Raw genomic sequence first — 144,179 nt, 5'->3', positions numbered from 1 at the left:
AAGGTGGGAGTACTTGGGGATGATTCAAATGCAAACTGATGTATAGCAACTATCTTAGTTTCATTTTGATTCTCATCTTCTATCCACATATACATGCATAGTTTACTAATTTCTTTAAATCTTTCAAATTGATATGCATCCCCTATAAATAGATTTGGTCATAAATCTCCTATGGTTTACAAGTATTCTTAGAATTAGCAACTATCTAAGACTCAGAAAACTATATGTAAATGAGTGGTGACCAGCATTACAACCTTGAACAAAAATGAATATGAATGATTTTGAATTTATAATAGTTTTAACATGTAGAAGTAGAATTTACTCTCAATCATCTCTGATTTATAAGACCAATACCTTATCCATTAGGCATAAAAAGTTACTCAATAGCAGGAGACCTTGTTCAATTAGCTTGTAATTGAATCTATCAACTATAATCACCTATTTCCATTCTTACATGATATCCTCTTCATAAACTCATGAATTCTATTGATTTATTGAAGCATCTACATAATTCATTAAATTAAAAGCAACAATATAACCAATACACACCCCATCCAGAATGCATTCAATCAAATGAATATTATCCAAATGATCTCAAAACTAATAAACTCATGAAAAGGAGACAGAAAAATAGTGACACAGATTGGATGTAAATACCCTTTTGTATTATCATTTTATTGATTAATACAATAACCAATAGAGACTCAATGAAGAACCCATGAATTCATGTTGATACTATCCTCTCTATTCTACATCATAAAAGTACATAACATAGAAGTAAATTCAAAACCCAACTACAAATGACTGGACTAACTGTACTATTTCTTGATATTCCCAAAAATACATCAAAAATTGGACCCTCATATTGCCTTGAAAACTCATTTATATAGGCATGAGTTGTACCAAAGAAAGGGAAAATGTGATTGATAGGTGTCCTTTAAAAGATACTTACATACACCTATCACAAAAAGACAAAACTACAAATAACAGAAAGACAAATACATCAAACATTCCTTTGTGGGTCCCTTTCTATTATTCCACCTAAACAAACAAAAGTGCTACCATCTAATTCTTTAATTACTCTAATTTCTCAAAGTAAGTGGCCATCAAGCTTGAAAGTGATGAGTCATTTCTGATTACCTGCAAACTTACTTTAACCTGAGGATTTTCCTTGTCTTCATCATTAACTATAAGGGTAACTTTTACTATTGCACCTTCTTCTTTCTCATCATCTTTTTCTTCATCATCTTCTCCCATTTTCTTTATAGACATAAACTTTTCTTTCCACTCATTATAAGTAGTGTCATCCATCCAATCAAAATTTAGAACTTCTCTTTGTACAGTTACTAAAGAATTTGCAATTGCCTATATATCAACAAAATATTTTCTAATAATATTATAGAACAAATGTACTTTCACCAACTCCTCATTTTTCATTGTCCATAACAAGTGGTTCATTTCATTTATAACTTTATTTATTCTTTCACAAAAGATCTCATCCAGCTCCCTCCTCCATTCTTCCTTTTCCTTTATTTTATCAATTGTTTTTAAAGCACAAGGGAATAGATCAAATTTTTCCACAAAATACTTGGAAAAAAAAATAGTTAATCTTCTTTGGAAAGAATCTTGCTTATCATCAAAACCTTGCAATTTATTTAATAAATCAAAGATTTTTTCTATCTAATGACATGTCAGCTGAACAATAGATATACACATAGTAGTGATATCTTCATTTCTCTCTGTCCACTTCTATACAATGGGTCTAAATACAGCTTCATTTCATTTCAATTCATCCCTGACAGCTGCAATCCTTGCTAATTGATTAAAAAATGTGGGCCATTCTATCCTATCCACTAGATACAATACACCTTGCCTCAATTTCTCTTCAAATTGATTATTTAGTTCTACATGCAATGCATACAATTTATTCTTTTCTTCCTCAAAATCCTCTGCAGTGTAGAACTATGGCCTTTCTGGGGTGTCTGGTATCTCAATAATTGGAGTTGATTTGAAAAGCTCAATAGGTGGCTATGGGCGGTATACAATCCTTGGTCTACTAGTTTCTCGTACTTTTCTCTTCCCAAGTACCTTCTCCATTTGAGATACTTCATTTTCTAATGATTATATCTACATACCCCTCTCCTGATATGCTTTGAAAACTTTTTCAAACCTAGCATTGAGTTGAGAAAATATATCTTCTTCTTGACCAGATACAACACTACCAAATTTTAACATTTCTAAAGTCATTCCCATTATTTGTTTATTGCCTACCTCACTAGTTCTAAACACTGCCAATGCACCAGTATGCGCTGCAGTGGAAATTTCTTGCATCCTAGTCTTATACCTTTTTTCAATAGACCAAATAACAAGGGCCTAATTATTATCACTAAATTTAACTCCATTATGAGCCTATAATACCTCTTCTTCAATTTTGAATTGGACATCCTTTTGCTTCCTTACTGAATCAAAAACCATGGCATTCACTATATCCCATTCTGGCAAAATAAGGACTCTTGACTATCTAATTATTTTCCTTCCGGCCTCAGGGGTAAATTGAGAAAAATTATTCAAAAATTTAGACTTTACCTCTTCCTTAATAGTAGAATCTAATTTATCAGGTTGTTCTACCTTTATCTTTTTACAAGTCTTCTCAAAATTTCCTATGTTTAGCCTCCACAAAAATTGTGCAAATGCCCTAGACTTCACAAAACTTTCATCATTAATAAACCTTTCAGAGGCTTGGGCAACTATTGGATCTATTTCCTTACCTTGGTAATCAACAACAATTAAATCCAAGGAAGGTTTAGGAGGTTCTTCTGGTTCTCTAATCTCCAAATTTGTGGGAGTGACAATTACATCCCCTTCTCCACCAATCTATCTAAGTTGTTCCCTCAAAGATGCTTCATCATCTATCTAGATTGGGGACTGGCTTGGGGAGTACTATTCTACTTGAGAGGAAGAAGACCCTTGTTCTAACTTTTGCCTTTTTGGAGCACTAGCTTTAGATGGACTTTCTAGTCTTGGCCTTTGCTGCAGGGGAGCCTATTGCACATTTTGAACCATCACATAACCTACTCTTTTCTACAAAGTATACTGACTAGGAGCCACCACATTTATATTGTTTATCCTTCTTTGCACCTCTGCGACCTTGTCTAGATAAGTCTTGACATACATGGTCTTCTTCTCATTCATAGCTTGGATTATCACAGCAAAATTATTCATCAATACTTGCATCTAGACTCCCCAATATTTTTTATCTTTCAATGGGTCATAATGGGGGTCAAAAGAATGAATGAATTCTAGGGTCTTGTTGAATACTATCCACTTATACTTTCTCAATTCTTGTTCTTGCAAAGTAAAAACATTCCTGATCACATCCTCTAGATAGTAAACTTGTTGCACCATGTGAGAAGCTTTTACTCTCTCTCTTAAGAGGTCATAGAATCCTTCAGGATCAATAAACCTAGCATGAGATTCTACCATGTTATATCTATCTAAGAACAAATTCAAATACTTCCACCCTTTCCTCACAAAGACAAAATCATGTACCACAGTAACAATTGGAAAAAATGTACCCTTCTTAGAGAACTCCCTCTCATCTATAGTGCCTATTTTCCATAATAGCTCAGTCATTCCTATCTTCAAAGGCACATGAAATGGGAGCACATGTGGCTTTCCCAAAAAACCATAGACTTTGATTACTTTTGAGACATTATAAGGGATTATATCCCCTAATTATGACTAACCAATAGCCCTATTGCATAGTCCTTAGGTCTAACCATTTTTAACAATGCTTGTGGTATCCTGGGTTTGTCTCCTCTCAAAAGTAATTTAAGATTTGATGCAAAGTATCTCTCAAACCTCACATAACTGGCATCTATAGCTTCTGAAGTTATATCTACACTCGACAACTGCATTGGATTCCTCTCTCAATCCCTAGTTATTTCCAACTCCATACCCTTGGAGAAAAAGGTAAATCCCTTATACAAACATACATAAATGAGTAATGAATACCAACAGAAAGGTTCATCCACTTTTCCCCATGCTATCCCCACCAAACTGTTGTGAATCTCCTTTGCAAGAAAAGTAGCAAAATCTAGAATAGTGTTCATCCCAAATTGAAGAGTTTGAGCCATTACAAGGACAATTGAGCCTAGGATTTTCTTGGCTTCACCCATTCTAAAAATCTTTCAAAGAGAAAAATACATTGCCTAAGCCCTAAGGTTAAAATGCCTCCTTAGTAATGGCTCTAGGGTGTTGGCTGTAATCACAGGCAAAGTATAAATTTTAGCAACATGCTCCTGTAGTGGCCATGTTCTTAGGTAAATACTTTGTGCATTGTACCTTGCTTGAAAGTCATCCATATCAATAGTTTCATGCACAGCATGGTTAGGGTTGAGATTGAAAACCTCTCTAATTAATTCAGGGCAGACCCTAAGAAGATTTACTCCAACATGGTTCTTTACCCACCTTGTAATTGGATCATATTTCTTGGCCAAATCCATCAACAAATCACTATCAAAGAAAACTATGGGGACTATTAATTTACCAATGTCAAACTCCCATACATTGCTAATAGGAGTGTCCAATTTTTGCTCTAAAAACCATTTTCTAAATAACTCTAGACCTCCCATGGAAACCTGGGCATCTCGTACCTAGTTAGCCTTGTCATAGAAACCCTCTACTATGGCTGCCCTAGGGTGTTTAGGAATCAACTCCCTCCCCTTAGTTATTTCATGTATAGATAAAGGAAATTGTTCTAGAAAGTCATCATGCACAAGGCACCTTAGATAATCAGTCTATCTAGTAAACTCTTTATGCGGAGGCATTTTGAGATTTTAAAATTTCTATCTCACCAAATTCTTGCTACTCAAGTTTTAAAAGCACTTACCCACAAAATTCTACTTTACTCTATGAAATTTTTTGCTGCAATTCACTGGTATTCTCTACAAAATTCTATGCCCCAGCTCTAGAAATATTTTGTGCTCTGATAACCCTTTGTAATTATGTGGTTCAGTAATGGCAAGGTCATGAATTATATTCAAGCATTTAAATCACATGAATGAGTCTTGAACCATATTAACTTCCAGTAGCCATTATCTTCAAGTTGTATGAAAGATTTAAATCTTATCCATCGATTTCATCAGATCAAACAGCTTTAAATCAAAAAGGTAACAAGCTTTATGACCTTAAGAATGTGGCAATGTGTCACAATATTTCTTACCCACATTCGTTATATTTCTTGCATCTTAAAATTGTGGGTAAGTGTTATCCATTGACCAAGACAAGATCAACAATTAGATAAGTTTGTAATTGAAAAGGTCTAATCAGTTGTACTAACCAATAGGAAGTCTCTATGTGAATCCATGCCTCCTGGTAATCTCCACACAAGTAGGTCCCACATTACATTCAAAGGAAGTGGTGCTTGATTTCATCCTTTCCACGTGTCAAGCTGGTGGACCCCCGCTTTCCTTATGGGACAAGCATCTCCTTCTTACAAGCATGTGTCAGTTGTTGATCTTGGAAAGATCAATGATGACACTGATCAAATCCTACAAGGCTTCTAAAATGTGGATAGTGCCATCACCATGGACACGTGTCTACATGGTGCATACCCACTTTGTTTAAAACTCTTTCAGGTTTCTAATGCAAGCATGCACCTTCCATCGATCTGATTAGGATTGATGACAAGTGCAACTTTGAGCTTTAATGTCACATCATCCACTTGGACTAATGAAATGACTTATCTCGACCTTCATACTCTAAACAATCTGACTATTGCATTAATTTCTAGAATTTTTGTGCCCATACCATAAGTACCTCCAGCTAGGTACATCTGACATAATCAAAGCGTGATTCAACATTCTCACCTAATTTTGGCCCCACCATGACATGTGGCGCAAAGGCACATACTTGGATTCCTTATTGGATGAGTAGTTTCATAATGCAGGCTTGTGCCAGCCCTTGATCTTTGCAATATCTATGGTTGATAAAATGTCAATCCTATCTGGCAAACAAACTCCTCCATTGGCAAAACTCATAGTACATATCAGCGATCACCTTACAGCTCAGCATACCTTAGCACACACTAGACCCCACCTTGCTATGTGTCAAAAACTTGCTTGCCCACTCTATTTATCTTTTGTGCAGCTTGAAAATGCGAGCATGCACTGGCCTTTGATCTCACACAGATCAACGGTCATAGAATCATGTGTTTCTATATTCTAGGTTAGCTACATTGATGAATAAAATGTTTCCCTTCAATCCAACTCATTTGAAACTACCAAGGAAGACATCTTAATATCACCCTTGGAAACAGTGGGCCCATGTTGTCAGACTGTGCTATGTGTCCTATTTGTGCTTCCCCACATTATTTAATTCTCAAGCATATCCTTCTTGTGGGAAATCACTAGCCCTTGATTTGAATGAAATCAATGGTTGATGAATCTTTGTAATAAAGGAATATCTCTATTTAATAATTCAACCAATGACATTGCAGGAATTCAAAATAAGCACGAAAAGTACTGGCAAGTCTGCAAAAGGTTCTAACAACTCATGACTCATCACAAACTTTGTGACTTACTATGATTTTTTTTTAAAGGTAAGGGCTACGTGTCATTAAAGTGCAAACCTACATTATTTAAAAACCTCGCATCTCAACATTATGGGAATGAAATGCTCATTGATCTAAACAAGATCAATGGTCACACAAAATTTGCATCCCATAGGACATTTTTAATAAAATAAATTGAGCAAATTGCAAGCAAAGCACATAAAGGTTTAAATAAGATTTTTAATGAAGACATGCTTGCGTAAGCCCATCCTTAGGGTAAAAGTAGTATTCCTTAAAATCAATTTTTGGAATATTATGATCAAGGGCTTTCAAAACTAAAGTGAAATAAAGTAAGGCATTAGGGTTTTCACACTTAGGGTTTTTCAATGATTTATCCGCTAACACACCTTGAGAATTTAATAAAATTTAAACAACACAATTACCAGGATATGAACTAGGGCAATGTAAGGATTTGAAAAATACAAGGAACAAAACCCTAATTTGCAAGATACAAAGACTCAAATGATTTTTCATTAAATTTTTCCAAAAAAATTTGCATTGTGAAAAATTAGACCAACACTATCCAGGATCTCAAACATGCAATTGGACACCCTAAGCCAAATGATGAATGCTCATCATGAGTTGAATGTCAAGGATGTTGAAATAACCACATTGAAGTTGCAGAATGAATCGTTGCAAAATGTCCTGAAAAGAGAAAAGGAATTTTTTGAAAGTTTCAACAAGCCAAATGAAGCTATCATGTACTTTGAGCAACTACTAAAATCCCCTAGATCTAGTAAAGACACATCAGGATTGGGCTACATAAGCACTAAAGAAGGAGAATCATCCAAAGCTACTAAGGAAATAAATAATAAAGGTAAGAATTCTAAACCTATTTTTCATCATTGTGGTAAGAAAGGACATATAGCTAATGTTTGTAGGAACAAGAATGCTAGTCAAAATGCTAAGCCAAAGAACATGACTCATTGTCACAAGTGTAAGAAACAAGGTCATCAGGCACATGAATGCGAAACTAGAACCATGCATGTACCAAAATTTGAAGGACACTACTACAATTGTCAGAAGTTTGGACACAGAGCCTTTGAATGCAGATCCAAGTCCACATGGTCATCAAACAAGCCAACAAAGGGAAGAAACTATGAAAACTCTTATAACTAGGATTACAATGCAAGACATAGCTATCATTATTGTCAAAATTATGGACACATCCCTAAGAATTGCATAAGAACACACTTCAATGGTAACTACAACAAATGGTTGAGTCAAACTACATGCTTTAGCTATTTGAAGATTGGTCATATTAGCAAGCACTACCCAGGAAGGACAAAGGCACCCAACTCAAAATTCAACAAAGGAAAAGGCAAGGTAGATGTTGAACACATTAGAAGAGAGATGAACAAAACATGGAGGAAGAAATATGGATGTAGCACATCAAATGAAGGGATCACTTCACCTGATAGGTCAAGTGGTCACATCCCATCAAACTAAGCAAAAGGAGGTATGTGGGATTGATATTTAAATGTTTTATCACACATTAGTTCCAAAAATAATTTAGTTCTAAAAAGTATATATTAGCAAAAAGAAAGATGCAAGATAATAAGAAAATTCTATGGTTAAATCTTTAAGTCTTCACATTACTGCCCAGTGTGAAAAGTCCTCTTCAATTGTCAAGTAAAATCCTAGTGTGTGTCAAGCTATCAACCAAAGTCAGTTAAAGCCAAGCCAGTAGTAGTTGTCAAGTGAGGGAAATTTCTATTGGTGTCAAGTAAGGGTAATTCTTATAGTTGCCAAGTGATGGTAAAATCAGTGAATGCCGAGTGAAACAGAAATTGCATTGAAGCCGAGTTTATAGTTCTACATGTATCATGCAATATATGCTATATTTTGAAAGGATATAAGGGAAAATTTCAATTTTTTTTCATTATGAATATAGAGAAAGAGTGATCAAATCAAAGAAGTAATTTACAAGCAAGATTGAAGCATTTGCACAAATCATAGCAAGGATCGAGTGTCAGTACGTCAATTTCAAAGATATTCTTCACTTGCCAAGCTAGTAGTTTTCATATTTGTTAAACCCTAGCTTGCATAATGACCTCAAATTCTAAGAATGTAAAGAAGTAGGAATTGTTTGAAGTTCAATTAGTTAGCAATGAAGTAAAACCAGATTTTAGGGTCATATAAGAAGTTACATACAAGAATGACCTAGCGAGTGCATTATCTATCATTCTACCTAAGGTTGTCATGGTCCAAGACATGAGGAAATGTTATAACTACAAGGTAGAGAGGATTGGAGACATGGAAATTAGACAAGCATATGACAGATTATATGAAAATGGAGTGTTGAAGGAGCAATTCAAAATTGTAGAGAGGAAGGGCTTAACCTATGCCCTAGATTTCCCAAAAATCTTCAAAACTAAATGGATCAAAATTGTTATGAGTAGAATACATGATGATTGTCTTTGGCTAGAAGGTGGAACCATCAAAATCTCAAAGATAATTATACATAGGGTTACTAGATACCCAACCCTAGATTGGCCTAAGACATTGAGAAGCAACTCTAAAGAGGTAATCGAGTGAAATATAGGAGCTAAGTGGAATAAGTGAGGAATGACCATTGATACTATTACAAATCCACTTCTTGACTTTGTTGTTAGGGTCATATCAAAAAAATTCTATAAAGCAAGCAGATTGAATAGTGTTCCATGTATAGCAGTTGATGTAGCCTACAAGATAGTCAAAAAGATCATACTTATGATCTTGCAGAACTACAATTGCAGCAAATAATTGAAAACCTAGGAGTAATAAGGAAGTCTAAAAGTTCTCAATGTAAGTTTGGTTCAATATTGGTATGCATATTTTTCTATGTTCAAAATGAATTCCCATCTTTTGGTAGAGTAGGATGGAAGACCAATAGGTCAGTTGCTGTGCAAATAAATGAGTATATTGAGCAAATGGGAGAGAATTGAGTCAGTAATGACTAGCTATTTTGAAGATTTTAAGTAGTCCATGAAACTGAGGTTGAGAATTCTTGTTTCCCTAGTAAAGAAATATTACAACAATATTTTCTTTCTAGTAGATATTGACTACACCATCATCCAAGCTGCAATACCTAGAGTTAGATGGTTAAGGCCTCTAAGTTATGAAATAAATGTTGATGAAGCTTCAGCTACTATCATGGCACTTCTTGCTAAAGAAGTTGGCAAGACTACCAAAAATTTTGGTAACTATGATGTTGTTAAGTCAAAAGTTGAGATAGAATTGAAGGGAACATCAACTTTGAAGAAGAAAGATAAAATGGTGAAGAAACTCAAAGCCAAGTTTGGGGAAGCTGCAGAAGGTAATGATAGAGAAGATGATGAAGAAGAAGAAGAGGAAGAAGAGGTACAACATCAAGAACCTCTTATTTTGACCCAAGGTATGGGTGAGGATCAAGAAGAAGAAGGTACTAAGAGAGATGATGTCGAGGAAGCACCAGCCAAGCCACAGTCAAAGAAAAGAAAAGCCAAGACACAATTAGTTGCACAAGCTAAGGCAAAGAAGACTGCAAAGCCTAGTGTAACAAAGCCTACAGCCCCAAAAACAAGAGCCACTACAAGGACAACTACACAAAAGGCCAAGAAGTAGGCAAAAGAGAAGACTAAGGCAACTGAGAAGACTACTCTTGTACAAAAGAAACTAAGAATAAAATATGTAGCACAGGTAGGGATAGATGATGAGAAAATTGAATTAGAGGACACAAGCCAATTCAAAATGGTAAATCATGCTCCTAAATCTGATCTAGAAAAAAATTGTGATAATGTTAGAGATAATGCAGATTTGACTGGTTTGAAAAACATTGAATTTGGTAAACTTAGTAGAGAAGACCAAAACATGATTGAAGAATTAGTATATGCCATGATGGAAAAATTCAAGAACACTCCTCTTGAATTTGATAAAACAATGCCAAAAGATTTGTATACCATTGTTGAGAATAAATGGCACTATTGCCTAGTTATGGAAAAAGAAATAAGAGAGTCTACATTAGCAAAAGTCATGCCAAAATTGACAAAAGGACAAATAAGATAAGAAATATGGTAGTAGGTTTGCACCAAAGTATAGGGCATTTTGCATTTTGTAGAATAAGATTGAGGATGTTGTGAAGAAATCCACACAAATGTGGAGATTAATATATGGATTGACAACTATAAAAGAAGAAGAAGTAGATCCATTTGAGGGAAGGAATAATGGGGAAGAAGGTGAGGACAAGGAGAAAGAAATAGAAAAAGGAAAAGAGGACACCATTGTGGAGGAGACACAACAAAAGAAAGATGAGATGACAACAACTTATGAGTAGAAAGCAGAACAAAGTATTGAAGACTCACAATTACTAGCCATGAGCCCTCCACATGACACAAACACAATTGTAGAGATCATAACAGTGAAAGATGTTCTTGAAAAATCACCTCAAAACATCAATCCATTAACTGTAGAGGATTTGGAAAAGATACTTGACCAATCCACATTACAAGCAAGGTTATGTGAAAAATCTTGTATTGGTCAGTGTGGATGAGCTACAAAAGGCAGTAGCTGACATAACAAGGGACAAGGTGAACACACAAGAACCACCTGCTGTCATCCCTAAAGCTACTAGTGCTCAACCATTAATAAAAACAAAGGATAAATTTCCAAAGGTTGACACTATTGCAAAAGTTGATGAAGCTCAGATTGCAGTAGAAAAGGAGCCAACAAAAGAACAAGAAGGATAGATAGATGTTTTTGTATCTACTGCACAAACATAAGGTGCACCACAATTGATTATAATTGATCAAGGTAGATTTGATGAAGAGGACATACCCAAAGAGAAGGAGCAAGAAGCCATAGAGACATTGGTAAATCTACTAACAACTGGCACTCCTACTAAAGTCCTTTAAAGGCCGAGCACTGATGCAATACCATTGCAAATTTCAGCACTAGGCTCTAGCTCACCAAAGGTTACTAAGGTATTTCACTATGATAATGCACTGTTAGATGAAGAAATAGTGATACCAAAATATGATTATGCAACAATGACCTTAGAGTAGATTAATATCATGCAAGAAGAATTGGAAAGAAGGAAGAATCAAGAGAAACTTAGAAACAAGTATAAACAAAGGCAAGCACTTTAGGAGATCAAAGACAACTTTTTAGATGTTGTTAGCTTGCATACACCTAATGAATCAAAACCTATATTAGAACAACCATCAAAAATTATTGAACAAGTGACTAATGAAGACTAGGAAACCAATGTTAAACTCATGGAATGGTCTAAAAAAAAATTCAAGGAAAATTCAATGAGAAGATATATGGTGGAATAACACTATCACAAATTGATTTGGCTAACAAAATAGAGAAAGTGAAGAAAGTACTTGAGAACATATTCTCATTGTACACAAAATTGTGTGATCCCACACTCTTCACACAAGAAACAAGCCACAAAATTTTGAGTCTGCAAAGGAATTTGAAAATCTTAGGTATGCAACTGCCCCAAAATCCAACTCAAAGTGAGAAACATTTTCATTTAGTGCTTCATACACAAAATCAACTAGTTGCGTTAACAATAGAAGAAGTTAACATTAGAGCTAAGTTGATTAATATACAAGCCTCCCTTACCCCCCATATGGAAACACTTCAAAAGAAATTAGCCTATGCAAAAATAGTGTTAAAGAAAGATCCCAATCTTTCAACATTAGATGGACTAGTTCATCTTGCAATAGAGACAGCCATCCAGATCAAGTCCTTAGATGTTGCATTAGACAACTGGGATGTTTCCTTAAATATCATAATGGAAGTCCACAAGAATTTTCTGGACAAATACACAATCAATGTATAGACCCTTTGACATTAGTGTCAAAAAGGGGGAGATAATAAAGAGATAACCCAAAAAGGGGGGAGAGCAAGCAAAAGGAGAGCAACCAGAAAAAGAAAAAATAGAGTATATCATATAGAAATAGAGTGATAGTAATTTTGAAGACAAAGAGTATCAGCATGAAGCAAATCTACTCAGAGAAGAGAAGAAATTTTGGATACAGAATGGGCACATTAACTCAGGGGGAGTTACAAAATTTTGAGGTATATGAGTCTATTACAAAGTTTTGAAAACTTTGAAGTTTTTTAAGTATGCCGAACTATGTGTATATTATACTCAAGGAAATTAGATTTTTTATGTACAATTAAGTGTTTTTGACACTCATCTCAAAGGGCGAGATTGTTGATCATAGTTTGATTTTGACAATTGAGTGTCAACACACTTAAGATATTCACTAAGTTCATGTTGAGCTAGTAACACATGCCAAGCATAATATGTATAGATGCCAAGTTGCAATGAGTGTCAAGTCACTCATGTGTCGAGCAATTCAAGTGCCAAGTAAACAATTGATACCGAGCAAGTTCAAGTGCCAAGCAAGACAGAATTATAGTAAGGGTTAAGCATCAGTATTATCAAGTGTCGAGTAACATAGAATGGACCTAGTTGTTTGTGATGGCACAAACAACTATGTAAACCATTTTTGAGCCAACATATGGATAGATCTTGAAGCCTTAAAGATAAGATTGAATCTGTTTGGATTCCCTATGCGATCAACATGCAACCAATTAGAAAAATAGAAGGAATTGAGTAGGAAAAATGAATGAAATTTAGTCATAGATTCATACCTAACCCTAAGCCACCAAAATATTTTTAAAGGGAGTCAAAGCCCCATAATTCATAATGAATGTGTGTGTGCAAGGAAGTGATGTGAGTGAAGAATTGAAGGAAGTGAAAAGGGGTGAATTGATCAATAAAAATTCAAGGTGACTTAGAAGTGTGAAAGAGTTGTAGAATCAATTTGTAGAATAGAGGAGAGACTATATAGCATTGATATAATAGATCAAGAGGATTAAGATAGATAGAACTGTGATCTAAAATCAGCAAGGCAAATTTGTAAGTGTATCAGATCAAACATTCTACTGTTACTTTCTAACAACTATATCAGTAGAGTGAAATCCTTTGGACTAAGGTTGATTTAATAGTCATTGTGAAATCCTTTAACATGGTGACAGTCCAAGTGAGTGTTCTAAAGTCCTTTAGCTAGGCACACTTTTAACAGGGTGTTAAAATCCTTTAATAGGGTAGGATCTAACAATCCTTTTTAATCCTTTAACAAGGCAGGCCTTTCATAGGGTAGATCATGAAAATGGTCAAACTATGTAACCTTAATAGGTGAACTTTATTGTTGCAGTAGTGAAGAATTTTGGGTGTCATCCCCACCCCAAATTTACCTTCTCATTGGAGGGTCTCTGGGTAATCATATCTAGTGTCAAGAGTTTATGTGGATGCATTTACTTTACATGTTATTTCAATATGTTAATGCATGTATTGTTTTTAAAGTTAAAAATTTTTATTGGTTAAAGACTAGTTACTTCTAATTCACCCCCCACCTCTCAAAAGTATATATTTCCCATTTTTATTTCCAATAGATAAGATTGATGAGATAGTGGCATAGAATTCATGGTAAAACATTTTGAGGTGAATTCAAAGAAGATTGAAGGAGATGTTTCTAGAAGTGATATGGAATGAGGGGTAGATTCATTGAATCCTACCTAATTTGTCCTAACTCTAAATTGGATAATGGAGAATGAATGACAAAGGATCTTAATTTCCTATTTATAGGGATGGGTGGTTAGAAGCAAAGGTTGTAATGTATGAGAACCTAAGGAAGACAAGGAGTCAAGGGTATTGCTTCATCAAGTGACCTAAGTGAAGAGTCTACATTGGCATATTATGCAAGAAGGCTTAAGGTTAAGAATACTTAAAGGGTGGACAAGCTATCAAAGCTAAAATGTGTGAAAGCCAAGTAGAATGGAGGATTGAAATAGAGATATATAATCTGCAAATGGAGTTGTAAGTTGTTATAAGATAAAAGCCTTACTGTTACTCTCTAATAATTGTATCAGTCTAGGGTAAATCCTTTGGATTAATGTTGACCTAATAGTCATTTCTAAATCCTTTAACCAGGTGAAATTCCAAGTGAATGGTCTAAAGTCCTCTAACAAGGCTCACTCCTAATAGGGTGATTGAAATCCTTTAACAGGGTCACATTTAACAGTGTGTATTGTAACCTTTAATAGGGTTTGCCTTTCACAGGGCATCACTTCAAAAGAGTGAAAAAGAGTAGCATGTTACTGGTGGTTTTTCCCAAATTGAGTTTTTACATAAATCATTGTGTCAAATTTGTTGTTGAATATGTTATGTTTCATGTTTACATTTTTGCAAATTGATTTGACAATAACCTACAAGTTTTAAGTGAATGCATAATCTTATGGATGCATGCATGATGATAAATGTTTTATGGGTTCACTAAGCTGAGAAAAAGTTTTATTTATACATCTGGACCTTGGATAACTAATTCATCACCCCCCCCCCCCCCCCCCCCCATTATTCTAAAAAATTCTAAAAGCATTTTCTTGTAAAACATTAATTTTGTTAAACAATTGTGAACTCTTAGAAGGTGCATTATTTTTCTCATGTGTGTATGTATATATGTATGTATGTATATATATGTATGTATGTATGTATGTATGTATGCATGCATGCATGCATGTATGTATGTATGCATGCATATAGAGAGGTCTTGTGGATTATGGATTATGGATTATAAACAAAAAAGAAAAGAAAACACAACATTAATCATTCCCCATTTTTCTTGATTGATTATGGAGAGATGGACATGAAAAAGGGTGGAAAGCTCTAATGAGGGTGAAGAGCTCTGAATGTTGGTGGAGATTAGTGGAGATCTAGGATTTTGTTGCCTTCCCCTTATGATCTTCATGCCCTTGCTCTATGATTTTCTTCAAGGGGAGAAGAGGTACCTATGTAAATTTATTTTTCTTTTTCTTCTAAACATGTATCTCTTGTTCATATATAGTATCTTTGGTCAAATTCAAGGATAATTGATTATGACGATTGTATGCATATGTGCATGTATGTATGTAAATCAGTTCACTATGTGAACTACTTAATTTACATGCATACATATACACTTGCATAGTACTTGTGCTAAATTAAATTAATCATTCAAACCTTTAATTCACATAAGCAATTATCCTTGCATTCAATTGAATTTATTCATACCAAACTAAGTATGTAGAAATTTGTACTTAATTATATTATCTCTTGGTGATTGAGCAAAGATCTTGTGCATAATATCATCTAAGTAACAATCAGATGCATTCACATTAATTCATAATAGGATCAAGAAGATGATTCATTTATGTTAATTGAACATTTTATTTAACATAATCAGTAATACTAGAATTATACAGCTACAACTAGTACTCTTTTTTATTTTATTTAATCATATACATTTAAGACTATTATTTTTCTTAAAATTAGACTGTATATTTTTTATCACTAAAACATAAATATAGATCTCTAATAGTTATCTTTTTTAATTTCAAGATCTTCATATTTAACGTGAAGAGTTTCCACTACTGGATAGTGGAATACCCACAATGTGGAGCCACATAGCTCATGGCTTTTTTCACCAAATTATATTTTTGTCCTTCCAAAATATTATAGGTGAATGTTCTTCTGATTTTTCATATATTTAATAATTTAGTGCTTTTCATTTGAGGTAATTTTCTATTATCAGATAGAGACATCTATCATCAGGATGGACATGCCAATTTTGATCATCTTGCTTTCAAAGTTGATTCCCTTATCAAATTAATGAAACTATTTGCAATTGACACCTTGATTTTCGTAACTTTCCCAATCATCCAATCACACAACCATCTTCATCCTACCCCACCATAGCACACAACCCTTGTTTGAGGTTTATATCTTAGTCTCACCATTTTAGAAGACCAAGTCCAGCAATTTGTATCTAGCAAATTGATGATATAGAAATTCAATGTGGAGGAGGATATATTGGCATCAAAAAAAAATCATCCCATATCCATAAACAACATCTAATATTATATAAATCGCTTTCCTCTAAAGACCCAATACATGGAGCCATTATCATCATGAGTAGACTCACTCTCCTTAGACAAATTCAATTGAAACTATTCATATAACTAAGTATGCAGAAATTTGTACTTACAAATTATATTATCTCTTGGTGATTGAGTAAAGATCAAATACAATTTCCAAGGTGATAAAATTGCATATGCGGATATATGTATGTATGTGTATATGTATGTATGTATGAATATATGTATCTCTGCATCTTGTTGTCGTACCCTTGTGATCTTTGTATATCTATGTATGTATACACATATGTATATGTATATATATATGTATATATATGTATATGTATATTTATGTGTGCATATACATACATACACACACATATATGTGTATATGTATGTATGTATGTATATAAATAGATAAAATCTCCATATATACATACATACATATATAGACACACATGTGTGTGTGTGTATGTATAAACATACATATACATAAAGAGAAGCTTCTCTATATATACATACATACATACATAGACATGGACATATGTGTGAGTATGTATGTATGTATACATACATATACATAAAGAGAAGCTTCTCTAGTCACCTACTGGGGGAAATATAAAGAGGCACATGTTTAGAAGGAAAAGAAAAGAACATTTGCGTAGCCACCTCTTCTCCCCTTGAAAAAAATCATAGAGCAAGCACTACTATATTTGGGCCCAAGCAACACAAATTACACCACCATCAAAAATTGCCATCACAATTTGACCCCAAATATTGTAGTTTTGTAAAGGGCATAGAGATCACAAGGGCATGACAAAACAACAAAATTGTAGAGAAAGGGCACGTAGATCACAAGGGCACGACAATAAAATGCAAAGATTATAAGGGCACAACAACGAAATCCTAGATCTCCATTGATCTCTACCAAGGGAATGATAATAAAATGCAAAGATAATAAGGGAATGAAAATAAAATGCAGAGATAATAAGGGCATGAAAAAAAAATGTAGAGATCACAAGGGCACAACAATGAAATATCCACCAATGTTCAGAGCTCTCCAACTTTGTTTGGAGCTCTCCACCCTCCTTTTCACATAGCTCTCCATAATTTAAAAAAATGGGGAATAATTTATGTCGTGTTTACTTTTTTTTGTTTATATCTAAAATCAACTTCACATTATGTTGTAACTCTGCCATAGGTGTTTGATCCTCGATAGCTTTTACTTCAGCATTTCAACATTCAAATTTTCAAGTTTCCTCTTCATTATATAGTCCTTTCCACCCTAAAAACCACTTTGTTACTTCATTAAAATAAAGACTTGAAAAAATCCAATGATAAAACAATGCCAATATTCTAAAATCTAAATAATAAAACAATAAAACTCACTCAACCCATGCTAAGTGACTTAGCTCAAGATCCTACACAAAAATAATGCAAACCAGGAAAAATGGGCAAAGTTCGCAATAAATTTTAGAAAAACATATTATAGAAGATGTTTTTAGAAAGAAACAAGCCATGACCTAGTTAAATTGGTCTAGTTGTCGATTAGCTATTTGATTACAAATTCTTGAAGAACTGCCATCAGATTAGGTACAATAAAATGAACAATTAGTTGTTCCCAGCTAGCAAGATCAAATGTAGCTTTCCAAGGTGATAAAATTGCATATGTAGATGTATGTATGTATTTATGTGTGGGTATAGATATATGTATTTATGTATGTATGTATATATAGAGAGAGATCTTGTGGATTGTGGAGATTAGTGGAGATGTAGGATTTCATTGTTGTGCTCTTGTGATCTTTGTATATGTATGTATGTATGTATGTATGTATGTATGTATGTATGTATATAAACAAAGACATCTTGGCACAATAGAAAAATAATAAAAATCACTCAACAAGTAGCATGGCCACAGATGCAATGGAAATGCCTATTGGTAAGTAGATTCCTCTTTCTCTCTCTCATTTTTCATGTGTTTATTTCACTTGAACTATTATTTCATAGGGGGAATTTTGTGATATTGGACTCATTTTATGTAGGAGGTGATGAGGACATTCCTAGATGTACTCGAGTGATAAATTTCTCATGAGCAATAAAGATGGAATTCCCCTAAGAGTAGCAAGATGCAATGAGGACATTCTAGGTACTTTAAAGATTGATCCTTTCTTAAAGATTTTAGATGTTAGAGGGATGGGCCCAAATGAGCTTCCACCTTCACATGGTTGGCCCTAATTACTACAGAATATTAAACTATTCTCAAAACCAAGTGAAGCTCAACATTAACCTATGATTGTATGACAACTAATTGTGTGAAATTTTTATTTTTAGGCAATGTAGAAGGTTGCCATAGTTCAATATGAAATGTCAATTCATATGCATACGACATCAAGCAGAGCTAAAAAACACAACAGGTTTGCATTTTTGTTAGAGGTCTTTAATGAGGTATTTTAAGTTATAGACCATCACAAACATTGTTCATGATGGTCTAAATTTTAATGTAATGTCCCCTTTATGGACATTCATTTATTTATCTTTTTATTTGTATGATTTTATAATATTTCTATTTGATATCCTTTCTAATGCTTTGATATATATATATATATATATATATATATATATATATATATATATATATATATATATATATATATATATATATATATATATATATATATATATATATATATATATATATATATATATATATATATATATATATATATATATATATATATATATATATATATATATATATATATATATATATATATCTATATATATATATATATTACATAATATATTATTAATTTAGATAATAATATGTAATCTTATTTTACAATAAATTGTAGCTATATCATTATTAAACATATCATTAGATTATTATATTATCAAATTATTATATCAATAAATAACGATATATTATTAAACATATTTTAGATATATCCAATAGTATATATATCACATATATTTAATATTGTTTATCTTATTTGTTATAAGTAATATTTATATTAGCATTATAATAATTGAATATTATTATTGTGTGTGTGTGTGTGTGTGTGTGTGTGTGTGTGTGTGTGTGTGTGTGTGTGTGTGTGTGTGTGTGTGTAAAATTGTTTAGAACTTTGACTATTTAATTCATTATTCCTTGCTAAACCTAACTCCTAAATTGGGACATCACAGTCCTCCCCTCTCAAAATTTGCTTGTCCTCAATCAAAGACAAATACAACAAATAAATGAAGACACATGTTATGCAATTCCTTGATTGTGAATGTTGTGCTCCTTTCCCCTATCATTGAAATCAAAAGTTCTTGAAGATGCATATTTTAAACAACCTTTCTATAACTAGTACTATAATAGGGTGTATAATTCCATAGTGGATGGTAGATTTATTGTTGCTCAAGTTTGGACACACTTAGCTTGGGGCTCCCTTAGATTTTAATCCATATTGAGATTCTCTTGCCCCAACATGACCAATTTACTCCTCCCTCTGTGCACACTCCCTACCCACTAGGAACATGTTTAATTTTGATGTGGATGGTAGATTTACTACTTCTCAAGTTTGGACATGCTCAGCTTAGGACTCCCTTAGATTTTAATTTATATTGGGATTCTCTTGCCCCAATGCAATTGGTTTACTCCTCCCCCTATGCACTCTCCCTATCCACTATACATTTGGTGTGAAAATAAATTTATCCTTTATAAGTTACCTTCCAAAAAGGTATTCTCTTCATATTAAGATGACTCTTTGCAAGACTTTACCATTTAATTGCTTTTCTTCCTATATTCCATGGTGGGTATCTTATACGGTGGAACTATTTCAATGCCTCCTCCAAATAGTATAAACATTTACAATTGAAGATACATAATTAAGTGTAAATGATTTTGAAGATAAAATATTTAATTGAGCCAAATATATTCCAAGATTTATATCTTCAAAATAATTAACTTTCATAAATACATATTGCTATCCCTTTTAAAGAAGTCGTTATATATCTTCTAAATTTAGGGTAAACGAATATTAATAATTACCATTTATTTAACTCATCATGTAAACAATTTTCCCTCAAAGATATATATTAAAATTAATTATTAATAATCCAATGTACTCGTAAATAATAACATGCCAAAAATGAGATAAGAAATTAATTTTATCACTTTTGTAATTTGTGCAAGCTCAATTTGTTACCTTTGCTATTTCATAATTTTGGGAACCTTCCTAGATAAGCCTTCCCATTTTGGGAAGCTCATTTAAGAAATGATAAAATATTTTCATAATTTCAAAAAAAATCCTCTTGACAATATAACATTTTGTAATAAGAAAATATGAAATTAAAACAAAGATTACCTTTTCTACTTACCTCTTCCCTATTTTAGGAGAGCCATATCTTTTATCCTCTAATTAGGAAGTAAATTCATTTGCCCTTCAGATTATGTGATTAGGGTTAGGTATTACAAGTACTTGTTTCCATGCAAAGGTTTGTATATGCCTAATTGAAATAGAAAATTTTATCATTCCAATTTTCCTCTGTCATTGTTCTATGATTGTGCCAATGTATAGAGCTCATTTAAGAGTGTTATTATTGTTGGATAATAAGTGATAGTCACCAATGAATCGTAATCTTGCAGCTCAAAATAGCAGGCTTAGTTTTTGGTGATAAAACCATAGCTTTTCAGTTCATGGCTGCCTACATACTTGTTGCAATAAGGCTCTTCAAAATATCTTATAAATTCATTTCTTTTACAGGTATGGTAATAGGATCAAGTACTTGCATTAGATGTTCAGCATTTCTATAGAGGCCATCAAATCTTTTGTTACAAATCTTGTTTCATAAGCCTTTAATGGATTTTATTTTCAGCATGTTTATTTTGGTTTTGTGAACTACAAACTAAACAAACTATCATACAAGTATAGGATTCTAGATCTATGAGATTATATATCTCTATCTTATGTATGGAAAAGCATAGCTTTATTAGATATTATTTAGAGAGTTGTTTACTAAAAATGGAGAACATCTTGGATACACTGCAGCACATTTTTTTCTTGTTAGAAGTTAATAGGAGCTCAGTCAAAATCCTTGCAGGAGACTTAAGTGGGGGCTTAAATTTTCTATTATCTTTGATTTTGAGATCCCATTTTACTTCCAATTCAAATGCATTTTTCTTAATTGCTCTTGCAAGTTGTTTTTTAAAGGTTTTGGTATGACCCTCTACCCAATATGCTTTCACTTTGCCTTAATAAATAATTTCAAAAAACTGTTTAAATTTTGAAGAAGGAACCAAAAAAATATGGCAAATGCTTGGTTACATTGGATAGTTTGACTTAGAATTTGTCTGATGGAGAAAATGACTGATGATTTATGGTTATCACTGCATGACTATCATGTTGTGTGTGACATTAATACAAATTTTTGAATCCATTCTTTTTATTCAGTACTGGTTGAATTTCTTTTTAATTCCCCTTTTACAAGCGATATTATTTTTACTTCAAATTATGTAAGATGTCTTACTTATTCTTATAAACAAACTTCAATTTTTTTCAGTTATAAAATTCATGTTATCAATATTCTTATTTCTCCATGTTGTCAGGTCTGACTTTTATGATTTGATAACATTGTATGCTCTTGCTAGCTAGTGTCACTCTCCCTTTTTTTTCTATTTGTGTTTCCTTGACCTACAGCCTATGCGGCTTCTCCTCTTGTCCCTATTCATTTGCAGGCTATTAATGGCCAATTGAATTGTTTCATCTCCTCTTCAATTTGTTAATATTCCACATTGATATTAAATTAGAGATGTCAATGCTCTTTCTTTTTATTCATCTCTTGTACTAATCATTATCTTGTACAAGCCGCCAAACATCCTCATCATTCTTGATGTCTTTTCACCTTTTTATCTGTTGTACCTATTATTAATAATATCTAATGCTGAATGTATTGGATATTCAAGAGTTGAAGTTGCTATGTGATCACCTTTAATCTACTTAGATTGCTAGCTCCTATGTCTCTGTACTAGTCAAAATTAATGTTAATGTTGATTAAACATGGTATTTTGGTTGTGCTAATGTTTAGGGTGATTCAATTATTTATGTTTATGAGTAGGATGGTAGGATCAAAAGCTCTGATACCACTATAATGTCCCCTTTTTGGACATTCATTTATTTACCTTTTTATTTGTATGATTTTATAATATTTCTATTTGATATCCTTTTTGATGCTTTGATATATATATATATATATATATATATATATATATGAGTGTATTCATAGAGTCATGTCCTTTCATATTAATATTAATTATATTAAATAAGGTAATTATGTATTTTATTAATTATATATTATTTTTAATGATTATATATTATATTTTTATATTATATAAATTATATAAATTATCATTAATATTAATAAGAGTATTATAATATTATTACATAATATATTATTAATTTAAATAATATTATGTAATCTTATATTACAACAAATTATAGCTATATCATTATTAAACATACCATGAGATTATTATATTATTATATTAATAAATAATGGTATATTATTATACATATTTTAGATATATCCAATAGTATATATATCACATATTTTTAATATTTTTTTGACAAAGGTGGACGAACCACGTAATATATATTAATAATATAAACTAGTTCAAGAGCTCAACTAGGAAAGAACTAGAAAGAAAACCTAGCATCGTTGCAATATGCACAAGTTACAAATCATCAATATATACAACTTATAGTATTGATGGCCAAGAATTATCTTACAAAAAGAGGAGATAATCCCACCAACTTCAAAATTTTACAACATTTACAATTATCCTAGCCTATCCAATAGCTGACAATCAAACCCAAACCCGATCAAGAACAGTTTGTAATAATGCCTCATGACATAGAATTTAAACATAAAAAGTTAAAGGAGAATTAATACTATCAATCCTCCTTAACTTCACACTAGAAGTCCTCATCAAAATACGAGGCCAAAATGCAAATAAAACTCCCATTCAAAACTTGACAAACATGCCACTAGAACATTCTCCCATTTCGAACCTGAGCCAATCAGAATTACCACTACTTGCAAAATCTGAGTGCCAAAAAGAATACCAAACTACAGGAACAACCATAAGATCAAAACATTTCCCATTCCATTGAAATCAAGCCATCCCTTGTTGTCAGATCTAGCCTCACTAAAGGATTGTCAATATGCATGATATGAATGTTTTGGTGACCTGAATCCGCCGATAGCATGGAAGTAGGACATGCCAAATAGTTAAAAATGTTTGCCTCATGGTCATGTGATATTAAATCATCAATAGCCTGAGCTTTGGTGATTAAATCATCAATAGTCTGATGTGTTAAAAATGGTCTATAACACCATAAATAGAAATCAGCTTGTCCAACACTCCCTTCTCCCAAAGCTTTTGAGAATGATGCCATGAAATTTTGAAATTCAATGTGACCCCTATCATGGAAGAAGCCTTGAACACCAACAAAATAAATCTCACCCCTTACAATATCATACTATCGCAAGGCTCCTCTAATAGCTTCCATGCCTTGCAATCTTCCAAGACCAATTTTATCTACAATGATCTCCACAATGGTGTGATCCTGAAGAAGGTCATAGGTAAAAGAAAAGAAGAAGGTTAAAATGTGAGATGGAAGAATAACCCTTGGGTGAGGAGAACTCAGAATAGAAGGACCTAAAATGACCTTAAAGCAATGCAAGCATGTATCACATTTGATCTTTATAACTTCTTTCAGTTCGTTGTCCAAAATGTTTTTGAGCCATGGGTTTTGACCTTGCCCCTGAAAGAACACTCTAAATACATTTCTACCAAGCTCTAAAAACTCCATTGCTCACAAAACACAAGTTCTTCCAATAAACGAAACCAATGCCAAAAAATTTGTAATCTAACACACACAAATAGCAAATAAGTGTAGTAATTAAAGTTGACGCCACTGCCTGCCACGTACTAGTACAAACGCGAACAAATTTATTCATCTATCATGAATAGCTCACATGAGTGACTTTTAATTGCACAAAATGTGCTTCCATTGCCAAGTTACAAAAAATTGAAGATCTATATTAGTTACGAAAATAAATTTGTACTTGCCCTAAAGAATAAAGGTCATAGTAATTATAGTTGCTAAAAATACACAACACTAAGCTCATGATATCCTGAATAATCAACCCATGAATTTAATCATTTAAAATACCAAATAATTATAACCAAAACCATTCATTTTATTTGTCCATCATGAAGTAAGATCGGGAAAACCCTATTGATATTATAAGATTTACTCTTGATCAATTAAGGTAAATAAATTGGGAAAGTTGGCAGAAAAAAAATTTGTAATCCTCATCTCACCTATCTACAAGTCACGATCTAAATTGGACAAATTATCTACAACTTGATTTCCCTCTCTAAGGGTATGAGAAAAGTACACCAATTTAAATTTATCAATTATTGCCCAAGCTTTTTCTAGTATATATCCAAACTTTCAGTTCTCTATTTTTTTCTTTAGACATAAATTGATGACCACTGCTGAATCTCCCTCAATGTGGATATTGTCAATTTTTAATTGAAGCACCAATTCTAAACCAAGTAATTATGCCATGGCTTTTTCTTTATTGTTTGTACCAACTGGTAATTTTTGAGTCAACATACCCACCACCTACCCATTGTGATTTCTAATACACACACCAACCCCCAAATCACCAAGATTTCCTCTAGAGAAACCATCAAAGTTCACCTTACAAACTCCCATTGTGAGGGGAATCCATTTCACATCCCTTCTATTAACTTTCCCAAGAGAACCTGAAGTAATGAATTGATAAGATGGTGAGGGTAGACTTGTCCATCTATTAGCTAGAGCAATATCTCATCCTGTGACTATAAGGTGTTCAGAAGTTAATTTAATATATGCTACCACAACTTCCCCCACTATGAATTCTAATGTTGACAACACACTTTCTAAGGATGATGGTTGATTCCTAAAAAATCTTTTATTCCTCTCCCACCAAATTGTCCAAATAAAAATTATTGGGATGCACTTCCAAATACATGAATAGTAAGAGTGGTTTGTTGAACTTGGCCAATCTTGGAACATGTCCCATAATTTTTTTGGAAGAGGCATAATGAAATTTAATTTTTGAAGGATGAAGACCTAGCATTGATATGCTACTTTGCATTGAACAAAGAGATGATCAACATTCTCCTCTACCTCCATGCATAAGACACATCTCATATTCTGGACTATGTTCAATTTTGATAACTTCTCCCATGTCAAAATTCTCTTTTTTAGAGCTAACCAAGAAAAACATCTTGCTTTTGGTAAAACTACTAGATACCAACAAAAATTAAATGCTCAAAATGACTTGTTACTAATTTCTAGGCTCTTGGTAGCTAAGTATCCCAACTTGACTGAATATTTTTCCTCCTAATGTGGGGCCTAGATTAGTACATCTAGAAGATTCATCACTAAAATAGTTCTTGAGTTGCATATACTTACAAATTCTTTTTTGATCTAATCAAGAATTGGTAAACTCTCTGGATTCTTCCAAGTGACTCTGTCTAAAATTGGGTCAACAAACTGAAAATAATCTACCACATAAGAACCCCATTCAGCACAAAAAATATCACTCCAAATATCAAAGGATTGAGATTTACAAAGTGGAGGAAGGTCATTCCATGAATCCTACCAAAAAAGTGCCTTTAAACCATTGTTAATTTTCCAAGTAAAATATCTAGCAACTAAATCATAGGACCTCACCAAGAAATTCCAAATAGCTGACCCTTTAGGAAGATGGTCCTTAGTGAAGATTCTAAAAGGGTCAATAGAATCTAAATATTTTATTTGCAAGATCCTACACCATTTATCCTCTGCCTTCTCATACATAAACCAAACTAACTTTCCTCCAAAAGCAAGATTCCTTAAAGCCAGGTTTGAAAGATTAATCCCCCCTTCATATTTCTCTAAAGATATTTCCTTTCACAAAATAAGTGGAATTTTTCTATTTCCTTATATATTTTTCGTCCATAAGAAATCCTGAATAATACCTTCAATCTGCTTAATGATAAATCTAGGTGTAGATAATATAGAGAAATGATAATTTTGAATAGCTAATAGAACATACTTGATCAAGAGAATTTTTCCAGATGATGAAAGCCATCTTACCTTCCAAGCCATAGTTCTAGCTTTAATTCTATCAACTATATTTTTCCAATGAGAAGCTTTGTGACTACCCATAAAAAGAGGAACACCCAAGTATATAGATGGTAATTTATCCTCCTCAAAGTCCAGGATCTTTCTAATCTTTTGTGCAATAACTAGAGTTGTATTAAGCAAGAAGATTTTTTATTTTGTCATGCTAATCTTCTATCTTGAAAATAATGAATATTGATCTAATAAATACTTAATATTCTTAGTTTCCTTAACATTTTATGATCCAGACAACAAAGTTTCATCTACAAATTATGAATGGGTGACTACTAGATCATTTCCTCCAAACTGAATGCCTTTCCAAGGCTTCAACTATTGAGACTAAATTATAGCCCTGCTAAAAAGCTTCTACCATCAGAATAAATAGGGCAGGTGATAGTGGATCACCTTGTCTAATTCCATGTGAAGATTTGAGATACCCCACTGGAGAACCATTAATAAGGACTGAGAATTTAGCCCTCAAAATATAGGCTTTGATCCATTTACACCAAGCTTTGTTGAATCCAAATTTCTCCAAAACTTTCAAAAGAAAGGACCAATTAAATCTATCATAGGCCTTCATCATATCAAGTTTAATGACAAAGGAAGGGATTTGGTTTTCTTTGATATGGTGTAAAGTTTCATGAGCTACAATTTCCCCTTTCGACATCTCTTTACTTGGCACAAAACCACCTTGTTCTAGAGAAATGATATTAGGCAACATAACTTGAAGTTTAGAATAAATGGCCTTGGTGAAAATTTTGTAAATAGTATTACACAAAGAAATTGGTTTGAAATCAAAAAAGGTTTTGGGATCATCGGACTTAAAAATGATAACAATATTTGTATAATTAAAGTTCCCGAGCATGATACCCTTCCATCTGGAAGATTCTAAAGCCAGAAGTAAGTCCTAACCCAAAACATCCCAACACTTCTGAAAGAAGAGAGTGGTAATACCATCAGGATCAAGTGCTTTATCTAGGGGAAGGGATTGGACTATTTTCTGAATGTCCTCTAAAGTAAAGGGTTTCATAAGGTCATCATTATCTTGATCTAAAATGATTCTTGGAACTACCTCTAAGAACAAGCTGAGATGATGTTCGTTGACATCAATTTTCATTGATGGATCAAGAAGTTCTTTAAAAAACCTAACCCCTTCCCTTTTGATACTATCTTCATCTACTAATTTTTTACTTGTAAGTTGTTCTGTGATTGAGAAAATGGATTTACTTGCCTTCTATTGACTTGCTAAAGCATGAAATAATTTTGTATTGTGGTCACCATCACTAAGCCATAATTCTCTAGATTTCTCCCTCCAATATTCTTCCTCTCTGTTACACAGCTCCACCAATTGAGACTGCTTCTCTTTTTTACGAGAGAATGAACTTGAATTTAAACCAAAACTAATGATTTCTTCATTGATCTCTTGAAGTTCCTTCTGCACTTTATTTTTCTCCTCAAAAATATTTTTCAACACCTATTTCTTCTAGATTTTGATTTTTTCTTTAAGATATTGAAGTTTATTATAGAAATGGAACATGTTATTTCCTTTTTCCTTTGGAGCACTGACCCACCATTGTCTAATTAAAGGCAAAAAATGCGGGTGTCTGAACCACATTCTTTCAAATTTAAATGAGGAATTTTGATGTGGTAGTGCCTAGCCCACTTTGTTATCTAAGGTTAATGAAAGTGGAAAATGATTAGAACCCAAAAAAGAAAGAATTTATCCTGAGAAAAGAATAGATGTTACTTTCCATGCTTCAGAAACTATAAATCTATCAGGTTTTCCAATAATTTGTAGGAAACCATCTCTTCTATTATGCCAAGTGAAGCATCCATTAGTCGTACCAATCTCAAACATTTCATTAACAATGAAAAAGTTATCAAATTATTCCATAACTTTCATAGATAGAAAGATTCCTCCCTGTTTCTCCTGATTATTTCAAATTGCATTAAAGTCACCACCAATAATACAATTTTGTTCTGGTAAAGATCTAATCTTTTCTAAAATCACATTCCACAATTTAACCTTATCTAGAGCACTAGATGGACCATAAATATTTAAAATAGCCATCAAAATTTCAAAATTTTGAAATTGAAAATATTGCCAACCCAAACCTTGATCTAATAAGCTACCAGTAACTACCTTTGGGTTCCACAAAGTGGTTAAACCTCCCAAGGCTCCAACACTAGGATAGTGGGTAGATTTCCACTGTTTCTAATTAATAATTGATTCTTGATATTTTTCATCTAATAATTCTGTCTCTTGTAATAATATAATATCACCTTTCGACTCTTCAAGTAGTTTTTTAATCTTGCTTCTTTTGTCAAGAGCACTGATACCCCTGACATTCCATGTAATAATCTTCATCCTTCCACCAGAGGACACTTAGTCCTTCTGGTGACTCTTTTTACTGCTTGAAATTTCTCTTCCAACATAGACTAGATGCCTGCTACAATTTCTTCTTTGGCTTTTGTACTTTTACTCTTTCTACCACGAGTCTTTGGTGTACAAGATACCAGAGTTTGATCTCCAAGTGATTTCATAATTGAAAGGCTTTGTGAGAAATCAAATGTGGAATCACACCCAATTTTCCCATTTTCCATTTGTTCTGGTCTAAAGTGCCTATCAGGCTAAAAATCTCCAATTATCAAGTGCACTTCCTCAAAGCTATTTGTTGATATTTGAGATATATCTTCTTTCATAACTTCATCTACAATTGATTGAAATTGTTTTGATAACACAAATGCTGAAATCTCTTTAGCCAATTGTTGTATTTCAACTTCTCTGCCCAACCTGACTGCTTGCATAGTCTGCTTACATGTTGAGACAAACATCTCCAAAGGGGATTGATTAAACATAACTTGACGTGTGACTATATCTGCTATGGACCAACTCTATTTATTCCAAACCAACAAGAAAAATTCTTGATAAATCAATTGTCTACAAATTGTTTGTCGAAGTGAAATGTTATGGACTATTTGAGCATGATCCATAAGAATAAATTGATCTTTAAAACTAACTGCTAGCAGGTATATTGTGAACTATTTCATAAAGTGACATTTTATGAAGCCCTCACTAGTCATTAACTTATGACTATTCTTTGATCTTATTGTAAACTATAATTACCTCATTACTATGATTTACACTAGATCCCTCAACTGTAGATAGGAAGATTGATTGCTTTGAATATAGAGACTGATTATTGTAACTTTTCTCATCTATATTAATAATTGTTTCTGCCAATTCATCATCCTTATCCAAGTTTGATGGAAAATTTTGAAACTCAGTAGCCTCATCTACTGAACCCAAGTCTGATTCAATAGTAACATTGTTATCAATGATTGCATTGATATCTATACTATATTGAACAACAACCTACCTAAATTTGCATTTCTTAGCCTTAGATGAATGGTCTTTACATACCATAATCTAATCTTGAACAACACCTTGACAATCTAAATTAAAATGTCCCAAGAATGAAGAATGTTTCTCAACTACCTCAGGCTCTTGAATACAAATAATTTGACTCCAATCCCCCCATTTGGAATGACAAACAATATATTAGGAATTGTCTTTTGATTACTCAAAAGAATACAAACCCTGACTGGGCAGTAAAGCTATTCAAAGGGGATCAAGTCATGCCTAAGGAAGATACTCACCTTATTTTTTATCAATTCAAAAATCTCTATATCTCTATATTTAAGGAGAAAATCTAGTAGTTATATACAGTGAGGAAAAAGGTAACATCACTCAACTTAGGGGAGAAATTTAGGGAGAAAGGGTAGGTCAAAATGCCAAAACCATTATAGAACCACCCTTTGTATTTATCAATCCAATCCTTAGACTCAATGGAAGTAAAGAGTATAGTAAAATAGTTTAAAACTTGATCATGGAATAATACCTCTTTTGTACCTGGCCAATTGCTAAAAATCCATGCTTGAATGTCAGTTTTGTTTAAGTTATGGTTTTGAATCTGCACCCTAAGCGATATTCTTATCAAAAACTTAACATGTGGGGATAACAACCTTTCTAGATTAGTGATCTCAATGACTTCGTAACATGAATACCCAGTGCTCATTTGAGCAATATTACCCAATTGCTTCTTCCTCGAGATCTGCTTTGGTTTACTAGCCTTTTCCTTACCATTGCTGAATGCTTTGGTTTGAAGGGAGATCTCCTTGAATCCCTAGGAATCCTTTGTATTTTTTTTATATTTCCCTATAATGAAGACTCACCCGTCTCCCAAGAATTGATATAATGATGATCGACAACTTGTCCTTTCAACAAACCCTTTTCGGCCTCTGGGGTAGACGAACACCCATTTTCCTACTAACTGGTGATCTCATCAGCCATAGCCCTTTGAACATTGACCAATTCTAGTTCTAGGCCATTGAACGGTGTTTCTTTATCATAGATGTCGAAAGGAACTTGCTACTTGGATTTTGCATGGTGCTTGACTTGAAACCTAGGGTTTAGGAAAAATAGTTTGGCCAGCTGCATAATTGCTTTATTGAAAAACATTTCTTCCCAAGACTTATGTCTTCCTCCTTCAAAATGTTAAATCCAATCCAACCTACTTATCTCCTTTCTATATTGAAATTTCTCTACAAATCTACTTGTCTGCAATTGCCTTCCTTCTCCGCGTGTCCAATGATGTGTCATTCAATCATTCATATTGAATATATTTATACATATATTTAATATTATTTATATTATTTTTTATAATTAATATTTGTATTAGCATAATAATAATTTGATATTATTATTATTATTATTATTATTATTGTGTGTGTGTGTGTGTGTGTATTTGTAATATTTTTTAGAACTTTGACTATTTAATTCCTTATTCCTTACTAAAACTTATGCCTAAATTGGGTAAATTGGGACATCACATTTAAAAACTTAATAGACCTATTACATAAATGCAATTGTGTTGTGTTTTATCAGCTCCACTTGTTGTCCATACATTTGAATGCAGCTACATGTGCATTCTTGATTCAGAGTGGTAGAATCTTATTTTGGATGTGATGGAGAAATGACATGCACCAGAAGATGAGAAAATGATGTCACTTTTGCAAGTTTGGAACCTTTTTTGTACTTTAAACATTGATCCTTTCTTAAAGATTTTAGATGTTAATAGGAAATTTAGATGTGGAGGATTGGGCCAAATGAGCTTCCACCTTCACATGGTTGGCCTAATTAGTAGAGAATATTAAACTATTCTTGAAACAAGTGAAGCTTAATATTAACCTATGATTGCATCATAGCTATTAAATATTTGCTACCAAATTTATTTATTTATTAATACAACATGTCATCGCAATTGTGATGACAACTTTCGACAACTAACTGTCGATCCTACAACATCCCTACCACATGCCCATCTCAATTGTGACAGATGTTTCTAACTGCTTGTCATGGGGCCCATAGCATTTCTATCGCAATTGCAATGGTGTCTTCGACAAATTTTTGTCACAATTATGACATTGAAAATGAATGGTTTGCCAATATGTTAGCTCAATTTATGACACTTGTGTCTGTCACAATTGTGACAGTCACCCTTGCCCTCGCAACTTGTGACAACAGAAGTCTAACAAGAGCCAATTCCTCTTGATGTCACTTGGACAATAGGTTACGATTGTAATTGAAATGACCTACCATTGCAATTTGAGCCCAAATGTAGTAGTGTATTTTGAATGAAATGTTTTCAGAAGAAAATGCCAAAATACTTGTATTGGTCGAGCAGGTAGTAGGGTCGAGCATTGGCATCCCTTTTTCAGACATAGTAGACAAGTATTGGGAGCAAGGTATACGAATCATCGTATAGAAGCATCCTTTCTTGCTTGGCATGAATGAACATCCATTTTACTCACCATCGAAAGTGTGTGCGACTTGGGAGGGGTTTTTGTGGAAGTGGTTGTTGTTGGATAACAGCAAGGACACTGATTTCACATGGTTGCACAAGTTCAACAACATTATCATCTCCAAGAGATTCCTCATGGAGGGGCTTGAAAAAATTTCTAATTGAAGGCTTCAAGCCTTCAGCCTGCTAATGCTCCCTGTTCCCTAGTTCCCCGTTCCTTGTTTCCTATTACCTTGACCCTTGCCCTTTGGGAAAAAAATATTTTTAAGATATTTTTTTTGATAAAAATGATAAGTAGTTACTTTGGATTGGGCCTTGCACTTGAATGTAAATTACGAAATAGTAAAATCAATATGATTTAATAGACTATTTTGAATATCTATGCTATGAATCTGTACATTGTACAATCTCAAATATAATTAATAAAAGCAATAATTTTTGGCTTCTCAAATTTTTGTTCTTGTTAGTTTGTGACTTTGTTTTTGGCATCTCAATGCACTTTTCAAATGTTAGTCTTTGACTTTGTTATAAAAAAATGAATTGTTACAAAGTTAGAAACAAAAAAAGAGTTTCAACAATCCCTTTATGGTTTCATATTTGATTAATGATTTATAGTGGAAAATTATTCAATTGAAAATAATCCAATGAAATTTTGTAATATGCATATGTATGTCCTTTAAATTTCAAAACCTGTAAATTTTGATAATATATGAACACAAGGCCCAGGGCCATGCAAGTTAATAGTTATCATAGTTTTAACTATTATTAATTTGTTTTAAAATATTAAATAAATAAATAAAATAGTTTGTTAAAATTAAACTTATGATACATGTAACATCATGATTCATGATTAATGAATCATGAATCAAGATTCTTGATCATGCAATTTAAATTGTATAAATAATATTAAAATTTGATTTGAAAATAAAAAATTTAAATTATAACTTATATATAAATGTTCATATAAAATACTGAATATTAATTTATTAATTCATTACTTCATATTTTCAAATCTAAATTTATTTAAATATCATGATCATCATGATATTTTTTGTTTTTTATCATGTTTTGAATTAAATGAAAAATGCCATAGTTATTTAAATTTTAATTAAGTTATCATTATCAAGCTGAAGCAATTTAGCAAATATTGAATATAATCTAAATTAATTTTAATTAAGTAAAAATGTTATGATTATTAAATTAAGGTATCATTATCAAACAATTATTGATTAATGAATGATAATTGATTACAATTTACAAATTATTATTTTATATTTTCAAAAAATTGAAGTTTCATTAATTTTACATGTTTAATTTTATTCTAATCCAAATCAAGGATTTTAGAAATTGTTAAGAAATTCAAATAATTTGTATGTTTTTAAGTTTTAACTAAATCAATTAGTTAAAATGTGTGCAGCATTGCAACTGGTTACTACACTTTATGATTTAAATTTAAATTTGCATTGTGCAACAATAAGATAAATTATACTTTAAATTATTAATATTTTTTATGCAAAAGGTTTAACGATTCACGAATTAATCCGAGTTGTTCCATGAATTATAAATCAACATCTGCGACTCTATTTCAGGCAAAATTTTAAAAGATATAAGTTAAATTCTATTTCTACCTAAAATCAAGACACATGTAGTTGAAGATTATTTCTTATAGTTATGTTTAAGTCCCGACCGATGATTAAAATAAAGATCGATGGCCCGAGATGAATTTTAGATTGATTTGGGGAATGTTTTCCCATGTGCCTAGATTTATCCATAATCATGACACGTGTCTGGTCATTGTAATGCTCGATTAAGTGTCAAGACTTAGTTATTATGTTTAGTCTTGTTTATTAGTTAATCCTAACTATTAAGTAAAAGAAAGATCAATGACCCGAGATGAATTTTGGGTAAACTTTGGGAATTTTATTCCTATTGTCAAGAAACATCTGGAATCATGTTATGTGTCCATGACAAGTGTCATGATTTTGGATGACTCTTGACAACAACGATAACATTCCACAAATCGACCCAAAAATCATATCAGATGGGGATGTGGGGTGGTTGATTATTAAGTTTGATAATAATTTTTTATTATTAAATTTATTTAAAATGTATAAATTTCAAAATATAGATGTATAATGTAATTAATTATTTCTTTTTATTATTATAATTATGTACATTATTGACGATAGTTACATGTACATTGTACATAGTACAATACTTTAAACCATTAATTCAAGGTTTTTTTTTTAGTGGCTAATATTCGTTAATTGGCTAATTTTAGAAAATTTTGGCTACTAATTTGGCTAGTAATTTAAAATTTAATGCAATCTAAATCACCACATTTTTATAAAATTTAGCTCTAAAAATTTTTAATTCTTTGAATATTTTATTTTATCTATAAAATTAAACTCAAAGATTTGCCACAATATTTGATACATGATTATATATAATTCACCTAAAAATTATATATTATTGGAGAAATTAAAATTAATTCACCAATAATTATCATAACTATTAGTTACTTTAGGGATATATCACCAATATTTATTTTTTACTATTTATTTAAAATATAATGTAATGATCCTCATAATATTCCATGAGGTAAAAAATGTTCAATTTTGATTTGCAATTTTCCATGGTGATTAATGAGCTTCCTTTTATTACTGAGATTCACCAATATTTTCTAAACAAAAATTATTATTAAAAATTAATCGCCAATATAAATAATATTTAAAATTAAAAAATTGAGAGATTCGCCAAAAAAAAAAAAAATTTCAAAATAATGGAAGATTCACCAATATTTTATATCTTTATTTTGAGGTGGGTTTCTTAGATTTTACCCTACATTAATTACTTAGGTTTTAACTTTTAACTATTAACCTTTTACTTTTATGTTTTTGGACTTTGAAGTTCTGAGTTCTCAAGAGTCTGATACTATAGGGTTTTCAAATTTCAACTTTTCAAAGACTATGAATGAATTCCATTTTTTGTTTTGAAGATTGAAAGTCTAAAACTTGAGTATCACAAGACAACACCAATTATTTGAGTATCTACTAGCACCAGTATTATCGAATCTTGAATCTTGATTCTAGGTATTTAAATTTTGTAAAAAAAAATTGCAATACAATTGCAACAATAGAAATCTTATTGTCTTAGGTTTACACTTTGCAATATTTTAAAATAGGACTTGAAGAAGAATTTTGTGTAATAACTAGTAGAATGCATGGGAAAAACAAAGTCAAAAATCTCTAGTACGAGTGGAAGCAAAAAGGAAAAGAAAGACATTATAGAACGTAGGCAAGTGCTACAAACCCCAGGTTTCACCAATGAATGTCATGATATTTGTTATCCTATTATCCATGGAGATTTGGGAATCATGGGAATTATATATTCATTTCTTAATAAGTGGAAAGATCCACAAAAGGGGAGAAATTATTTCAAATATAACAAAAGCATTGGCATACAAATAAATAAACTAGCTGCTTCGGTTAGTGGATTAGCAAACCTCGGTGTACCCAAAGTATTCCCTTGCCCTAAAATTTTAATGCTATGCACTCAGAAATTTTGATGAAAATAGAATGGAAATTGTAAACCAAAACAATTAGGAGAAAATTTTATCCATAATTGAGTGAATTTTTCACTCTTTTAGACCTAGGGCTAGGGGTTAAACCAAAAAGCTTTAATGAGTGCAGTGAGTTGGATAAACTAGCATAGGCTTATGAAAAATTGGATAAAGCTTTTCAAGATTCATATATTAAGGGTTTAATAAACTCAGAGTCATCTACTAATCATACTAGTGTTACTGTTACACTAGACATAGACCATAAGCCTCCTTATAAATATAATGTTTTTGTGTCATGTGTTTAGAATACTATTTCTTTGTTATCATTTTGTCTAGGATTGGGTAGTAACAAGGAAGTGAGGGATAGTGTTCTTAAAATGATTTATAATATTAAATATTGAGGTTAGTTAGTTGAGAAGGTAGAAGTAAGATATAATTATGTTTAGCACATTATTGAATCTAAGCAAGAACAATTAGTAATGATTAGGTGATGTACAACTACGGGAAAGATGACATTTAGGTTTATAAGTTACTTTTGCTACCTTCTTTTAGCAAATCATCGCCTAATATTTGAGACTAAGAACGACAAGACTGATATTGAGGTCTATGAGTTTGATGACAAAATCCAAAAGAAATCAAAGACTCCAAGTCCAGTATATGAGTGGACAGATAAGATGAGGATGACTGGTAACAATAATAACTACAACCATTTTGTAGACTTCATTTTGGTACCTATTTATCAAAAAATAATAGGCACTTCAATGCCTAGATCACATGTGTCTTGTAAAGATTGCATTCAACTAGGAAGTCAAATTCAATTGGCTAACTAGTTCTTCATGGAAGACTACACTGTGTTAAGGTTTTACGGTTCAGTTGTTGAACCGTGCAAACTTCCAATGCATGTCACAAAAAATAGTTTTGTATTGGAGTCTATAAGATAGAGGGAGAGCACAAATGAATTTTTGAATGGACAACAAAAGAAAATGATATTTCCTTCCTTGTCTTTTGCAATTGGAGGCCTCACATTTGAAAGAAAGGCTTTCAAAGTGGAAAATGATTTGGAAAACTTTTTTTATCCTTGATTTTTTCATTCACTAGAATTATGATCCACTAAATCTAATAAAAACAAGAATTATTGTCAATGGGAACTCTGCAAGCAAATATCAATATCAGGAGATGTCATTGATAGAAATGTTTAAAAAATGGATTCATGGGATGAGGTTAAAAAAGAGATGGAGAAACATGCAACAAAGAATAATATTTCAATGCAAGAATTATCATCCCAAATTACGACATTGCATATATCAGAGTCACACAAATCAAAGCCTCTAACATACTTAAATTTCTACAAGAAATCATCTCAACCTTATAAGAGTTCTATGTTGAAAGCATTTAAAGAGGCATGCAAATTTGAATTATGGTGTAAAACCAAGATGACTAATTTTTGGAAAATGAGGCAATTTTTTTGGTGAACCAAAGACCTGAGCATCTTTTGAGTAAATTGAGGAGGATGAAATTTTTAGTGATTATTGGAATAAAGAGCATCCATCTGTAGTATATCAATTTGGCACTTGTAGTGATAGTGATAGTCAAAGACAGAATAACCTCGACTCTGATGATGACATTCAAGGTACTCAAGATACTAGGTCAACCAAGCATATTGTTAAACTTCAAATGAGTGATTTTATTAAACAAACATATAGTAAAGGGGCAAGTATGATACAAGATATGGGTTATGCAAGGGCTCATTGGTGTAAGTGGTGAAGGGATTTGGAATCTAATTGTAGTATTAGACCCACCCAAAAGTGGAAGTAAACTACTCATTGGACTCTCTGATGAGATTGAAGATGATTTATCTAGAAAGGGAAAAAACCATTATACTTCTTCTAAAACTCATCCCAAGACAAAATTTGTTAAATATTCAAATCTAGTTGTAGTTGATCCCACTGGCACTAGCACTAGCACTAGCACGAGTGAACCTTGTGCAAAAAAAGAAAAAAGTCATGACAGTTACAATGCGAGCAATGTCAATAGTTACTTCACCGATGTATGCACCAATATCTTTTGGAAAAAACCCTAAAAATAGTCCTAAAATACCAGGATTTGGAATGGGTCATCTTCAGTATGTTGGCAATCCTCAAAATACAATTGTAGGTGGAGTAAGTGTAACTAGAGTTGAAGGAGCATAGACAAATACAACTAATAATTCACCTTTCAAATACTCAATTGTGTTAGCAAACACATATTTTAGTTTAAATGAATTTGCAACAAAGTTTGATCAGACAAGCAAAAGAAATAGGCAAATTATGAAGACTTTGAAAAGTGATGTAGTTGATGAACATCAAGGATCTAGTAATAGTATATTTGCAACATATGATCCAAACACCAAAATGATGAACTTCATGGTTGTTATGCCCCTAACTAGAGATAATAATCCAATAAAAAATCTAATAATTTGTAACGATGTACAAGTTACCAATCTTCAAATGGATTTCTCAAAAGTGAAAAATATTGACAAAATAAATATATCAAAAGAGAGAAACAAAATGGTCTACTCTTCATTTCTAAAAGTGGAGAGGGAAAACAAAAAGGCTTCCAAAGTAAATAGAAAAGTTACAAGAAGACCTTGATAATGTGAAGGCCAAGGAGAAGGAGTAGACAATAGGTTCAAAGAATTGCAAAATAGGATAAAGAATTTTTCTTCTACAGAGGCAATTTTCCATCAAGAAAAGATGAATGAACAACTAAAAAATCTAACTAAAGAATTGGATGAGTGCATAAAAATATTTTAGACTAAAAATCCTCTATTACACAGTTTTCCAAGTCCATAGAGAGTAATCAATAGGTAAACAATAAATTGAAAACTAGCTTGGACTCTACTATCAAAGAAAATAATAATTTGAAGATTGAATTGGAGAATGAAAGGAAAAAGCACTAAAAATACAATCCATAATTTGAATATGAAATTGGAGGATGAAAAGAAAAATGAGCAGTCTAATGTAGGGATAATTCATAGTTTGCAGAAGGAATTGGGGAATGAGAAGAAAAAAGAGGAATCTAGTGTAAACACAATCCACAATTTGAAGAAGCAATTGGAGAATATGAAGAAAAAAGAGGAGTCAACTGCAAAGACAATCCTTTATTTGAAGAAGGAATTGGAGAATGTGAAGACAATGGAGTCTAGTGCAACTATAGATAGTAACACAATCCACCATATGAAGAAGGAATTGGACAATATGAAGAAAAAAGAGGAGTCAACTACAAAGAAAATCCTTGATTTGAATAAGGAATTGGAGAATACAAAGAAAAAAGAGGATTCAACTACAAAGAAAATCCATGATTTGAAAAGAGAATGAGAAGAATGAGAAGAAAAATAGGTAACTACTGCAAAGACAATCCAAGGTTTGAAGAAGGAGTCTACTCATACTATAAACATACTCCATGATTTGAAGAAGGAATTGGACAATGTGAAGAAAAAAGAGGAGTCTATTGCAAAGACAATCCATGATTTGAAAAGGGAACTCAAGGATGAGAATAAAAATAGGTAACTACTGCAAAGACAATCCAAGATTTGAAGAAGGAATTGGAGGATGAGAGGAAGAGAGCAACTAATTGGCAAGGGAAAGTGGAGGAAATACAGAAAAATAGTGAAATAGAGATGTCTTAAATGAAGAAAAAGATGGAGAATGCAATTGCACAAAATATAACTACATCTTCCAAAGACCATCATGTAAAGGATATTATAATAAACATGGTTAAACTTATCAAACAAGAAAATTGGGAGAAACTAATGCAGAATAGTGATAGTTTATTTGAATGTCTTGATTTAAATAGCAATATCAGAGATGTCATTGAAAATGTAAAAAAATTGTTGAGGATAAAAAAATAATCTTCACCACTTCCTTAGAAAATATTGCAATTTTTTTTTTTGAATAAAGTATAGAGATCCAATATAGGGAATTGACAAACCAAGGAATAAACAACCACCACAATGCCTTTGTAATAACTTTAGTTGTCTATCAAAATTGTGAAAAAATAATGGAAATAAATGAAGCTCTGAAATTTGCTTCCGGAGAGTTGATGAAGATGAATCACAACATACTTCATATGCTAAATGCTGGATTACCAAATCCATCTAACTCAGACAAAAAATTCATTAGAAAAGAAGATTACATGAAATAGTTGCACAACATCATGAACTCTAATTTAGGCAACTTGCCAAAGGAAACCACTCCACAAAAAATTGCAAGTTGCATCAAACCATTGTCAACAATGAATGCAATTATAGATAAATTCCTTGATTCATAAATAAATATCTCTTTGAAGTATTCATTGTTGATGAGGTTACAACTATTTATGTACAACCTCAAAAAAATAGACCTTCTAAATGATGTGGAATGGAGCACCCTAAAGAAAATCATTGGAGTTGGATCATCTACTCAATCTATTAGTGTCAGTCATAGCACTAAGAAGTAACAACTTAATAAGTGATAGTAGTATAATCATTTTGTTACTTGTGATTTTTAATTTCAAATTTTTGATTTAATTTTTACTTTGTTTAATGATAATTGTTACAGGAATCAAGAGCTGGAATATCAGGATTCAAAATAGCTGGACAGCCATGCCTACTAGTATTACATAGAGTAGATAGAAAAAATTTCCCTACTCCTACTCGAAAAAATTGTACAATTGGCAATGTGGTAATGTGATTGTACACACATAATATAGTACTAATCTGATTACATATACAATTACAAACTGAACAATAGCTAATAGCTATTGTTGCTCCCTTGTATTTGTAAAAGGGAATTCAGGGTTATTTGACATTAACTCATTTGTAAAGGGTTTTAATGTTCTACTTGTCTAGGCTCTATATTTATATAATTGTTTATAATTGTTAAATGTATTATGTTACACATTGATATATAAATTGTAATCTAATTTTTTTAAAGAAAGCATATTCTATAAAATGCATTATGTTACAATTTCTTTAAAAAACTAGAATCAATGAAAATCTAAAAATGTCTACAAACTAGAATGAATGAAAATCTCAAGTTCAACATATATAAAAACTAGAATTAATGAAAATCTCAACATGTGTAGACTCTAAAAGTAAAAACTAGTTTAAATGAAAATCTCAATATGTAACATCAACATGTTTTTTAAAAAAAAAATTAAGCATCTATAATAGGACAGTGAATGAAGGGTATAAATTAACTTCTACAAACATAATTAATTAGTAGATAGAGTATTAGACATTGGTAAGACTAAAGCACATAAATTAATTTGAATTGAAATTGGTAAGACCAGAGCTACTAGTCTACTACTTGACTCATGCAAAAGTTAGAACTTGAAGTTGAGAAGTTGCTATAGTTGCCACTCCGACTGGACTGCCTCAGCATTACTATCATCAAAATCCTCCTCATTTATTACATATATTATTTTATTATTCATTTTTTTTTCTTCAGATTCACTGTCAATATGCATGCCAAAGTCAACTTCATCATCATTGCTTCCAATATCGCAACATGAACCACTGCCACTGCCACTGCCACTTAGATTTGAAATCTTGATCATCCCTCTTCTTTGACATTTGTTTCTCCAAATGCCAAGAGCCTTGTCATAAGGGAAACTATCTACCTCATACCTATAAATTTAGAGCTTCAAAAAATTATCCAAATTTTTGTCTAATTTGTTTCTAACCTTTGACTTTAGGAAGCCCAAAGTACTGAAAGCTCTCTCATCCTCCACTGAACCCAATATCATTGTCAAACATAAATCGGTAAGCTTGAAATATTCTGGTATTGACTCTCTCAACTGATTGCTCTGACCAAGGTTTTTCCAAAGCTTTGTTAGCACTCCCTCTTCATTTGGATTCTTCATAAGATCATATTGTTACCTCATCATGTTTACAAAAGAATATAATTTTTCTCTCAATCAAGATTCATCTAAAATTTCATTTATAGCTACTCTATTGCTTACTTTAATTTTGCAAACATTCTTATCAAATTCATCATCCTTCTTTGAAAATCACTTGAACATTTTAGAGACCAATATTGAGGAAAAATAATAGATATTGCTTCGATCAGTTCCTTTGGAGGGAATTTGTATCTAATTTGTGACAAAATATTGTAGCAAACTTTCTTGATAGTTAGCACAAATTCAACAATCTTCTTGAAGTCTTCACTTCTAACACATGAAAGTACCTTCTCTAGTTTTGATTCTACTTCATTTCCTTCTTCGTTGGGGTTGGACTCGGGGTCGATGCAAGCATAGTACTACATTAGGATGTCAACTCCACGTACGTTGGCATATACCTCATCGTTTGCACCAATATGTAAAAAGTTCCCAAGATTGTTCAAATCTATGATTTCTATCCACTTTGCAAACTTTGTATCATCTAATGGTTGTAATTGATACCAAGTATGCAGGCTATTACATGTTATTTTACGCAACTTATTATATTCTACAACGTACATAGCTCTTTGTTGAACCTTTTTCATAATATTTCTCATGTCCTATATCAGGGGAAGAATAACTACTAAAGTTAAGAGTATCTTAACATTAGTTAGGCTCGAATATAGCCAAGGGAATATGTCTCACATAGAGTGGATTAGTCCAAGAAATGACAGATATCTAAAGAATACTCAATGCACTAGTCCATCCAAAGAGATCTATTTGGTATCATTGTCTTTAAGAAGCTTCTTCCCATCAGTAAGTTCTTGAGCAAAGTGTTGAAATTCCTAGACTCATTTTGGACTTCAACAGAAGTATTGGTAAATCTCTTTGATTAAAGATTCCACTTTACAAACACAACCAAAATCATTGAAAATTCTAAAAGATAGATTCATTTTATGGGCCATGCAATGAATGGAATAGTGTAGGATGCCAAATCATTCTAGATCTTTTTGCAAAGATTGCCTTTATGAGCTTACATAACCAAAGCTCCATCTGCTCCAACACACACCAACTTTTTGGTAATCTCCATGTTATCCATACCTCCACAATAAATTAGAGTACTCTTTAATAAATCATATAATTTTTTGGATGTCACACTACAATTCAATTTAGTAGCAGATAGTAGAAAGGGTTGACAACAAAGATCATTTATAGTATAAACATGTATGCACACCTAGGAAGTATTATCAATTGTTGTAACTTCATCTAGAGAAAATGCAATGAAATTTGACTATTTTATTTTTTCCTTCATATCTTCTTTTTCAACCTCTGCAAGACAACTAACCCATTCCCATCCGTTGTTTACTGACTAGTGACTGTTGTTGGAATGTTCAAATGGGAAGAGTACTTCTAGAGTGGGGGGGGGGGGGGGGGAGGTGAATTAGAAGTAACCAATTTTTATTCTTTCAAACCCTTATTAACACATATCTGAAAAATAATCTGCATGCATGTAAACATATAAACAAACATGAAATGAAAGCATGCATCGACACATAACACAAAGATTTGGTAACCCAAAAACCCTCCAGGAATAGAAAGTTAAAACTGGGGTAGGGATGACACCCACAAAAATCACTACAGCAATCAATGCTCAACCACTTTTGATGGTTTTCCCTATGAAAGGCCTACCCTATTAAAGGCTTACCACTGTATCAATAGTGACCTGATTAGAGGATTTACAAACACTTATATGAAGTGTCACCCTATTAAAGGATTTATAATAGGTTGTTAAACCCACATAATACATAGGATTTTCATGACCTTCTCCAAAGGTTCTCCTACCTAGCTGTTAAGCCAACCTATCAACATAGGATTTCAACCTCTAATACAGTTGTGAGAGAATATTAGAACATTTGACCTGAGTGAATGCAATCTCAAATTGTTGGGTTCAGGTACTAGATCTGCTCTTCCTATTATGATCCTTGCTTGATCTGATCTCTATATTTACTCCTTGTCCCTTGTGTTGTTCTGATCAACTTGATATGAAACTATTGCTCTATTCCTCTAAGTCATTTCTCTTCACACTGAACTTTTGCTATAATCTCTCCTTATACTATTTTCTTCTACACATAGAATGGTGCATTCATTCTCCTTATAAAGAATGCGAAGACTTAGGGTTAGGTATGGATCTACGATCCATATTGAATCTCAAATTCCCCCTCATACTTTGCATTTTTCTTATTGTTGCATGCCTTCACCTTTTTTCTGATTGGTTGAATGCAGATTACATATGGAGTGTAAATGATTTTTCCTCATCCTTTTTCTCCTTCAAAATTTCTCTAAGTCAGCTCCAAAAATGGTTCACATCTTAATTTGTGTAAATACAAACTCTTATGTTGATCCTAAGTTACTTGACACTCATTACATTACTGATGCTCGGCATGAACTGATTCCTAGATTGCTCAACATCTATTACTTTCCTAGTTTGCTCGGCACCTATTAAACATTGTATTGCTTGGCACCTATATATTCTATATTGCTCGGCATCTAAATATTTCTTGGATCACTTGGCACATACTACATTCTGACTTGCTTGAAACCAACTGTGACTCAGAACCTATTGAAATTCTAGCTCAACATCTATTGTGTACTTGACATGTATGATGAAAATGATTAAGTGTGTTGACACTCAATTGTCAAGACTATTCTTTTGACTAACAACTATTTAGATGGTTTCAAACTTTTAAAAAGTGCAATAGACCAGTAATTAAAGGGTAGTCCATCATAGAAAACCCTCTACTCAAAATATAAAAGACCACACTTAACTAAACAATTTTTCTCATATTTTCCACTTCCATTTCTTTCCCAAGGAAATCTTCAATAGAACCTTTTACTACAGAATGCTTCTCTCGTAATTGCTTGTGTAACTCATATAATTTGGCATTTTTGATATGTAGATAGTTGTCCTTTGTTTTCCAAGTTAGCACAAATTTTTCAACTCCATCTATAGTTTCCTTTTTGTAAACTTTACTGACATGATTTTCTATGGTATCAAGTTTAAGCTACAATCTCTTCTCCTTCTTTGTTATCTCTATGCAATTCATACCTCTGCATTCTACAAGAGGCTCACTATCAATTGGATTGGGCACTGGTTCAATGAACCAGAACTTTTACAACCATTCTAATTAAAAATTCTTTTTCGACAGATCCCAATGAGATCAATCTTTTTTTATTCCAGATTTATTTTCCTCTTCTGTGCACAAACATCATTTATGGAATCACTTGTGGTTTTCTCACCCAACTCCAATTCTATAATATCATTTTGTGACTCCCCACTCAATGGAAGTGTCTCCAAATCATGTTCAAGTTCATCCTCAACTGAGATATCAGGTTCACCAACTTGAACTTCTTCAAAATGGTCTCCAACTTGTGATGAATCTCCTTTTTTGATATGCACTAGAGATGTAAGTTGTGAATCTTGTAGGTTTCCAGCATTTCCACCATTAAATATGCAGATAAGATTCTATGTTTTGGTGGCCTCTCTTAGCTTTCAAGGATCCTACTAGAACCCTTGTTACCCCTCTTGTTTGACATTGCAAACTGATAAAGGCTGCAAAATAAATAAATCAATTTGTTGAACAAAAGACTCAAAGAGTGATGAGTCAAAGACTGTGATAATAGACTACTTAGACTACATATAATAACAATAATATGATTCATTCACATAAAAGGGTTACTACGGTACTAAAATCTACAGTACTGCCCAATAAGATTTGCAAACCTATCTAAGCACGTGAGATGTCCAATAGATGCTCAAAAATAACTAGTATCAGTACCACATAAAAGATAAATTAAAAATCACTTACCTTTTACAAAAATCACAGTTCATGACTCAATAGGCAATGCACTCAGTACTCTAAAACTTTGACAACAATAAGAAATGTTAGTCTCTAGACTATAAAAGAGAGAATTGTATAGAATAATAGTATCTTATGAATGTATATATGCTACTAATCTAGGTTAGGAAATTACACAAGATTAACAAGTGAGAATGTCAAATGTAGGTGAAACATACCTTTCTCTATAAGCCCAAAATAGAAAACAATTGGCTAAATCAGGCTAGTGGTTGACACACGTCGGGAAAATAGTAGGCAACACCCAACCTAAGGGAAAATTAATTGGTTATACTAATGATGAAAGAATGTCGTCCAATAAGAAAACAACATACAAGGGATGGAAAAAATTTTAATTAAATAATTATATCGAAAAGGTATATTATAGTGGTGATTGGACCAAGATTTTTGACCAATAATGTGAAAACTAATGGTTGACTAGCATGTTCATTGGACCCAAATCTTATAAATACATGGTAACATAGTTGACCAACTTTACGTGCTCTATTCACCAAATGATGATTGATCAATGAGACAGGATCACCAAATGGAAAAGATTCACCACTAAAATAATCTCTGATTGTTGGACATGAGATGAGAATCATAATGAAACCAAGGATGTTAATGAAGAACTAATATTGAACACAAACAAAGCTGCTTAAAGAAAGTAAATATTTTGGATAACATGGTAACTAGACATGTTTCCATCAATGCCAAATAGGGAGCTTGTTACAACTACAATTGGAACAATTGTTAGTTGCTACCTAAGTAGAGTGTCATATCAAGATGATTGATGAAGAGGATTTAAGAAGAAGAGATAATAAGAGAACCTAGTATAAAGGTTGAGCTATGTAGAATTACAATGGGCACTTGATCAATTAGACTTCAGCAAGATAATGTTTTGTTCAATCATACCACTAAGTGGAAAAGATAGTTGTGTTAAAGCCTAGAAGAGATTATCAATAATGAACAAATACCTAGGCTTAACCAAGCTTCAAAGTAGAAGATTAAGGAACTTATAGTTGAAGTCAAGCTATGCTAGCATGGATCGAGCAAATAGTAGAAGCCAAGAAAATGTAATATTGATTGAGCGTCAATAAAAGATTGAATAACAGAGAAGTTGGACCGAGCACTAGTAACTGAAGACAATATAAGCCGAATAAGTCAATATAGTGATGATTGAGGCCAAGGAACATAGTGTTGGCCAAGTGATAGTATTTTTTCAATTTGTGAAGGAACCTCAATTCCTAGCTAACATAGTTCAATTTTTGGGATATGGAAAGCATGTTGAAGATAAGAATTGATGAGCTGAAACATTTAATTCAAGGGAAACCATATTTGAGTGTTTCAATGCATGGATTCAAAGAGAAGTTTGGAGAGGTTTGGAGAAGTTCAGAGAAGTTTCTAGAAGAGGAAGGAGGAAACAAAAATATGGAAGGATTCAATGAATCTAACCTAACCCTAAGATCAAGGGTGGTGTTAAGAAGAATTAGATCGAGCTACCTACCTAAGGAGGCATAAGGGATAATCTAGAGGGGTTAACAGATCTGGTGAAGAGCTTAGCAAAGTTGGATCAGTTGTTGATGCTATCGACTAGCAAACTTGAGCAAAAGGATGAGAAGAGTTGTGAAGAGGTGAAGTGTGATTGCTTGAAGGGTTTCCAAGAAGATCAGAGACAAAGATGATAATGAAGGTCAATCAATGGATCAACATATGAGCTACATTATGATCTATATTTGCAAAGTGAGTTGTATTCATTCATATTAACCTGGTGTTACTTTATAACCATTGTATTAGTTTGAAATCCTTTAATCAAGGTTGACTTAATAGTCATTTGTAAATCGTTTAGTCAAGGTGACATTCTAATGGAATATTCTTAAGTCCTCTAACAAGGCCACTCCTAATAGGGTGATTAAATCCTTTAATAGGGTCACACCTAATAGTGTGTATTGTAACTTTTAAAAAGGTTGGCTATTGATAGATCTCAATTCAGGAGAGTGAAAATATCGGTGACATGTTGCTAGTGATTTTTCCCTAATTGAGTTTCCACATTAAATCTTAGTGTCTTACTTGTGGATTTTATTTGAGATGTTTAACTGTTAATGTTTTACATTCTGAAAGATTTTTATTATTGGGATAGTGGACTGCAAGTTTTATGTTACTGATATATTTCTATAGAGACCAAACTACTTAATGTTTAGATCTACGTTGGTTGAAGTGTCTAAAAGTTTAATTGGTACATATGGGCCTGAGGATATGTTGTGGTTTCACAATGCATGCCCCATTTCTCCTAGAAAAGGGGACCCACCTGTATTTTATCTTCCCAAACCCCTAATCTAGGGTCTAAGTCAATTTTGGGACTCTACCTAGAGTCTAGGTCAAGACCTTGTCCTAACTAAAAAACCTAGATCTCAGAAAATGAGAATTTTGGAGGAAAAGTGAGTTTTCCATGCCAAGGTGTGCACTAGCACACCTAATGCACATGCACACCTATTCAAGGTGCACAAGTGTGCTAGATACGCTAATGCACTCCTATCTCTCTTTGGAGATGCAAACCTCCACACATGTGCAGGTGTACACCTTCAAAGGGTGTGCATCATCTCGAGCCTGACCACCCTCCCCTCTTTCCCAATATCTTCTTCAAGAATTAAATGAGTGCACTTCTACACCTTCAGAGGTGCACTAATCTTTGTCAACCTGCACATAATGCACAAGTTTAAAAACACAAAGGTGCACACATGCAAACCTGTATTCGCATACTTAAGCAAAAATAACATTTAATAAACCTAAAAGAACTAACTCACATAAGTGAAAGGTGCACACATGCACATATCCAAGGTGTGCATGTGCACACCATTTGTTAACCCTTATTACTAGAATACTAAGTAAGGATGTACACATGTGCACCCCATCAAGGTGTGCATGTGTGCATCCTTAGTAAAGCCAACTAAGCCCATCCTTAAGCACATGTACACATGCAATGTGCATAGTAGTGCACATCCACATGTGCGCACTCCACAAGGGTGCACACCTATACAGGTGCACCACTATGAACTAAATAACCTTCTAAGGGTTATTTGGCACACCTTGTGCACCTGTCTAGGTGTGCAAGGTGCACTAAACTACATACTAGAGCTAAAAAGGGAGGTTTGAGTGGTTTTTCTAGGTTTTGGTGTTTTAGGTCTAGTTTTTTAGTAATTAAAGTTTATTTAGGGTTTGACTTTCAATTTTTTAGATTAATGTTTTTTATGTTTTTGTGTAGATAAAATGGCTTCCTCATCATTCTCACTTGTAAAGAAGATTTCTCTAAAACTAGTTGTCTTCAAGTTTCAAGGTGCATCGAAGAAATCACATTTCCAAGATGGACATTTAGAGATTAGAGATATTGAGTTGGGACACATAGAATGGGACACGTTCATGGTACTCTATAATAAACCTAATGAGAGTTCCCTAATGATCTCAACACTTATCAAATTATGGTTGGTCAATGCGGCATCACATCCAACATTAGTAAAATCTTCAGAGCTTGTAATGACATTAGTAGAAAACTATGTGTCAGAAGCAAGAGTTGTAAAGAGCATCAAAGGGGAGATAGTCCTAGACTTAAGACCGAGGAACATCATGAATGTTTTTCATCTCTTGAGAATGGATCAATATGTGAAGATAACTTATCATCAAGAAAAAAGATGGTAATGGGAGAATGAGAAGAAGGCAATATAAATCATACTATCATCATTCTCTATTGATAGAACATTGGTGGGATGAGAGCAGGCAAGGTAGATATGACTAGAGGATATATAAAGGACAATATTAGATACTCCATTATAATTATAAGTAGAGTTATGGGTCTATCGGCAGTGGGGCATCTTAACATTTGGATGGTACATTTCATAAAGATTGCCAGAACAACTAAAATGCCAATTGATTGGGCCACAATACTAAGTGAAAACTTAGATGAGTAGTTGGTAGGATTCAAAGCTGACCCAAAGTTTTACATGACATCATATGTGGTATATTTACTGGTAGCAAGGAGAACTGACTATCTAGGACTATTCAAGAGGGGAAGCATGCAAGATGCTAATGTATGGCCTTATGTGGCATACCCCCAACTAGTAAAGAAGAAGCTCTTAGATCAGAGAAAGGAATACCTGATAGTGAACAATGCCTTCATTTTTACAATCATATAATTAATAGAGGGTGATTATGCCAAAATGATGTCAATAGAGGCAACAAAAAAGATTGTAGAAATTGGTGCCTACTACATCCAGTTCAAGACATTCACTTACCTAAGGATAGCTGGTACAATGGTGAATCCAAAGAATCTCCTGAGGTGTCCATCAGATAAGCTCATCTTATTGGAGATTACAAGACAACTCACATCTACATATGATAGAGTTAGGAAACAACATAAGAAGACATGAGTATGGCCCATTATTATAGGTCCATTTGAAATAAAGCAGAAGCAAGATATCATGACCTTTAATGTAAAATGGGATCAATATCCCTTGGAGGATTACAACTCCCCTCATCCATATTTTGATAATATCAATAGAGTAAAACATCTGGCAATAAAGCAATTTGTTCATAAAGATGCAGTAGAAGATCATTAGATGAACACCATAGATGACTATGATATCCAAATAAGGGATTATTTTAGGATGAATCTATATCTGGCAAGAAGCACCTTGAAGATAAAGATCCCACTAAAGGTTGTCCAACAATACACTCAAGATGTCTTGGATCCCTTGTACTATTGTGACAAGATATTTGATAGGCCAATCATGAATGCAGAGATTGATAGGGAAGAGAATACAAATATCAATCACAGGGCTAAACATATAATCCAATTGATAAGAGATTGGAACAAGAAGCCCTTTAAGTTGAACCTAGTTCCACAGACTGTCACCTTCCAAGACACAACACACCCAGTTAAGGGTAAAGATACAAAAGTTATAGTGCCAACATTCCCTACCCAATCTCCAGTTAGGCCAGAAATGGTATATAAACATGACAAGGATGTTGGGTACTTTAGGGAAGACAAAGGGAAAAATAAGAGAAAAAGAGATTCTCCAAAGCAAGTTGAGCTCAAAGCTGAAGAACCTCAACCTCAAGAGGTGGCTCAAGCACCTAAGAATCAAGAGACTCAAAATGAAGAAGCAACTCAAGCTCAGGATACTCCAGTAGTGCTTCTAGTGGAACACAAACAATAATTGATGTAGGAAGCACAGGAGGTGTCACCATTTGTACAAGGGGAAGAAGCCTCTCCCTTAGTTTCTAAGAGAGCTAGGGTTAGACCTATGGTCAAAAGGACTAGAAGGAAGAAGATACAAAGAAAGGTTATACCTATTCCTCTAGTCTTGAAAACCATCCCTGAGGCAAATGAAGAAGATAATCTCCCATTGAATCAAAGGACATGCTTGGCAAGAACTGCCCAGGAAGAGAAAATGAGAAGCTCCACCATTACACTGCCATCTATTCATAGGCAACATATTGAGGTTACAATTTTAGAGGATGAGCATCAATAGAGGATGGATGAGCAAGAGGGGCAAGGAATAAAAAATTTCAACATATCTGATTTTGACTTTATGCTAGTAGGAACTAAAATGGTGGGTGATAAAATACAAGATACACCCACGAACCAACCTTTAGGAGAGGATTAGAACCAAATGTCACCTCTACCACAAGGATCTCTAGGTACCTCACCACCATCATTTCAGGATTATTTATTTTTGGAAAAAGGCCCAACCACTCCTCTCCCTTCTGTTACCAAAGAAGAACAAGAAGGGTATGAAGAAGAGCCAAAACAAAGGTTAGTTGATGAAGTATTAGAGGAAGGAAAGATACCTCAAGAACCTCATAAAACTTCTCAGGATACAGAGATGAGAACTTTGGATACTATAGATATAGGGACACCAAATCTAGATCTCTCTTTAAAGGAGAAGACTCTAGAAAGGAGGGATAAGGGAAAAGGGCCTAAAGGGAAAACCTCTTCTTTAACCAAATACATGTCTCCTATGGGCACTGCACTAGCTTGGCTAAAGAGGGAGGTTATGGTTCAACAAAAGATGTAGTTGAACCTAAATGAAGAGGAGAGTATGGATGCACTAGTAGAAGCCATCAAGACACCTAAACCACCTACAGGTGATGCACAACAATTGACCTTCATAATGAAGAATAAAGATCAGGACTTACTTACTCATATAGTCATTCCTCCTCCACATGATGAGACCGAAGATTTGACTCCTAAGGACTATCAGATTTAAGAAGTCCTATTAGGAAAGCCCACAGTAGACATGACTAAAGTGATGGTCACTACAAGCATCAAGGAGGTGTTCAGGCATTTAGATGTAAATGAGAATGAATTGATAAAGTTGCACAAAGAGAATGAGCTTCTAAGAAGCTATCTACATGGAATTGTAGGTCCATTGGATCAAGATCACCCAGAGGTTACTCTAGTTGTGGCACTAAAAAGGAGAAATAAGGAGAGTGTCCAAGTTGATTCATTTTTGGGAGCATGCAAGCAATGACGTCACAATTTTGAGTAGAAAGGTGTAGAGATAATATAGGCTAATTTGAACCTATTACATAATGTTCACTCTAATGTAGAGAAACTGGTGTCTATAGTAGACTAGGATTTTGGGATTATGGATGACATACATACTTGGGGAAAAGGCCTTCAAGCACTCCAAACAATAAAAGGTCAAAGGTATCGTACACTCATGGAAGTGTATACAATATATGAGATTGATAAGCTTGAGGATTGGATTGAAAAGATAGCTACTAGAAATAAGGTCATGGAAGAACTTCATGAAGATATTCAAAAGTTAAAAGGCTAATCTCAAGAGAAAATTTTGGATACAAATAGGTATTATGATGCTATTTCCCCTGAGATTTTTGAAGATGAGTCAAAGACAAAGCTCAAGTCAATGCAAGTAGTAGTTGAAAAATTATGAAGAACTTTCGAGGATGCTTCATCTGATAAAGATATCAGCCAAGCATTCAAGACTGAAGAGGTATTGTTGAAACTTGATAGCAGACTTGAATTTTTTGCAAAAACTCAAATAGATATCAGTAATTATAAGCATATAGTTAGGCATAAATATGAGGCTTTAGATTTTCCAGAAGCTTCCCAAGTGATGGGGATTATAGAGAAATTCAAGAGCAAACATCTAGACATCACTCTGGTATAAAAGGGAAGAAAATCCAGAAGCTAGAAATTCAGTTTTCACACTTGGGAAAATTTTGGATTTTTTGAACCTGCCACTAAAGTGCACAAGGTGCGCTACTCCAAAAGTGTGTCGAAAATTTTGAAGAAGTTAGAGGTGCACTGACAATTAACTGCGAATTCCAAATTTAGAGCTTTCTATGCACAAAAAATGCATTCTAATGGCAATTTAACTCCTAGAAACATTCAAAGAAGGTCAAGCTTCCATTTTTAGAGCTTCTAGAAACTCCCAGATCCTCTTACTACTTCCTTCTTCTTATCTACTACTTCTTTCTTTGTTTTAAGACATGTAAATGCTCATACACCCATTAATTGATATTAAAAAGTGTGGAGTCCTACTTATCACCATTTAGAGAGTCAGTTTGTACATAATTAGATTTATTTTATTAGTTTTAAGCATAAATTTGCATGAAGAGATCTCTCCCTCTCAACACAAATTGAGGGGATGATTTCTTATGAATTCAAGAATGTAACATGTATTCCAAACTGTTATTTTGATGCAATAATATATTCTATTGGTGCTCTCATTCTAAGTGTAGTTATTCTTGTTAGAGTGTGTTATTTTTGTGGATTCTTGTTCATGATAATAATGGAGCCAATAGTTTTTTTGTGTTGATTTGATTGTGTGATATTTTCTAGTTCTAGTGTTTTCTGCATGTTGACAAATTCTACTGACATACCAAGTTGGAGAAGAGATCACCCTATTGTTCCTACATAGCTTCTCGTCTCGCATGATGGCACTTTCTGTGGCCTTGCAATTTTTTAAGAAGTGAAACATCTTTTGGTTTTACTAAATTCCCATTGATGATTGCATCAGTGCATATGAGGAAGTGCTACTCCTACTTTCATTAGTTTCCTACCTGATCTTTTCAATTATTTAACTTGCAAACGTGTTGTTACCATGGTTTATGCCCATTAGGAATTTCCCTTTCATGTTATTTTCTTTGACCTCTTATTACCTTAGCTTTGTTATTTTCTTTCCTAACCCTTGGTTAAATTAGGAATTCATATAGTTGCATTGTTAGATTGCATTCAGTTAAAAATAGAAAATACCAAGAACATATCTCTTTTTTTGGCTAATTTTGAAACAACAAGCAAATTGATCATCTTATCCAAAAAATTTCAGAACTAGAAAAGGCCTCCTTGTGAACAAATACATTTATCTTCAACTAAGCGGATTCCAATAGGTCACAAGATCGTTCGGAACCTTGGAGTTGATCTGAGATCAGCTTTTCAAGAGAGGAGTTCAAAAGGATTCTTGTTGTTAAGCATTGTGCAAAATGACAACTCAACAAGATACTGATTCACCCCCCCCCCAACCCTTCTTGTAATATATTGATTTTTTTTAATATTATTTCCTTCCACTATATTCGTAGCATTCTCTTGATAAGAGTTAATTTTTCCTTTGATTTGATCCTTGTTTATTTTTTGCTTCTATGACTAGGGTGACATCTTTGTTAATGACTATTTTCTCCATACCATCTACCACTATTTCCCCATCTTCTATGTCCAGTGCTAGGTAGCATATTTCCCTAGCAAGATTCAATTTTTGCATACATAAATTGTTCTTTTATGCCCTCTCTATTATTGGTAATATTTGGTGATCCAAGTTGTTGGATAAAGCTTTTCTTGTTTGAGGCTTATCATTTTTGTATATTGATGGAAGGACATGCTTAAGATAAATGTATTCTTTTCAGTAAACCTTGAAATTGTTATCCTATTTGATTCCATTATGATTGTTTCTTGGATATATCCCTTATATTTTCTAAATTTAATATTGTAAATTGATTGGTTTGTGATAATTTTAATAGGTTTAAAGTATGTTTTCCCTAATTACAAATTGATTAAAAATTTGATGTCATTGGAATTTAAATAGTTAAATTTAATGCCTATGATTTCACCTATGATAGAGCCTATACATTTTCATATTTGGAAATGAAGTAGTTCTACCAGTAAATATTTGGTGTAAAACCAAGTTGGGGATCATATTTTGTTTACTAAAGACTCAATAAAATTTGGCTCTCATTCGAAGAATTTAAGATTGAAGCTTTTATTAAAAAAAATAAAGATTTTGAAATAAATTTATTCCTAATAGATTTAATTTTACAATGAAGATATACCAAATGCTTGGACATGGTAGAGATACTTACTTGTTCCTCGGAGAATTCTTCCAACCATTTTTCTAGATTAGGGTCACTTGAATCCAAACCATTCCAAAATGTGAAAAGCCCCAAGTTTTGGCACTCCATCCAATGACTCTCATTGTACTTATTATTGATGTTTAAGATGATATCCTTGCTATTATAGTTGTTATCGCCTAACCTTGAAAAGTTATTAACCCTTCTAAATGCCTGCTCATTGTTTAGAGAGTTGTCTTAACACCCATTAGCCCTATATTTTTAAGACTCGCTGATTGGTCTTGATTGGGATTTCAATTGGAAAAATCCCTCATATGTGGTGGTATATATGTCTTTATAGATACCTTGTTATCCAAGTAAATTGGGTGGACTTCAAGATTTGAATTGGAGGGCTTACTGATTGCCCATGCTCTTATATAAAATATTTTTGTTCCACCTAATGGAACCCTTGGATTTTGAAAAATGTTTAGGGCACCAACTATTATTAATCTTTGATCTAGGTAAGTTGGGAGAAATATTTATACAATTCTTTCTTTTGGTGACAGTGATCCATTCTTCTTTATTTTGCCTTTTGTCAAAGCCATCACATATAGGGATTTCCTTATTTTGGTCCTTTTCCTTGAGTTGGAAGTACTCCCCCCCCCACCCTTTCCCTTCAAAGTTTTGTGCAAATATATATTTTTGAGAATTGGATGGATCTTTCAATGCTTTCTTGAAATATTTAGTGTTCAAAAAGTAATCCTGACAATGTTCAATAGATGGTGGCTTTGAAGAATTTCTTGATTTGTAGATGCTATAGAATTCCAAATTTAGGTTGTTGATAGCACCCTTGTCTATTGGATCAGAGTTTTTGATATTTCATAGAATATCAAATTGTTTGGAGGTGGGCAGAGATGTTGATATTGCATACTTTTTTTAATCAAAGTATGAGACATATTTTGAGACATATTTTTGAAGTAGTAGCAAATTTGCAGATGCCGAAAGCATAGCCATCTTGATATAAGAGTATTTGATTTGTATGATATGATGATTGCAATTTTTCTCTTAGATGAGTTCACACAAATTTTCCTATCGTTGATGTCTATAGTCTCCTTTATGCCTACTTGCTATTAATCTTCCTTGATTCTTATTTTTCTTCAACGATCAAACCTTCTCTTGGAATCATGGTTTGGCTATCGAGTTAAACTCATAAATTTGTTACAAAAAAATGGTATAGTCGGTATAGAACAAGGCAAGACATAGGGTACCATAAGATTAAGAAAATTGCCTTATTCTTATGATACTATTGGTTTAAATTAGTATTCACTATTTACAATTACTTAAGTTTACTTAGGTTAATGCATTATTTAATTATTTTGCATTATTTTATTTGTGAGACACTTAGGAGTTTGTGCATTCTTGTGAGTTGTCATGATGACATCATGGGGGTTTGCACCTCTTTTAAGAACATGTTGTCTACAACACAAGAATCTTCTACACACATATGACGCTTTGTCATTCTTATCCATTCATCTAGAATGTTGGATAAGGTGCTTAGTTGTCTTATCTCTTGGTTGTTTCTAGAGACATTCTAGGTGCTTCCTAAGAGGCCTTTATATACAGGCAATCCTAGTGTACTCTTATCATGGCATATTGAATATATCGTCATTTTGATCATACTCTCTCTCTCTCTCTCTCTTGGTCTACTGTGTGCTTGTGTTTGAGTTCTTAGTTTCTAGGTGAATTTTTCCCTTAGGAAAATTCTTACATGGTATCAGAGCAACTTGGAGATTTTCTCATCACATAGCCATTCAAGACCACGCTTGCTTCAACACCTCAGCCCGAATCCAGAGTACTATAGAAATTGAGAGCGCCCAGAGCTAGATCTAACCTCGCCATTGCATCTGGAATGTTGAACCAATGAAAATCAACTATTAACTTGGCCACCTTGGCCCAAAGTTGACCGTGAGGCAAAAATAATTTGCAAATCGAAACCCAGAGGCCCTGATTTGCAGTTTGGGTATGGTCATTTTTTTGCAGATTTAATTGATTTATTTCATATCTGCAATTTTATTGTATTTTTCCATCAGAATATTTACAGAAATTCAGAGAAATTTTTTTTAGCAGACCCAGGCAGTGACACCCCAAATCTGCCATTTTTGGAGGTATATTTATTTTAATCACAGGTTTAATTGGCAAAAATTTTACATTTATTTGGTTTGGCACTGCACTTTCCAGCTGTACCAAATCTAGGCATGTTTTGGAGGTATATTTATTTTAATCACAGGTTTAATTGGCAAAAATTTTACATTTATTTGGTTTGGCACTGCACTTTCCAGCTGTACCAAATCTAGGCATCGCACTATAAAATCAAGCGACTCCACCACATTTTTCGGTCATCCAACATCCTGTCGGAGGTGACTTCCTCATACATTACTGCTGTCCTTTTTGTTTTCAATTAGCGGCCTTTGCTATTTAAGCCACGCAAGGTTTCTTCCCACATTGAATGTGGGATTAAAACCCACATAACCTATGACTCAAACAAAAATTTGGCCTGCATAACATTTAAACATTTCATGACAGTCACAAAGAAAATCAATGTTTTTTTTTTCATTGATTCTGGCCTGCGTTTTGCTATTTTCGCCAACGCTATTTGGAATTTTTGGCAGTTTTGTTGAGCCTCCCAATGGCAATAATATCTATCGCTATTTTCATACCACTCTCCAGCGGCATTCTAAACCCTTAGTGCCTATAGACTTGGTTCGCCAACAAAGCAGCTCCCGATTGTAGATTTCTAGGCGCCTACTTGAAAATCTACCAGCATCTTTGCATGTCTAGGCTTCGCATAGTAATTTTCGGAGTAGGTTCCTAGCATGTTTCCCATCCGCAGGCATTACAGCTTCCACATTGGCACAAGAAATATTTTGGCCAATCTAAAGTTACTCTTGACGTCGAAACTTGCAGGTTTCCGGCGACGTGTTAAACCTTTGGACCCGTAGCTCAAAATCTGACTGCCGCATTGTGTTGAAACTTTTCGACGTGGTATTATTTTTCCTACCCTCTGTCCAAGTTTAGACTCTCATGTGTTGACAAACACGGCAGCCCTGCCCGCACAGTGTACAGCAAGACACATGGCCATTTTTAATTCATCAGGTTGAATCTTTTAACACGTGGACCATCCTTGCTACGACACGTGTACAAACGAACTCACATTCCAAAACTACCATGTGCCACATGGAATCTGGCTCTTTTGCCACGTAGAGTCCATATAGTAAGGATATACAATCAGTATTTCGTACGATGGCACGTGTCATCTGTATGGCCACCTCATCTGGCACGTTAGTAGAGGACCCAAATTTTTTGCTGACATCCACAAAAGATGGTGTTAAAATTGACACCCATTTGACCATCAAACCTAGGCATTTTTAAACTGTAGTAATGGATATTTGACCATCAAATTTAAGCTCGCAGATTTCCTTTCAGACCCCTCTCTAGAATGCATTTCAATTTGGCAGCCTGACTTCATGAGCACATAACTCGGACATTCGAACTCTGATTCAAGTGTATTTTTTTTGAAATTGCGTAGAATTTCCTCAATGTTTTAGTGGTGGTGTTTTTTTTGGATTTGGTGTATAGATTTTCTAGAAATTGCATTTTTTGGTGATTGTACCTACATAATCCTATATTTTGCAACTTCAAAAGCTTCGTACAAGCACATTTGGTCACTTTTTCAGGTTCTCTTTTTTTTTGAAAGTGTGTATTTTTTTTGTCTACTTTCCAAATCTAAAGTCAAATTATAGGGTTGTGTGGACCAATTTATCACTTTCAGAATTAGGCCTTTTCCAAATCTAAAGTCAAATTCTAGGGTTGTGTGGACCAATTTATCACTTTCAAAATTAGGCCTTTTTCAACATTGTAAAGCTTTGATTCTTTTTCGAAATTGTTGTAAATTTGACCTATAGTGCTTAAGTGACAAATTTAAGCCTCATAAGGTAGTTGTAAAAGAAAAATTAGAAAGTCTACTTTGTTCATTTGACAAGTGGCCCATTGTAAATGCACTACTGATAAAGTGCCAAAAGCATTTTTTTGGGGGGGTCTTTTGATTGAGTGAAAGGGGGGGGGGGGGGGGGTGTACTATGTTTTTTGTGTCTCTCTATTGTGCTCTTTTCATTTTCTACATCATGGGTTTTAAATATCCTACTTTAACTTCACGCAAGTATTCTACATGGAAAGATATTGCATGGAGTAGATTAATAGAAAAAAGATATAGTCTTTATGTTGATGGTACAATTACCAAACCTACTAATGCTAAAGAACTCAATGATTGGAAAAATCAAGACCGACAAGCTTTAGGAGTTGTGTACATGGGGATCTTCTCTTTCACATTAAAAATTATTCAAACTCTAAAGAAGCTTGGGATAAACTTGAACAGTTGTATGGTAAGGTGGATGAAGAAAAGGGATTTCAGATTGAGGATGATCTACTTCTCTTGGATCCTAAGAATTTTGACACAATTTAGGATTACATCATTAAAGTCAATGAGTATAGGGCACTTCTTAAATATTGTGGAAATCCCATGAAGGATGACAGGTTGATTCATCACATCCTAAAGAGGCTACCTTCTGAGTATGCTAATTTTGTTTCGAGTTTTAATACTCACAGGATGACCATGGGATCTGCTTACCACAAGCCTTCCTTTGATGCATTCGTAGAGATGTTGATTGTTGAACAGTCTCACTTGGTGGATTTTGGACTTCTCAAGTCATCAAAGACCAAAGCCTTGGTGGCTAGTGATGAGCACAAATCAAGTCAAGGGGGGAAAAGTAACAACAACAAGAAGCAGTGGAAGCAGAAAACACAATCTGAGACACAACAATCCTCCTCTCAACAAGGCAATTCTTCTTCCAACAAGAAGGGAAGTAATGAAAAGAAGGACAAAATTTTTTGTGCATACTACAAAAAGCCAAATCATGATGAGCATCATTGCAAGACAAAAAGAATCAATGAGTTAGAAAATCTACTCAAGAAGAACAAGATTCAAGTGCTAGGTACTTCCAAGGATTCAACTCCTACCTCTTCAAAGGGTAAAGGTCAAACACTTATGGAAAACACAAGTTCTTCCTTGGAATGGATACTTGACTCAGGTGCCTCTTACCACATGGGTTCTTCAAAGGAAGATTTTTCTTCATTGAAGCAGTCAAAGGTACCACACATCTTCGTGGGAGATGATACTAAGATGGAAGTTGAAGGGAAAGGACATGTGGAAATGGAAAATGGGGAATTCAAGGATGTTCTCTATGTTCCAAACCTTAGCTCCAATCTCCTATCAGTTTACCAAATCACTCACCTTGGAGATGGTCACAAAGTTGAGTTCCTTCCAGATTCAGTGATGGTGCGAAGTCTTCGAGATGATTCATTGGTTGTAGTGGGGAAAGTCAATGATGACAAGAGGCTCTACTCCTTCTCCCACTTTGTGCCTAAGTCTCCTTCTCAAGCCTTGTTGACTCACTCTACTTCAAACATCAACCTATGGCATGAGTGGTTTGGTCACCTTGACTTCTGCTCTCTTCATCAACTTTGCTCAAAACATATGGTCAAAGGTCTACCCAATATCAACTTTTCTAAGGGAGAGTGTTCATCTTGTTTAGTGGATATGAATCTCAAGGAGAAGTATGATAAAGGGAAGTCTTCTCACGCTCCAATTTTTCTTCAGCTAGTTCACATGGTTTTAGTAGGACCCTTTGCAGTGACTTCAGCTAGCCAAGGCCGCTACATACTCACATTTGTTGATGACTTTTCAAGATTCACTTGGGTCTACTTCTTTCATCACAAGAATGAATTGGTTCATAGGCTTCAAGAATTCAAGACTCATGTTGAACACAAGTCAAGGAAATCCATCAAGGTACTAAGGGTGGACAATGAGAACATATATGTAGATAGAAGACTTAAGAACTTTTGCCAAATTGAGGGGATTGATCTTCAGAATCCACTAGCATTCAGTCCGCACAAGACAAATGTTACAGCGATGAGGATTAGGACTCTCAATACCATGGGAAGTTGCATGATTAAGGCCAAGCCTCTTGATCCTACATTAGAAGTTAAAGCCATTAGCAGTGCTACTTACAAACTTAATAGGTCTCCTCATAATGCCTTAGATGGGAAGACTCCTTTTGAGGCATGGTGCGGCAGAAAACCAATTGTGAGTCACCTTAGAGTCTTTGGTTGTCCAGCATGGGCTAACTTATCTTCTAGGAGTTGCAAGGCACTGACACCTAGGCCTTGTACCTTCATCGATTATGAAGACAATGTGAAGGCTTATAGACTAATGGATCCTAAGACACACGATATCTTTGTGGAGAAGGATGTTCATTTTGAGGAAAGTTCACCAAGCTTATCCTCTACTCATCTCTACATATCATACATAGTGGAAACTGATAGTGACACATGCAATAGTGCTTCAATAGGTTCAAGCACATGGGGTTCTATTGATAGTTGTAGTGAGAGCTCACATCAGTCCAGTTCACATGCTTACATTGCCATAGTGAAAGGTCCATCACATTATGGTACATCTCGTCTTCTAACTCCAGCTTCAGTTGACTTGGGAGACAGACTTGAGGACTTACATCTTCTCATTGATGAAGGTGATCCTTCTACAGTTGTTGTGAGGGCTCACTCTGACCCTCATGTCTATTCTCTATATGACCAATCTTTATAGGTTGGCATGATTATGGATCCTTATGAACAACAATTAGTGGAGGTCTCCTTGTCAGTAGAGGAGATACATGTTTTAGTGGAACAGGTTCAACAGACATCCTTGACCGATCTGTATTCATTCTTTTCAGCACAGTTGGAAGGGGTGAACATCGACATCAGTACAAGGATACTTGAGCAGGTTTCAAGGCCACCATACATCTTCAGGAGTGTACCTTTGGCATTGTTTCTTCCTAAGGGGAGGAACACCATTCTGCATTCATGGACCAACTTCTTCATCAGAGCGGCTTTCACTTCTCGACATTCTTCTTTGTGGGGAGGGGGGAGCCTATTCTATCTCTCTTCCTTCTCTCATTCTCTTATGTATATACTGGATGTATGTTGTAATGGGGGGGGTTTTGATTACTCCATCCATTGATGCATCCTTATTTATCTCTCTTTTTGGGGGAGGGTTTTTCCCATGAGGTTTTCCCTCTTTCCCCGCTTTATGAGAGATTGCATCTTCATTATTTACATGGGTACCTAACATGGCCTAGTAGTCAGGACCCATTATGCATCTTCATCCTAGTTTTGTAAGCTTAAGGGCATTCCCCTAAGTTGCACTTAAGGGGGGGTGTTGGTGTAAATTAGTATTCACTATTTACACTTACTTAAGTTTACTTATGTTAATGCATTATTTAATTATTTTGCATGAATTTATTTGTGAGACAATTAGGAGTTTGTGCATTCTTGTGAGTTGTCATGATGACATCACAGAGGTCCACACCTCTTTTAAGCACATGTTGTCTACAACACAGGAATCTTCTACACACATATGACACTTTGTCATTCTTATCCATTCATCTAGAATGTTGGATAAGGTGCTTAGTTGTCTTATCTCCTGATTGTTTCTAGAGACATTCTAGGTGCTTCCTAAGAGGTCTTTATATATAGGCACTCCTAGTGTACTCATATCATGGCATATTGACTATATCGTCATTCTAATCATACTCTCTCTCTCTCTCTCTCTCTCTCTCTCTCTTGGTCTACTATGTGCTTGTGTTTGAGTTCTTAGTTCCTGGGTGAATTTTGCCCTTAGGCAAATTCTTATAGATACAATACATAAAGTATAAATTCAGTAGAAGAACCCTAAGTAAACCTAATTTATAAGGTGTGAAAATGTTCTAACATTGGAACTTTTTAGAAAATAATTTTGTTTGCAAGAATATATTTTAATATACATTTTTGAGTATTATGAATAGAAATTTCAAAACTCTAGTTTATTGTAGTATGTGCATCTCATTATGAACATATCAAGAATTATTTCATTAAAACAAGGACTTTCATGTAAAGTATGATACAATTTTTTTAAATTTCAATGTAATGTGCTATTTTTCTTAGTGTTGATATAGATCTTTATTTTTGTAATGTGTCTATATTATTTATGATATGAAATATATAGTACATATTACATGTTTTAGAAAGCTAACATTTAGGGACATGTGATTGTAAAATCTTTTTCCTAATGGCTTGATTTGGCCCCCAAAAATGTGAGATATGTAAGAGTTTAAAGAGACTATAACAATCAACTATATTTTATATAATATAGAATAAAAGTAGCAACAATAATGATTCACACTAACACAAAGATTATTGTGGTTTACCCAATGTGAGTTATTTTCACAAAGAAATAATCCTCTTTTTTCTTTTCATGTCCAATGAAGAGAAAACTACAATTTGACATTATTTCACATTCCATTTCCTTTTTTTATCAAACATTCTTGATAGTTGAAAAATGTTTATTTACATGCCAAATAACAATCCTCCCTTTTACAAAATAGTGGGACAATTTTTGCTTCAAGAGTGTTGCCTCCCAACCCCTAGTTGGGGACTAAACCCTCAAATCCCTACCATGTTTTTTTCCTAAAGAAAATGATAATCCCTCTAGTATCACAGGGTGGGGATTTTCTCCCTATAGTACCTTGTAATTTGTCTGGGGGACACAATAGATAAAGTCACAAAGCTAACCAATATTACAACTTACCAACATTACTAGTTTCTACATAGGAAAATAATAAACAACCTTTTGTCAATATTTTAATAGAAGTACATGAGGCTATGATGAGGATGTTGTAAAGAGGATCCGATCTAATTTCAAGAATTTTTGTTAGGAAATTTGTAGTCATCTATGAAAATTTAGACATGAACCAAATAAAGAATTACATGCAAACAAGTTGCATAATTAGTAAGTAAAATAATACACAACATACTATCAAAGATGATACAAGCTATATACCCTAAAAATCCCTTAAAAAAGAAAGCTTAGCTTCTAAAAATGTTAGCTACATTTTGTATCGTTCAACAATGTAAGCATTGTAATATATTTATAGAGCCTCCATTAATACCTCTAAAGCAAAAAGCTTTGTGCAAGCATTTCATGTGAAGAAGCATGTCACCTTTGTGTGCTTGTATATTTTGATGAAACATTCGACAAATGTGCCCATTGTCAATATATTTACCTAGGTGTTACAAGGTTGCAATAGCCTTGCCACCATTTCACTAACCATGTTGCAGGGCATTCTAATCTATTAGTACTATTTCTAGTCCATGATAAATTCTTACATGATATATTATTTTCAGTCATTACTATATGCATATATGATTAGATGTTTATATATTTTGATACATATATAAAATTAATTTTGATGCACTCATTTCCCTTTTTTCAATAATTTCTCATATCATATGAATACAACCTTTTGTCCATATCATATCATTCACATTTGATTTGATAACATACTTATTTCAACATTTATTTTTTATCAAACTATATATTTCTATCCATCTCACCTCATTATCAAATACTTGACTCAATCTACCACCTCAATAATTGTACTTGTTTACTTCTAATAATTAAACTAATCTAAATACCACCATAAAGAAATAAGCTATCCATTATTCTATTTCAATTTAAAATGATGCATGCAACTTTGGATCCAGGGATGCACTCTCTAACATTGATTTCCTCACCACATCCTAAAAATGTTCATTTAAAGTAGTCCAACCAATGGACAATCCCAATGAGCAAAGTGGCAAGGGCAAAGCAGCAAGCAATTCCAACCCACAAACATCAAGACAAGGCAAGGAGTCTCAATCCTAAATGATAAGCTTCCAACCCACATCCAATAAAGCATCCCACAACATTACTTACACACTTAAATTTCCTATGTTCCTTTTCTTAGTGGACCATATTTTTCAATTTTAAAAAACTCTAATAGAGAAACAAACTTTCCGACTGCTTTTATTTATTATTATGTCCGTTGCCTTCTTTTCTTAGTCTAACCGATAGCTTTCATCTTCGTTCATTCTTTTCGGCATCAAGATCTCGTCTGTTGCTATTCTTTCTCAATTTGTTCGTTGTTTCCAGGCTGCTAAAAATTGTTCGTGGTCTGTAGCTGTGGTGGGAGTTCGATTAAGAAGGCATAGTTATACGGAAGAGTCGGATCTACAAATCTTGGGTTTTCAGAGTGTAATTGAATCTTTCGGTTTGAATTGGACTCCCGTTTGTCTCCTCAAATTTGATGCCGCTTTCTTCATCAGAAAACATGTAACAAGGTATGCATCTGGTACAAATTTAGAGTTTTCTGGGCCTTTTTTAATTTCCAAGAGTGATCTACTGTTGAGAATCTGTAGGGGGGTTTTCATGTTGACTTTTTTTAACCTAGATCTAAAGGGGCAATTTTGGGGAAGGATTTTGTCTTTTTTGGTTTTTGGGGATCTGTTTTATTGCGGCAGGATAAAATTTGCAAGAATGGATTAGAGGTAAATAGAATTTGAAGAGTGGATGAAGCTTATGGATTTAGGTCTTCTATATTTCGAGGGAAAAGGTGCTGCTTTAAATTGGTCTGAAACCACATGTCATTTCTGGTTGTTGTTTGATTGTGAAAATTATGGTTTGGTTTTTTGTTTTTTCTCAAGGATTTTCGGGGGTGTCTTTTTGTCTCGATTTTGCAAGAGTACTGTTTTAGCTTAATTTGGTTTAAGCACTGAAAAAAAAATGAAACCAGAGGAGTGGGTGTTAATTTTGCAGCGACAAAGCTGAGGATTGATTGGTTGATTGGTTTGAAGATCCTGAGATTCAGTTGATTTATTTCGTTTATTCTGCCGGGATATTTTGATGATCAGGGTTTAGACGAAGAAAAGAGATTTCAGATCTGAAGTATTTTCTTTAGAGTTTTTTCCACTGCCAACTACACACAGCAGGAAGATTGGCTTCTGTTGAAGGGATTTCACATGTACACTATTTAGAAGGAAAAGGCAGAGCCTGACATTAGTTTATTGGCTATTTTGTAGCTTTCTATCAGACAGTATTTAACAAAGAGAATTACATAGGTTTGAATATATTTCATAGTTTGAGCAATTTTTAAGACAACTTCCTGCATCGCTCTTCTTCAAGATAAAAATAAGAAAACTGGTGTAAATTGCCCATCTATTGCATACAAAGATTCATAAATGGCTAATATTGAGGGCGAAAATGATCCTGAATGGGTCAAAAAGCTCAAGCATCAGGGATCTGTACGTCTTCTAGATCTAGACAATTGCCCCAATGGCTGGGCATCTCCTCCCGGGGACTGTTTCCGCGTGAGAGGACCTGATTATCTTACCTCTAAAACAAAGATTGGTGGTGGGGATTGGCTTCTTAAGCCTCTGGCTTTTGATTGGCTCAAGGGCTCGTCCAAGATTCATGAAGTCTTGAAGCATCCTAATGGTCGAGTCAGGCGAGCCCTAGAGGAAGCCTCCAAGGGTTGTGAGGATGACAAGAAACCTTTTGTTTGGGCCTTCAATCTGCAGGTTCCCAGCAAGGATAATCACACTGCAGTAGCATATTTTTACACTTATGATCCCATTCCCGAGGGATCTCTCATGGATCAATTTCTTAAAGGCGACGATGCATTCAGAAAGTCCCGCCTCAAGCTGATTGCCAATATTGTCAAGGGACCTTGGATTGTAAGAACAGCTGTTGGAGAACAGGCTATTTGCATTCTTGGTAGAGCTGTCTCTTGTAAGTATTCACAGGGAGAAAATTTTATAGAGGTTGATGTGGATATTGGCGCATCTATCATTGCCAATGCAATTGTGCATCTTGCATTTGGTTATATTACAAGTTTGACTGTTGATTTGGCATTTTTAATAGAAAGTCAGACTGAAGACGAACTTCCTGAAAGGATTTTAGGAGCCGTTAGATTTTCTGAGCTTGATCCAGCTTCCGCCAAGTCTATTGATCATGTTCCATACTCTGATGGTTCTTCTGAGAATGGAGATTCTTCCCTTCCATCGCAGGTTTGGTGGAAGTCAATTGGACAAGGATTTTCAAACATTCTACATCCAAATGCAGCTGATGGGACAGATATCGCTTCACCAGATGTTAAGCCGGCTGATTCCTCACATTTAAATGGGGTTGATTCTTCCCATCTAAATAAGGTTGATTCTTTACATTTAAATAAGGTTGATTCTTCCAATGTTAATGGAGTGGACCACAGTAAAGATGATGATACTGAAAATATTTCCTAAGATTCTTGGTAATTTAGAAGTTTGCTACATCATAATGCCGTTCTGCACTGCTGCCTTCAAAAACTGGTGACATTTCCTCCTTGTTTCTGCTTACAAGTGTTGCTAGAGAAGGGATTAGCGGAGCACATTTTGCTTTTTCAAAACGAAGCAGAGGGAATGGTAAACAAGATGGATTGGGGAGGCACTCAGTGTATTCACTGATTTGCAGGATGTTGATGGAGACAGGGCACAATTATTTACATTCCAATATGTACTGTTCTTTAGAAAGGATACTCATCCACTTACTATTTTTAAGTTTCATTTGGTTTTTTCCTTAGCAAGCCAGTGGCTAGGTTACACTGTGTACAGGCTAATTTATTTGCAGTACCACATTTAAAGCCAGATTTCCCAAATTTCTAGTGTTCCTGATATTAAAATTTGCCTGAAGATGTATGGTAGGATTTATATCTTTTTTGTATAAGCTCAGTTGGACTTCGTTGTAAAAAAAATTGTGTTTTGGTTTATTTGTTTCATCATACCCATGAGGTCCAATCTCAGATGGAACAACATGCTGAGGCCGCAGTGCATATACAATATTATTCGAACATGACCATGAAGTTGCAGTGCATCTGCATTATGATGGACTGAAACTATAATATAGCCAACGCTTTCTTTTTTTTGGTTGAGAATTGCAGCTTGAGACAAGCATTTGTGAGTGGATTTGCAGATATATTTTGCAATGTAATAGGATTTAGTTGTGGCGCAACTAGTGGTTAATTGTTTGATTGTTGTAATCATGAGGATGGCTTTTGTTGGCATGTGAAGGGAAAGAGCTGGATTTTTAGCCTGTCCATGGCTTGGGAAAAAACATGAATGTCATATAACTTACATGTCAGTCGCAGAATTGGTAGTGTTATACGCTAATTAAACTTAAATCCAACTAAAATAAAAATGATGAGCAAATGCATTCTACCAATGACTTGACATTTGTCACAACTTGCCATTTGAGCGATTTGTGATGGTTCATGTTTAAACTTGCACTTCACGAGGAGGAGGTGCAAGGGATACGCTGATTAAAAAGGTAAAATTGAAGAGATGTATAATTGAAAGAAGGATTTTATATTTGATAGCATACAATTAGGTTTTTATATAGAATTGAGCATTTACACACCGCAAACCTCTTAAATTGTACAATTTAATTTTATTTAATGTACGACACTCCAATTTAAGAGTTGGTTTGAACTATATAATTTATGGAATAATTTTTTTGTCTTCAAATGACAAAATAATTGTAGTCATATTTGTGATAGCAAGTAAAATCTTGTATGTAAAATGATGAAGGTACGCTTTGATACCACTAATGAAGGTATGCATTGATACCACTGACGAAGGGCCACACCACCCTTACCAACTCACAACCAAGAATGCAACAATATGAAGACAACGAGATAAAATGCTTCCCAAGTAACCTCCTTGTTTTTAAACCGCAACCACTAGCTCTTCTCTAACCTTATCCAAGATCCAAGCGTAAACTGCCTCACATTCGGTGCTCTGTCTACACACTCACAACTCCACCACAATCCTACTGTAAACTGTCTCACATTCACAGACTCAGGAAAACTCACTCTTCACTTCCTCTTTTTCTTTCTCTTTCACACCTTGAAGCCTTCCAAGCTTTCCAAGCTTCACCTTCCACAACTTTCACCTTTCCAAGCTTTCCTTCCAAAGCTTTGACATTTCCAAGTTTCTCCTTCTCAAGCTTCTCCTTCTCGAGCTTCCACTTCAAGCTTCTACTTCTCAAGCTTCTCCTTGAGCTTCCACTTCTCAAGCTTCCATAACCTTCTACAATATCCACAACTTTCTAGAATACTTATAACTTTCTAGAATATTACCCACACACCTCGATAAATGGAATGACAACCATTTATTTTTATTTTTTCTATTATGCCACCTATGCACCTCGAAAATAGAAATCTTCTTTTCCTTTCTTTTCTCTTTTTTTCCTCTTTTTATTTTTTTTATTATTTCTCTTCTAATTTTCGTCACTTTCTCTTTCCTCCACAATTTTTTTTTTTTCTTTCCAATTTTTTTTTTTTTTTTTTCAATAATTTTTCTATGCAAGATGCTCCTGCATCATAAAAAGAAAACAAGATTAATTAATAAGACAGTTTAGATATGAATCATTTCTATAAAATTAAAAAATTAGTCAAATTGTAAAAGTGTTGAAAAAGTTACTTGACATACTTGAAATTATCTTGATTATTTTTTAGTGTATGAACACCTTGTGTGAATTCAATAAATGTCAATTTGTAGATAAGAGTAATGGATTACTTAGGAAGTGATAAAAAGAACCTAATAAATGAAAAAGGAAGAGTTTTGGAATGTCTAACATTACCATTTATCGTAGAAGTAGCTTCATAGATCTAGTTTGTATGTGAGATTACATGCAAATGTGTTTCTTCTTTCTTTCTAATAATATTGTATGGATTTTTTTGCATCTTACAAAAGTGGTCAAAAGAGAAGGAAGGCTCTATACAAAGTGCTTGGATGGATTTGACTCTAGAGATTGTTGTGAAGATGAGACTTTGTCTTTCAGATCTACCTATGTCAATTTTAGCTCTACCTAGGGTAAGGCCTTGTGATTTGTGAATAGTGGTAGCCCAGGTAGTGGTGAGGGGCATTTGTGTACAATTGCCTCAAGAAATGGGTTGTATTAGAGTGGTCTTTGGGTTTCTAGGATGCCAAGGTGAACCAATATAGCAATTGAACTCTACTGTAACAAATGAAGGTAATGAAGGAGGTTTACAATCCATTGGATACACTATATCTTTTACCTCTACAAGAGTTTCATTAAGAAGACGTCTAGTGATGTAGAGGTTTCTTGTAAGCATAACATGTTGGAGTTTACATAATAAAACTTCTCTAAATAGTTGCTCATCATCAACAAATTCTTCAAGACTATGATGTGCATTTATCACAGTATAAAGTGCAATAGGGGTATTCAATTCTTTTAGCATTTTTTTGTTGTGGAGTGAAACTTGTTCATTGGTAGCAAACAAATGTGTTGCTTGGTTAAACTCAACTTGTTCATTTTGTGTGAGGTTATTGTTTGTGGGAGTCATGAACAACTCCCAGTCATGTAGGGTTGGTTCTGCGTTGCACATGTTTTGTAGTGCTTGGCAAAATTGTATTTGAATTGGATCATCACCTTCTTGTCTATATATCATTTGTAATGTTACAACTGTATTAAAATTGTGCCATGATTTTTTTGCATTAGTATGAGATGCATAGATAGGTTTATCCATAATAGGCAGAAGTTGGGCTAGGTCTTTGTTGTGGTTTTACAACACACAGCCTATTTTAAGTCCAAAATGGGAGGGCGTTGCTCTTTTCAAGCGAGAGATCCCTCTCAAAGCACTCAATCGGGTGCCACGATCTTCCTCAAGATCCAGGTCAGTCCCTAGTACTCGGTTAGGCAAGTTCGAGAGCAACTAGAGGGTCAGAAAGACAATTTTGAATCACAAGTGCAAAAAAGCATAGTTGCGCACTAGCACATCATGCCAAGTGCGCAACATGTGCATGCACCTCCAACTGAGGTTGCACACATGCGCACCCTCCTGGACCATTGTCTATAGATAAGACCCCTTTCCCCCTCTTTCAATCACTATTTCCCTTCGTGCCTACTAAGACTGCACCTTCTCACCCTTTTGAGCTCTGCATCTTCATACTACACACTGCTTCATCCACACTCTTTAAGGTAAAACAAAGCCAAAAGATGCACACATGCACATGTGTGCACACTCTTATTGTGCACATAGTGCATATAAACCAAAAGAAGTCCCCATGTACACAAAGTCAAGTGTGCATGTAGTGTACATGTGCTAAGTGCACAACATGCACACTTTATATTCATTCACCTTTGTAACCCTTGTAAAGAGCACATTGTGCACATGCGCAAGTGTGCCATGTGTGCATATGCACATTTTAGGAATAGTTAGGGGTTTTCTATCAAATTATTCTATTTTTGTCAGGGTTCTGTTAGTCGACGTTATGTTTTAAGGTCATCTTAAGTTTCCATCATTGAAAATATTGACATTTCTCTTCTGTGTAGATAAAATGGTGTCATCTTCATCCTCTATGGCCTTAAAGATTGCTCCAAAACTAGTTGCCTTCAAATATCAAGAAGTGCCTAAGAAATCTCGATTTTGAGACAAGCACTCAAAAATTTGAGATATCGAGCTTAGACATATTGATTGGAACACATTTTTGCTATTGTGTAACAAGCCCAAAGAAAGGTCAGCCATGGTGTCGGCTTTGATCAAAAGTGGATTAGTAAATGCAACTTCTCATCTGGTGTCAGTTCAATCATTGGAACTGATTATGACTCTAGCACACCATTACGTGTCAGAAGAGAAAGTGGTTAAGAGCGTGATTGGGGAAATTGTCCTGGACATTAGACCTCAGAACATTGAGAAGGTCTTCCATCTGCCATGGGTAGATCAGTACCTACAGATCACCTATGACATGGAAGATAGATGGTAAAGGGAAAACGAGTCAAAAACAAAGAAGGTGGTACAAGGGAAGTACCTTATTTACAGGACACCATTAAACAAGATAAGTGGAAAAGTCAATACGACCCGAGGTTACATGATAGATGACATTGGCTACTCTATAGTCCTTTTGAGTAGAGCCATGGGCCTCCCTATAGCTAGTCACTTAGAGACATGGATGGTACACTTTATAGAAACTATTAGGATGAGGAAGATGCCTATTGATTGGGTTACTACCCTCAGCAACAATCTAGATGATTAACTGATTTCAGTAAAGAATGATCCCCTCTTCTATATGACTTCGTATATAGTATATCTTCTAGCAGCAGGACTTACAAATTACCCGAGGTTATTTAGGAAGGGAAGCATGCTGGATGCAAATGCCTAGTCGTACATAGTTTATCTCCAGGTTGTGAAGAAGAAGCTCCTTTTAAAGAATCTTGAATATAGGTTGGTCAATGATGGGTTCATATTTGCCATCATTCAATTTATAGAAGGGGACTATGCCAAGAGAACGTTAGTAGAAGTAGTGACACCAGATAACACAGATTGGAGCTTATTTTGTCCAGTTCAACATATTCTCTTATATTTGTGTAGCAAGTACTCTCTTATGCTTGAAGAAGCTTCAAAGGTATCCATTAGATACATTGTTGTTATTAGAGATAGCAAGGCAACTAGCCTCTGTCTATGATAGGGTGAGGAAACAACATAAGAAGACATGGGTCTGGTTGATCACCATTGGGGCTTTTGAGGTCAAAAAGAAGCAGGACATTGCCACATTTGATTTGAAATAGGACCAATATCCTCTTAAGGATTATCAGTCACCTTGCCTATACTTTGACAATATTGAAATGGTGCAACATTTGGTAGGGAAGAAGTCCATGCCTGAGATGGCACTTGAAGATCATTAGATAAAATTTGTAGATGACTTTAATGTCTTGAATAAGCGACTATTGTAGAATGAGTCTACAACTTGTTGAAAAGGTGTTTAAGCTAGAAATTTCCCTCAAAGCATGGAACAAGGATGTCCCTAAGGTGTTGGATCCCTTGTGCAGTAGGGATAAGATATATGAGGACCCATCATGAATGCAGAAACTGGGCGAGAAGAAAATGATGATATTCATCATACGCTTGACATGTTATTGAGCTAACAAGAGAATGGGTTAGAGAATCTTTTCATCTAGACCCAATTCCCCAAGCCCCAACCCTTTAAGCCACGACTTGACCCAAGAAGTGAAAAGGAACCAAAGTCATTATACCTACCTACCTCACAAAGTCACCACTGAGGTCGGAAACGGTACATCAACATGAACGAGAGGTAGAGTACTCTCAGACTGAGAGGGTAAAGAGAAAGCAGAGAACGAGGGTCACTCAATTGAGAGACCAAGAAGAAGAGGGTCAAGCAGAGCCAACTACACAAGAGGAAGCCCAAGTAGAACAAGAAGGTGCTCAACCAACAAAAGAAGCAATACAGGTACAAGAAGAACCTATAGCCTCGACAGAAGCCTCCCTATCAGTGCCAAGAAGAGTTCGAATCGAGATCAAGGTAGTAGGACAGAAGAAAAGGAAGTTGAAGAAAACTCAATCACCTCATGTTCTGGAAATCTTCCCCTTGGTAGAAGACGAGGAAGAAGGAGAGAAAATCGAATATCTCCCACTAAATAAGAGGACTCACTCAACATAGGTTGCAAAAGAAGAAAGAAGGAAGAGTTTGACTCAAACACCGCCTTCTATTCCCAAGAGCTTGTCCATGTAGAGGCCTCAAAAGAGGAACAAGAGAAATGGATTGCAAAGATGGAGGGTGTAGGAGCTAATGTATTCAACATTTCAGATTTTGATTTCATGCTAGTAGGTACAGAAATGGAAGGGGAGAAGATACGGGACACCCCATGGAATGAGTCATTTCTAGAAGATTGGAATTAGTTTCCTCCTTTACCAAAAGGGCCTCTCAGTATCCCTCCTTCGCCATCATGAGATCTTCTGTTTGTGCCTCTTCAATTGGAGCAAGAACCAGTTGCCCTACCTCCCTTGATAGTTGAGCTTGAGAGTCAAACCTTAGAGGAAGGGGAGTATGTCCAGTTAAATATTGATGAAGTGTTAGAAGGACATATTAATGAAGAAGGGGAACGAACTCTTCCAAGGACAGATACTAGGCCCTCAACCCATGTAGATAAAAAGGCTCAATCCGTAGTCCTCCCTCAACACCAAAAAACTCCAAAGAGAAGTGATAAAGGGAAAGGACCAATATCAGATATGTCACCCATGGGAACAACTCCATGGTTAAAGGAGTTTTTATTCTAACAAAGAAGATAGGTAGAGCTTACTGAAGAAGAAGGTATGGTGGAGTTGATAAAAGTGGTTTAAAAGCCTAAGCCATCCAATGGCAATGCTAAAACACTGGCTTTTATCATGAAGAATCAAGATACAATGAAAGCTTTAATCTCCACATGCCTTAAACAAGTGTTCTCACACCTCCATAAAGGTGAGTCATAAATCTTGGTTTTGAGGAAGCAAAACAAGCTGTTAAGGGGATACTTGAACAAGATAGTGGGGCCAATAGACCCTAATCATCCAAAGATTTCTTTAGGGGTAGCATTGGAGAGAAAAGAGGTAGGGCAAGCCTTGGGAGAAATTGATTAATTTTTGGACGTTTCTAATAGGTGGCATCACAATTTTGAATATAAAGGAGGGCAAATTATAGAAGGTAATTTGACACTTCTGCACAGTATCCAGAATAACATGGATAAATTGGTTACAATTGTAAACCAAGATTTTGGGCTAATGGATGAGGTGGGTACCTAGGCTAACTATTTGCAGGCATTGAAATCTATTAAAGGGAAGATGTACCAGATGTTAATGGAGATATATATAGTTGAAGAATTGGATAAATTAGATGATTCGATTGAGAAAGTGTCAGTGAGGAATAAAGTTATGGAGGGATTCTATGAAGATATCAAAGAGATAAGGAATAAAACTCGAGTGCAATTTTTGGAAGTGGACAAATATCATAATGTCGCTAGCCTAGATATTTTTTAGGATGAGTCAAGAACTCAACCTTCGTCAATTTTGACAATGGTGCAACAAGTCAAAGCATTATTTGAGGCCACTTCATATGAAGATGATGTCAGATAGATCTTTAAAACAGAAGAAGCATTACTGGAGTTAGATTCCAACTTGGAAGATTTTGCAGATACAAGGATAGAAATAATTAATTGTTGCCAGGTGGTGTGTAATAAGTACGAGTCATTAGACTTGTCGGAAGTTAAGGAAATCATAGAAATAATTGAAAAATTCGAAAGCAAACATCTAGACATCATTTTGGTCTAAAGGGGAAGAAACCCCAGATGCTGAAAATTGAATTTTGATACTTAGCAAAATTTTAGTTTTCTTAAACCCTATCACAAGGTGTGCTTTTCTAAATGTGCATCAAATCAAGAGGTGAGTTGACAAATTCTGAAGATGAAATAATGTGCTGATAGTTAATTGCTAGATGCTATTTTTGAGCATTCCATGCATCAAAAATACATTTTGACAACAATTCAAATCCAAGAAACACCGAGAGAAGGTCAAAATTCCATTTTTATAAGTCTCTAAAACTCCCAGATCATCTCATAGCTTCTCTCTTATTATCTTCTTATTCTTTTAATTCATGTAAAGGCTCATGCACCCATTAATTGATAGAAACAAGAGTGGATAACTACTTAATGTCATTTAGAGAGTCAATTTGTATGTAATTAGCTTTATTTTATTAATTTTTAGCATGAGTTTGCATTAGAAGAGCTCTCACTCCTAACACAAAAGGAGGAGAGGATTTCTTTTAAATACATGGATGTAATATGTATTCAAGGTTGATATTTTGATGCTATTGATGTTTTCTTTTGTATTCTCCACTTGTCTCGTTTGCGAGATAAAGCTAATGTATAGGATCTTGCTTATTCAATTAGTGTAAGTAGTTCTAGGTTAGCTGGACATTCCATGTAGGCTTGTATGTAACTAGATTATATGATGCTACCATCAATTGTTTGTTTAAGGTGGTGCAACACTTTTCTCCCCACATTCAAAGACATAAACTGACGATTGCAATTCACAAGAGGCAATTTTTGAAGCATGTGGCATGTTTCACTAATGTCACCTTCGACAACAATCTCGGCCATAAAATTCTAGTATGCTTTAACAACAATGTCTTCTAGTTTTGAATTTGAACAAATTCTAGTGAACATCTGAAAAATAGCTTTTAGATCTTTTTTCAACTTTCAATGCATATTTGGTAATGTATTTGAGAACTCAAGCTTGAAATGTAATAGGTTGGCAATCTATATTTTCTCTCCATATTGCTAGCATTTGTTGGTTATGGATGTTCAACCTCTCATCATTTCTAGCTATTTCAAAGGATGTGTGTCTGGATTCGTCATAGTGTAATGATGGTTGTTCACATTCTTTCCAAGGAGATTTCTACCTACATTGCATGTGTTTACCTTTCTTACGTAGGCATGTCCTCTCAGTACATCTAGTGTACATTTGCACATGATTAACCAACTCTTCATAATCAACAAAAAAGATTAGTAGAAGTTGTTTCAGTTGTATTTAGAAGGCATGGATCATCTGTTGGAGCTCTACATTGCATGTTGTCTATTTCAAAGTTTGAGAGAGGGTTGATAGCTATGACATATTTCTCAAAGAATTTTTTTTGCATGTTCTACTATGACAGGGTTTTCCCAATCAAGTGAATCCATATTTGGGGCATTCTTCACCCAAATGACATCATGTATGTGTGCAGACCCTCTTCCCTGCCACTCTAAGTGATACCAATAATTAGTTTCCCCCATGAGCTTCTTAATTATCTCTTTGCGAAAAATTATGAATCAATGGTGTAGATATAGTGATGTTGTATGTGGGTTTTTAATCACATTGTCAATGTGTTGTTTGTTAGAAAGCAATGAAGATGCAACATTTAGGGAAAGAACATTATGCAAATTGGGCCATTTAGTGTGTGTGACACTCAATGTAAAGAAAAATGTTGGGGAACCTATTTGGGTAATTAAACTTGTCAACTCTATGTGGCATGTATTCAAAATACTTTTGTTCCTTGCCAAGTAGACCCAAAGTGCATCAGTTCTTTTGCTACTTGATTGTCAGGTAGGTTAGTTAAGTGGGAGCAAAGGTCTTCAATGGTCGATGGTGTATTTTCTTCAACTTTTTGTTTAATAAAAACAATTGTAGTAAATTAGCTTTGATGAGGCATCATCAGATTCAAGAAGAAGTATGTAAAGCATGGATGTTGGCCAAACCCATTATTATGAAAATGCATTTGATACACTACATATTTATGCATTTTAACTTCTCTAGCTTGAGGTTGAATGGGTAGTGCAGTACCATTTGGAAAAAGAGTGGGAAAGGCCATGTCAAACAAACCCTCAGTAGTGCAATCATTAATGGGGTTTGAACTTATGGGTGGCTAAGTTTCCATGGCCCTATGCTCTTGTTCTATTAATAAGAATCCTCAATGATATGTACTTAATGACATTTTTTTGGTAGGTTCATCATAAATGATGTTGAACATTGAGAGTCACCTTCTATATCACATGGTAGATTTTCAACTAGAGCATCTATTGAAGCTAGGTTTTCATTGCAATCATCAATTGTACAGAATATTTGTGAAATAGATGTATTGCAAGTAGGGAGCATTGATAATGCCAAATTGTCAATTTCTACATCCTTGTAGTGAGGATCAAATTTGATACTGTATGAGAGTGCATTGTGAACACGGCTTCGACTAACGTAGCAATCATAATGCTTCCCACTTGTATTTAGTCTTCAAACAATTAAGACATCTAGTTGACCAATTGTACGTGGTAAATACTTTGTAGTTGTTTGTCTATCCTAGGGGAAACTTATTGTTTGTCCACTATATTTGTAGTGCCCACCATGAGCATGGGTTACTTGCAAGATTAGAGTGATACATGCAATAGGCATATCTTCTATTTGGGTGAGAACTATCAACATAGTTGGTTGCTAAGAGGGGTCCATGTTGTTGAATCCTATCAGAACAAAACATCTCTTACAAGTTATACCACCATTCGATGTACACACATTCATACTAGGGTATTATTCCTTACAGGAAGTACATATTTGTAATTTTGATAAGGCATCTATCCTAGTTCTAAATTTTTGGGTTGCATCTATATATTTAGATGACAAGTGGAAATCCATAGGGATGGCTATGAGGGCTTTGTCTAACAAAATTTTTTGAAATTGGAATAAAAGGTTGTGGATTAGGGGGATGTGTAGAACCTTGGAGGTGGTTGTGTACTGAATGGTCTGGTCCTAGTTGTAAATATGGTAGCGTTGGATGCAATGATGTGCTCAAATTTCTTCTCTATGGCAGGCATAATATAGGCAACTTCTCTTGCGTGATTGCAGATCAACACTTCTACTATGGATGGATTGGTTGTCTAGATTAGGTACAGTGGGATCTATTTCTTGGATTGTACAATAAGATGAACAATGCATTTCTATTACCATTATACATTGAAAAAGAAAAGAAGTGCAATGATGTTACAATATTATAATAAGAGTATCCATCATCCTTTGTGAGTTGCATAGGAAAAGAAATCAACTAAGTTCAAGAGTAAGAATAATAGTTTCAAAATATCTAATTTTTAGAAATGTAAAATTACCAAGAGTAAAGGGGTGATTATTATCACATAATGTACTTGATATTACAAAATGTAAGATATATTAGATACTAATATCCAAGGTGTAAGCAAAAATAAAACATAGAGCACGTGTATAACAGAGCTCACAAAATTATTGGAGAAAAATAGTATGCCATAAAACACCACACAGAATATATAGTATTCACAAATAATAACTATGAATTCAATTTATCATAACAGGAAAAGGAAAGTATTGAAGGGGTCTTGAAACCCTATTGACAAGCAAACATTATAGGGATAGTAGTCAATGCAAACAGGGAAGGTGGTAAGGGTACAAAATGGGTATTAAGGAATAACAGATTAAGGGGTGATTCACATAAAATATACTTAAAAGAAAGAGCATCTTCATGTATGGATAAAAGTCTTCAAAAATATCATCCTTCATGTTTGTTGCATTCTCTATTTGGTGGCAAATGAAACAAGGAGTGAAAGTTCATTAAAGAACAAGGTGCTCTCATTTATGAAATCCAACTTAGCAACTTCTACGATTATTGATTTTAGACACAATTCATCATTACATGTTTCCATTTTGCTTGTAACTATGCAAAGTAACTGGTTGTATTGTGCAGATCAAAACACCACCTCTGCATGGTCAGGTTTAGTATAATTTAATTGTAGCATATAAAGTTCTTTTGCAGGCATACCAAGGAGTCTAGTTGCAATCTCATCAAAAGAAATTGCCCACATTTCTCTAATATGGTCTTTGAGCTTGACTTAAAGTACATATCTATAATCACAATTTGAAAAGATGGTGAGACACTTTGCACAATACCATTTATAGTCACTATTTTGTTCAATTTTTTTCTCACACAACTTTCCTACTATGACAACGGGGTAAGTTCGATAACATAATTTCTTTGTTATGATAAAAAAAAGGTTTTCTTTAACAATTCATTGGAGAGGTTTTGTGGATTTTGGAGTTTCCTCTTCAATGGTGGTAATAGTTTTTAGTGCTAAAATTACATGTAGATCTAGCAGGGTGGGCATTAGTGTAAGGCAAGTATGTCCATGTTGGGAAAACCAAGAATGCAGTCGCTTGACTTATTCAATATTAGGGTTTATAAGTAACTAGGAAGTGGCAAGTGTGCTTATGTGTCATGCCCAAATTACGAGGGCAAGAACACAATTTTTTTTAATAATAATTAATAATTAAAATGGTCTAGATTTGATAAGGTTATGATCATAGATAACGAAGAGGTTCTCTACATTACAACTTAAGTTACAAATCTTGAGAGGGAAGTTCTTTTGTTAAATTAATATGCTCGTTATTAAATTGACATCGACACTCGGTATTAGATTAAGGTTATCACAATATAAAGAGATTAATTGATTGCCAAAGCAACCCGCACTTAGATTTTAACTAAACAAAACTACTAACATAATCTAAATAAATTGATAACAAGATTCTACTAAATTTGAGCTAATCTCTAACTTCCTTTTTACAAAGAACTAATAACAAAATTTAATTAACCTTTCCATACTTTATTTAATGTAGGATGAACTAAAACAATTTATAATAATTAACTAACAACTAGCTAATTTAATTTAAAACTAACTAAATCTAATTTTGATCTAACCACATACAAAATAATTGACTAATACTTTAAATAAAACTTAACTCTAACACATACTAATCTAACACAACTTTAAAACTTAATTAAAAATTAAAACTAACTAACTAAAAACTATTAACAAAAACATAAAATAAAAACTAACAAACATATCATAACTAAACTTAACACTAATACTAACAACTAATACTAATTAAACAAACTAAACTACAATTTAAAAACTTAAATATTAAATTATACTAACTTAAAACCAAAATGCTAAATCTAAAATAACTTACAATTTAAATGAATTCAACTAACACTAAAACTTGACATACTAAATTTAATCTAACTTAAAAATTTAAATTAACTTAACACAATTTCCTAACACCTATATTAACTTTCTCCCATCCTACACTAACCTCTAACTCTACGCATTCCCAAGCACTGGTACAGAGTACAACACTCTGCCCAATGGAAACAAGCACAGGCCAAGGTGGATGGGAGGTCAAATTGCAAGGGGAGTAAAAACATTAAACATATTCATATTCTTTGTCATAGTCAACAATGGATAAGGAGGGACAAGGTGGTGACGTCATCCTATGTGGTGGCAAACTAACTTGCTAAAAACTTTTTAATAAAACCTTTTTCTTTTTGTCTTCAGATGTGATGCCCAAGGAGAAAGGCAGTCTAAACAAAAATAGTCATATGACATTTGATAAAGCCTTCCCCAAAGGCAAAAGAGGATGCACACGCTAAACAAGGTGATGAAGATGGGATGTGGTGACAGGTGACGTCGCCCTCCCATCGATACAAACTTGACTTTGATACAACTTAAAATACTTTTTTAAAGCCTATCCCAAAACTGGCGTCCACCATGGGTAGATGGGTATGTAATAACCCATAAAGTTTTATAGGTGAGAAGAATAATAAAAAGGTAAGGTAGATATTTTTTGTTTTTTTTTTTTTTGAAATTACTTTTGTTATTTTAAACATTTAGATCTATGTTTTCCTTCTATTTTGTTTTACTTTAAATTTTTTTAAAAATAAGAATATTCTCTGTTGCAAGGAGGCATTTAAATCTTCAAACCCATACAAAAAATAGAGAGTTTTTACTCTCTTGGAGCACATTTTTTTTTTGTCAAAATTTTTTCTAAGTATAGATTTACAAGTGATATATATATATATATATATATATATATATATATATATATATATATATATATATATATATATATATATATATATATATATATATATATATATATATATATTTTCAAGGAGTATATTTTTTTTAAAGGATTTAAAACATAGATCCAATAGTTTGTGTCACATTAATACTAGATTTATTTGATCTCCTAAACAACTTGAATTGAGATATATCAAGCATTTTTTTTTTAAACATAGTTTTCATTTTCAACATATAAGGAAAACTTGAAAATTTTGCTTAACTAAACCATCAACATTTCATCCTATTTCTATTGTGCATCCATATAATTGAAAATTACGATTAAATCACATGATAAGTAATTATACTTAATCACCATTTTTATTGGCAAACCTGATTCAAAAGCTCAGCTGGGAAAGAACCAGGAAGAAAATCCGGCTTCGTTGCCATTACAACAAAGTTTGAAATACAATTTTCATAGGATGTCAATCCCAAATACAACAATTTAATTGAATTTTCTTCATGACCCTCATCAAGGGATTCATAACGATTTCTGCAACACATTTCAAGAACCATGGAGGGAACAGAATCTGATCAGGTGACCACAAGCATGGCCAAGAACAATTCAAACATGCATATACATACAAGGTTATCACAATTTGATTCACAATGAATCAACACTAGGGAAAGATGGATTCTTCCAACAGGAGAAGTCAAGCACAACACCAAAATAGATGCCTAATCGAAGCTATAAACCAAGAACTTTCGTTCTTCCATTTTAACATGCCATACTCATACGAGGTTTGTGCTGACAGGTAGGGGCCCATAATACCCCACCCTCTCTCCCTCTTCTCATCCTGAGAAGAGACTCTACACTGGTTGGAGTCGAACTAAACAGACCTTTCCCAAAATTGGTCACTTCTGTCCTATCCAAGGGTGAGTAATACCAAAACATCCATGCAAGAAAATCTCAAAATTGCAAACAAAAACATGAAAGGAAATCATCCAAAATAACATGGTTTTCAAATCTTCCCAACATACCCACAATCATACAAACATTCAAATAACAACAAAGTTACATAAGCATGAAACAAACACGAAAATCTATACAAGAGAGATGAGAATTCCTACCTTCACAAAGAGGTAATGGCAATGAACAAGTTTGAGTAGAGCTTTTCCCTTCCTTGCTCCAATTTTCCAAGACTTCCTCTCTAAATGTAGAGATTGGGTAACAACCTCCATTAGTCCAAGAAGGGCCTCTAAATAAGCCTCAAACTCAACCACCAAAGGGATCAATAACTTCACCCACCCACCTACAAATCTAGAAGCTCCTAACTCAACTGACACTATGGTTAAACACTAAATGGAGGTGGGGTGATGCAAGTCATGGTAACCATAGTCAATTTTCGCACAAAGACAAAAAGAGACTTAATGAGTGACCTCAAAAGCCAATAAAAGGGGCTTGAGGGTTGGAAAAGACCCCCAACCCATAACCATACCCCTTGGGTATAATTATTTCATGTTTTGAAGCCTTAGGAATAGGTTTAGAGCCAAACAAAGGCTAGGAAAATAAATAGGACCATCTAACAACTCTAACAAAGCAGATTAAACACTAATTCAGATAGGAATGCCTAAACTCGATTAAGAACCAAATTAGCAACTGACACTAACTTAAACCAACTTAGGTCCAAAGGTTACACAACTAATCCCAATCAGCACACTGAAGGGCATACACAATTCACGAGTGTCAAGTGACACTATAAGAACACAACTTACGAACATTAACATTCACTGAACACAGAAAGATACATACATACATCTCACAATACAATACTTGAATTATGAACAACAAGTTTTCCAAATTTTAGCACATAGAGATCGGTTATGTTCCTCCGTAGGGTTTCTCAGCTAAAATATCCGCACACTCATTGCACACATCAGTAGTCCCGTAAAATCACATGTACATATATGTATACGTATCAGAAATTCACATAAATTGAAACATACATCAATAAGGGTTTCTTCATCCCACTTAATTCTTAACCATTTAAAATCTCTTAAATCAAGGTATCAATCCTACATTTACTGATTTCATCAACATACATATACATGAAACATTAAATGACAAACATCAAATATATTTGAAAGTAACATCACACAACATGAAATAATCTAATATGTTCTAAGAATCATATAATGTCTCGACATCTCGAGTCATGAGTATCAAAATAATAGTAATGTATCACTATGCTATGATGGGTTCAAGCGAGGCCTCACATTATGACCCTACCTTTATATTCTACCATACGAGCATTTTTTACAACAAGTAGAATTAACTTTTGTAGATGATACATTTCCTATAGTTGTGCACCTTCTTTCATAGTTTCGAGTCCCCACAAAGTGACATTGACAGTAGAGGAAGAAAATCAATCAATTTGAGACTCCTTTAGACAACCTCAATTTCATCACACCTTGTAATTATAGAGGCTAGATCCACACAAATGACGATTCCAATGAGATCAACTGAAGAATTAATATTTGTCTTCATATTGTCTAAAATGGGTGTAATAGTGAATTGAAGTGTTGGAATTGAGAGGATGGCATCGCATAGAGAAAATATTGAATCTTCCTTTAAAGTTATTTCAAAATCACTATTCAACTTATTATAGAACTTATTTGTAGATTTGATGGGACTACCTGACCAACTTGGACTTTCTTAAAGTGGAGGTCTGCAACATCATTGAAGTAGGTTATATGAACTTCGGTCTTTTCAATATCAATAATGTCAAAATTGAACATATGACCATTTCCATTCTTTGATTTAAATTGGTATTTTTCTTTTTTCATAGTCACACGACCTTTTATAGTCCAAAATGTTTGGTTTGGGTTTAGACTTTTTAATGGAGTGATTATTGAAGTGTGATCTTTTTTTTTGTAGAGATGCATAAAGGCCAAACATAAATTTAGTAGTAGTCATATGTGTTGATGTACCAATGTGTCCAACATTTTTTCCCATGCTTAGTGGACTATCAAAAGACTGGTTTACAATTTTTTCTAGTTCCTTGAATAAGAAGTTGGGAATACCAATGATATGATGTTTCGCGCACACAACCTCTAAGTTGGATATTACAATCCACCTAAACAGGTAGGTAAAATAATAATATTATTAAGGTTACATAATTGCATAATAAAACAAGAAAGGTTTCTTTTAATATAATCATAGTAAATGTTGACTTACCTTGACTCACAAATGGTGGGAATAGAATAGTGGTGATATGTAGTATAGAACCCTTTTGAATCTTATCTGAAGTTATAGGATAATTAAACTTCCTTGGCAAGGTTAGTTTTTGTAGGTGAAGTCATCGAAGAGTTCTAACTTGTATTTGTTTGTTGTGTGAGTTCCTTGTCCAAATGGTGCAATGATGTGGTTGCACATATAGGTTGTCATTATTGGTAAGTTTAATTGCATCTTTCGTAAGAGATTGAGACACAACTTGGAGAGATTGAAGTTTCCCTATTAACTAAGACGTGAGATTATCATTATCATGTTTAGAAATACAAACATATCAATCATAAAAAATGGTAAGTTTAGACCAATATGTGTTTGTCAATATCCTAATAGCCCACTTTATATAATTAGGGTTGGACCAAAGTAGTATACTATGGTACCACTTTGCACAGAGAACATACTGTTCACAATAAGACAAGAGTAGTTGTAGGTCACTTTCATATGGTTGAATGCATGTCTATGGTGAAGTGTAGGAGGAAAAGTAATCAGTAACTATAGCGGTCTACCACTATGAATTCTTTTCAAAGAAAATGGAAGGTAATGCCAATTTAACTTCATGCTAGAATGATGTATACTTGGAGTTTCTTACTTATATACACTTCCTTGTATTAAGTGTATTGTCATCTATGTTTTGAATTCAATATCCAATTATATCCTTTCATATTTTCATATATTTTTTTAAGTCAATCGAATATAAGATCCATTCATGTTGTCAACTAAGCAGGAAACAATAATAATTTTAATTGCAATAAGTACTGGTAGTTTGAAACTGAAACATGTATGCAAGGAAAAGAAATAGAGGTAAGAGGGCATACACAAAATATGCAGTCTAGAATTAGTGTCTTGAAGTACCCTTTTTTTGATGTGAAGTGTGTTCCTAGATGAGGAGTAATATTTGCAATAAATGGTTAGTGTGGCATAAAAAGAGATATTTGGTTTTAAAAATATGGTAGAAACCTTGTTATAGTTGTTAGCATAGAAAAGTACCAAGGAACGTAATATCCATTTGTCTATTAAAGTAATTATTTTAATTGTATCTACTAACATTAGTTTAAAACCAAAACATATATGCGAGGAAAACACATAGAGATAAGAGGGCATACAGGGAAACTACAAACGGGAATTTCTTTGGAGAAGCACACATTTGTCAATTAAAGTGTGGGAATACATTCAAAAGAGTGCTCAAACTTGTAGTATAACGTATTATATAAACAAATTAAATGTCGAGCATAGGCCAAGATAGGATAGGATGGACACATTTTTTTGTAGTGTTAAGGAAGCAAAAGTAAGAATATGTGCAATGGATGCAAATGCTAAAATAATTGTTAGGACAAAATTAGATTAAATTAAGGGTAAAAATTGATGATTTTGCAAAAAGGATAGTGGCAAACATAAACATATAAGTAAAAGTGTGCAAGGATGCATACATATGTGTTATTTAGAATTTGGTATAAAACATTGTGCTATGAAAAAAAGTCATTGTAGTTAAACATATGTGGGCTATCTTTTAGACATTATAGCCCACTTTATATCATTAAACAAATGTGGTGTCTCTTTGAGAAATCTCAAAAATGTAGGACTAAAGGAAGAAGAAAAATGTGTAAGCGTTTGAGATATATGTACAGAACACTTGTATTCAAAATAAAACTGAATTTTTACAAGTTAAACTTCAATCAACCTTTGATATAATAGAGGAGGAACATAAGACTGATTCGTTCATTACAATAATAGGAAAAGTTTCAAAAACCTCTATTTAAAAAAAAATTCTATATGATGATCCATTGATAAACACCAATAGAGGACAACACAAGTGAAATGTGTTCTATGGACGATTAAGACATTCTTGAAATGCACAACGAATAATGGATACATTTCCTTCTCTATAATACTCGTTAGCGTGAATCTCCCTTATATAAGTGCAATAGCTATAATAGTTGAGTTATTGTGCATTGATTTCTTGAAAAACTTCCTCCACTCTGATGAACTCAAAATCTTTAACATCACATGTATGTATACTTTCCACTTTCATTTGTGCATTTAATTCAACATAATTCAGAGAAGCATAATTCGCAAGATTTTGGATTTCAGTTTGAGGATATCCATTCCAATTGGTAGATACATTAGACCTAGTAGATGGTTGCAGAGTATTGACCTCTGATGTACTACTCAAGATGTCTATTACGTCGTGAGGTTGGAGAGAATTAGCCATGGCCTAGAAAACCAAAACAAATGTTAAATCCAAAAAAAATAACCAATAACAACATTTATAGTATTAAATAGTAATTAGTTTTATCTATATGTTATAGCAATTTGCATTAGTATTTTTCAAATGATAGATAATCTTAAACTATGAATGGACATTATACCCACCATTTCTATTTCAAGTAATTTATACATAGATTATAATTGATTTTTTATTTATAACAATTTAAACACAAACTTCAACTTTTATCTATAAAAAAATTATGTATAGATCAACATTTTGTTTCAAGCAACATATAAACTACAATTGAATTTTTCCACACATCCACCATTTCTTTCAAGCAATTTACATATTTGTTACTATGAATTTCTCTATCCCAACCAAAGTTGTTTGACATGATTTACATATTAGTTACAATCAATTTCTCTATCCACCCACCAAAGTTGTTTGACATGGCTTACATATTAGTTACTATCAATTTCTCTACACATCCAACATTTCTTGTCAATAATACATGTTAGCTCCAATCAATTTCTTCACATGCCCTTCATTTTTATTTAAAATAATTTACATATTTGTTGCAATCAATTTCTCCACACAACCACAGTTTCTATTTGAACCCATTTACATATACATTACAACCAACCTCTCCACACAACCACTATTTCAATTTTAAGCTTACAATCAATTTCTCCATGCAACTACTATCATTTTCAATTTCTCCACACAACTACTATTATTATTTTAAATAAATTTAACATTAAAAGTGCAATCAATTTTTAGAAAAAACCACTTTCTTCAAGCAATCACAATGTTTATTCTAAACAATTATAATAAATAGACAATGACCAAATGTGTGAAAAAACACTTCTTTGAAATAGGGACCTTTGGGGTAATTGCTAAACTCCTCCCTTAGAATATACTCTACATTATTAGGCCTAAATGTGACTACTTGAAATAGATTGCTTCTCAAGAACTAGGGGTCTCTAACTATGGGAATCTCATCCTTCTCAAGTACCATTTTGCACTTGTCTTCATAAATATTTCCTAAATGCCATGCTATCCATGATACCATACCTACTATTGTCCAATTTAGTGACCCTATGCTAAAATATTTTCTTATGATGCTAAGGACAATCATTGCTTTGGTAGCCATGGTACTCATGAAAACTACCTCCATAGCTCTTTGTACAAATCTAGTGCAAAGTAAAGATAATAACAAGATTAATGCACAAAAGGATGGTGCTAAACAAGTCATATTTATAAGATGAAACTTGTTTAATGTAAACCACTATGGAAATTTATTGTGAAAGACCTTTTACCAAACACAAAAGAATATACACAATATAAATTTATCAATCCTCGAACACATCATCGTCAAGCAATTTAAACAATTTTTCCAGACACTCACTATTACCCATCATTTAATGTTAGAGAGCTCATATAATAGAGTTTATATATTGTTGTTTAATCATGTTTCTAAATATAAAAATATTGTGATTATAGATAAAATATTGTGATCTGAAACATCTAATACGAAAATCCATACACAATTGAATTCCAAAAGAAAAAGAAGAATCTATATATTGTTCAATCTTGTTTCTATATAGAAGAAATCAATCTACAAACAAAATTGAACAACATAATAGATTGTGAAAACTTAGTAATGTATATATTTCCAACTGAATATCATATGTGATTTTGGATCAAAAGTATGTAAATATTAGGTCAGTCTAAAATAGAGATAAATTATCTATATTTATGTAATATAAATTTAAATTCATTAAGGACATACGTTAAGTATTTTTTAATGCAATCTTACTATAACAACAATTGATCCAAGAAGAGACTTTTTGGAACAAAATTCTTGTATCCAATGGCTAAAAGAGGGAGACAAAAATGCTAGATTTTTTCATCAAACTACTTTGAAACACAAAGGAAAAAACTATATTAGATCCCTTATTTTCTCTAATGGAGTGGAGATCAAAGAAGAGGAAGATATCAACATTGAAGTTTTAAATTTTTTTACTCAGAATGGTCCTACTGATCATGGTTTGGATGACCCCAATGGCCTCCTTGGGTGTATCCCCCTATCCCTAGTAGAGGAAGATAATGTTATGACAATTTTTTGGGTTACTAGAGAAGAAGTTGGAGTTGTTTCTTTTTCTTTTCATGCTTTCAAGTCCCCAGGTCAAGATGGGTTTCCTTCTGACTTCTTTCAAGAATATTGGGATGTCATCTAGGAAGATGTTTTCAAGGTTGTCTGCCACTTCTTCAGAACGAGTGTTATGGCAGAGTTAACAAATGAGACTTATGTTTCTCGCATTCCTAAATCAAGAGACCCCTCCTCCATGAATGACTATAGGCCCATAAGCCTATGCAACACTACTTATAAGATTATTGCTAAAGTCTTGGTGAACAAAATTAAACCAATTTTTGGATAAAACAGTATCTAAAAATCAAAAAGGTTTTGTTGGAGGAAGAAACATAATGGATGCTATTATTACTACTCATGGACATATACACTTTATGAATGCTAACAATAGGGCTTCAATGCTTTTCAAATTGGACATCTCCAAAGCTTATGAAAGAGTTAAATGATCCTTCTTGGATAAAGTTCTAACTATATTCAAGTTTAAAGGAATATTTCAAAAAATGATCATAAGTTGTGTGACCACTACTAAATAGGCAGTCTTGGTTAATCATAAGCCTACTGGGTTCTTTTCTAAGGGGAAAGGGTTGAGGCAAGGGAATCTCCTTTCTCCTTATCATTTTATCCTTGTAAATGAAGTTCTAGGCAAAAGCATAACTAGACTTTTCCATGATAATGCTATCATTGAAGTTAAAGTGACCTCTTTTCTTCCTTAATCTACTCATCAATAGTTTGTTGACAACATGATGCTCTTCGCATAATCTTTTCTCTTAGAAGCCACTGCTTCAAAAAAATTTCTTAATGACTATGTCGCTATCTCAAGAAAAAATATTAACTTTCATAAAAGTAAAGTTTTTTTTCTTTAACACTAGTTGAGAGGTCCAGTTGAGTATTTTGAAATTTTTGGGATGTAGTATTTCATCCATGTCCAATACTTATCTTGGTCTCCCTTTATCTCTGGTTAAACTACGCTAGTCTTATTGGAATAACATAATTGAGAAATTCCAAATAAAATTAGCAAGATGGAAAGGAAAACTTCTAAGTCTGGGAGGGAAAATTCTTCTACTAAAAGCGTGCCTGCAAAGTATTTCGGTTTACTTCATGACCTTCTCCCTTATGCCTATTAAGGTTGCTAACACCCTTGAAAAGATCCAAAAAATCTTTCTTTGGTTTTGTATGGAGCATTTTAAAAAAATGCCCCTAGTCAACTGGAATCAAGCCTAAAGACCTAAGAAGAAAGGTGGACAAGGTGTTAGAAGAAGATGAGTAAATCCTTACTTGCTAAGTTGGTTTGGACAGTGTTGGACAATTCAAAATACTAGACTAAGATCATCAAAGCTAAATATTTGGCAAATGGTCCCTCTTGCCTTCTCTTATCAGTGGATTCTATCAATGGAACATCTTCTTTGTGGAAGAAACTAATGAAATCTAAAGGGATAGTTAAGAGATGAGGCACAAAAATAATTGGGAACAAAAGAAATACTATGCTTTGGCATGACGCTTGGGTTACTGACTCCCTACTTCAAGAGTTTACTTGTAACCTAAACCTTAAGAAATTGCTCAAGTCTTCTATAGGTATCAAAGTGGAAAATTACTTTGTCTAGAGAAATGGAAAGGTCGAAGGGTTAGACTTGGAAAGCCTTGTTAGAAAGTAAAGTCCACCAAGATAACTGAGAGGGGGTAGGGGGTGAATCAGTTATTCAACTATTAAAACATTTATCAACCTTTCTAATCCTTAAACATGTGAACAATATAATCTGCAACCATAACAAGATATTCATACACAATAACACCAGCTATGTTAAATAGGGAAACCCTTGATCAGAGGGAAAACCCCAGTGGGGATGGTACCCAAAAAATGATGAACAAATATAAAAGTTTATTATACATGATGGACTATGTTAGGAGCCAATCAAATACATTCAGTAATTATTAGTCCCTATTAGGAGACTTTGAATCCTTGTTAGGAGATTCCAACCCTGTTAGGAGTTGTAGAAGGTAGATGGACCCATTATCCAAACAACTTTAGAGGCAAGACCTCTGAACTTACTATCCAACTTATCTTTGTATTATTCCTTCTAGAATAGAGAAATGTTTAGCTCCTTCTCTGTCCTTTGACCAAACTTATCCTCTTTTGATCTCAATACCAGATCAATAACTTCACATCCAATAATCCCTTGGATCACTTACTTGCAATTACCAAATACTTTGCATATTACACTTGAATACACTTCTCAAATTTGCACTTCATCTTAAGGAAAAAAACCTTCCTTTATACCTTATCCTCAAAATAATTCCTTGAGTCAGCCTTGAGGTTTTCCCAATTAATTATAATAGGACCACATTGAGATATTATAGAATATTACATCTTTTCATAATTACAAATCACTGTCGGCTCACAATCTTTACAACTTCTCACACATGTGACCTCAAACCTTACAAACTCGCTAATGTTATCATCTAGTTGTCTACTATCACTATCTAAATGTGTGTATCATGATTCTATATCTTTTAGGATACACAATCCAAACATTAGAAACTACTTCTCAGGTACTCTATCTATATGTTGTCCTCTATAAATCAAACATATCTTCTATATGTCTTCTAATTTCTCTATGTGCACTTAACCAATTCATCAGGACACGGTGTACAACACATTCTTAATTTCACTTGACTTTATCATCAATACATAGTCTGTACGACCTCATTCTCTTTCTCCTAATTAGCCAATCTTCACGAAAATAATGCTACATTGACATCAATGGTTGTCATGAATGCAACATGTCAATATGATAACACTCTCCCCAAGTGTTATATAAATTCTTAAGATACTCCCCCAAAGGAATACCATTGATATTTCTGCTAAAAATGTCCCCTTTAACATTGATGACAACATAGATGAAAAGCATCTAAGTTCCAAGAATACCAAATCAAGCTCTATTGTTATTCTAGTGTTTTTCTCATCTTTTTGAATCCTCTTCATCAATCAAATATGAAATTCACTAGAACATTGATCTATCTATGCTTTCTCATTCTTAGGATTGACATCAATTGTTCACACTTCTCAATTATAGGACTTCATCTATGTTTCCACAATCTTACATGGATGGAAATTAATTGTTCACAACTTCTTCCCCATTCAATTTTTCTCCCCATTAACATCAATCAATCTCATTATAAAAGTTCTCCCCCATACATACATAAGAGTTTTTTATGCAATCTCTCCCCCATTCATAGGAGACACTTCTCCCTTATAGCAGATGTCTTTCATGTGCACACACTCTCTCCCATTACAAGATTTTTTTATGTATACTTCTCCACCATTGACATGAATGAAAAATGTTTCATTATGTCAATCGTCTACTCCAAGTCATCAATCAGCTCAAGTTTCCAAAGACATTGTTCTATACCAACTACCAAGAGTCCTTGATAAATTTTCTTCTCTCAGATACTCCCCCATACAGGAATCATCAGTATTCAACCCAGTCAAACAATAGTGTTATGTACCACTAGACTGGGGCACTCTCTACATTATCTACTCAGAAGTAGGCAGGGGCATAACCCCAAGCATACCTCAAAAGTACTAAAATGTATCTTTAGGCAAAGGCTTTGCAAAGATATTTGTAATCTACTCTTTTGTACTTACATATTCTGATCCAATTTCTTTCTCTGCATCTTTCTCTCTCAAAATATGATACTTAGTAGATATGCTTAGTCTTAGAATATAATACATGATTCTTAGACATACTCATTTTCTTTGTGTTATCACAATAATAGGTTCTTAAAATTATATCCCAATATCCTTCAACATCTACTTTATCCACATGATCTAGTTACAATTTTTTGTTGCTGCTACATACTCTGCTTCTACTATACTTTGTGAAATAAAATAAAATAAATTCTTATCCAAGAAACTAATCTTTCTCCAACAAAAAAAGGGCCACCACTAGTTCTCTTTCTATCATCCATACTACCTTCCCAATCCACATTAGTATATGCACACAAAGTGAAATCACTTGATCTATCATACCATAATTCAAAATTAGGTGTATCCTTTATATATCTTAATATCCTTTTTGAAATATTGCTAGTATCCCAACTATGTTTTCTATATCTAGTCTAATGTGAGTAAGATATTACAAACCTCCAATCATAGATCTATACTTCTTCTACTCAATTGTAGTCATCTCATCTTTGCTAGAGAATTTGTGACTAGTTATCATAGGTGTACCAACAAGATTACAACTTTCTAAGCCAAATATTTTCAATAAGTATTTCAAATACTTTTCTTGTGATAAGAAAATATCATTATTATTTTGTACAATTTGTAAACCCAAGAAAAAATTCATCTCACCAATCATATTCTTCTCAAACCCATTCTTCATTTCATTAGAAAACTTATCACTTGACTCATCATTACCTCCAAAGATTATGTCATCAACAAATATTACAATGACCAATAATCCATTCTCATTTTCTTGCAAATATAAGTTACTATCTATTGTGCCTTTAGCGAATCCCAATTTTGCCAAATATTTGTCTAATCTTACAGACTGGGTTATAGGTGTTTGTTTTATACCATACAATATTTTCTTCAATATGCATACCATGTCCTTTTCTTCTGTCAAAGGAAATCCATCAAGTTGGTCAATGTAGACTTTTTCAAGTTCTCCGTGCAAAAATGTTGACTTTATATCCATCTAATACACTTTAAACTTCTTACTTGATGCATAAGCCAAGAAGATTCTTACTTCTTTCATTTTGGCAATAGGGGAAAATGTCTCTTCATAATCTACACCTTCTTGTTGTGAACATCCTTTACATACCAACCTTTCTTTTCCTCAAAACTTCACCTTATTCATTCATCTTATATCTAAATACCCATTTAGTTCCTATAAAATTCTTGCCTTTAGGTCTAGGATCCAATTCTCATGTCTCATTCTTCACAATATGATCTAATTATTCCTTTATTGCTTGAATCTGATGGTCATCCTTGCATGCCTCATCTACGCTCTTAGGTTAAACTTGAGAAATCAAACATAACTCCTCATGTACTATGCTTCTTTTCATCACTCCTTTGACTTTACTTTCAATAATTTGATTCTCAGGGTGATTCTTTGTTAAATTCTTGTTTAGTATAGGAATTGTTATTTCAACTCTCACTTTTTCTCTTTGTTTTGATAAATGCTCTTCTCTTTGTTCAACAATTTGAACATTATTTTGCAAATTATTTTTAGTCTAAAAGAAAACTTCAATATTCTCATTGACGGGTTTAGGATTATCTTCTTCTTCATTTGAAATATAATCCATCTTTCTCTCTTTAACTCCAAACTTTTCATCCACTTTCACATTTGCATGCTCAAGAATTGTCTTAGTTCTATGATTAAAGAATCTATAAGATTTTCTTTTCAATGAATAACCAAGGAACATACCTTCATCGCTTCTTGCATCAAACTTACCAATATCATCATCTCTCTTTATATAATACTTGATTCCAAAAATTCTAAAATACTTTACTGATGGTGCATGTCCAAACCACAATTCTTATGGAGTCTTGTTTGTACCTTTTCTAATTTGTACTCTATTCATGGCATATACTATTGTATTGAATGATTCCCTCCAAAGTATCTTGGATACATCATTCTCAAACATCATTGCTCTTTCTTATTTAGTTACAAACATGTTATTTCTTTCTACAATTATGTTTTACTAAAGATTCTTGGGTGTTGATAGTTGTCTTTTAATGCCATTTTCTTCACAAAAGATGTTAAACTCTGTAGAAGTAAACTCTCCACCTCTATTTGATCTCAAACACTTTATCTTTACACTAGATTCATTCTCAACTCTATTCTTGAACAACTTGAACTTTGCAAATGCCTTAGAATTTTCTTTAAGAAATGCCACCTACATCATTCTACTGAAATCATCAACAAAAATAATAGAGTATCTGTCTCCATAGAATCCTCTTATTCTAGTAGGACAACTCTAATATGTATGAATGGTTTCCAACTTTGTTGTGGTAGTGAGCTTCTTTATGGGAAAAGAAACCTTATTTTGCTTAGCCATAATACATCCTTTACAAACAACATTATTAGGCTTCATGATTCTAGGTAAATCTCTAACTATAAATGTACTTCTAGCTTTTACAATATTATCAACATTTATATGTAAAAACCTTCTATGCCATAGCCAACTGCTCTCTACCTTTGCAACCAGACAAGTTATCTTAGTAGGGTTCAATTGAAACACATTACCTCTAGATCTTATAACTGTTCCAACCAACTTACCATATTTTTCTTTGATAATGCAAGTCTTCTCTATGAATTGCAATTAATAGCCTTTATCAACTAGTTGTCCAACACTCAACAAGTTACGCTTTAACCCATCAACAAAATAAACATCGTCAGTGTTAGTCATTCCATAAAGAGTAATGGACCCTATTTATGTGATGTGGAAAGCTACATTTTTACCAACTCTAACAATTCCTCCATCATGATTTCTAAACTTAACAAAATTATTCATATCTCTAGTTGTATGATGTGAACATCCACCGTCTATAATCCAATTAGATTTCTTTTCAACTGTGAAACCAAGGTTTTCTTTTTCTCTAATTTTTTTTTTGGATTTTCTTCTTTTATAGCCAAAAATCCTAATTGAACATCACTTTCAATCTAAACTCTTTCCTCAAATTCATCATCTCCATTTGCATACAAACAATCTCTAGGTCTTCTAGGTTTGAAATTCTTCTTATACTTCTTCTCCCTTTTAGGAAACTTAGAAGCATAATGAAAAAAATTCATTACAAGTCCAACATTAAAGAAAATTCTTACCATTTGGTTCTCTTCTTACAAGTAGAGCGATTCCTTCTTCAAATCTTCTATCCTCCTCAAATCTAGATTTGTTGCTACTAGCATAGTCTCCATGGGTGCTTGAACTTCTTGATAAAGAAGGAAAAACACTTAATGCACTAAAGGTTGTTTCTACTATGGAAAAATCTCTAGATTGCTTCAAGCTCACTTCTATTGCTTCCAACCTTCCAAGTAAAGTCTCTCTTGTAAACTTCTCAATGCAGAATATCACTTGCTCAACCATTTGAGAAATTTGGTTGAATGGTTGTGTCAATTTCTTCAAGATCTTCCACATAATCTCATCTTCATATTTTGATCCTTCACAAGACTTAATTCCTACAACAATCTCAAATATTCTACCAACATAGCTTCTCACAGATTTATCTTCCATCATTTTAGCATCTTGAAATAAACATATCCAATTCTGTAGTCTGAATCTTTTAGCATGCTTATCACCTTCAAAACTAGATTCTAAAGATTTTCAAATTTCATGAGATGTTTCTAAGGATTTTAACTGAATATATTCATTCTTAGGAAGAGATGACAATAATGCTTCTCAGGCAAGCATTTTACACATAAAGAGATCTCATTCAACTTCACTACATTTCTCAAGTTTACTTTCTTCCACAATCTTTGTTTCATTCTTTGTCATCAGCTACTATCATGGACCCATACATATTAAATGAGTCTTCATCTTTTCCATCCATCTATCATACTTAACTCCATCAAAATTTGGACTTCCTTTTCTAAAGTGACCCACCATTGATCTCCCAAAACTATTAAGATTTTTCTTCAAGGACATGATGCTCTGATACCATTTGTTAGAAAGTAATGTCCACCAAGATAACATTGGGGGGTGAATTAGTTATCCAAATATTCAAACATTTATCAATCTTTTAAATCCTTAAACATGTGAACAATATAATAAGCAACTATAACAACATTTTCATACACAATAACACCAGATATGTTAACCAGGGAAACCCTAGATTAGAGGGAAAACCTCGATGGGGATGGTACCCAAAAAATTATGTACTAATAAATATAGTTCCTTGTTAGAGGATGGACTCTATTAGGAGCTAATGAAATACATTCAGTACATATTAGTTCATGTTAGGAGACTTTGAATCCCTATTAGGAGTTGTGCCAACCCTATTAGGAGTTGTAGAAGGCAGATGGACCCACTATCCAAACAATTTCAAGGGAAAGATTACTAAACTTGTTGTCCAATTGATCTATGTATTATTCTTTCTAGAGAAATAGAAATGTATATCTCCTTCTCTTTCCTCTAACTGGACTTATCCTCTTCTGATCTCGATACCAGATCACCAACTTCACATCCAATAATCCCTTGGTTCACTTACTCACATTTTCCAAATACTTTGCATATCACACTTGAATACACTTCTCAAATTTTCACTTCATCAAAAGGAAAATAACCTTCCTTTATATCTTATCCTCAAAACAATTTCTTGAGTCATCCTTGAGGCTTTCACAATTAATTATAATAGGACCGCATTAAGATATTAGAAAATATTATATCTTTTCATAATTACAAATCACTTTTGGCTCACACTCTCTAGAACTTCTCACACATGCAACCTCATACCTTGCACACTTGTTGGCATTGTCATCAGGCTATCTATAGTTACTATCTAACTAAGCATATCACGATTCTATCCCTATCAGAAGATACAATCCAAATATTAGAAATTGCTTCTTAAGCACTCTATCTATATACCATCCTCTATAAATCAAGCATATCTTCTGCATGTCTTTGATTTTCTCTATGCACACTTAACCACTTCATCAGGACACAATCTACAACACATTCTTAACTATGCTTTACTTTATCATCGATACACATTTTTTACGACCATGTTCTCTATTTGCTACTCTTCTAGTCCTCATAGAGGAAATGCTATGTTGACATCAATGACAAACATAGTCATGAATGTAACATGTCAATCACGATAACACTCTCCCCAACTATTTTGGCAATTCTTAGGATACTCCCCCAAATGAATACGATCAACATTCTCGCTAAAAAGCCTATGGCTAAGACAAAGAGAGGTGGGGATAATTAAAGGTATTAGAAGAGAGGAAGTGTACACTCTAAAAGGTTGGCTTCTAGACCCTTCTCTATTCAATTATATGTAGGAGGAAAAATGGATTTGGAAACATAACAAAAAAGGTCTCTTCTCAATCAAGTGTTGTTATGCTTGACTAGAATCAATGGAAGAAGAAACTCATTTTTGAATAGAGGTCTAGATCACTAACCTCCCACCTTAGATTAACTACTTCTAGTGGGAGGTTTCTCATGAGAAGATCTTGACATTAGATAACCTCAACAAAAGAGGGCTCATTTTTGCTAATATATGTATTTTGTATGAAAAGGATGTTGAAAATATTAATCACTTATTTATTCATTGTTCCTTCACCAGAGAACTTTGGAGCCTTGTTTTGTAGGAGACTAAGGTTAATATAGTTATGACGAGCTTGATCAAATTTCTCATAGTTCAATGGAGCAAAGCAATTATTCTCCACCCTATTCTTAACAACCTTTGGCTTCTTATTCCTCCCACCGTAGCTTGGCCTATTTGGAAGGAAAGAACTAACTAAATTTTAAAAGAAGAAAAAAGGAAATTCTCCCCATTTCATGTATTTCTAAGAGAATTATCAAGGAAAGCATCAATAATGGGAGTTTCCCCAAGGGAATGTTGTATCTTAGATTAACAAATCTAAGAATAAAAGAAAACTAGAATGTCACACAAAGCTTGATAAATTTAAATTGGAATAATATCTAACAAAAAGCTAGTGTAAATGGAAACCTCTATAGGAAGATTGGATTAAGTGTATTGTTGATGGATGCTAAAGGAAACCTAAGTTTAGTAGGGATAGGTGGTATCATAAGAAACAACAATGGTCTTCTTCTCATGGGATTTGAGAAGAATTTTGAAATTAATTCGAAAAACTATGCTGAGGGAGTTTCTATGTGGTATAGAGTTAAACTGTAGTGCCTCTCATGTTTGTAGTCTATACCTTGTTATTTTTTATTCAAGAGATACTTGATACTCTTTTATATGTACTTTGAGATGACCTAAGGACCAAATGTTATACTTTGATTCAGTACCATAGATGCTTTACTATTATGTTGTTTAGTTTACCATATTTGCATGTTGATGTCATTTTGAGATGGCAGTAGATCTATGATGATATTTGATGATCTGGTATTTGGACATACTTTCTGATTATGTTATGTGATCAATTTTATGCTATGGTGATTTACTTCATTCTTGTCTCTTTCTTCTTCATGCCAACATGAGTGATGTAAATGGATTAATTAGGTATTTTAATGCATTATTACTTCAGCTATGATATAATATGTAATTGCACTTGATCATGTGTTTTAGTGTGTAGGAATTATATCCCTAGCATTGGCACATGGAGTTAGTGATTCAACTATTCATATTTTACCAATGTTGTCCTTGTATGGTCGATGTATCCTTATTTTAATTGTTTAAATTAAAACCTTTCAGTGAATAATAAATCCAAACTCATCTGCATTATGTGATTACACCAGTAAGCATGTCTGTGTGTTTAGAGGTTTGCATTGTTGTGAAAGTTCTTAAGAGTTTTTTGTGATTTTGAGCTTTCGGGCTTTAAATCTTATTGAATTTAATTTTTGGCATCTTTTCCTTACCTGAATTCCTGTTATGAGGAATAACCTATTTAATTTGGGTCGATTTGGAGTCTAGCTAGTAGAACTGGATATTTGCCCTAATCAACAATTCACTTGAAAAGTGAATAAGTTTGGAAAGAGGAATTTAATTCCTCACTTTTCTGTTTTGAAAATTAGAAAATTGGAGAGCTTTTCTGAAATCCTCTTCTTGAAGGATTGGTTTTCTACTTGTTCTGAGAGCTGGGAGGTTGGGATTTTTGCGAGATTGGTCTCGTTGGATCCAGCTCGAGTAGACCTTGCTTTGTTGAAATTTTTGGTAGTTTTAGTGAGCAATTTATTTTATCGTGTCATTTTTCGTTTTAGCCCCTTTTTCTGTCAGGTAGGGCCTTCCCGTTTTCTTTTTTCTACTTTGTTTTAGCTTTTATTTCTAGTAGCAGTTTGTTAGGAGGCTGAGAACTAGTGTTCCCCTCCATTTTTGTTTGTTGGTTTTGCCCGGTTGGTTAAGTATGAACATTTCCCCTATTTTTGGGATGGGGGTTTGGGGTTTTGCACGATTATGCTAGTCATTTTTTCATATGGTGTCCAAACCCAAATATTATTGGATTTTTGGGGTTTTTATACCCAAAGGCCAAATGGGTTTTAATTTCAAATTTTTCCAGTTTTGGGGGTTTTTACCTTGTTTTGTGTGATGCCCTGTTTTCTCAGGTTTTGTAGGGATGGGTTTGGTCATGGACCTAGATTATCTATTTGGATTTTAGTTGGACCTTTATTGCACTTTTTTGTTGCATTGGGATGCATGTTACATCCATCCTCCCAAGTCTATTTGCAGTTGAGTGACTTTCTACTTTGTGTTCTCATTCAGTCCTTGTGTTATGACATTTGTGATGGTGGTGCACCACACACAAGTATGTACATGTACACTTTTCGAGTGACTTGCAAGTCTTGATCTTTCGTGGTACTTTCAGAAGTTATGATCTTTGGGTTTGGGTTGGGAATTTGCATGGCTACAGGCACTCATCATTAGATGAGCATGGGTAGGGTAGCGTAGCACATAGAGGGGCTTCTTTCTCACAGCCTAGTGACCATTTCCCAGTTCGCAGATCAGGAAGTTTTATATAATTGTTAACTAAATAAAACACTAGGTGGTAATAAAATATAAGATAATTAAAAAGTGGGATTGTGCGCCTTCCATTGGGAAGTTGATGTTGCCTAGATTGTGCAACTTTTGTTGGGAAGTTGATGCTACCAATACTGGCTTGGGCTTGTCAATGCCAAGTGACTCTCCATGATGTTAGCCCCTACTTAGTAGTCCATTGAGTGTTTGATGAGGACCTGCAGTTTATGCATTGTTTATGTCTTGATTTCAGTCATCATACTGCCTAGTGTGTTTGTTAGCCATGGATATTTGCTTGGTATGTGTTTGTGGTTGGATCATTATCTCCATTAGCATGACGAGAGTTGGCCTACATGTTCCACATGGTTGGGAGGCATAGCTACCTATACCACTGCTAGGGACTAGTGTACAGAGATGGTCTACTATCCTAGAGCAACCGTTGCTAGATGTTTTCACTTGGTTCTTTAGGTTCTGGAGTATGCTTTCTTATGGTTTATGATTTCACTACTACATTTGACCTCATTTTTCTACCAAAATTTTCAACCATTAACTAAATTTTTTTAGGTTGGTTGAAATGTACAAGCCAAAAATTTCTTTTTTTAACATCTAAGCCTCGTGTTGGTTGAAATTTCTACCAACACATGGAGGTCGAAATGTGTTGGTCAAAATTTTGACCAATTCCTTAGATGTAAAAAATAAAAACATTTATGTTTTTTTTTTTTATGCACGAGGGATTATTTCGAGTTTTTTGGAGTTGGAAACTTGACGCGCCATCACCAAATAAAAAACTCAATGCCCTAGTTCTTCCCTAGCAATTTCTAAAATTTGTAGAGAAGTGGATAAACTTTTAGAGTAAGTATGAGGATTTTAAGATCATTTGACATAACTCGCAGTCATTAAAATCTTTGTTCGATTCTTGAAACCTTTATAAGGGAGAGAAATTGAGAATTTGCAGGCAAACTAAGAACAACTTATAAATAAAGTAAGATCTAGATCGCAAACTTAATCCTGACATGGAGGTTGTTCCCGATGGCTTGGTGTACGATCTTAAGTATTAGGTATGGCCATTGGCTGATATCAATGGGTAGCTATTTTGACTATTACTTTACAATGAGTATTGTGATTACGTTGGGCTATAGGCATGGTGCATTGCCAATGTCACTACAGATTCGTAGACCACAACTTTCTTAGTAGGAACTCTCTCCCCTTGTGATGACAATGAGGCTTTTTTCCTGTACCTTTTCTAAAATATTATACTACGAGGAAAGAATTATTTGTTTACCCATATCTTTTAGTTTTAAGCATACCATTTTATTTCTTCGCACCTTCTCATATATTAGGTTGAGCCTATGGTATTGTACTTTTTATCTTTCATCCAAGCTGAATTGTCCACATTGCTTGTTTGAGTTTTTACCTCTTAAATCTCATTATTTCTTAATAGTTTTTTAATCTTTCATTAATTGTTCTATTCCATTATTTTTTATCTTTTCTTATTTTTCTTTCCCTAACATCATCTAAGGGCATCAAAATGTCTCTATTTTAACCTTTTTATATAGAGAATATGTTATTCAAACCTGATCCTTGTCTCCAAAGGGAATTTTCCTGTTTCAATGTGTAACATTTCATACAGACTGAGACTTTAACTTGGAGACTACTTATGATCAATTGCTTATTGTATTCTATTTGCTTCCACTTAAATCTGACATATTGCTGCCCCATATTTTATATCCAAAAATTACCAAATAACGTCCTTTTTGTTTACCATTACTACAACTCTGTATTGTTGCATCTACTAACTATAATTCTTAAGTTCTTCTCAATATTTTGTACATATTGCATGCCTTCCACTTGAGAATATCGTGAGGAACCATACCCAATTATGTGCATTCTTTGAGTGTTAGTTTTAGGCTCCTTGAGAAGAACATTTTTTTCCTTTTTTTGCTCTAGGATATTTTCAAGTACTTTGTATACCTGGTGTTCACTGGGATCCTTGTTTAATAACTTTATGGCCTTAAGAGTGTTTTTTTAAAGCAAATCCATATGCAATTCTTTTGGCTAAAGCTAGGACTTTCCCATTATAGGTGTTGGACCCGGTGGTAAGTTATTTAAAAAAGATTCATAACATGGATAACCATCATTAGCCTAGAATGGTTGTGGATAAGCCTCTAGACCATAGGAAGAAAACTTGGATAAAGCAAAATAGCTAGGTGAACAAGTGGGACATCAACTTACATAAATGTTCTTACACCATTGATGAAATACATGGACTTCCATTTTGCTAAGGACCATTTTGAAAAAACATCTTTTGGAGTTGCTATTGAAGTGAACCCTAGGCTATTAGTTATACAATGGAGGATGGGATCATATTGTCTCAGGTGTGAGACTAGTCATCATGAATGGTCTAATGAAGGAGTATCCAAGCATGTAGCCTAGACACATTTAGGCACCATGAATGTAGAACGAAACTCAACTATCAACACAATTAGATGACAATTGACTGAAAATTAATATATTAATCCTCCACAAGAGAAATTCATCAAGAGACTAGAGATTTTTTCATTAAGGCTTACTATCAAAATAGGCACCATTCTTCGATTACAACACAAATCAAGCACTTTACTTATGTGCGGCTCCAAACACTAGTTTCCTAGCTAATCTTGCAGTCGTAGCCTCTACTATAAGCTATTGAAATTGAGTCTTCAAATCCTTGGTTGCCCTACTGTATTCTTCCTCAAGTGTATAGTTTGCAAACTTAGACTTGGAGGCTTCTTAGAGAGCCAAAAAATTTCAACCTGGCAAATACTCAACAAAAGCTCGACAATTTAGAAAATTCAAAATACTAAAAATTAAAATCTCTAAAAGTAACTTTTTTTTATAAAGTTCAATTATGAATTTGTAAAATAAATAAATGACATTTTGAAAGAGAAAAAGCCTACTCTATAGCAAAATCAACATGTGACAATTGTATTTTAACTAGCATTATTTGTGTTGACATTTTTACCCACATTTTTTTGCATATATAAAAGTGCAAGAGTTAAATTTGTGAAAAATTACCTAGCAAAAAAATTAGAGTACTCACAGAGTTTGCAAACTATGCTCAAGTGAATTTGTACAGTCTAAATAATTCAATGATTGTTTCATGTGTGAGCCAAAATAATTGCTTCAAGATAATTCAATGTTGACAAGCCAAAATAATTGCTTATTTTTAATTAGGAATGTTGCTTATTTTTACTTCATTTAAATCCAAAATGTGATCCACTATGTAATTAGAAATATGATGTATGTCTAAGCTGAAATCTAATAGATTAGGGGACAATATTCAAACCTGATGGATTATAGGACATTAATAACTTGGATTGAATGTGGAGTGATGTATAAAACATGTGATTTTTTGGGATGGTGAAGAATTTCTTGGTACTAATTTCATGTGTCTACAATCTTGGGATTTATGGTGAAATGATTGTCATATTGTTTATCACATTTTAGGCGCTAATAATTTGTTTTTCATTGTTGAAGAGTACAATACTTTTAACTGCATCCACTTAAGCTACAGGTAAACATCACTTTCAATATGATATTGTTTATGTATATCTTGTATAGATTGTATTCAATAAGTCAAAGATGGCAATAGCAATCACAAAATGATTAAAAAGTTGGCCAAGGTTTCTATATAAGAAATTTTACAATTGCTTTCCAAACGTAAACAACATTAGTAGTTTTTCGATGAGTTGGAGGAAGGGAAAAGTTTTGTTTTGATGGGTTTAGTCCATGTTTGTACAATTGCAACTTGAATTTCCTTTATTTCTCTAGAGATTATAGATTCATAACATCTTTGAGTTCAAGTTTATAGGATATCATAGATAAATTTTGTGTCCAACTACTTTCTAGCATGAGTAATGGAGATTGAGGCCATGCAGCATAGATAGCTTATATGCCTCCACAAGACAAATATATTATGGATGTTAATGATAGTTGCATTTGTTCCTTGATCTGGAGTTTGTTTTATTACTTACTTTCCAAGATCAATTTTTTGATGAATGTTGAGCATTAATGCATTTAGGAGAACTGGATATATGCTATAAAGAACATTACCCGTTTCTAACTCAACATCTATTATTTTGTCAACCCTCACATTCACATCCAGTTTGGCTTGATTGATATGTTAGATTCCCTTCAACAATTTATCATATATATAAAATTTTACAGTCTTTGACTAAGCAGCTAATCCTTATTCTGTTTCGGATTGGGATTCAGTCTCGAGGATATGAAAATTTTTTTGGTCTAATCCTAATTCTATGGTGTTATATATATATATATATATATATATATATATATATATATATATATATATATATATATATATATATATATATATATATATATATATATATATATAGAAAGTTTTGGAAAAAGTATATATTTATGTATATTCATAGTTTCCATGCACATAACATGTCAATGCACTCATTCATCATTAGTTCAAAACTTCAAACTTTCAAACATATAATGATAATAATAATAAGTTAGAAGCCTGATTCCCATAAAATGATAAGTCTAGAATTCTCAATACATGATTATATCATATGTCTACTTAATAAAAAATCTCAAAATGGATTCTCCTTGATTTCTTTTGTCCAAAAATCTAGATTCTTGTGGATTATTGTGGTTGTAGTGTGTAGCTCTTCTGAAGCAATATGAGAGGCTACATTGGCCAATACACTTGGTATTTTGGTATTGGGTACACTTTGACTCATCGATTTGAAGGTTGGTGTTGGGTGTAAGAATTTTTTCTTGAGGGTTGTTGCAGGATTCAGGCACCACAATGTCTTCTCTAAGCAAGAGGCAAGAGATGGATGTTATGAAACTGTAAGTAATTATTATTATTTTTCTTGATGTTAGCTTTATGATCTTAATGTTGTTCTAATGGGCATCAACGTTTCAAACTGCATTCCATTTTTCAAGATGAGTAAACTAATTATTATTATTATTATTATTATTTGTGTTCTTCAGTGTTGTTGATTATGTAGGATTTTATAATTTCCTACTTATTTTATTTTTGGGCTTGTTCTTGGCTCTTTGTATTGGTGGTGAATGATTTTTGGCTGCTCTTGGCCATTGTTTTGAATCTCAAGGTACCAGTGAAGATTAGGTTATTGAAAATTTGAAAGGTAGGATATATTTTTTTATTTTTTCCTCTTTTCTTGCTTTAGTGATTGCAGAATATTGGTATGTAATTTTAGGAGCATGCTCATGTGCTTTTAGCTAGCAAGATATTAAGGTAGTGTTCATTGGGGTAGGGGAAACCTTCTTGGGCGTTAAGAAGTGAAACTTTAGGGCCTCGAGGTTTACAAGGCTATGATGATTCTCTCCAACTGGATTTATTCCATGGATCATTGGAACCAGCAGGCCAGTTCTAACTGGGATGTATCCTCTGTTGGAGAAATTTAATGTCTTTGAGATTCAATCTTGGATCTCCTAAAACTATGGGGAACATCTAATCCTTGAGCTTTAGTAGTCCATAAGAAATGTTTCCTTATACCAAAATACTCATGAACCAAAATTGGTTATATCCTCATAGAGGTTCTGATGTTTTGAAGAGAGCATAAATTGCCTAAGATTTAGATCCCATATTTTTTGATGAATATATATTTGGGTATCTCATTGAGTTATTGACTAGTTTTGTAAGGAAATCCCACTTACTGGTGTTATGAAAAGGTGATAGTATTGATACTTTATTGGTTGGATGATAGGGTTGAACTTGCAATAAGCTGGAACCTCAGAATGTTGGGGTGATGTTGCTATAGGCTGCATTTTTCTTGTTGTTGGGTTTCCTTCCGTTGTCAATATGTGCATATCCCCCAACGAATGATTTTCTTTGTGTCTAACCTTTGAAGTTGGTTTTCTGAACATGAATAATATAGTTAGTGTTTAGCAGTAGAACACCGAGCATTTGTAGCTCAAAACAAATTAAAAAACTCTATTTAGTTGCATCTATGTGAACTGAGAGTTCTAAAATGTTTAACCTAGGAAATTTTACCAAATCTATATTTGTGGACTTGACTTTTCGGGATAAAAATTCACTTAGCAATTTCAATAGTCATTAGGAAATGTTCCATATATTTTAAAATTTCTATAGATAATTCCCAGCCTAATGGTATTTGTTCTTGTTAGATGTGCATTATATTTCACAAGTGGTGGGCATTTGCTTGGAAGAAGTAGTTGTCACAAGTTCATATCTAAGTGCATTTATGGTTGTACTTATTCTTCAAGAACAAATTTTTTTGCACCTAGTTAACAATTTGCCAATTTTACATTTTTTATCCTTGCTTCTTGTAAAAACTAATCAAATACATTCTGATGATTGATCATGATTTTATTGAATAGATTTGCAAAGTATGTTATGATTTGGTAAAGAGTGGATATGGTCATTGAGCTTTAGTACATGTGTGTCAATTATGATCTTAGTTTGTGCTAAACTAGATGGATTGGTTTACTTCAAACAACTAGATCCAACTTTGAGAAAAGTGATTCATATTGAGATGAGATTAATTGCTATCTAAAAGCACTATATCCTTTTCTATAGGGTTGTTTACCCAATTTTCACTCATTATTTCTAATGATGGAATGATTCTAAGGTACAAGGTGAAGAAATCTGGTCCTCATGATTGGTAAACAATTCTAGAATTCCTAAATTATACTATCCTAGATACACGATTCACATTGGTGGAATGCCATTCTTTCCTATTGTCAATTCTTTTACCCCAAAAAGGAATATTTTTGCTTTCTCTGTAGTGGATATTTGCTTAGTGTTACTATATTATGCTCATCAATTTATGAACAAAGAGATTTAGGATTTTTTTGATACCAATTATTTTGGATATATGATGTATATTTTCATCTTTATTTTTGGAATGTCATAATTTCTCACAGTTATTACTTTATTTCATACCAAGGATTAATGCCCTGTTCGCTCTACAGTGGACACATGCTACTCTGTACAACTTTGTATGCCTGTATTAGGGTTAATGTCATACAAATGATAGTGACAGAAAAAGTGATTCAAAGATTTATTGATTAGTGCACTAATAAATTTGACAAACATTAACCATTCCTTTGTGATATTTCTTAATTACCATGTAACATGGTTGAAACATTTTCAATTGATGACCATTAAATTTAATTTGCAATTAGAATAATATGTCTAATGCATTCGAGGATATTTGATTTTGTGAGCCCAAACTTAGTTGGTGACCATTGACAATTGTAAAGTGTTGTCCAAGATTTGTTAGCTAATTTTGTGTGAATGGTAGGATTTATATAGAAGATTGTGACTCTTAGTTCTTTGTTAGTGTTTCCTTAATACATTTAGCCTTGATGTCATGATATGGGTAGGAAGAACTCTCCTACAAGTCAGTTCATCACCACTTAGAGTTTTGTGCACTTTTATACCAAACTTGTTAAGCAAAGTTTTACACTATGCAGAATTGGAATTATTCCATCTTAAGGGATGCATCATTTAGGTAATCTTGTTTATTTTTATATGCCTATTTGATTATTTTCCATTAATAGATGTCTCTTTTGTCAATGGTCACTGAGCATCTTTTTGCATATGTAGTTAAAATGTCTTAGCATTATTTTTAGTTCATGAAAATAGATAGAGAATGTTATACTATAGGAGTATCAATAAACATTGTAAGTTCATAAGCTTGCAAGCTATTAGAGAAGGCTAGGTATCTGGACCAGACACAATCATGGACAAAACTATAACAATTATTATCTACCAAACAGTGTCATGACTGCCATGAGGACTAGCAAGACCCTAAACAACCATGTCTATCTTAAGAGTAACATACACATCCAAAGATTAATAGGCTTAGAATGTCCTTTAGTTATTGACTAAAGAAAATTAGGTTTTAACAATAGCATGACTAAGAAATCTCAACATATAATATCAAAATCTAGTACATCCATAATTGCATAATAACAGTAAAAATTAATAAGATTACTACATGTGAAATAATTGAACTGAAATACTATGTCTACTTTTTGGTTCAAGAGGTCATTTTCTTATTGTTGTTTCCATTCCTCATTCAGCATATAGTTTTATAAATCAATATTGTACATAAATAAATAAATATAGTTTTATGAATAAATATTGTTATAAAATTCACCTGCCTTGTCTATGCTTCCATTTTTCAAACATGTCTACCATGGCAATTGTGACTACAACATCTGACAAAAATTCTTTATGCTTTAATGCATGTCCATAGCTTATTCTGAAGCTCTTGTTTTGGCACAAGCATCAATAATGCTAGCAAAGGTTGTGTGATTTAGCTTTATACCTACCAATTGCATTTGCTTGAATATAAACGCACATGTTATATATGTGCTTAAACATATATAAAAACATAGTTTTCTTGGCAAATTGAGTAGCTTTCTTTCTTAGTTTCAATGGTGTTAGCTCTTTCTTTGCCTCTTGGTCTATGGATTGCAGAACTTTGAGCTCAATGGGAAGCCCATGGCAATCCCAACTAGGCACATAGTGCACCTTATACCGTTCAAGCAGCATATATCTATTGATAAAATCTTTCAATATCTTGTTCAAGGCAAGCCCATTATACAAATCTCCCATCACAGATCCTACTCAGGCACATATCCTACACATGACGAAGGTTCTGATGTGCATCGCAGTGATATAGGTACATATTCAATTTTTATTGAAAATCAATTATGTAATTATTAATAAAATTTGGCATCTTAAATTGCAATTGGTGTAACCTTTATGTGATAATTTTTTAGTATGGAGAATGTCATAGTAATGGAGTCAAGCATGATGTTAGTGTTGAGCATGTTGAGGTTGGGGCTGAACAAAATGTGGTAGATGATGTGGCACTATCAAGTAAAGAAAAATCATTGTTATGTTCTTTAGATTAATGAAATACTTATAACATTAAAAAAAAATGTTTAGAATTAAACCCATTTATTTTTTATTATAGGGGCGCATCAACCTTATGCTTGAAAAAAGAAGAGGAAGCCTCATGTTATAATATTAGAACCACAAGAGCCATAGGAGAATGATGAAGATAGTCACGATGTGCCTATTAGCCTTTATGTTGAAGATAGTCACAATGTGCCTATTAGCCTTCATAATCATGAGTAGGATCTGTGTCAGGAGTAGAAGGATGCAATTTATTATTATTGTCCTTAGCATAAATTGTTATTTGTCCTCTAGAATAATATATATATATATATATGTAAAGAGATTTATATATGTATATATACATATATATGTATATGTATATATATATACATATACATATACATATATATATATATACATATATATATATATACATACATATACATATATATATATATATATATACATACATATACATACATACATATATATATATATATATATACATACATATATATATATATATATATACATACATATATATATATATATATATACATACATATATATATATATATATATATGTATATATATATATATATATATATATATATATATATATATATATATATATATATATATATATATATATATATATATATATATATATATATTACAATTGTATTTATGTAGATATATATCTTTAAATGTATATATGTACAAACTATCTCCCATAAGTATATATATATACCTGTATATGTATACATATGTAGATCTAAATCATTCATACAATCTCCTCTGTATATGTACATTTCTATTTGTGACCAAACCTAGAAGTGTAAGGTGCTAAATAGTTTTACAAATTCCTATTTTGAGAACAGGTGACTTGTCAGATATTTGTTTTAGGGGGGTAAGACCTATTAACCCCTTACCCCCCTTCTTTTCATTGCCATGGAATATTGTTTTTTTATTGCAGGTTATTCAAGGATTGCAACATTTACCTTCATTGTCCACCATTTCTTTAACCAGACTAGAGATCTCCTAAAAAAAATTTCACTTCAATTTCCTGCAACATTAATATTTGTGACCCTCTCAGCCACTGTTATTTGTAATCTCCAGTATGTTGGGAATGGAATCTAGTTGAGACAGATTTTGATCCAACCTTGTATTTTTTTTTAGAGGTTATTCTATCAGAAATCCTCCCCTTGTATAAAAGGAGGTATGCCTTCTTAAAGACCCTTATAAAGGGCATTTGTAATGTATACAGGACTCCGGTCTCAGGCTATACTGATAGTTTTATTTTCCCTATTCTTTTTCCCCCAATGCCTGCAATTGAATAGTGAAAAACTTTTGTAAAATATTTTGATAATATAATATAAAGTCTTGATTACTATTGCGTATTAATGAATTTAATATCATATTAATGAATGTTATGTGATTGTATTGATTGAATGTTATAATTCATAAATGGATGAATGAAATGAACAAAGTATGTAATTAGATGTTAATGGGGAATTTAGATTGATGTTAGGGGGGAGGGGGGTGAGGCCAGATAAGTTTCCACCTTCACGTGGTTGGTCTTGTTAAGTAGAGAATATTATAGTATTCTTGAAACCAAGTGAAGCTCAAACTAACATACCAAGAAATCACAGAACCCAAATCCATCTACCTCTCATCTTCTCATCCCAATAAGTCATCTTTTCTAGCACTTTTATTTGGAAGGGTCTAAAGCCTGATCAATTCATCATCTACATATAATAAAATCATAATGTTCCAAAGAAAAGAATGATGTGCTTGAATAATGCACACTATTTCTTTCACCCACATTATTTGGATGCTAATTGCTTGCATCACCAAGTTGAGGTAGTGTAACTTGTAAGCTGCCAAAAATATGTGCTCATATCTTGCCTCAACTGATGCAGAGTCTACAGCCTCAATCCACCAAAATCTTCTTAAGTGCCTAGTAGCACCCAACCCACTACAAGATGCCATTGAACTCTTCAGCTCAAAAGCTATATGAAATAATGTGGTGGAGAAATAGAAAGAAGATTGGATGAGGCCATGTGGGAGAAACCAATCTTGAAGCACTTGAGATGGTTCACAATAATCCTGATCTACTTCCATCAATGCATGTCATTTATAATATGTACTTCTTTGAATATTGTCTCCTACTAGGACAATTTCTACAACTTTATGCATTTTTTATTGGTTTGACCCTATGAGAATGACCTCTTTTTGCCACCCACCTAATGGTATTCTATTAGAGCCTGTGGTAGGAGGTAGAAAAACATTTATCCTGCCTTCTAAACTATGTTGCACTTCATTTTGAAACATTCTAGACATGCCTACCTTCAATGCTCATGAGAGAGAATTCCCACTTGAGAAATTCCATCAACTATCATTTAGTGATAACCTTTGAGGCTGCCATGGCTACTGCATTCCATCAAAGTGTATGCTACTACCTAAAAAAGTTTCTCTATCCTTCATTCCTGACCTCCATCTAACTTCTATCTTCTCTAACCAAAGTCAAGTCGAACAGAATATTGTCAAAGTAGAAAGATTTTTTTTGAAGAAAATATTTATAATGATTAGTCTTCATTTAATCTATAGGTTGGAGATCTTAAAGGAATATTTGGACTTTTAATGGTCCAAATACATGTGTTACATACAAAATTTGGTGTCTTGGACATGTCATATGGAGGTGGAATAGGCAAGTTCTTTGACTTAGGAACCATGTTGTGGGTGGCATTTGCTTAATGCACGGTGATATTCTTTCTTTTAATATTTTATAAATATGTCATTAGTTATATATTGCTTGCTGTGAGATAAATTTGTTATATTGGTAAGAGTTGATATTTTGGCATCTACAATCTTGGCTCTTCTATATATTTCTTTACTCGACTAATATAAGTTTTTCATATTATACAGCCAAAAAAGCACTTATATATCATCATGGGAAGCTACTTGCACTTTCAGAGGTAGATAAGCCTTGTAATACTTTCTCTTTCTTCCCTCTACCATTACAGTATTTTTGATTGGTTAAGCCAGGGAATAGAACCTATTCAATCTAGTGATCCTTTGAATATAATAAAAGTGATTGAATAAGATTTTAATACCTAGCGCTATATCTTATTACCATATAATAGTGAATAAAACACACAATGGTGAAATCTTAAAAATTTGAAAGCATATATGGATATAGCTTGAAATATATTTTTAATTCCTTAATCTCCACAAATGATGCCATTCATAGTTGCATAGAAATTTATAGCAATATGTGACAATCTTTCTATTTTATTCTTATCTTTATACTAATTTAACCAAAAATTAAATATTCTAGAAAACCAACTATACTTAAAAGCATCTTTATCACTTATAAGGATGTGATTAAAGATTAGGCCAACTGACCAATGAAAATTATAAGACTTATTTGGCTAAATAAAAGATTTCACTTAATCACTACAGTGACGTACAAGATAGATTAAGTCAAAGCACTTCGAACTCGAACACATTCACACTAAACATGTGCATAGGTTCCTATCTAACCTAAAAATTTAACAGTGAAGTACCAAGAAACTGCAAACATGAATGGAATTCTTCATCAATAGCTTTTTTGTTAGCATATTTGTTACCCTGTTCATTTTTATTCCTTTTCTCATTTCGCAATAGGATACAACAGATAAGAAACTATTTAGTGTTTTAGGGAAGGAAAAGTAATCCTATATTGAACTTATTTCTTATTTTCTCCTTTGCAGATGCTCTTCAAGTCTTTGAAGATGGAGATTTGAAAACTCTTGGATTGATGGATTATGATGAGAAATTAACTCATTCATTCATTGCACATCTAAAGATTTATCCAAATATAGGTAGTAGAAGAAGTTATGTTTTGATAGTTAAAACTTAATGCAGTTAAGAATGTTTAAGTAAGCTATAGGCTAGTTTAGAACAAAAAGAAGAATCAAATAACTATAATGCACAACCAAAGTGTGATCTGATCACAATAGTAGAACACGTTCAGATTTTATAGTTAATGTAATTACTCATAAAGGGTGTTTGAGAAAGCTATAGACTACGTTAAAATATAGATTTATGTGCCTGATCACTTTTTCCATTATGTGTAGGAGAAATGTTTACATTTGGCTACCAACATGCTCCTCCCTATGCTACTTATTGAGGTGTCATGAAGGAGGGAATAATGCTTGATCCAGTTCCCATAACACTTTCAAAGCCTGTCATGATGCATGACTTTGCAATAATTGATAACTATGCAATTTTCATCGATCTTCCTCTCTATTTTTCCCCAAAGGTATTTTTATTTCAGAGTAGTCTTATATCATTGCCTTGTTGTTTGAAGAGTATGGAGAAGTTATTGAAAATTATCTGAACTCAAATAATTCAGCTATATGAATAATGTATTTAAAGCCTTATAACTTTAGATCCTTTTTGTTCTTCATAAAGAAAATATAGGATAGAGGTTGTCTATACATCTCTCTAGAATAAATCAAATTGCTCAATTTTACTTGTTATCTCAAGATATGGTGAAGGATGGAAAATTCATTATTTCTTATGATACTATAGTGAAAGCACATTTTGGTATACTGCCTTGATATGCCAAAAATGATCTTTAGATGAGATGGTTTGAGCTACCAAACTACTACATCTTTCATAAAGGTAATGTTAAGAAACAAGCATAATATTTTAGTATTGTCTTCATAACTTATAGACTGTTTTGCCTTAAGTTTCCTTCAAGACTCATTTTTCCTTGCATTTTTTAATGTTATATTTAATAAACTTACATTTTTCTCTTTTACAACTAGTAGTGGATAAGTTTGTATTACTATTGTCAGTTTTATGATTATCCTACATAGGCTGGTCAATCACTCTGAAAACAAGTTGAGATATCTCTTAGGAGTCTTATATATCTCTGATTTTGTCTCCATTTTTGGTCGATCTTATTGCCTTGGATACAAGGTTGATTGGGAAATATCTAATTCTACTTTATGATTGAAAATGCATGTAGAAAATAGCATTATGTGTATGGTACTAGACTAGATTCAGTAGCTAAGGACAAGGGACTCGTAAAGTTTGATCTTCAAGTAGAACCTGAGGTAGGAAAGTTTCAAATTGAATTTGGAGGCAATGTGCTAGGGGTTTTCGACTTTGGACCTAGAAGATTTGGTTCTAAGGAAATATTTATACCCATGGATTATGGGTTAGACCTAGAAGAGGACAATGGTTACTTGATCTATTTTGTTCATGATGACAACATTGGATATGGTTCTAGCTTACACTCAATTTTTTTGAGTCTCGAGTTGTCTTAAATTTTTCTCTAGAGATGATAAGAAGAAACTTATATTTATGTGAAGGCTATTGTCTCTCAAATACATGATGAATAGGTTGTCTAGTACATGCCACTATTTTGAGAGATATAGTCTTTAACAAAATAGCTCAGAATAATAACACTACCATAGCCAATACTGAAACTAGGATCAGGATAAATCATAGTATTTACTATCAATCACTATATTAGCAAGTGACATGTCAGGAAAAAATTGATTATGTTACAAAAATTAGTAGTTATGAGATGATCAATCAAGAGGAAATAGTTGAGAGCTTAGAGTGACACAATTTTTAGATGATCATATGAAATGAAATGGGCGTGCAAGTAGAAAGAAACTAGAAAGACATTGTGTACAGATGAAGGCATGAAATGGATGGTTTTGGAGCACTTAGCATAGACACTCAGCATTCAATACATATCATCATTCAAGATCAAATGGATGTGTGGGATTATACGCATAGTGAACAATAAAGGAGGAAATTGAACCCTTCCTAAGGCTCACACTTGTTGAGGTCCACTTCAGGAATGACTCTTCCTATGAAATTGTTGTCTAAAACCTTTCTAATGAGATAATGTTTTAGACAACAATTTCACAGGAAGGGTCACAACATTCAGTACATATCATCATTCAAGATCAAATGGATGTGTGGGATTATATGCACAGTGAACAATAAATGAGGGAATTGAACCCTTCCTGAGGCTCACACTTGTTGAGGTCCACTTCAACAATGGCTCTTCCTGTCAATTTGTTGTCTAAAACCTTTCTAATGAGATAATGTTTTAGACAAAAATTTCACAAGAAGGGCCATTGCTAAAGTGGACCTCAACAAGTGTGAGCCTCAGGAAGGGTGCAATTGTAGTGCCTCTCCCATTTGACATTTGTAAGTCATCCTAATGGATGTGACCTTGATGATCTTTTGTTGTGATGGATCATGATTGTGACCCTGAGTGGTCTACACTATTGAGGTGTTTGGATTTATGTTTCTGTATCAGTTGCTTTGTTTATGCTTTTGACTGATCTTTGTGATCCCTGTATGATGTTGTCTTGTGCATTTATACTTGTAAAAAAAATATATCTTGGCTTGATTTAAATCTTTGTTTCCAAGGATCTCCGGGTGGGGCATTACATCTGGTACCAGAGCCCATGTTCAAACATTGGGATCTCTGTGTTTATGTTGCCCATGTAGTTGTTGTTGCGTTGGTTGAGTGCAAGTGTCTTGGTGAGAACTCGTGATCTTTGCTGCTTTGGTATCTACTCGTGATGGACTTGCTTGTGCAGTAGATGCAACTAGGGCAGTGTGTGGAGAAGGAAGTGAATCTTCTTGGCTTTTTAGGTGGGATCGATGTGCCTTGATTGGTTGGTTGCTTGTGTGACCCTTTTTGGATGGAGCCACTAATTGGTGTCCATGTGTTGGCCTTGTGTGCCTCTTCTCGTTTCTCCTCGTGGAGTTACGTGCATTGTTTCCCTATTTTCTCCTTATTGCAAGTAAATGAATGAATCTTCATGTGATTCTTTATTTTTTTGATTATAAGAATAAAATGGTTCCTTTCATTGAAAATGAGTGTTTATTGTGAATCATTGCAAAGTTGTAGTTTTGCATTATATATTTGGGTTAATGACTTAAGTCCCCAATCTGATTGTTTCTTAAGCTTATGTAGAACTGTATTAATTTGATGAATATTTAAATGCTACATTGCATGGAAATTATTTTTGTCTGCATATGCATGAGGTTACTAATGGTATACTGTTTGATGTGTGTGAGTGTGTTCTCTAACATTGCTAGGATGATGTATTCCTTAGCATTATGTGGTGATTTATCCCTCTTGTGTGACTGTACTCAGTGATCATTTGTAATGTGATTTGTTTGATGCCTTATTTTATTTGTCTGGAGGTGCTTTCCTCATGTTGTTGGGCTAGCATTGGTTTTTAGTATTTTCCTCTCTTGGAGTAGTCATCAAATTTTATCTATTTCTCTCTTTGTGGCAGTTGTCACATTTGACTTATTGTTGAAATGAGCTCTTTTTGTACTTACTGTTGGAATTGGCAATTCCCCCATTTGGGTTTTTTTTTTTTTTTTTTGTTTCATGATGACTATTTTGGATGTGTTTTACTACTGCCCAATTGTGTGTTGTGACTCTATCATGTTCATCTCGAACCTCTGGTAGTACGTTCAAGGGATAATATCATGGAGAACATGCTAGTGTATTTTTGATAGATTTAAAATTGTTATTGTAACTGAATGGTTTAAATGGTGATTAAACTTAATGTTATTTTTGAAAGAAATTGAAAGATATGTACTTGTTCTATAGTGACTCTTGGACCCTTGCTTGAAAATCTTTCAGTTCTTTATGCATTAGTGCTTATGTTATGCTTAATTAATGAATTTATGAAAGAAAAGTAATGATGGTTTCAATGTGTGATTTACCTTTCATTCCATGCCTTATGTTGTTTTGGGCATGTGTGCTCTTGTGTGGATTTGGACATTTCGTCCGTTGCTTGTCTTGGTGACCAAGGTTGTTGGTTTTGTCTTTGTTGTTTTGATTTGAGTGGTGGCTCAAATCGTAGGTCTTGGTCTCTCTTAGCTTCTTCTTGTTGTAGTCCTTGTCGATATCTTTTCGACGCTTTTCAAATGGATTCAATTTGAGTCTGGCTGTGAGGCTATGGCTTTTGGAGTTGTTGATCGATGTTCTGAGTACCTTTTCGAGTAGAGGCCAATTCAATCATGACATATCGTATTTATGGCCATTGGAGAAGTTTAACTCCTCATGTTATTCATAATGGAAGAATTATCTTGTCTTCATAATCTACTAGGTACTTGTTGGAGTTCGTGCTTGGGTTTTTGTGTTTCCTATTACACTGACCCACCCTTGTGAGGTGTAGTGTGGTTTGTGAGCATTCCTTGTTGTGGATGATGTTGCCTTATCGTATGGGAGTGACTCAGTTCTTTGATGAGTCTACATTCTCCTTTCTGGATGTTGACCTTGGCACATCTCTGTATTCTTTCTCTCTTGAGAGAGTAGGCTAGTGTGGTTATGCCACTAGCTCAGTTAGTGTTCTCTTGTGAGTATGTTGATGGTTGGGGGAATTGTGAGTTCCCTAATGCATCTTGGGCTGATTTTGTGCAAAGGTTGAGAGTGACTCCCTCTCAGTCCTATACTCTGTAGTATCCTTCTCCCTAAGCTTTTATCTTCATGTGTATTGTCTCAGTCAAGTTTTCTCTTTAACTGTTGACTTGAGGCTAGAGATTGAGTTTAGCGGTAGTATAGGTGTAGTTTTCCTAGCATGGTGCTGGAGGGACATGGTATCGTTGGACACATGTTACCATCTCGTGAGTTGGTATGCAGACATTTGATGATTATGTCCACTGACGAAAGTCTTTGAACCTTGTGGAAAGGTGATATCTTGTCTGGTTCGGTTGTGTTACCCTAGTTTCCAGTGGTAGTTGAGCTTTTGTGCCTTGGTGAGGTGTTGTGCTCCTATGCTTGGTGGTGAGTAGTCTTTTGGAGTGTGTCCTTTTGTTGGTAAACTTTCATCCTCTTTGTTCTAAGGGTGAGTTTATGTGGATTCCAGAATGATCATGTGTGACATGATAGTATTCTTGGGAGTTTGGGATGGTTTTTCCCCATGATTCCAACTTTTTTTGGAAGTGCTTAGTGTTTTGACCTGGTTTTGTGGTCATGTGGTTGGTGCATGTCGTGGTTGGGCACCTGTTGACAAGGTAGAGTGGCTTGTTCCTTACCTTGTATTGTTGACTCTATAGCTAGATGGGTTCTTCCTAACGCATAGAAGGTTCCTTGTTGGAGGACCTTGTGTCTGTGTGACACCCATTCTCTCGTGGTTAACCTATTTGGGGGTTAACATGATGGTTTGAGAATGTGGGATTGATTTGGTTTGACTTGTGGAGAGTTTCTTGAGTCATTCCTTTTGTTCAATTTTGGAATTTTGTTCTTGTGTGTTTTGGGTTCTATTCTTGGATTGCAGGCTTCCAGGAGTAAGCCTAGTCTTTGGGGGGGATGATGTAGTGCCTCTCCCATTTGCGACCTTGATGATCTTTTGTTGTGATGGATCATGATTGTGACCCTGAGTGGTCTACACCGTTGAGGTGTTTGGATTTATGTTTATGTATCAGTTGCTTTGTTTATGCTTTTGACTAATCTTTGTGATCCCTGTATGATGTTGTCTTGTGCATTCATACTTGTAAAAAAAAAATATCTTGGCTTGATTTGAATCCTTGTTTCCAAGGATCTCTGGGCGGGGCATTACAGTGATTCCCTCCTTTATTGTTCATTGTGTGTATAATCCCACACACCCATTTGATCTTGAATGATGATATGTATTGAATGCTAAGTGTCTATCCATTTCATGCCTTCATCTGTACACAATGTCTTTCTAGTTTCTTTCTACTTGCACGCCCATTTCATTTCATATGATCATCTGAAAATTGTGTCACTCTAAGCTCTCAACTATTTCCTCTTGATTGATCATCTCATAACTATTGATTTCTCCAAAAAAAATCAACCAAGCATTGGTCAAAATTTTGACCAATGCTTGGCAGAAATTGTGCCAGCAATTTCCAAAGTTTTTGACCAACATATTGGTTAAAATTTTGATGAGAAAATTTTTAACCAATTGGTTGGTCCAAATTTTGATCAATTTAGGTAAAAATTTCAACCAATAATGGTCAAAAAATGAGCCCAAATGTACTAGTGTTTCACTAGAATCCTTGTATATCATGTTTAGATGATATTAGTTACTAAAGCATTTCCTTATTATGATGATTAACATATAATAGATTATGATATCTTTTTTGTAGGAGTATCTTATAATTTACTTCTAGCATTTTAGGTTTCATTATGCTTATGTTGTAGCACATTTTAGTGGTGATGTCCTTATATGATAGTATCGACGATTTGATCGGTAGCTTGGGATGTTATGCATGGGGGATGACTAGGGCACACAATGGTCTTATGATGCTATTATGGTTGGGAGGAACCATGTACTTAGTTTGGTTGTATTATTCATTATGATGTTGTTTTAGTTCATTATGATGTTGTTTCACTCCACTGTGATGTTTCCTTTTGTACTTTCCTTTCATTGATGGTTAGATGGTTAGATATTGTTTATATCTTTCAGTTTTGTGTTTGAGTGTTTATGCCTCGAGATGTGGATCTGATACTCCCCAGTGTGGAGGAATTCATTTTCTAGTTGTCTTCCTTTAATGTTTTCCAACTTGTTATTATGTTTTCTCACACAAGAATGCAAGTTCTTGCATGGTGTTTTGGGTTTCTTCGTGTAGCTTCTGGCACTTTCTCGTGTGAAACCCAACACTAGTTTTAGGTGTCTTGGTTGTTGGGCCAAGTATAGTCTCATGCCATTTAGTGCACTTTCTCATGCGAATGACAGTTTCTCACATGTCATGTTGCACTTCCTCGCGTGAGAATCTGTGAATCTATTGGCCTTGTGCAAAAAATATGGCGTATCTAGGCTTGTCTAAGAAAAGTTTGAAAGTTGGTTTTGGACACCTTGCTAGGTTTTACACCAAAATTTTTCTATGGGGTTTAAAATATATCTTTTAAGTATAAGGAATTATAATTCCTTATACTTAAGATATATTTTAATATATGCGATGAGTTTTTTGAGATAGGTTTCAGACCTCTATGAGCTAAGATAAAGATTCTAGGAAATTTTAGGGCTTCAATATTTTAGATAGCCAATTTTTCAAGAGTTAGCTTTTTTCTTTTAGCTTGGTGTTCAGTAGTTGAGTTGTGCTTTCTTTGTGTCCTTGATGTGTGTGAGACCATGGTTGGTCTTTATTGTTTTCTTGCCTATGTTTTGGTCAATGGTGTCGCTTGGAGGTCTTTGGTGTTTGGTAGTTTGGTTAGTCTTTCATTGCGATCTTCATGATCCACATATGATGGTTGTCTTGTGCCTTCTTACTTGTTCAAAAAAATTGTTTGGCTTTTACCTATCCTTATTCCAAGGATCTCTAGGTAGGGCATTACATAAACTCTTAACACATTCGAACCAACCAAAGGCATAGAGCAACCTGCTAGGATTAAATCTAGAAATAGGTAATGATTACAATGTTGGAAACTTACAATTAGAACAATTATTGTTTTATCATTGATGTCAAATATATGGATAAGACATATTGCTACCTAATCTAAATGTCATATCTATTTGATTGATGAAGAGGATTTTTGAAGTTACTCATAACTATAGCACTAAGAGGAAAGTTTGAAGTTATGAAAAGAAAATTATAGTAGACATTTGATTAGATAGACTTTGATAAAGAAAAGTAATTGTTTATGTCAAGAAAGCTAGGCTAAGCTAAGAAAAATAGTAAAAGAGAAAAATACTAAGGAGTGTTAAGTAATGCTAGTGTCAATAGAGCTACAGTTAGTGCCAAGAAAATCTAGTGTTGACCAAGCATTAGCATCGACCAAGAAAGTTAGTTGATGCCAAGAAAGAAGCTTTATAGAGACTAATTATTTTAGTGTTGATCAAGTATTAGTATTTAGAGATTTCCAAGTGATAGTAAGAGAACAAAACTCAGAGAAATCATAAGATCAAGTTGAATCAGTTGATTTCTTGGGAGATGTAAAATGTGTTCAAGATAAGATTGATGAGTTGGATCATTAAATTTGAGGAGGTGATTAGGTAAAGACCTAATAGACATATTCTAGATAATTTTCTAAAGGATGATCAAGAAGATGAATAGATACATTGAATCGAGTTGAATCTAATCATAAAACCTAAGATCTACAATGGATGTAGAAAATGGTAAAGCAAAAAAATTATTTAAAGACATGCACAATCGATCATTTGGTGTGATATCTAGCCATGTCTAGTCAAGCCAAGCCAAGTCTAGCTAGTGTGTGTATGAGAAAGTTTTTACGTGAAATGAGACATACTGAGCAAGGTTGATCAGAAGCATACAAGTGTGTGAATGTGAAGCTAAAGGAGAAAGCTTACAAATATGGTATTGTTGTTGATAAGAAAATTAGAACACAAGGCTTAAATTTTGATGAGAAGAGTAGATTGATTGCTTGAAGGATGACCAAGCAAATCAAGATTAGAGATGATAGTGAAAGGCTTATCAATGAACCAACATAAGGACTGAACAAAAATTTGAACCAACAAAAGTGAGTTGTAATCTCACATATCAAACCTAATATTTTCTTTCTTATCATTATAAATAGTTTGTATTGAAATCCTTTTAACAGAGGTTGACCTAATAGTCATTTGAAGACTTAACAATCTATGTAAGTCCTCTAACTAGGTGACATTCTAAATGGAATGATCAAAGTCCTCTTACATGGCCACTCCTAAAAGGATGATTAAATCCTCCAACTAGATGACATTTAATAGTGTTTATTGTAACCTTTAATAGGATTGGCTCCTAACAAAGCTCACTTTGAAAGAGTGAAAAAGAGTGGCATGTTGCTAGTGGTTTTTCTCAAATTGGGTTTCCACGTAAAATCCTAGTGTCAAACTATGATGATTTTTTTATGAAAGTTTACATTTGATAATTTTTTCAGTATGCAATGCAAGTTATGTTTATGACAATTTTACAGCAGTGATCAAGCAACAATATGATAAGTAGAACAATGAAGTGATTAATGTTTAATTGTTCAAGTGGTAGAAATAGACCTTGAGTAACTGATTCACCCCCCCACCTCTTAGTTATTCTAAACATTTCTAACATGCACTTCCCTCCCTTGCCCCTTTTCCATTGTTTTCCTTTGGGTTATGCGTTACTTTACCTTGGAAAGGTGGTTTAATACTTACCATGGTTACCACTTCCCACTTCTTAATATGTTAAGACATGGTGAAAATTTTGACAACCCTTTTTTTCTATAATCTTTCTTGATCAATAATATTAAAAATGGGGAAAATTCTCCTATACACCAGGGTTTGATTTTTTTCTCTCTACAACCAATTGTTCTCCCATCACTTGGGTTTGGTAGGTGCCTTAATGTTAAAGAGAGCTCTCTAGAGCCCCTTAAAAGCTTAATTGTAATTGAAGAAATTAAGCTAGAAAATAACCAAGAAGCCCCTCCTATTAAGCTTGGTGATTCTAGAAAAGCCAAGAAAAAACCCAAAAACCCTAAGGGAAAATCAAAAACCTTAGAAGAGTCCTTACCACTAGAAACTTTGACTAAACATAAAAATGTGTCCACTAAAACTAGCCCAACTAAAACCCCTAAGAAGAGTAGAATCCTTAGGGAAACTATTGAGGTGGATCAACAAGACTCAGAAGAGCCTAATAGGGATGAAGGAGGCAAGAAAATTAAGACTTGGGGTTATCATATAAAGTCCATCTCCAACGAAAAGAGATTGAAGAGATTGAAGGTTTCAAAAGGTAAGAACTACTAGGTAAAAAGTAGAGAGAAAACCTAGGACAAAACTGAGGAATATTCCAATAATACTTAGTTTGAAGAAACTCTTGAGAAAGTGGAGAATAGTGCCATAGAGGAGGAATTTGAAGCCAAATTAGATGGCAAAGAGTCATAAGAGGTTGAACGAGAGTCCCAAGAAGTCCATGTTGAGGTAGTTATTGGGCCTAATGTTGAGGTCCCCAAAGCCAACAACCCTAATGTGGAAATAAAAACCCAAGATAATATGGAGACTAATGAGGAAAGTAAGGTTGAAAAGATTTAAAAAGGACTAGGAAGATCGAATTAAGGTCCTCAATGAAAAAGCGTTATCTCTGGAAAACAAGGTTGCCAATGCCATTACTGCTATTGAGTTGGCTATGGCTATCTTGATTATATGTAGGGTCCAAAAAGACATGATGAGGAAGTTCATATTTGGTACAATCACGGGTCATAGAAAACTCAATAAATCTAGTATGCAGAAGAACAATGTTCATGTAGAAATAAAGAGCATGGAGGATGTTCACAACTAGACCAAGGATTTAGGTACCTGGTTGAGGACTAAGAGAACATTAAATAGACCTAGTTTTTCCTAGCCTTGGCCTTCATGTTTTGTTCATTTTAATGATCAGTACTTTTACTTTAATGCTTTTATGGCTGACTATGGCCCTTCTTGTAATTTGGGATGTGGTTTAAATATTACTATGTTTAATCTAGTTTATGTTAAATTGCATTACTCTAAGACTCAATTATCCTTTTTTATTATCAGCAAGATTTTGTCTAATAAGTTAGACTCTAGTATTAGTAGAAATTACTCTAGTTTTTTATTAAGGTTTCGTATGTGGAGGATCTCTAACAGTTTTTGTTAGTGATGGTCTTTCCTGCTGCTTGGTTGTAATGGTCCAAAGTAGAAAATTTCTTTCTCCTTAATGTGCCTCGGTTCAGGACCCTTTTCTTACCTCCTTCAATAATAATAAATTGATTATATAACCTTAAAATTATCCATGAATATGAGAGGTTTTTGAGTATTGAAAATGTTATGTTTCTTGCTATCAGATCTTGTTTTTTCTCTTCTTTCAACATCATATATGCACTAGATGTTTGTATAGTTTATTGGAAGTCTTAATGAGAAAGTAATATATTGAGAGGGGGGTGAATTAGGATCTAAAAAAGCTTTTAACTCTTTGAAATAATGCATCACATCCATCAACATGAAAACAAATGTAAACACATCACTCAAAAGATTAAATGCTTACCCAAAAATCCTCCAAGGTGAAGGTAAAATTGGGGTGGGGATGACACCCACAAATATTCACTACTACAACAATAAAGTGTGCTTGTTAAGGCTACAATGTTTGATTACTTCTAGTGATCTACCCTGTGAAAGGTATGCCAGGTTAGGATCTTACAATACTTATTCAATCCACATTGATTAAAGGATTTAAACTTATAACTAAGTACTCTGTTAGGATATTTGAATAGGTTTTTTTATTTCACTTTGTTAAGTGATTTATCCTAATCCACTTGTTAGAATGTCTCAATATATGATCCTTCAATTAGCACTTTATGCCAGATTATAGATCTTCTCTTTTCTTGATTGGTTTGATCTCCTTATCTGATATACTATGTTCTTCCCTTCACTGCTAGGTTGCTCTATCTGATCTATGCTTTTGATTATCAAGCATAGCCTTCCTTCACTCTCTCCCTAACCTTCTTGCACACACATGATAATCCATATTGATTTAGGGCTTGAACCTTTCTTAAATATATAGTTGGAGAAGGTTCTAGATCATGACCAATGATCCAAAGTTCTCCCTTTTTGTTGTTTAATCCTCATAATTTTTTGATTGGTTACTTTTCCTTCCTAGGGATCAATGTCCTCTAACAAAATATGTAATTACCTCCTTAGCTATCTCCACAATTCTAAAATCTCACATAGAAGTCAGCCAAAAATAGTTTACATAAGTTTGTGTGCCACCACAAACACATATGTCAAAATTAGTTTACTCGGTATTGAATATCTAGATGCTCAGTCATATCTAATATTCATGTTGTCCCTCAACATCAGTATGCTTGGTAGTAACTAACTCACTTGGCATATATTGTATTTTCTTTACTCGACATTCTCTATCTTTACTCAACATATAGTATGACTCAATCCATACTAGGGTGCTTGACAACCTTAGACTTGCTTGGCTTGTACTGAATATAATCAAGTCCATAAATACCCAACCTTTATTGGGTGGCTTGGTCATAGTGATGACCGGCTAACTCTACCTAGAAAATGACTAAGTGTTGGGCACTAATAGGAAACATGGCTTAGAGATCAAAAATCTCCCCCTTTGACATTAGTGGGAAAAATACTTTGTCATGATTTAGCATTCCATTCAAAATTACAAAAAAACACTCCCCCTTAGACAGTAACTTGATCTCCAAAAAGACTTTACTATATACATCATATGTACATGTCTCTCCAAAAAGAAATATTCTTACTTTTAATCTTTCATCAGTTCCAGTGTCTTATCTATTATCATATTTTCCTTTGCATAGCTCATATTTCCCGTTTATGTTTTCTCTATTTTCACTTTGCAATATGTGGTACGTGTCATGAATATATTTCCCCCTTGTTTTTGATAGTTATGGCTTTGGGGTTGTAGGCATCAAATTTCTTTTCCAAAAATGATTTATGAATTTGTAGAATCACCTCTAATGCATGATCCCAACTAGATCTAACAGATTCCATAACTTGAATCTTGATTTCTAGCTAGGTTGCTAGATCCAGTAGACTATCTACAATAAAGAGACGAGGATCTCTCTTAACTAAATCTTGCACAGATGACAATTCCTTCTTCTTTACCTTCAAATAAGGTAGCAACATGGTTTGAATAGAGATTAATTTGGTTTGAATGTTGCAATATTTAGCCATTAGCTCAATTAACCTTCCTTGAGAAAAAGTCAATTTATTGAATTGAATAGAGCTTGAACCTGTGTCCATGCTTAGATAATGTTAGCATGCCTTCAAATATGCTTGAAGTTTATCAATGGCCTATTGATTCTCTGTGGTGAAGAACTCAACATCACACAACTTTTTATACAAAGAATAAATATTCTATAAAACTCCTAAAATATTTATAAGATTTGAAATTTCAACCTGTTTGATTGGAAATTCTATTGAAACTTTCTCCAAAACTTTCTGCTCAAACTTCTTCTTGGACCATTTCATCACTTTCTCATTGGTCTCAATATCCTCATTATTGACCTTATCAACACTATGAAAAAATTGTCCTAAAATAGGTGCCTACTCATTTGCATTATGGATCTCAAATGCATCTACAAAAATGTCCTTTATGTCATGCAATACTTATTTTCACTTTGTACTCACTTCTTAATTGTTCTTGATTGGTATTTTTTGCTTAGCAACTCTTGCAAAATTTTCATTTGTTCAAATGTCATTATATCAGGATCATACTTAGGAAGTGTATAACCTTGTCTAAAGTCACTAGAATTTTAGGTGACTCAACCTTCTTCTCTATTACCTGTGACCTAGGTGTGATGACACATGGAAATGTGATCTTTAATTGTGTTCCTTTAGCACTTGGTAGTGTTTGTTGTCTTGTAGAAGTAATCTCCTTCTAAGTAGGTGTAACCTATTGAATAGGTATAACAATTGATGTTTTAGTAGATACAAGCACAACACTTGGCAACTGTATTAAGGCTTGGATTGCCTCTTACTCCTTTGGCCTCTTTGTCTCCTTAGGATTTAGTTGTTTGGTCTCCTTTGTTCCCTTAATGTGAGTTCCTCAAAAATCACATGCAGATTGATCTTCTTGATCTTGTTTCTCTCTTGCATTCTTATCAATAACAAGATCGGTTGTAGGTGGTGGATATTCAATCACAATTAAAGCTTTTCCCTACTCGCATTCTTGTTAATAAAAAGATTGGTTGTAGATGGTGGATATTCAATCACAATTAAAGCTTTTCCTTGCTCCTTGGCACTAACATCTTGCTGACTCTTATCATCAACTATGATTGAATTGATTTGAAAATGATTAGCTGGGGTGCTCAAAGTTGGTGAATTGTCAATTCTAGGATAATCTTGAATTTGTATTAATATTGGATTGGTGCATGGGAGAGAAGTGTCCAAAATTGTAAATGTTGTGTTTTTTAGTTCTTCCTCAGTCAAAACATTTTGATTTTTTTGTGTCTCATCAAGAATATCTTCTATAATGACAAAATTTTGTTGTTCACTCTCCTCTACCTTTCTACTTATTTTCTTTTCTAGACTATATGGTTCATCATAATCTTCCTGGTAATATAATTCCACTATATCTTTCCCTTCTTCTTCTTACTCTTCTACTATTGTTAGAAGTAACAACCCAAATGCCTTTTTTCCATATCAAAATACTTTCTTGTACAACATCTACTTTATTCCTCAAAATTTCATAGGCCCTTATTTTGGGCACAAATTTCTTTACAAAATCTCTTAGGGAAATAGGCATGATTCTTCCCTAAGTCTGGCATGGTTTGGGCTAAAGTAGTCTCTCTTATTTATCTCTCTATGGATAATTCTAACTTTCATTTTGCATCCAATTTGTTGTATAAATCCTCTAGAATGCATTATCCTAACTCTATAGGTGTGTACTTAAAATTTTTCATCATATCTAACATGGCTTTTTAAATTTTCTCTTGATTTTCCTTATCTAAGTCATAATTAATATGTTTGAAGCTTGAGATTCCCATTCAATTTCTAATATTCATAGGAGGTCATCTAAAAATGATTTAAATTTTTCTTGAATCGTCAGACTTGGTTTTCTCTCCTTCATCTTCTTCATCATTAGGCATGAAAACTAACTTCCTTCTTGGCTTCTTCTTTGGACTCTGCTCTGTCCCTTTTGCAAATTTCTTTCTTTTAGGTGTACCTTTGCCCTTACTTGGCTTAGTTATCTTTGTGGTGTTTTTTTTATTTTTAAAAACTATAGGTAATGCTGCTTTGGATCCTTGTTCGTTTAATATTCTTCTTTTGCATTCAGAGGCTAGAGGGGTAATAGTCTTCTTGACATTCTTCTTTAAGTCCCTCTTCACCTTAGGATTTACTACCACAATTTTTTTTTTTTTTTTGCCTTGGGCTCAACAAGCACTAGTTTTTTCCTTTTGATTCTTCCTCTTCTTCTTTAGATTCTTCATCATCCCCTTTTCCTTTAGTTATCTGCAGGGGTCCCTCACCAAATTTTCCCTCAAGATAAGCAATTGTCTTCTTTCTCTTTCTATCCATCTTGGGCACTTTAGTCTGCATCATCATTTTTATCTTTCCTAACTCCTAATTTTTGAATGGCTCAGCATTCTTGTCAATCTCTTCAAATAATAAAGTTACAATAGTTGCAGTGATCTAATCTATATTCACCTCATATTGCATCGGCCTTATTCATGCAACCCTTGGTAGTATAACTTGTACATATGTATAGTCAATGTCCACTGTGAAACAAATGCCTTCATCATAGTGGTCAACAACTGACTGTGGAATCCTTAATCTATTCTTCATTTTTACTTTAAATTCTTCAAAATAACCATCCATAATGGTTTTAAAATATTCACCTAATTTTTCTATAAAATTATTTATTTTCTCGGTCACGGGTATGGTCTTATCCACACTACAGTTCCAATGGTTGGAAATGAATTTTATACGTAGAAAAATATATAAATCAATAGTGACCCAAACTTACATGATGTGTTCTTGGCTTTCCTGATTACTCCAAGATTCTCGACTAGTTGTGTCAATTGTAGCTTGGCAAGGTCATAGCTATGATCTTTCTATATTATCTTATAACCTAAGTCCACTGCTATGCATGGAACATTATTTGGTTGACTCGATTAATAGAGCTTGTTTGAAATCGCATGCACAAAAAATTCAACAAAAAGATTTTCAATGCAATCTATCAACATTCCTTGATCGTTCTACTTGGCCTTTGTTTGATCTTCAATAACATTTTTCATTGTACACCTCATTGTCTTCAGTTGGTCTAGGGATGGATACCATGTCACTTGATGGATGATTTCCTTGTTTATTTTTACTGGCTCACTTTCTAGCCATAATTTCATGTTGTACACTGCTTAAGACAATCTTGATCCATTCCACTTTGAAAATATTTGGAAAGGCTAGGGTACAAGTAAGCCCTCTCTCAGCAACAACCTTGTTTTCATCTTTCAAAACTCCATTTTCACACAATTTGTCATAAGCATTTCTTAGTTCATAATCTCCAATTTCTCCTACCTTGCACATGTAGCATGAGTGAATGCCATGTATCATAATGACCCTGGGAGGAATCAATAACAAAGAACCTAATACATCTCCAATCATCACAAAATTAGGGTATGCCTTAAATTTTGATGGAGGATATTGATCATTCCTCATGATCTATGCATTTTTTCCTTCAACATTTCCTCGCCAGTGCCAAATGTAGAATATGCCATTTTTGAAATAGGGTATTAAAAATAACTTCACAACTTCAAAAAACAATTGAAATTAGTTCTCAAGTCTTACTTACTCCACTCTACAATTTTTCCATGATATGTTGGAGATTTGCACAAACTTTCACTCAAAATGCTCTATGATCGCCTTTGAATCACTTTGAAGGTTTGAAATCACCTAATAAATAAAAATGATCTTCAAAAATTCATTATAAACCTTCAATCTATCACATTAGGTCTTTAATAAATGTTTTGTATTGTGTTAGGTACACCACAATTATCTCAGCCTTTACATAAAATTTTGTTAACAAAACTTCATTTCCATCATTCAATCTTCATTATCATTTACATGCTTAGCGCGGAAATCATATCAACTTGCATTTGTATGGGAGCTCAATTCATATAGAAATACTCAGTCACTAGAGACTCTAATATTGATACTTGGCATTTATTGTCCATATGATATCTTTTGCTCAATTGTTTCATTAGATCTATTCTAATGCATCTTGATTCATGCAAATATGGACTTTTAACATATCTTTTATTAAGAAATGGTATATAAGTTAGCTTTTCAATGTACAATTCCTTACATACCTTCTTTTCTTAGTTAGAAGTGGCGTGATCACCTAATCCATTAGATTGGGTGACCCCAGCTTCACGTGTTCCACTACTTCCAAATTCTATCTTCTTTCTCTAGGTTTAATTCATCTCATTACTTGTTTGTTCTACATCAATTTTGTCTTTTCCTTTGTTGTGTTCATTTCTTAGTGTTAGTGCTCAAGTCTTACGATTCTTGCTTACATGTCCAATCTTGTGACAACTAAAGAAAACTAAGCTTTTATTCAACCAACTCTTGCATTTGTCTCTTAAATGTGTTCTAATATAATTTTTTGCAATGTGACTATATTCTCCACAATATTGACAATTGTATCATGTGTTACAATCCCAATTATAAGAATTACCTTTTTTAGGTGCATGCCCTTGCTTCTTGGATGTCCAGTTAAATTTTTCCTTGGATCTTCATTCTTGAGCTTTGTCCATACTTCTGACATCTATAGAAATATCATTCAAATATAGGTGCAACAAGTGTATTTCTTACCTTTGACTTGCATTCATGTGCTCGGTGTCCTTGTTTCTTACAATTAAAATAATGTCCATTGAATTTTGGTTTAGGATTTTGCTTACCAGTCTCACTTTTACAGATGTTTGTTGTGTTTCCTAGCTTTCCACAATGGTAGCATGTAGTTTTTCCTTTTGAGTTTGCATTTGTTTTCTCTCCACTCTTGGATGATTCTCCTTCTTCAATGGATGAAGAGAACTTGGTATATCCTACTCTAGAGATGTCACTAGGTGTTCTAGGTGATCTCATCAATTCTTCAAAGTTTCTTATAGATGCATTAGTTTTTTTCATCCTGTCCATTAGTTCCTTCGTAGATCTTAACGCATTCCTCAGTTGGTCATTTTGTGATCTTAGATTTGTAATTTCTATATCCTTTTATTTCAGTTCCTAATTTGCAAGTAGCGGTTGATTCATCATGTCTAGCTAGTTGTTTGTGAGCTTCTTCACATCATATGTTCTTTCATCAATTCTAGTTGCTAGTTGTCTCTTGTCTTCTTCTTCTGTGACTTTTTCTTCTTCATCTTTCTTTTTCTATTTAGTCACTTCACATAACCTCACTGATTGGATTTCATGCTCTCTCTTCAATCCTCTGATTTCTTCATCTAGAATGTTATTCTTCTCTAATAGGTATGTTATTGTTGCATCACTTTCACTAGAGTTACCATCTACAAGTAGTCCTTCTGTGACTTCTAAATATTGAGTGTCATTCTGTTGAATGGCCATATCCTTTCTCTTCTTTAAGGATTTCCCCAATTCCTCTCTTGCTACTTCAACCTGTTGTAGTATGATCTGAATGTCAAGTTTCTATTTTTAATGATTATTCCCAATTTGTAAGCATCCATCTCCAATATATTTAACTCTCAAGTTGTTAGAATTCTTCTAAGTGAACTAAGCTTTGATACTAATTTTTGGAAGTCTCAATGGGAAAGTAAGATATTGAGAGGGGGCATGGTTCAGGATCTACAAAAACTTTTAACTCTTTGAAATAAAACAAGTACATTCACCATTTGCCCATCTCATATCAAAATCATATACCATATAACCATAATTTAGTATAATAATTAAATAGATCTAAGTATGCATCACATCCATCAACATGAAAATAAATTTAAACATATAATAGAAAATATTTGATTACCTAGAAACCCTCCAAGGTGAAGGTAAAACTAGGGTGGGGATGACACCCACAAATCTTCACTACTACGACAATAAAGTGTGTCTGTTAAGACTATAATGTTTGATCACTTTTGGTGATCTACCCTGTGAAAGGTATTCCCTATTAGGATCTTACAAGACTTAGTCAGTCTACCTTGATTAAAGGATTTAAACTTACAAATAAGTAAGCACTCTATTAGGAGATTTGAATAGGTGTGTTAAAAGCACTATGTTTAGATATTTACCCTAATCCACTTGTTAGATTGTTTGAGTATCTAATCCTTTAGTTAGCACTTTATGCTTGATATTTAGAGATATTTTCTTTCCTTGACCTCTTTGATCTCCTAATCTGATATACTATATTATGTCCTTCATTACTAGGTTGCTATGTTTGAGTTGTGCTTCCAATCATCAAACATAGCCTTCCTTCACTCTCTCCTTGACCTTGTCGCACACGCACGGTCATCAATACTAATTTAGGGCTTGAACCCTTCTTAAATAGACAATTGGAGAAGGTTTTAGATCATGATCAACGATCCAAAGTTCTCTCTTTTTGCTGCTTAGTTCTTCTAATTTTTTGATTAGTTACTTTACCTTCCTAGGGATTGATGTCATCTGACAAAATACTTAATTACCTCCTTAGTTGTCTCCACAATCCTAAAATATCACATAGAAGTTGTCCAAAAAGGGTTTACATAAGTGTTTGTTCCATCACAAACACATTATCAACATTGGTTTACTCAACACTGAATATCCTGATGCTCGGTGATAACTAATATCCATGTTGTCCCTTGACTTTAGTATGCTTTGTAGTAACTGACTCACTCAGCATATATTGTCTTTTCTTTGCTTGGCATTCTCTATCTTTACTTGATATATACTATGAATCAGTCCATACTGGGGTCGAAAACCTTAGACTTGCTTCACTTGTACTGAATATAATCAAGTTTATAAATACTTGGCCTTCATTGTGTGGCTTGGTCATAATGATGACTGACCAACTCTTCCTAGAAAATTACTAAATGTTGGGCACTAATAGGCAACATGGCTTAGAGATCAACATGGTCTTCTTTCTAACAATGCATTACTCAATATAATTTTAACTATTGATTATATAGTTAAATGCAAGAAATACACTCTCTAATCTACATATGAAGTGCCAAAGACTATTATAAATTTTAATAGTTGAATTTTATTGATTACTTAATTTTTCCAAAGCACTGAAGCTTGTAAACATATCTAGTTTTTAGGAATATCATGATTGATTTCCATCCTTAAATCTCTTTATGTTAAAACTCTCAATTTTTTTCTTGCCCAATGTTTATATCTATTGTACACCATTTTCAAATTTTTGATCATGACACAAACTAGAAAGTAGAATATCTCTTCAAGTTATGATTGATTTTGTTCATGTATAAAAAATTATCAAGCATGCGTCAAGAAGGAACTCTCCCAAATGATATTTGGTTCTTTGACTGCACTTGACACTGTGTGAGTTTAATCCATAGTTATCAAAAATGTGACAGGGAAGCCCTGTTTCCCATTTCGATGGACAAAACGAATTTCCTATTACGAAACCTCGTTTCTGGTCAATAAAAATCTAATATTTCTAATTTTCTTGATCTGCTTTTTTTTTTTAATTTCAAGAGTTCAATTACTTTGCGAGCAATTTTACTGAAGTTTTTCAAAAAGCTCATGCCACATGAACAACTGGAACTACACACATCCTACATACAACTAAAGTTTTACTTTTATTATGCAGTTAGTTAAATATTAAAGTTATATTTACTATAAGTGTAGTTTAATACTAAATAAGATATTCTTATTTTGAAGTTGTAGTTTAAAAAATAATTTAAAAATTAGTTTTATATATTAAGTTTAGACTTTAGTGTGTGTAGATATTTGTATTCAAATTAATATATATATGTATGTATATATATGTATGTATATATATGTATGTATATATATATATATATATATATATATATATATATATATATATATATATATATACACTTATAGTTTAATACTAAATAAGATATTCTTATTTTGAAGTTGTAGTTTAAAAAATAATTTAAAAATTAGTTTTATATATTAAGTTTAGACTTTAGTGTGTGTAGATATTTGTATTCAAATTATGTATATATATGTATGTATATATATGTATGTATATATATATATGTATATATATATATATATATATATATATGTATATATATATATATATATGTATATGTATATATATATATATGTATATATATATATGTGTGTATATATATATATATGTGTGTATATATATATATATATATATATATATATATATATATATATATATATATATCTAACTTTCATACGTATATATAAACTAGCAATCACATGCTTTTGTACATGCAACGAGTGTGTTGATAGGAGATTAGATTTAAGAGAAAAATGTAGAATGAACATTAAATAATGTAAATATAAGTTTTTGTAAAATGAAAATATAAAAATAAAAAAGTTGAAGATTAAAACATAGATATAAAATTTACAATGTTTAGGAAATTTGAATATTGCTTAAGAAACATATTCAATAATGTTAATATTTTACAATTAAATTCAATTTATCAAATATGAAAAAAATAATCATTTTAAAAAAACCATCAAAAAATTTATTATAAAAATTTAATAAGAGAAATACAAAAAAAAAAAAATTAAAATGAAAAATAGCAACATCTCTAACAAATATTCTATTGACTAAATAAATTATAGAAACTGAAAAATAATACTTAAAGAAAAAACTAAACTAATATAAAAAAATAATTTAAATTAATTTAAAAACTAAAATCTAAATCAATTTAAAAAATTAAAATTTTAATAAATAGAGATCACAACATAATCTAATGTGGAGATCACAAGTAATTATTTTTTAAATAAATAAGAAAAGAAAAAAAATAGTTAAAAGTGGATATTTAAATTATAATCTTATGTAAACAAATTAGATTATTAATAATTTTTAATTTAAATAACATAATATTTACTAAAATATTTTAAATAGATTAATAAGTATTATTTATTTAAATTAAATTTATTGAATATGAAAAAAAAATAATTTAAAAAACTCCATCAAAAATTCTTTTATAAAAAATTAATACAAGAAATAAAATTTTAAAAAATGTCTAATAAATATTCTATTGACTAAATAAATTATAGAAACTAAAAAATAATGTTTAAAGAAAAATTGAACTAATATAAAAAATATTAAAATAATTTAAAAACTAAAATCTAAATCAATTTTAAGAAACAAAAGTTAATCACAACATGAACTAATGCGGAGATCATAACTAATAAATAGAAAAAGGAAAACAATAGTTTAAAGTGGAGATAACAATTATTAAATATCAAAACAAGAGTTAAAAGTGGAGGGAGATAAAAATTGGCTAGTAAATAATTAACGGGAAGGATTTTCAATTTTCTTTCAAATTCTTGCAAATTTTTCGTCAAAAATTTAATTTCCGAGAAAGTTCCCACAAATAGCCTATCGACTAAATTATTTCTTTTATGCAACCTTTAAAAATTTTGTTTCTCATTCTCGTTTCTTGTTTTTTTTTTTTTTTTTTTTTTGATGAATAGTCATGTTCTATTAAAAAATATACTTAGAATACAATTCACAAAAAAGGGGTCGGGGGATACAAGATCACCTCGCGAGAAAGTTCAAGCGGCCTAAGCTAGAACTAAACACAAGACATCAGCCGGAGAAAGCAACTATTCATAAAAAAAAACATATATAGCAACCTCAGGCTACCAAAGCAGTCGCAGCCGAGGAGGGAGGATCATCTTTGTCATTAAAACCCCAATCATTTCTGGGATTGGGGGGCAGGCTGGGCAGACCAACCGTCATCAGGAGCAACAACAGCAAGGGGATCAGTGGTAGCCTCTACATCTTTGACCTTAGGCCGCGGAGGAGAAATCGCCAGTGCCAGGCGGGGCCATTTGCTAGCATTGTCTTGACGAGCACCAGGAGGAGGAGGCGAGGACTAGCCAAAGCCACCACGGGGTGGGGAGGTAGAGCGGCGCCTCCAACTACCAACCCCACCACTAGGAGAGCAGTGGCGGGAGGCCTGCGAACGTGGAGTGTGCGAGTGGCGGCCTGAGGAGTGGCACCACTGCCGGCGGCCACGAGGAGTTGAGGTGTCTGCCGATGCATTTGGAGGCACTCGAGCCACAGTGCAAGGGGCATTGGCCTAGTGGTTGAGCAGCTTCTACAGGTGAGCAACTTCCAGGGTAACTTTGTTAGCTTGCACCTGTATCTGCATAATAACAGTGTTACAAATACAAGCTTTAGTGTACATTGCAATGTTAACATCCAAAAAGTCGTGTGTGAATAAAACAAAATTTCTATCTTTCCACAGAGTAAACAAAATTTCCATCCTAAATGTATGCCAGATCTAGGAGTACTTTCTGGGAATTCTAGGGGAATCACCCAGCAAGATCATGTGCCATGAAAATGGTTTGGGCCTAAAGGGCTTGAAAAAATCATGAATCCAGTGCTAGTAATTCTGTGCATGTTTACAAAACCAAAAAATATGCAGATCGGACTCAGGCTGACCACAGAAGGGGCATCTAGGATCAGGAACACCTATGTGCTTGAGCCAAGGCCCCAGAGGAAGACCTTGGAAGGCAAGGCACCAAGCAAAGTGGGCAATCTTGGGCTCAGTAATAGTGCACCAGATGGTATCAAAGCATTTTTGCCATTGAGAAAGCGAAGATTGCAAATGCCATCTCTTCTTGAGCGTGTCTACCATCGGAAGATGGGGCGAAAGCCATCGGTATGCCTTATTGGGCTTGTAGTTGGCAAAAGGAGTGTCAGGATACCACTTCCAGTCATGCCACCAAGGACGACCAGACTAAATTCCAACCTTGTGCACCAAATGTACAAGGATGGAGGAAAGCAATAGGTCAAAAGTCTGCCGATCTGCACGGACAAGGCGGTACTGAACCTGCATATCTTCCCAGGTCATGAAACTCATAGTGACTCTGGAAAAGAGATCTTTGACAGTTCTGATACCGCGTTTGAAAAAACGAAGAGCACTGGCACCTTGGGTCTTAGCAAGGGGGTTACCCTGAATGGAAAACAAGGGAGACCACCAAATATTCTATTGATTCAAGGAGAGACCATTACGAAAGTCATCCCCAGCCCAATGAAGCCAGGGCTTGATAGCCTCCCAAGCTTTCCAGATGCTCTTGATAACAAATGAGCCCTGTACGACAATAGGATCACGCATGATGAGAAGGGTTTGAAAACCAATCCCCTTCCACGCAAGTCCGTTGATAGGGAAGCCAGAAGAAATGCAATGGTGAACCAGAATCTTCCAAGCTTTGTCTCTAGTAATAGCTCGAATGATCCACTTGGCACAAGGCCTCATTTCTTGTTTGGAAACCTTTAGTCAAGCATGTAATGTAGGATAAATCTATGATGTTTCCGTTTAAAAATAAAAAATATTAGAACAAATAAAAGTAAATATGTCTACATAAATTGTAACTTTGGAATTTTTTTCATAAATATTTGATAAAAATATTTACAGAGTCAAATCTAAGAAATTACAAAAAATTTAAATTTTCAGTTTATGATTTATTTTTTTATTAAGTCTACATGAATAGAAATCCTGATTATTCATTCTATTAAAGTTTCATGTAGACTTAATAAAAACAAAATCATAAACGTGAAAATTTAAATTTTTTGTAATTTCTTAGAATTGACTCTATAAATATTTTTATCAAATATTTATGAAAAAAATTCCAAAATTACATTTTGTGTACAGACATATTTACTTTTATTTGTTCTAATATTTTTTATTTTTAAATGGAAACATCATAGATTTATCCTACATTACATGCTTGACTAAAGGTTTCCAAGCACCATAATGTGAGTTACAGTGGCTTGACTAAAGGTTTCCAAGCACCATAATGTGAGTTACAGTGACTTGGTCAGAATTTTGTAAATCCTCTGAAAAATAATCAAAATAAAATTGGTAAGCTTTCAACAATGAACCAATCATGTTAGCTTCCTATATATGGATGCCCTACACAAGTAATTGATGACATAAAATCAACGGCTAAAACATTGCAAAAGTGACGACATCGTGTATGGTAAAACTGGTCATCCCACCTCTAACACAGAGCATGTTCCTCTCAATCCAGGTTGCAACATCTCTATATCAATCTAGGTACTTCACAATCAATAGTGAGAATGATGAAGGCTACAACGAAGGGCTTCATAAAAGGAGATTGGGGTTGAATAAAATACGCATATTTTTAAATCCAATACACTATATTGATGATCCCAATGATAGTACATAGAATAATATAAACAACAGCAACATGATATCAAGGTGAGCATATTAAATAGATCTTTATAAATGAAAACTATTGTACAAAATGATGGACCTATACCAAAAAAAACTACACGCAGAAGTCGCAGAGACCAGTTTAGAATGAATAACTGTCAGGTTGGGCTTCTAGGGTTTAGTTCATTAGGAGAACATGTAGCATTTCTTTAACTGTACGTGCATCTTATTTGTGCTTCTACATCTTGCATTCTCCTCTAAAATATATATGAAACTAACTAAAGCCATGGATTTGTTTGTTTGATCAGGTAAAACAACTATTCTATGCAAAACATGGCGTTGTATTTTTTATAGATAGTTATCACAAAGAGCAGCTGAAGAAGGCAAAGCAGAAATTGGACAGTCTGATCAATGATCCAGATTTGAGCAGTATGAAGCTTATGATAATGGCCAAAAATTCTATTTTAAATATAAATTCCTACCTATGAATAGGTAATGCCAATTGAAAACTAAAAACTGGAGATAACTGAGCATTTTGATTCTAGCGGCAAGGCGTACAAGCAATGTCTTTAGAAAATGAGAACATATAAATGCAAGGGCATTTTTCCTCTTCAAATTCTTTCTGAATTGTTTTCCCTTATTAAATATGAAGAACTGATAGGTTGTCTAACCCTAAAACAAACTTGAATTTGGTAGGTATTAGTGATAGAATACCATAACACAGTTTTCTAAATGCATGCTCAGACATTATATACATTTGACATTAAAATTTTATTTGAATATAGACAATGCTTCATCTAAAAATGGAAAAAAATATAAAAGCGAGAGAGGAAAGAGGAAAATGTGAAGGTGAAAGTTGAAATTGTCTGTGAGAAGTAAAATATGGGATAAGCCGTGGTTGATAATACTGGAGACACGAACAAAATAGTTCACTCTTTAAAGACCCAAATATGTTTTCCCGGGTGCAAATCTGTCAAATCATGGCTGGTGCATCCATTCATATCAGATATGTCTGTCATACTTGAGTGTATTATTAACTTTTCTAAATATCAAGCCAAATCAGTATAAATGCCAAATCGTCATCAGAGATCCAAAACAATCTTTAAATTAAAGTTTAACATAAACACATGAATTAAAATATGTTAACCTTGAATCTTTTTGTAGAGGGTTGTGCACTGTCCTTACCTGAAAATATATTTTTGTTAGATATTGTCAGGTTGATCATAACCCAGGAATTAATGACATTAATTTTTTAGGAGTAAAAGTAAAGAGTCGGAGATTACCGTCTGATTGAAGATTGGAGGGATATAATAATTACAAATTGGATTCACCTTGAAACATTACTGGAAAACCATGAATGGAGAATAAGTTGGTTTATCATAAAATAACATGGTTTAATGGTATTAACATGCTTTTCACACCTAAGTTTTTAAACTTTGGAAATTGGTCCTGTGGGAAATAGTTTTAGTTTCTTGTTGGTTTTCACGAGTTACTAACAATGTTGCTGTAAGGTTTGATCTACAAAGAGGCAGTGTTCCGATAGTAGGTTGAGCTTGAACTTGAACCACAGGTTTCATGTTCAAGTTCAAGTTTGCATAATCAAAGTTCAAGCTTCAATTTCAGAGGTGCGCCATTGTCGGACTTGAAATACTGATTCAGAAGAAATGCAGATTCCAGTTCAAATTCAAGAATACAAGTGTTCTATCAAAGCATACAGTTTGAGGTTCGAGTTCAAGTACAAAAGTTCAGATATATGATTCAGAAAAATGCAGATTCAGAGGTTCTATGACTCGAAAGGATTGCAGATTCAGAGTGCAAATCTAAATTCAAACTTAGAGGTTCAACAGTGAATTCCAAAGTTTCTGTTCGAAATGTTTGGATCTAATGATACAATTCAATGAAAGTTCAAAGGTTGAGTCCATCATTTTTAAAATCCAACTGAGCAGCCTCAGTGTGCAGATTTTCAAGATCCCAAATCCAAAATGTTGTCTAGTAGACTTTAACATCTTTCCCAAAATAGTGGTTGTTAGCTTGAGGAAATGTGAAGCTAAGCTACAAACAACTTCAAGTAAGGTTTTATGAGGAATTGAGTATATAATGTCAAAAGGAGGATATACGGCATCCATGTGGCAGACCAATAGTGGAGACCAGGCCTGGAATTTGATGCTCGTATTGGCCGTTTTTGCACTTTTTAACCATATATTACGGGTTAAAAAATTGTAAGACCGTATGGTTTGATAGGCTAATTTTTTAGAGAACCGTCAATATGACAGGTAAATCTATTACTAAACCGTCAATATTTGTTATAGGTAATTTAGTATTATATTTAATATTATACATAAATGTGATTTCATAATCTCTATAATATATATGTATGAAAAATATATTATTTTATATTATAGATATTTCTATTTTGGTGAATACGTATTTATATTAATTTAGAATCTTATTGAAATACAATATAATAAACTTTAAAATTTATTTTTAAAACCATAAAATTTAAAAATTTCTTGAAACTTGCTTCTTTTATGATATTGTATATAGTACTAATTTATAATTAAAAGTTATTCATAGAGATTTTTGCATATATTACTAATTAATATTATTATTTTCTAATTTATAGAATATTTAAAGTTAAAATGAAGACAACCAATTTTTTTATCAAAACGTAGAATGAAAGACATGAAATTTTTTTAGCCATCATAGAAAAATCATATGACAGGCAAGGGTGACCGTCAAATTCCAAGTCTGGTGGAGACAATAGAATTAACCGAGGATTTGGGGCATGCTCAACAAGTATGGGAGGAACCAAATATGATTTGTAGACCTGACAAGTAATGTCTAAAGATCTTGTATGTGTCTAACATGAAGTCACAGTGTGAGATGTATTAAGATATTATTTCTTTAGTTAAATACTTTCTATAATGGTCAACTACTTGTCTGTAGTCCATCTTTTAGTCTAAATAGGAATGTTTCCTATCCTGTCTCTTTTGTCCTTAGTCCAGCTAGGAATGTTTCCTATCTTGTCTTCAATTCTATTTCTAATTTTGTCTTTAGTCTATGTTGCTTCTTTTAGAAACAACGTCCTTGTAATTCTTTATAAGGAACACATTTGTTCCTCTGTTAATCAATCAATCATCCAAAAATCCGTTAATCTACTAATTCTTGAATCTTGTAACATGGTATCAGAATCTAATACATTATTATTTTGAAAAATTGAATCAAAGACCAGTCTACCCAGTCTTCAGTTTGCCCTAACTGCAACTTCAAAACTCATTTTTTTTTGTTTGAGAGTTTTGAAAAATCATAGGTTTTTGTTGAAAATTTGCATTTTTTTGTGTTGGAAAAACACGGTTTTTTCTTTAACATTCACGGCTTGTGGTAACGAGTGACGGTGAATTAGGGTTCAATTCTAGAGAGGGAGCCTGAGAAATGGCTTATCTCCCACTGTGGTCGTCATTCTGATCTTTACCTCTGCAATCTATCTTTATTACTGTTTGTAACTCACATCTACAAATCTCATCTGCAAATAACGATTTCCTTGGTCAATTTCTCTAGGCATTTCTTTGAGCAATTTCTTAGAAACAAAATCTACAACTATCTACAACTTGCGCGATTTTTCCAAATTGTGTTTCTTGTAATTTGCACGATTTCTTCTATTTTTTCCTACAAATACAGTCACGTCCTTCACCTAGTACTTGTCGCCTCTGCAATCCCGCCTATTCTTAGTCTTCTTTTTTTTGCAATCAGTTTTGTCCAAATCTACCATTCTCTTTGCATATTTTTCTCCATGGCCGCTGACCTGCTTTTTTCTTGAAACCCTAGTTTTTGACCTTGAAAAAAAAATTTAGATTCTTGATGGGTTTTTCGAGACCTCATCTGGGTCTTCATCAAAAAAATTTGGGTACCTCATTTTTCGTGCCTCAATTTTCAAGTTGGAAAATTTACATTGTGATTACAAATTCCTTCTAGGTTTTTCATCTACTCTTCTGGGTACTTGTCATTTTTTATGGGTCAGCCTCAACATTGCCTCAAACTTCATGCAAATGACATCTTTAACTAATCTGGTGTTGGAGGGCAATCTATGATTCAATGGCCACAATTATAACCACTGGAAGTAGTGCATGTTAACCACCTTCAAGTATCATCATTTGGATGAGCTTGTTTTAGGCACAAAGACTCGTCTGACCTCCGACCAAGAAATATAGGACAAGTTTGATGATCACAATCGAGAGGTTGTTATGCTTCTCAAACTCTCTGTTATCAATGATCAGTTACCATAGATTCCTTCCAACAAGTTAGCTGCAAAAATCTAGAAATATCTAAAGGAGCTACATGAAACATCTGACAAGAGTTGGGCATTCTTTCTGAAGAATCAGCTATTCTCCATTATGATGGATGAATATGTGTCCTTGCAAGAGCATCTGAAAAAGATTAAGGACATCCGCGATCAGCTCGAAGCTATTGGTTAGAAAATGGAGGAAGAGGATATGGTAGTCATCACTATGAAAAGTCTACCATTGTCCTATGAGCACTTCATAGAAACACTCAACATTATGTCAACTAATGTTGATCTGAAGTTTCTAGAATTATGTGCCAAACTTCTGTAGCAGGATCGTTGAAAACAATAGTTTGGCAGCAGTGCTTCTATAGCCTCCTCAAAAAAGGCATTTGTTGCAAAATCCTTTCAACAGAACATCGACAACCATCAAACTTCTTAGCCTTTCTAGCATCAACCTTCTACTCAATCCCTAGATGGCTCTATGAAGCAAAATGTATAATGTAATTATTGTCACAAGTTTGGCCGTATGAAGTTTGAATGCTGGAAACATTTGGTTTCCCAGGCAAGGAAAAATGCTTCCCAACCAACAACACAAGTTGTCAAGCTTCTTGATCAAGGCGAAGCTGCATTTTTTACCTTCTGAATCTATTTCTATTTTTCTGAGTTCGTTGATTTTCTCCTCAAAAATCATTTCATGTTGTATGTAATATGTAAGGTTGAATGAGATTCTAGGTTTTACTATTTTTCCACAAAAATGAAGTTTTGTAATGGCAATCTATTTTGAGTCATAGCACTCTTCTGGCAAAGCTTCTTGGTTTCAGCATTTTATAGATCCAGGAAGGGTCTCAATTATCCCAAAATGTTCTAACATCTGTATGTTGACCATTAAGGGATGGTATTAGGATAATATCTTTAATATCTTTATTAAGATATTATCTCCTTAGTTAACTACTTTCTATAATGTTCAACTACTTGTCTATAGTCTGTTTAGATGGGAATGTTTCCTATCTTGTCTCTTTTATCTTTAGTCCAAATAGGAATTTTTCCTATCCTGCCTTTAGTTTTGTTTCTAATTTCATCTTCTGTCTACTTTGTTTCTTTTAGAAACAACATCCTTGTAATTCTTTATAAGGAACACATTTGTTCCTTTATTAATCAATCAATCATCTGGAAATCTGTTAATTTGACAATTCTTGAATCTTGTAACAAGATGTCTAAATGAGATGAATCACCCCTATAATTAGAAAAAAAAAGAGATGAATCATAGTTCTTGTATAGTGAAATATCATGCTCGACCTCATAATCATAATCATCAGCTACGACTCTTCACATTCCAAACACCATCCAATAGAACTCAAAAACTATTGGTCAG

At 33.5% G+C, this 144,179-nt stretch overlaps 1 protein-coding gene and 1 pseudogene across 2 annotated transcripts; both read left to right on the top strand.

Annotated features, from left to right (window-relative positions):
• Positions 1 to 65,335: 65,335 nt before the first annotated feature.
• On the top strand, positions 65,336 to 68,239 carry LOC149551530 (ENHANCED DISEASE RESISTANCE-like protein (DUF1336)). 2 transcript variants are annotated; one of them, XM_089787031.1, is made up of 2 exons: positions 65,336 to 65,615; positions 66,186 to 68,239. In XM_089787031.1, the coding sequence occupies exon 2, from the start codon at positions 66,513 to 66,515 to the stop codon at positions 67,569 to 67,571; it is 1,059 nt and encodes a 352-aa protein (XP_089643157.1). In that variant the 5' UTR covers positions 65,336 to 65,615; positions 66,186 to 66,512; the 3' UTR covers positions 67,572 to 68,239. The 2 variants fall into 2 exon arrangements, with proteins under 2 accessions (XP_089643157.1, XP_089643156.1); XM_089787030.1 differs by having other exon boundaries at positions 66,091 to 68,239.
• Positions 68,240 to 71,852: 3,613 nt separating this feature from the next.
• Positions 71,853 to 136,112, top strand: LOC149551529 (carotenoid 9,10(9',10')-cleavage dioxygenase 1-like; annotated as a pseudogene).
• Positions 136,113 to 144,179: the final 8,067 nt, after the last annotated feature.

Source organism: Cupressus sempervirens, chromosome 6, assembly GCF_028749045.1.
Source record: "Cupressus sempervirens isolate cs-2001-9-10 chromosome 6, ASM2874904v1, whole genome shotgun sequence".
Classification (NCBI taxonomy): Eukaryota; Viridiplantae; Streptophyta; class Pinopsida; order Cupressales; family Cupressaceae; genus Cupressus; species Cupressus sempervirens.
The sequence above is the reverse complement of the archived record's forward strand: the minus strand, read 5'-3'. Positions and strand labels throughout refer to the sequence as shown.

Coding starts and splice junctions, on each gene's coding strand:
- LOC149551530 (XM_089787031.1), top strand. CDS start 66,513: ATGGCTAATATTGAGGGCGAAAATGATCCTGAATGGGTCAAAAAGCTC.